This window comes from Phascolarctos cinereus, unplaced genomic scaffold (assembly GCF_003287225.1).
Source record: "Phascolarctos cinereus isolate Bilbo 61053 unplaced genomic scaffold, phaCin_HiC Scaffold_3;HRSCAF=262, whole genome shotgun sequence".
NCBI lineage: Eukaryota > Metazoa > Chordata > Mammalia > Diprotodontia > Phascolarctidae > Phascolarctos > Phascolarctos cinereus.
In genome coordinates, this window is record NW_027555736.1 from 206,497,736 (window position 1) to 206,630,575 (window position 132,840).

A 132,840-nucleotide genomic window follows, 5' to 3' on the forward strand; every position below is an offset into this window, starting at 1 on the left:
CCTGACCCATATAGCATCTTGGTGTCTCCCCAAAACTTCTCAACAAATTTTTGTCATCTTCAAACAGAGATGATGTTGTTCGTAGTCAGGTAGAGCCTGTTGCTGAGGTGCTTGAGGGCATGGATGAGATGCTGGAGGCTCTGATGGAGTCAGACCTTTGAAATCTAAGGGAGGTTGAATCCTAGACACTCTAGGAGTTGAATGTTAGTGTCCAACTGGTCCCTGAGGGCTGGTAGCCTACAGGAGGCAGAGATGCTAGCTCGGGAGAAAAGAGCATCCGTCATACTGGATTTGGAAACTGCTTGTAGAAAAATCAATGTGACTTGAAGAGTAGGAGGGAAGGCTTCATGGAAAGGGCTAGACCTAGGGTCATAACTGGGTTGGCAGAGAGGAAGGGGGAAGATAGTGCAAGAAGGGGGAGAGCACTAAGCAGGTTATTCAAGATCCTGTAGCAGAGTAGGATGGGGAAGATTTATCCCCTGAGTGACTGCACATGCTGTCATGTTCCCTCCTAGGATGATGTCATCTGCTCCAACACTGTGGCTGCCACTGGCCAGACTGTGGGCTCTGGCCCCAGGCCATATATCTCAGAACCTCCAGCATATCAGCCTCCATGATACAGTCACCACTCAACAAAGCCCCAGGAAGGAGAACTTTACAGGCAGCAAAACAGCCTCTGATTCAGCCGATTTTGCTTTCACTTTCTACAAGCAGTGAGTACTCACCTGCGTATCCTTAGATTTGAACCTGAGTCTTTTCACAAGGTAGGCTATTTTTGTTTTTTCATTGGATGAAATGGACTAGAGTTGAATCAGTACTATAATCAAGTATGAGATTGTGTGCTAGAGGCTTTAAATGCTAAATGATTTCAGAGGAGGGAAAAATCCTAGAGGACCTGACAGTCTAGCAGGGGAGACGATATCAAGTCACAAATCACTACTCTACCAAATATAGTAAAAATGAATAGGAGAGGGACAAAGTGCTTCCATGTCCCAGGATGGATTCTTTCCAGTTTGGGGGGAAGATGAAAAACTTGATGGAGGAAGCGGCACCTGAACTTGGTCTTTAAGAATAGATGAGATTTCAGAGTATGGTTAAGGGCCACGGAGAGGGGAGGAAAGGGTTAGAAAACAAGGTTTGGGATGAACCCTTGGCTCCTGAATCGTGGGAAAAGGGGGTCCCCCTGGCGCCAGGAAATAGAAGTAGTCTAGGGGACAGGAGACTTCAGTTCCCATTCTGGTTTTACCATTTATTAGCTGTGTGCCCTTGGGCCAGGAATGTCCTGGGTCCTATTCTACTAAAAAAAAAAAACCAGATCGTTAAATCTTCAGTGTGAGCATTTATACTTTAGAGTTCCACAAATGCTACAAATAAATTCTTGATTTATTGTTGTGTTGATTGTCTAGACTTAAGAAAATGATGGGGCAAATGTTAATAATGAAGATTAAACTTAAATCTGCGTTCTGCATACATTTTTAAGGAGGAAAGAAAAGGGCAAAAAGGAATACACTAAGGAAAAAGTGAGGAAGAAGGCCAAGGAGAGATCATTTAAAATCATTAGATTCCCTGAAAACCATGATTTTTAATTTTTAAAAAAGTCTGGACAGTATATTTCAAGAAACCACAAATGAAAACTAAATATATTAGAACTAGAGTGCAAAGCAAAGATAGAAAAAAATTTACTGATAATCTCCTAAAAGGAGCCCAAAAAAAGACAGGTCCCAGGAACGTCATAGCCAAAATCCAGAGTTCCTGTACCAAAAAAAAAAAAATGCTACAAGCAACCAAAAAGAAAAACCAGAGGAGATCTTGGAATACAATATTTCAACTGGCAAAAGAGATAACTTATAACCAAGAATATAACTTGCCCTGCGAATCTGAGTATAATACTACAGGGGAGAAATGGATTTTTAATGGAACAGGGAGCTTTCAAGCATTTCCTGTTGAAAAGATGAACTTTGAAATGTAAACATAAGAATCCAGAGAAACCCAGAAAAGTAAATTTATCTGAGCAATTAAAAGGAGCTGTGTGATGATGTAGTGTCCACATTCTAAAGGGGGAGAAGAAACTAGTGTCCTTTAAGAACTACAATGTCTTCAAAGGATATTGAGGGAGTTAAATAAGAAAAACAGATGGAGGCAGAACAAGGTGATTGGTTCTGATCTGCAGGTTTGAAGAGGAGAAATAGAAGGGAGGGTAAAAGAAGAAATGCACTGATATAAAAAAAAAAAGAAAGAAGGGGGTTAAACTTACTCCTTCAGGTGATTGAGATGTTTGAGTATGATTATACAACATTGTGGAAAGGATGGGGGCTGTGGGCATCAGATGAACCTTCCATATGAAATGGAAAAAGGAAGGTTGAACCCACACAAACAATTTAGTGTAGAAACACACCAAAAGTAGCAGGGAGACAAGTGTGGGTGGAAAGGGGGGATGTTAAGAGGGAGGATGATATTAGGAAGTGAATAGTCACAAGCCAATCTATTTCTTTATCATGAAGCAGGGACTAAAAGAGGGGAAGTGAGGTGGGGAAGAAAAGAACTAGAACATAAGATGGTAGGTGCCTTAGATTACTTCTTAGACAATAAGGGAATAGTTAAACCAGTTTTGGAATATGAAAGTAATGGAATATTATTGTGCCATGAAAAATGACAAGACACTATTTATGAGAATCCTGGGTAATATAAACTAGCAGAGAAGTGAGCAGAACAAGGATAACATGGACAAAAAAAATTGTAAAGAAAAACTACTTTGAAAGTCTTTAAAACTCTGATCAAAGCATTAGCTGTATCTCCAGAGGAGCTAAGATAAAGCATGTTACCACCTGCTAACAGAGAAGGTGATGGACACAAGGTGCAAAGATATACATTTTTGGACAACACTACTATGTGGCTTCATTTTGCTTGAACATCCTTATTTGTTATAAGGGGTTCCCCCCCCACTCTTATTCTTAGTTAATATGGGATATAGGTGAGAGGGATAGAAATTGTAACATCCACCAAAAAAAGAGGGGCATTGTAATGTTTTTAAATGTATAGAGGGAAGTTCAGAATACATAAATAAGCTACACATTTCTCTCAGAAGATAGAAGATGGCAGCTTTTGGGAAGAAAGATAATGAATTTGGCTTTAGACATGTTGAATTTGTGATGTCTACTGGATATCCAATTCAAGATGTCTGAAAGGCAATTGGAGATGCAAGACTGGAAGTCAGCAGAAAGATTGGGGCCGAACAGGTAGATTTGAGAATTATCAGAATAAATTTGATAATTAAATCCATGAGAGCTGTTGAGATCACCAAGCAAAGTGCTATAAAAGGAGAAGAGAGAACAGAACCCTGAGGAATACCTATAGTTAAAGGACATGATCGGGATGAGGATCCAGAAAAGGAAACAGAGAAGGAGTGGTCAGACAGGTAGGAGGAGAACCAGATGAAAATTCACACTATATATTTCTATTGGGCTAGAACTAATCACCATATTTTCAATATAATATAATTCATATAATATATATAATGTAATTCAATATAATTTGAAATAATGCAAATTCGAATACAGAAACTGGGACCTAGCTGTACTAGCTGCATACATCAAAAGGCTGTCTGGAAGCTAGAAATCTCATAGGGCAGAGAGGAAAAGAGAGGCAGGTGTTTGCTGCACTCCTGATACCTATGTGAGTTTGGACAGTTCATTTAATCTCCGTAGGGTTCATTTTTCCTATCTATAAAGTGAAGGGGTTGATTTGGACAGTCCCTGGCATCCCTTCCAGCTCTAGATAATAGAACCTTATGATTTCTTCTAGAAGATTTCCACCTCATCTCCTGCCACTAAGGCATGGCTGCAAGGAGGAGAGCCAAAGCACTAGTATATATTGTTGGGTAGTCCGGAGGCCGGTCACGCTGTTGTGGGTGTTCACCACTGGGATGAGCGCCTTCCGAATGAGTGTTTTTGAGCTCGGGGTATATCCTGAGATTGTATATTTTAGAATTTCCCTGAAGGGTGAAAATAAGAGTGAGTGAGTTAGTGAGGAAGTTAGGAGTTTAGACCCATGTGTGGAGGCCAAGTGCCCTGAAGTTATGGTATGGCCTGAGAAGCGTGAGTGAATTCAGAAGCTCTGAAGGGAGAGGATTTGTGGCTTCAAGAACGGCGTCCCTTCTGTAGTATACATCAAAGTGAAGCTAGAAATGTTGGAAGGGGAAAAAGTTAGATTTTGTCTAGTACTACTTCTTAGTCATGGGCAGGTGAACTCACTCACTTTCAGGTGGAGGAGGGAGAGTAACATAACAAGAGAAGGTAGGCAGATAAAAATCTTTGTGGTCACTTGCAAATTTTTTGCACATCCCGTGCTGATGTCTACGGCTGTGTCAACTAGAAGCACAAGCATTTCCTCTTCTGGCTCCCCTCAATGTCTTCTTTTCTGCCTCTTTTGCTGTTCAGTTGTGTCTCTACTGAAGTGAGCTTATCTTAGCTATCAATGCATGGATAGAGCACTGGCCCTGAAGTCAAGAGGACCTGAGTTCAGATCCGGCCTCAGATCAAACACTTGACACTTACTAGTTGTGTGACCTTGGGCAAGTCACTTAACCCCAATTGCCCATTAAAAAAAAAGTTAAAAAAAAACTGTCAATGCAGAACACAGGGATTAAAACCGGTGAATCTGAATCTGAAACCCATGGCAGGGGACTCCAGAGGGTAGTTTCCTGGATTTTCATAGATAGGATTTAGAGCTGGAAGGAACCTTGGAGTCCAGCCCTCTCCTTTTAAAGATGAAGCCCAAAGGGAGAAGTGACTTACTCAAGGCCACTGAATAATAAGTGGGAGAGCTAGGATTTCAATCTAGGTTCCCTGATTTCAAATACAGCACTATTTTTACTACACCATACTACCTGCTTCATACCATACCATATTAGCAGGTTCAGACATCTTAGAATTCAGTGAAGCCACTTAAAGAAAGTTGAAAGAAAGGGTGAGACCAGAAAAGGTAGCTGGCTGCCTGCCAGCCTTGAAATGCTCCTGAAAAGGACTCCTGGTGAGAAAGGAAGCATGAGGGGTTACACAAAAGACCAACTACTCCACTTTTACTCTAGCAATGATCAAGGCAAAGCACCAAATGAACATTAATCAAGAAATCCAAACAGAAGCATCAGAGTTCTTTCATCCAGCCCAGGAATGCACAAAAAGATAGCAAGAAGCTGTGGACACCATAGAGAGTAACACAGAAGTACTCCCATAGAAGCCAGGACCAGCACAGTTAAAAAGAGCAGAAACCAGCGGCACGACCCTGAACAAGGAAGTCCACAGCAGCATCCTGACCAGAAAAGCCTTAAAGCAGAAAGAACCCCACCCCACCCCCAGCACTGTAATCAAGGAAGCCCCAGAGAGGACAGAAGGCTGCCTAGTGCCATGGCAATAGGGGAAACCCTAGATGGGATAGAAATGGTAGCATCTAACTGGGGAAGTTCTCTGGGGAAACAGAAGATAAGCCAGCACACTGACCAAGGAATCTGAAGGGGAGGAAAGAACACTCTCCAGGGCCCTGATAAAGGAAGTGCCAGGGATGTCACAGACCACCCAGTGTCCTCATCACATCATGACTTCTCATCTCTGGCCATCATCCTCATCTCCCTCCCACCAAACCCTTGGATTCCATCTTTGATTCTACTGGCTCTGATAAGTGGGCTTTCACTTACTTTATCTTGCCAGGGCCCAGGCCTCTATGCTACTTCCAAGTCATCTCTTCACCATGCTGCAAAGGGTGCTCTCTCTCACTTCCCAGCACTCCTATGTGTGTATGTAGTCTTCATCCCTTAGAATGTAAGCTGCCTGAAGGCAAGGACTCTCCTGCTTGCTTGTATCTGTATCCTCAGTGCTTAGCATGATGTCTGATACAAAATAAATGCTTAATAAACTCACTTTCTCTCTCTCTTTCCTAACTATTCTTCCATCAACCTGATCAAGAAAGCTCTGGAGAGGAAAAAAAATCATGCACAGGAGGCCCTGGGGGAGGACAAAAATGACCCATGATCATTACAAGATCAAAGAAGCCCCAGGGGAGACAAATGGAAACTCAGTGCCTTGATCAGGGATAGATAATTATAGAGCTTGTCCACAGCCAGTGAAGCCTGACAGTGCTCTGAGAGGAAACAAAAAAAATGTCAGCCAGAGAAACAGGATCCTAGGAAAAGAAGGGCAGGAACAAACAGGGACTAGATATCCCATCTAAGAGTTCAGGAAGGGAACAGAGAATGGCCCTAGCACAAAGTCTCGTATCAAAAACTAAAGCTAGAAATATGAATAAACAAAATACACTAAACACCAGGAAGAAATATTATGGGTCATGAATTACCAAGAGGGACCCTGGGCAAGTCACTTAACCCCGATTGCCTTGCAAAAAAACCCCAAAACAACAAAAAAGGAATTACCAAGAGGAAAACCCAGAATGTCAAAGATGAAAATTGTTTAGCCAAAAGGACTACAAAAGTACCTGGAAGATGTAAACCAAAGGATAAAAAATGAAATTATAAATTAAGTGAGAGCTAAATAGGAAGGAATTAGGAGAATGAATAATTAGAACAGAAGGTGGTAAGCTTTTATCCAAATAACAGACTCCCTGAAAATTAGAGTGGAACAAACTGAAATCAACAAGTATAAGACAAGAAATATTGGAACAAAATCCAAAGATTGAAAAAAATAGAAGGTAATATAAATATCTATTATCAAAAACAATTGACCTGAAAAACATGTCAAGGAAAAATTATATAAGAATCATCTAACAGCCTGAAAACCTTGACCAAAAAAAAAAAAGCCTGGATACTACATTTCAAGAAATCATAAATGAAAACTACTTAGATTTATTAGAACCAGAGTGCAAAGTGAAAAAAATTTTAAATCCAATGGCTACTTTCTGAAAGAAATACCAAAAATGAAAGTTCCCAGGAATGTCATGGATAAAATCCAGAGTTTCCAAGTCAAAAAGAAAATACAACAAGCAGCCAGAAAAGAATTCCATTACCAAAGAACTATAGGCAGGATCACACATAATTTGGCAGCTACTACTATTAAAGAAGAGAATATCTGAAATACAATATTCCAAAAGGCAAATACAGTCTTGGTAACTAAACCAGGGAGAGACAAAGCACAGAAAGAAAATATAGACATATATTCTTAATGTATATAAATGGAAAAAAATGATTAGTTAAAAAAAAGAGGATACAACAATAAATTTAAAAGACTTTACATTATGATCAGGTTGGATTTACACCAGGAATTCAGGGTTAGTTCAATATTAGGAAAACAACATAGAATATTAATAGCAAAAGCAATAATGATTATATCAATAGATTATGAGACTTACATTTTCAGACACAGCCAACATGTGGATTTGTTTGCCTGACTGTTTATTTGTTACATGACAAGGGCATTTTGGGATAGAGGAGGAAGTGGCAGAAGAGGAGCTAGTTATAAGCTTGCCAAAGAGATGGAGAGAGAGAGAGATTAAATGATGTGACATTTTTTAAAAATGTGAGTGACAATTTCTGGGTAATTAATCATTTTATTAATAATGCTGACATTTTATTAATAAAAGGAATGGTTGTTTGGCCATCTCTCTCAGACCAAAGACAACTCATGCTGGTGGGCTCAGAGTTTATATGCTCTTGGAAGAGTGACAATCAACTCTGATTGGCTAACAATTAATGAGAGAATGAATATTACAATGAGAGATGGACCCACTCCATGATGGGCTGGAGGAATGTAACCTTGATTATGTCATTTATTTCTAAATTGCTCAGCCTTGGGCGATCTCATAAAAGAATGTATCTCCATCTAAACCTGAGTAGACACAATGGGTAGAAATTCACCTAGATAAGATGGTCTAGATGAGATACATTTTTGGTAGAAGTCAGTAATGTCCTTCAATGGCTGGGCTTCAAACAAGGAACTAGGACAGGGAAAAAGCCTGGATCTCCCTCATAATTGGTTATTAATCATTGTCTTCAAAAAGCATCAATAAAGTATTAAAGAAAGTACAGAAAAAAAAAAGAGGTTCAGAGGGAGACCCAGACAAGCACAAAGTGTTAGGAAACCAGTAGGTATAGTGGATAGTCACAGTTTCTTACACAGTACTCTTTTTCTGTTCTTACTGTTATATGGAAATGTTCATGATCGTGCATACTGAGTTCAGAACAACAAAAAATAAAAATAAAGTAAAATAATGTAAAATTACACTGGTGTCTTAAATAATTTTGAAGTACTGATGACCAAACTTAGACTGGAATTTCAAAAGTGTGGTTTGTTTGTTTTAGTTTTTATGGCATGAACCCAACAAGCAGACAAACTATACCAAAACAGAGCAATTCAAAAAAGGCATTTGCCATAGCCATCAAGAAACAACACATTCTCCCACATATTTGATAGAATATGTAAAAAACATTTAAGGCCTGAAAAAAACAATATATACTCCAGCTGTTGCCATGGCAAGAACCATAGGAAATAAAATAGAACTATCAAGGAATACTCCTAACAACTGGAATAAAAAATGACCAAGGCAGAAATTATTTGAGAAAACTACTGAAGAACCATAGAGAGGCACTGAATGATTATAAAATAATATTTAGTTGGTACTCATAGTCGATTGGGTGGTGCACTAGATAGAGCATGGAGCCTAAAGTCAGTAAGACATTTCCTGAGTGAGTTCAAATCTGGCCTCAGACACTTAGAAGCTATGTGACCCTCGGCAACTCACTCAACCCTGTTTGCCTTAGTTTTCTCACATGTAAAATGAGCAGGAGAAGGAAATGGCAAACCATTTTAAGAAAACCCCAAATGGGGTCATAAAGAGTCAGACACGACTGAAACAACTGAACAACACCAATCACAGTAGAAAATTGAAACTCTATGTAGACCTTAAAGACGACAAGGCGGCAGCTAGGTGGTGCAGTGGATAGAGCACCCGCCCTGAAGTCAGCAGGACCTGAGTTCAAATCCGGCCTCAGACCAAACACTTGACACTTACTAGCTGTGTGACCCTGGGCAAGCCACTTAACCCTAACTGCCTGAAAAAAAAAAAGACAGCAAGAAAGGAAATATATAGAAAGGAATATAGAAAACAAAAGTATATTGGGAATTCTAGATTCCCCTAATTAGCAACTGAAAACAAAAATCAAAAGGTTAAAGTGATACAAGGAGATAAAGCAGCACAAAGAACAAAATAAACAATTCAACATCATTCTGACCCTTTTCTACAGGAAGAGAAAGAAGAAAACCCCAAGGAAACAGGAATTGGAAAATTGCTGGCTGCCTGTATGGTCACACTAAGTCCAACCCAACAAAAAAGCAAGGTGGATCAAATAAGATACAGAAAACTTGTGCACCAGTAATATATGGACGACAGAAAGAAAAGCCCATGGGGCCTGATAAGCTCCACAATTATTGACTCAAATGCTTCTAAGTGGAGCATAAATTACTGGTGAAGCACTTTACCAGTTTCCTCTCACGTGCAAGTCTAACTGTATATTTCTTTTTTTTAACGTGTAATAAATTTATTTTACATTCTAGGTTTTGTTACCTAATTGCAAGGAAACTGAAGAATCCAGTTTAATCCAATCCAATTCAATAAACATTTATTAAGTACCTACCTTGTGTTAGGCACTCTTCTACTGTGTGGGGATAATAAAAAGAAAGACAGTCTGTGCCCTCAAGGAGCTTACAGTCTCATAGAGTTCTCACCCCTGTCTCACATAAGGAGGAGGTAGGAAAGCAGGGTAGGCAGTAGAAAACAGAGTAGACTGTATCTTTCTTTTTACTTTTTATTTATTTTTAGTTTTCAACATTCACTTTTATAAGATTTTGAACTCTAAAATTTTCCCTCTCCTTTCCCTCTCCCAAGATGGCATATAATCTAATATAGGCTATACATATATAATCATATTAAACATATTTCCACATTAGTCATGTTGTGAAAAAAGAATCAGAACAAAATGGAAAAACCATGGAACAAAAGTGAAAATAGTATGTTTCCATCTACATTCAGACTCCATAGTTCTTTCTCTGGATGTGGATAGCATTTTCCATCATGAGTCTTTTGGAGCTGTCTTAGATCATTGATTTGCTAAGAAGAGCTAAACCTATCAGAGTTGATCATCTCACAATGTTGCTGTTACTTGTATAATGTTCTCCTGGTTCTGCTCACTTCACTCAGCATCAGTTCATGTAAGTTTTTCCAGGTTTTTCTGAAATCCATTTCTTATAGCACAAGAGTATTCCACAACTTGTCCCCCTATTCCCCAATTGATGGGCATCCCCTCAATTTCCAATTCTTTGCCACCACAATAAAAGCTACTATAAATATTTTTGTACATGTGGGCCCTTTTCCCTCTTTTATGATCTCTTTGGAGATTACTATAGTAATTGACTACTGTGTCTTGTGTACCTAACCTATTCCATTGATCCACCACTCTATTTCTTATCCAGTACCAAGTAACTGTATCTTTCTTTTTTTTTTTAAGGTTATGCATGTTCTACAAACATTTATGAAACACCTACTACATGCAGAGTGCTAGATAAGGTACTGGGAGAGATGCAAGGTTAGATACACAAATACAGATAACAATCATCTAAAATATTATGGGACAAGAAGTAGATTTCAGCATTGCAAAACTAAATGCTATACGAAATCCATGTCCCTCTCTGGGGAGATCAGGAAAGTCTCCATGAAAAAGTAAGTAATTGAACTGGGTTTCAAAGAATGGGTAGGAACTTGTGCATCTTTCTTAAAAGAAGATATCACATATCTACTACTAAAAGATGGTAACACCAAGAACCCCTATAAACATAGACCAACTGTGTGTTTATGTACTTTCCACAAAGCAATAGATTGATTGAGGAGCAAAAAAAGACTGCCAAGAAGTCCTAAAGGGTGCCAAGAGCAACTTATTATTGATTCAATAATTATTGAATAGTACTTGAAGGTACACGTTTATACTGCCATTGTTGACAACTTCAAGGGCCTGACTCAGCCCCGTATCTATGACTTATCATGCACTACAAACATATAAAATAAATACTTGTATAGTGAAAATGCTAGCGTATTTGATGTCCACATGGAAAACTGTTCTCTATTTAAAATACACCAACATGATAATGTCAAGAACAATTGACATAAAACACGTCATTTTTTAGGGAGAGAGCATAAGCTCATTATATCTTTGTCTAGCCTTAAATGTATTATCAACGTTCCTAAACAGATGTAAATATGGCTTCCAAATTAAAGAGACTAAATAACTAAAGCATCTTCTTAATCATTTGATGTACGTAGGTGAATCAAACTACAAGAAAAAAAGCAAATAAACATTAAACAGCTCCTTCATCTCATCTTTCTCCAGTGACAGAAAAATGTCATTTGAACTTAATAAGTATAAAATTCTTAGGGTACACTAAGGAAAGATAGAGTCTGAAGATGTCAAGTTTGAATCTGGATGTCACACCAAACCAATTGGTAACTCTTCCAGAAAAAATACTATGAGCATTAAGAAACCAAGGAGAAGGCCATGACTGAATGTGTTGAGAGGTTTACTGGTATGGTACACATACTCTGGGCCCTACTACCTGAGGCTTGAAAAGACCACATCTCCCCTCAGGGTTCTAGAATGCCTCGGGGATGGGGGTAATTTCATTTGTACAGATCTACTTGTTGCACTGAACCACTGGCTCAAGCCACCGCAAGCTGTATTCCTCCTATTGTTCGGGGCCTATCACTAGCATTCTAACTTCATTTAGCTACATGGCTAGGTTTTTTTATAAAAGAATATTTACTTCAAAAAGATAGTGAAAGCATATATAAGATTAATAGCCATTCTCCAGTAAATAAGTGGCCAAAGGATATGAACAGTTTTCAAAAGAAGAATGGCAAAGTATTCACGACCACATGAAAAAATGCTCCAAATCACTAATAAGAACAGAAATCCAAATCAAAACTAACCTCAGGTTTTTCTTCAGTTCCTGCAAATTGTCAAAGATGGTAAAAAGTGCTGGAGTGTTGGTGGGAAGATAGTCACACTAATACATTGCTGGTGGAGCTATGAAATGGTATGACTATTTTGGAAAGCATTTTGAAATTGTGCAAATAAAGTGACTAGGATGTCCATACCCTTTGAATCAGAGACTCCATTACTGGGCTTATAGCCCAAAGAAGTGATTGATAAGAAGTCCCAACATACATCAAAATGTTTATAGCAGCACTTTTTGTAATAGCAAAGAATCGAAAACAAAGTAGTTGCCCATCAATTGGGGCATGACTAAACATTGTGGTATATGAACGTAATGGAATATTATTGTGCTCTAAGGAATGATGTATGTGATGAATATAGAGAATCCTGGAAAGATCTATACGAACTGATGCAGAGTGAAGTGAGCAGAGCCAAGAAAACAATAACTACAATGTAAAGACATAGACTAACCACACCCCCAAAAAATCAAAGGGAAATGTAATAACAATTGTAAAGATCAAACATAACTTGAATGAACATATATGAGAAGGCATCCCCAATCCATTCCTTCATGGGGGTGGGAGGTCCACAGATGTCACACGTTGCACATTTTCAGACTTTTTCAATGTATCAATCATACTGATTTTTTTTCTCTTAAAAAAACATGCTATTAATTATATAGAGTGACTTTTTGGGAGAGAGCAGAGGAAATATATTTGAGATAACTGTGTGAATCAGAAAATATCAATAAAAACAACATAACAAGAGTAAACATGGTCCCTACTCTGCCTAGCACTTCAAGGACATACTTTTCCTTACACCACCTTACTCTCTGAGAGAGTTCCTAGCTTAGTTCCTACATAACACTGGCCCTTCTAGATGCAGCACCAACTTCCAAATGAGTCCACATCTCAGCTACCACTGTGCAAGAGACCCAGAGGTCACTCTCAAAGGTCGCTCTTTGGGGCATTGATGCTGTGCTGGCTGAGAAACCTGGCCTGGAGTCTGGCTCCTAGATTCCTCTGGCTTACTCTCCTGATTTTTTCAAAACTCCCAAAGTCAGCTTGACCTTTTACTAGATGCCATGAGCTGTGAAGTCACAAAATGAAGCCAAAAGAGAATGAAACAACAGAGGAAGTAGCCGAAGTTGACAGGACTTTTGGAATGCCTTCACAGCCATTAAAAGAGCTCTTTTCCAACACGTGGTAAACCAATCAAAACCAGTTACAGAACATTCACATTCTTTCCAAAGCACTTCCTTTATGCATCATCACAGTCTTCCCAGGTCCTCTATATGGAGAGATACAACAACAGATCCTTTGAACACGCGTCAGATCCTCATTACACTGGCATTCTGAAATTAAAACTAACTGAGAAGACTACATTGAAAGCAACGAACACTTATGCAATACCACTAGCTGTCCAATAAGAATATATGAAAAAACAGAATAAGCTTCCTCAAAAGGTGGCTCCCCAGAGGTATGTAGTGACTTACTACACCAGTTTATGGCTAGGGGTTTGGAAGATAAAGCCTTGGCAGTGACCACGCGGAGAAAGCAGTGTGGTTTGAGGGATGTGGGGAAACAATCAAAGGCAACAGACACAAAGCATTGGAATGGGAACTTGTAGACTGGAGTTTGAGGCCTGACATTGTTATCTACTAGCTGTATAAATTTAGTCAAATCACTTCACCAATGTGGGTTTCAATTTCCTCATCTATAGAAACTGGTCATCTTCAAAGGTTATTTCTACCTCTAACACTCTGACTCTAGTCAGAATTATAGGATCACAGATTCAGAGCTTGAAGGGACCTCAGAGACCATGTAACCCAACTTCTGCATTTTACAGATCAGGAAACTCAGACTCAGGAAAATTAAGTGATTTGCCCAAAGTCACACAGGTAGTAAGCATCAGAGGCAAAATCTGAACCCAGTTCCTCTGACTCCAGACCCAGACTGTTTGAGCCTGAGGGTGTCTCTGATTCTCAGAGCAGTGAATTGCATATTTAGGCTAAATAAATTGTGAGTACTTTGATGCTTCCCATCAAAAGTCTGTAGTTGGTATATCTATATCTATATATAAAATAATTATACAATAATAATATAATATATACAAATAAGCATGTAATGGAGGGGTGGGACAGGGAGAAGGGCATTGTCCAAAAGGACCCAGTCCTTCGAGTATGAGCAATATTTGCCTGCTGCCAGTCCACATGGATGTTTAGACAGTCTGCCTGTAGTAATACTTAATGAAAGGACTTCTTTCTTTCCTGATTTAGAGCATGCACAAGCATAGTATGACTATTTCCTGTTGACATGTTGCAGGGCAATAAAATGCCATTTAGTAGGCTGTTGAGCTGGAACTAAGTATGCATAGAAAAGGCTCCAGCAGACCAAGTCTCTCCCCTTTCTTGATAGTGAGCAAGGCAAGAACTGTTTTAAGAGGCTTGGAGGGGAAGAGGCGGTAGAGGCAGAAGCAGCAGCATCTACCTTATCTCCCCCTTGTTGCCTTGGGTCTCTGAACTCATGCTGCTGCTATTTTTTCTGTCCCTTTTGTGTTTATTCTTTGCTGATCTCAGGTAAATGGGTGTCAGAGATGGAATGAACCAAGTGACAGCTTTTTGAGCTCAGAGCCAGCAGAGGTGCAGCAAATGTGGTCCACGTCAGAGTCTGCCAGTAGCCACAACAACCAAGTCTGATGAGAAGCCAGCCCTCAAGAGCTGTCCACAGGAATCTCCTAAGCACCTGCCGTGTGACAGGCATTAATGTTAAGTGCTAAGAATACAAAGAAAAGCAAAAATAGATCTGTCCCTTAAAGAGTTCATAGTTTAATGACGAAGAAGACATGTAAAGGATTATGAACAAATGAGATACATTGAGGATAAATTGGAGGTACTCACAGAGGTAAGGTATAAGCATTAAGGGGGACTGGGAAAGGCTTCTTACTGAGGGTGAGAGTTTAGCCAAGATTTGAAGGAAGCCAGGGAAGCCAGGATGGGGAGATGAGGATGGAGAGAATTCAAGGTATAGGAGATAGCCAGTGAAAATGCCCAGTGTTGGGAGACGGAGCATCTCGTGCGCAGAACAGCACGATGGCCAGTGTCACTGGATTTTAGAGCACAGGCAGAGGAGCAAAATATAAGAAGGCTGGAAAAGTAGGAAAGGGCCAGGTTATGAAGGTTAAAAAGTGAAACAGAAGATTTCATATTTGATCCTGAGGGTGACAGGAAGCCACTGGAGTTTACTGAATAAGATGTGACATAGTCACACAGAGGCTTTAGATAGATCAGTCTGAAAGCTGGGTGGAGAATGGACTGGAGTGGGGAGAAATTCAAGGAACAGAGACCAACCAGAAAATGATGAGGGCCTTCACCAGGGTGGTGGCAGTGTCAGAGGAGAGGTGGGGGACACAACAAGAGATGTTGGGAAGGGGGAATCTACAAGATTAGGCAACAGATAGTATGTGGGACATGATAAGAGAGTAATGAATCAAAATATGACAACTAAGTAGTAAACCTGGCTGACTGGGAGAATATAATAGTAATAGGAAGAGGGGAAGTTTTAGGGGGAAAGATATGGTACATCCAGTCCAAGATGTCTGATAGGCAGTTGGAGACATCTCTGAGGACAGCACAGTACTAAAGGGTTAAGTAGCAGGGGCACAAACTACAAATGCAGATCAAGGATGGAAAGTAAATTAGGGAACCCATAATCTAGGTCAAGATTCAAGTCTGGGGCGGGGCGAAGCCAAGATGGTGGAGTGAAAGCAGTGACTTGCTTCAGCTCTCCCCAAACCCCTCCAAATACCTATAAAAAATGGCTCTAAACAAATTCTAAAGCAGCAGAACCCACAAAAATAAAGAGTGAAACAAATTTCCAGCCCAAGACAACCTGGATGGTTGATCGGAAAGGCATATCACACCGGGCTGGGAGAGGAGCACGTGGGTGCGCAGGCCACAGCGAACCTGGAGCAGGCCTCAGAGGACTGAATCGCGGGCAGCTGTGGCAGTTTCCAGACCTCTCAACCCACAAAAGCCAAAGACAACTTAGAAGGTCAGTGGGAAAAGTTTGTTTCTGCGGTGAGAGAAAAGCTCGGTCTTAGCCCTAGTTCCCAGGGCGGCCGGGGTGGTGGCTGCCTCCTAAGCTTCTGGCCCACAGACTGAGGGGGAATTGAGTGGCTGATCAGAGGGGGATTGCAGAGATCTCTTTCCTAGTGTTGAGGCAGGAATCTCTTGCTTTGCCCATGGTTGGATCTGGGACGTTCTGGGTGGTGTTCCTGGGGCAAGGATGAGCACCAGCGTGATGGAGCTTGTAGTGGTGGTGAAGAAAAAATCCTCCTCACAGCTCCAAGACAGAAAAGAGGGCTTGTGGTCACTCATAGACCAGAGCACAGGCCAGGAAAGGAGTAAACACCTAGCCTCTTATCATACCACCATGGAAGAATTGAAAATTTACAGGTCCCTAGAAGTATCTCTGAAAACAGCTGTACAAAACCCCGAAGTTTGGGACAGTATATTCTCCACATTGGAAGCAGACTCTACCTTAAAGAGTTTAAACTCAAGTAATTGGCTGGGATCATGAGCAAGCCCAAAGAGTCAGACCATAGAATCTTTTTGGTGAACAAAGAAGATCAAAACACAACCAGAAGACAACAAAATCAAAGCTCCTACATCCAAAGCCTCCAAGAAAAATATGAATCAGTCCCAGGCCTTGGAAGAGCTCAAAAAGGATTTTGAGAAGCAAGTAAGAGAAATAGAGGAAAAACTGGGAAGAGAAATGAGAGTGATGCAAGAAAATCATGAAAAACAAGTCAACAGCTTGCTAAAGGAGACCCAAAAAAATAATGAAGAAAATAATACCTTAAAAAATAGCCTAACCCAAATGGCAAAAGAGGTCCAAAAAGCCAATGAGGAGAAGAATGCCCTAAAAAGAAAATTGGCCAAATGGAAAAGGAAGTCCAAAAGATTACTGAAGAAAATACTTCCTTAAAAATTAGAATAGAGCAATTGGAAGTAGTGACTTTATGAGAAATCAAGACACTGTAAAACAAATCCAAAAGAATGAAAAATTAGAAAACAATGTGAAATATCTCATTGGAAAAACAACTGACCTGGAAAATAGATCCAGGAGAGAGAATTTAAAAATTATTGGACTATCTGAAAGCCATGATCAAAAAAAGAGCCTAGACATCATCTTTCAAGAAATTATCAAGGAAAACTGCCCTGATATTTAGAACCAGAGGGCAAAATAGAAATTGAAAGAATCCACATCTCCTCCTGAAAGAGATCCCCAAAGGAAAACTCCTAGGAATATTGTAGCCAAATTCCAGAGTTCCCAGGTCAAGGAGAAAATATTACAAGCTGCCAGAAAGAAACAATTCAAGTATTGTGGAAACACAATCAGGATAACACAAGATTTAGCAGCTTCTACATTAAAGGACCAGGGCATGGAATATAATATTCTGGAGGGCAAAGGAGATAGGATTACAACCAAGAATCACCTACCCAGCAAAACTGAGTATAATCCTTCAGGGGAAAAAATGGTCATTCAGTGAAATAGAGGACTTTCAAGCATTCTTGATGAAAAGACCAGAGCTGAATAGAAAATTTGACTTTCAAATACAAGACTCAAGTGGAACATGAAGAGGTAAACAGGAAAGAGAAATCATAAGAGACTTATTAAGGTTGAACTGTTTACATTCCTGCATGGAAAGATGATATTTATAACTCATGAGACCTTTGTCAGTATTAGGGTAGTTGGAGGAAAAAATATATATTATGTATATAGATATAGATAGATAGATAGAGGGACAGGGTGAGTTGAAGATTAAGGGGTCATATCTGGAGAATAAAATTAAGGGGAAGAGGATTATCTGGAGAAGAGAAGGGAGAGGTAGAATGGGGTAAATTATCTCACAAAAAACAGAAAAGAAAAGTCTTACAGTGAGGGGAAACAGGGAGGAATGAGGGAATGAATGAATCTTATTCTCATAGGATTTGGCTTAAGGAGGGAATAACATACACACTTCAATTGGGTATGGAAATCTGTCTTACCCTACAGGAAAATAGGGAGAAGGGGACAAGAGAGCAGGGGATGATAGAAGGAGGGCAGATTGGGAAAGGGGTAATCAGAAGCAAACTTCTGAGGAGGGACAGGGTCAAAAGAAAGAATAGAATAAATGGGGGGGTAGGACAGGATTAAGGGAAATAGAGTTAGTTTTTCACAACATGTCTACTATGGAAGTGTTTTGCATAACTGCACATGTATAACCTATATTGAGTTGCTTGCCTTTTCAGTGAGGGTAGGTGGGGAGGGAAGAAGGGAGAAAATTTGGAACCCAAAGTTTTAAAAACACCTGTTTAAAAAATAAAATGTTTTCACATGCAACTGGGAAATAAGAAATATAGGAAATGGGTACAGAAGTCTATCCTGCCTACAGGAAAATAGAAGGGAAGGGGATTAGAGAAGGGGGGGAGAGATAGAAGGGAGGACAGACTAGGGGAAGGGATATTCAGAATGCATGCCATCTTAGGGTGGGGGGAGGGGTGAGATGGGGTGAAAATTTGTAACTCAAAATCTTGTGGAAGTAAATGTTGAAAACTAAAAATAAATAAATTTAAAATTTTTTTAAAAAGACTCAAGTCTAGGGCTTAGAATTCCAATGATTTTAACATATTCCTGACTGAATAGTTCATAAAACTACCCCAGATTTAAAAAAAAATAAACTTCACAGGGGAGAACAGATAGAACATTGTGACAATATGAGAGACAGAAAGACAGAGGGAGAGAGAGAAAGGAGAAGGAGAAGAGGTATGTGAGGGAAGAATGACTTAAAAGTAGGATTCAGATTCTTCACACTAACAAACTCATATATTGGTGTACAAATTCACAATACCTGTTAAATTCTTCAGTTAATCACATGCTGAAATTTGTTCTCACCTACATAAATATACATATTGTCAGATTTCAGTAGACAAGCCAGCTAATTTTTTTATAATCAAAAGTTTGATAAGCTGTGACACATTCAAGAAATCAGTGATGCTACAATTATAGTTCGCTGAACTATCACCTTCTTTCTCCCCTCCCCCTAAACACATACAGTCAGAAGGAGATAACTTGTTTTTCCCTCTTAGGTCTTTTGCACTTGGCAGCTTGCTAGTGAAAGGAACAGTAAATCATTAACCAAATTAACTCTTAAAACATAGGGAAAACACATTTAGCAAACACACACATCATGACACAGTATACTACACACACACCAGACTTAATACTAAATCATATGCAGGCAAACCTCCACAAGGAGCCTTTCCTGATCCCTTCTTAGGGCTATTATCTTTCCTTTATTAGTTATCTCCAATTTATCCTGTATATTTTGTCTGTACATAGTTGTTTTCATGTCTCCTTCATTAGACTGTGGGCTCCTTGATAGCAAAGGACTAGCAGATACCAGGGCGGATTAAAAAACTGAATCCTACAATATGCTGTTTACAAGACATACACTTGAAGCAGAGACACACACAGAATAAAGGTAAGGGGCTAGGGAAGAATCTATTATGTACCAGCTGAAATTAAAAAAAAAAAGCAGGGGTAGCAATCATGATCTCAGACAAAGAAAAACAAAAAAAGATCTAATTAAAAGAGATAAGGAAGGAAACTACATCTTGCTAAAAGGTACCATAGACAATGAAGTAATATCAATACTGAACATGCACCAACTTGTACAGCATTGATATTCGTTTTTTTTTAAAGGCAATTGGGGTTAAGTGACTTGCCCAGGGTCACACAGCTAGTAAATGTCAAGTGTTTGGTCTGAGGCTAGATTTGAACTCAGGTTCTCCTGACTTCAGGGCCAGTGCTCTATCTACTGTACCACCCAGCTGCCGCTAGCATCGTTATTCTTAAAGGAGAAGTTAAATGAGTTACAGGAGGAAATAGACAGCAAAACTATACTAGTGGGGGACCACAACGTTCCTCTCCCAGAACTAGATAAATCTAACTGCAAAGTAAACAAGAAAGAAGTTAAGGAGGTGAATAGAATTTTAGAAGATTAGGGCAGCTAGGTGGTGCAGTAGATAGAGCACCAGCCCTGAAGTCAGGAGGACCTGAGTTCAAATCTAGCCTCAGACCAAACATTTGACACTTACTAGCTGTATGACCCTAGGCAAGTCACTTAAGCCCAATTGCCAAAAAAATTAGAAAATTTAGATATGATAGACCTCTGCAGAAAACTGAATAGAGACAGAAAAGAATATACCTTTTTTCTCAGTGGTACATGGCACCTACACAAAAATTGACCATGTATTAGGGCACAAAAACTTCATAATCCAATGTAGAAAGGCAGAAATATTAAATGCATCCTTTTCAGATCATAATGCAATAAAAATTACATTCAATAAAGGGCAGTGGAAAGATAGATTTAAAATTAATTGGAAATGAAATAATCTAATACTAAAGAATGAGTGAGTCAAAAACAAATCATAGAAACAATCAATAATTTCATTACAGAGAAGACAACAATAAGACAACATGGCAAAATGTATGGGAATGCAGCCAAAGCAGTACTTAAGGGAAAATTTATATTTCTAAACTCTCACATCAATAAAATAGAGAAAGAGCAGATCAATTAATTGGGAATGCAACTAAAAAAAACTAGAAAAAGAATAAATTAAAAATCTCTAATTAAACACCAAATTGGAAATTCTGAAAACCAAAGGCGAGACTAATAAAAATTGACAGTAAGAAAAATATTGAGCTAATAAATAAATAGGAGCTGGTTTTATGGGGGAAAAAAATGAGATAGATAAACCACTGGTTAATTTGATTTAAAAAAAAAAAGAAAGAAAACCAAATTATCAGTATCAAAAATGAAAAGGATTAATTCACCATCAGAGAAGAGGAAAGTAAAAAAATTATTAGGAACTATTTTGCCCATTTATATGCCAATAAATCTGATAATCTAAGTGAAATCAATGAATATTTACAAAAATATAAATTGCTCAGATTAACAGAAAAGGAAATAGAATACTTAAATAACTCCATCTTAGAAAAAGAAATTGAACAAGCCATCAATGAACTCCCTAAGAAGCAATCCCCAGGACCAGATGGGTTCACAAGTGAATTCTTCTAAACATTTAAAGAACAATTAATTCTAATAATATATAAACTATTTGGGAAAAAAGAGAATAAATAGGGGCAGCTAGGCGGCACGGTGGATAGAGCACTGGCCCTGAAATCAGGAGGACCTGAGTTCAAATCCAGCCTCAGACCAAACACTTGACACTTACTAGCTATGTGACCCTGAGCAAGTCACTTAACCCCAATTGCCTAAAAAAAAAAAGAGAGAGAGTAAAGGACTGTCTTTTGCCCCTTTTTGTATCCTCAGCACTTAGCATAGTGCCTAGAATATAGTGGGCACTTAAAAAATATTTATATAATGACCCATTGACTTACTTTTCCAACCCACATGTAATATATACGTGGATGAGCCATCTAATATAGATTGCTGACCTGCATGTGATATAGACAGACATCTGATCTATCTATCTATCTGATCTATGGGATCTGGCCCACCCTACATAACACTGTGATTTCTACTTCTACAGAGAACGGCAGCAGGGATCATGCAGGTTCCAGGATAATCTCTCCTTTGCTCTCTACCTTCATGAGGGATAATCAGGTTAGAATTATATCTTTCTACCACATATCCAATATCTATAGTCTAGAGGTACAATTCTTTTCGGGTTTAAGATAAAAACTGCTTTCTCTGGTCACTCTTATGGAAAAGGCAACAGTTTACTCTCACTAGCTTAGCTCCCTTCCACCAAAAACTGGTTACACAAAAGACAATCACAGATAGTTGGTAAACTTCTCTATCAAAGAAAATAACAATAAATAGAAATTGGGAGTGTTATATGTATTAGGCTAGACAATAGAATACACCAAGTCAAGTCAACAAGTGTTCTGTTAAGCACCTAATACTCACACCAAAGTTGTTCGTCCTTTGTTTCAAAGAGGACCAATGACATCATGGAATGATGGCTTGTGTGTGAACTGGATTTAAATGAGGCAGAATTGCACAAAGTCGCCAGCCTCACTCTCTCTTCCAGAGTCATCAAAGTTCAGTGGCAAGACAAAAGTCAAGATGACCGGTGATGGCCCAGGATGCAGGGGATAACCTTGGTGTCTTGGATGTCTGACCAACTCTAAGCACTCCATAGCACATGCTTCAGCAGCCTTCGTGGCCGTCTAAACAAATTGTTCTCATCTACCCATTCTGCTGGGGGAAGTCTTCACATGGGGTAGACATCTCCCAATTAACCAATGGGTTTAAGGCCCATTGGTTACCCTCAACCTGATTTAGCCCATCTGCCAAGACGGTTTTATCCTGGTGTGGCTGCTGTGCTGCGTGTTGGGTGAAAGGTAGACACCAAAGGTGGATGAGCAGCCCTGAAAAGCGCTCAGCAAGCCCTCATACCAGATGTTCTAAGATACCAGACTAAATGGTAATCAAGGGACATGTTAGAGGTAGCCCTTCTCCAGATGGCTCTAGCTCCAGAGAGATTTCCTGTCCTCCATTCAAAAGTTTGAGCTTGTCTTCTCTTTTGATCCTGTCTCTTGCCAGCACCCTATCCACTTCTCCCAGTCACTTCTCTGAATCAGAAGAAATCTTTTCTCTATTTATACATAGCACGACTGGCTCCAAGATCTCACAGCAAATTGAGCCACCTCTCCCTCTGTGTACTCCATACACAGCATCTTAGGGCTGTCTGTATGGAGTCATATGTACACAGCACAAAGCATCACAGTGATGTCCCTCAGGAAGCTGTGTCAAGCTTGGGGCAAAAGTCAGGTTACATATAAATCCAGCTTTCAAAGTCATTGTTTGTTTGAGGGAGGTTAAACTTTATCCAATTTTTCTAAACCAATATCACTCTTCTAGTTTTATCTTCCTGAGCTTACTTTTGCTCAATTCAGTGTTTTCTCCTACCTCTAATCTGGATTTGAATCACAGGGTAGAAGAAATGATTACACAAGAGAAACATGGTTATGGAGTTCATTGGAAGGATACACAAGCCTTTATGTAATGTCAAACTCATGGTTAAGACATCCATATTCTCACTCCTCATCTCCTTTATGTGACCAATGTCCTGTCCAAAGCAAATGTCTATTATCTTTCCTTAAAAGATCTACAGATCCCTTATAACTCACGTTATTCTATATTCTATTCTTTCTAGAAGCTCTAACATTCCATAAAAATACCAAGTCTGCAGAGGGCTCCTGTATCAACTATTGCTGCTTCCCAATTAGTAGTTTCAGTCAAACAGCAGGTCACCAGACAAATAGCTGATTGATTTGTCGAATCATCCCAGCAAAAACTGACTGAATTCCTACCATGTGCTCAATACTGTGCTATACCCCGTGGAGATCAAAAGAGATGTACGTCACTGTCATCAAGGAATTTATGATTGTTAAAGAGACAAAACACCTAGAACACCAGTAAAAACAACAACAACAACAGAGAATGATGACATGAGAAAAAGTAATAAAATGCAAGTTTATATGGCTCAGAATACAAATGCTAGAGGAGTTTAGAAAATGCAGAGATCCATGTGTGTTGGGTTATAGTAGTCAGGGAAGGTTTCCTTGAAGAGCAAAGAATTGTGCTTGGCTTTAAAGACTAAAAAAAGAACTGAAGGAAGGGAGACAGACATTCAGAGAACTGACAACTTCCAGCCCCTAATTCTTCCCTGTCTTATTACTCTAAAGGTTGTGGACAGGGTGGATTTAACCAATTTAAATAGCTCTGGATCCCCCATCTCAAAGGGAAAAAAACCTCCTCTGTCTTCCCTGTACCTATTACTGAGATCTAGTCACATGAGTAGGACATATTGGAGTCAGATGTATAGAGAAGTATGTTTATTTTACACTTACCTACTCTATTCACCATTCCACTAATCACAGCAGCTTTGCCGAATCTTTCAGCCTTCCTTAAGCCTTCCATGGCTCTCCTTCCCCTCACCCTCTCAGCTAAGAACAATGCTTCGTATTTCACTGAAAAAAAGAAATGAAGATATTTTCCAAGAGCTTCCTCTTCTCCTTATCTCACATCACTCGGATGTCTTCTCCCGCAACCTCCTCCTTCACCCTTGTCTCACAGAAAGTGGTGACCCTTCTTGTCCAGGCAAACATCTCTCCATCCATAAGTGATCCCATTCCTGCCTAACTTTTCCACTAGATTGCCTCATCTACTATCCTCACTCTCTCACTTATCTTCAATATCTGTCTACTTGCTGCCTACAAACTTTCCCAAGTCTCTCCTCCAGCCTTAAAACAAAACAAAACAAAACAAAAAACTATCATTTGATTTGTCTATCCCCCAGCTAGCTACCACCCTTTATCTCTTCTCCCTTTTGTGGCTAATTTCCTTGAGAAAACAGTCTACAATTGGTGCCTCTACTTCCTTTCTTTTAACTCACTTCCTAACTCTTCCCAATCTAGTTTCTGAATCTCATCATTCAATTGAAACTGCTCTTTCAAAATTTATCAATGATTTTTTAATTGCCAAATCTTTTTTTAGACAAGATGTAACAAACTTTATTTTTTGAAATTTTTATTCATTTTGAACTTAAAGATGAAGACAAAAAAAATTTCCATGCACACAATATAAAGCCGTGAATTTCAATTTCAGTTTACTTTAAAAAAAAAAAGGAAAACTTACATAATTTTCAAAGCTATCCTGCTTTTCTGTGCTTCCTTCTAAGTTTTCTTTTGTTCTCTGCTGTGTACTTTTTATTTTTTTCCTCCCTCCCTCCCTACCCTACCCCAAAGAAGGCTACCATTAGACACAGATATATGTAAAACCATGCCATACATATATACCTATTTACCAGTTCTTTCTCTGGATACGGATAGTATCTTCCTTCATAGGTCCCTTGTAGTTAATTTGAGTATTTATAATACCCAAAATAACTTAGTCACTCAAAGTTGTTCTTAAAACAATATTGCTGGGGGGCAGCTAGGTGGTGTAGTGGATAGAGCACCGGCCCTGGATTCAGGAGGACCTGAGTTCAAATGCGACCTCAGACACATAACACTTACTAGCTGTATGACCCTGGGCAAGTCACTTAACCCCACTGCCTAACCCCCCCCAAAAAAAAAATATTGCTGTTACTGTGTACAACGTTCTTTGGGTTCTACTCATTTCATTCTTCATTTTTTCATATTAATTGTCAAATTTAATGGTCTTTTCTCAATCCTCAACATCTCTCTATAGGCTTTGAAACTGTCAATCATCCTTTTTTTCTTGATACTCCTTCTCTCTAGGTTTTCATGACACTGCTCTCTCCTGATTGTCCTCCTATCTGTTTCACCATTCCTTTTCTGTCTCCTTTGCTGGATCTTCATTCAAGCCCTGCTAGCTTAAGGTGTCCCCCAAGCATTTATCCTTTGGATCGCAAACTCCTTGAGGACAGAGGCTGTCTTTTGCATTTTTTGTATCCCTAGTACTTAGCACAGTGCCTGGCTCTATCCATACTTTCTCCAAAACCCTTGATGTTTACAACCCAGGAATTTCAGGAAAGGCTCCGTTCAGTTGTATAATTCTGCAGGCTACTCCTACCTATGGTGAATGAATAAAGTTCTTACACTAAAACACAATTTCTAAATGCTATTCCATTTGCTACTTCCAGGAGGATCCATGTCACGTTAAGTGAGGGACTTGAGAACTTGTAGAGACTCAGCACCTTTTCTTAGCCTGTGGTGACAGACTCAGCAAACCCTGTAACAGAGAAAAGATGCTTGGGTTTGCTTTCTTCTTGTTAATTTCTCTGCTCCAGTTCCCTCCAAGTTTCCTCACCTTCTGGTTCTCTTTATAAATTAACTCCTCTCCAAGGCACCACAATCTCAAAATGGAAAAAAGAGTCACTAGGCCAGAGCAGTCTGGGGATCATAGCCAGGTCCATCTGTAAGGCTTCATGAGCAAGGGGCCACCCGAAGCATAGAACCCATCTGATCAAATGGGGCATCATAAATAGACCAATTAACATATCTACTATAGTTTATCTGTTTTATATCCCCCTAATAGACTATGAGCTCCTTGAGGGCAAGTTCAGTGTCTTACTTTGCATCACCCTTAATGGTGTGATACAAATCTTTGCACATAGTATGTATGAAACAAAACATTCATTGGTTACATTAAGGGAATTCCAACAAGCAGAAACAAAATCATAATCTCTATCAATGCAGCCACGTGTGGCCTTTCCCCAGGTTAATACTCTCAAATTCTTTCCTTATATCCAGGGCTGTGCTGATATCCCATGATTCTGACTTTCCTTTTTCTTTCTTTGCCCCAAAACTGTTATGTGTGTTTCATTTCCCTCTAGGTACTACATATGGTTATGCTGGACATCAATGAAAATGAAACTAAGGCTTCAGAGACCACCTTCAAGAGAGAGTCTTCCAATACTATCTTCACCAAATTCCACCATCCCAGCCCAATAATCATCTGGGATGACAGCCCACAGAATTGGTACTAATGCAGAAAGCTGTCAATCTCAGGAAAAAGTAAATTCTGGAATATCAGAGCCTCTGGGCCCCAATATTTACTCTTCCCCTACCACAGAATAAATAAGAAACATTCCAATAGGTATGTGTTGTCCTCAATGAGATTTTTAATATTCTCTATGTCACATCATTGTTTGTCTTATTCTTATCCTTAGTAATATCTCTTTTTAATTCCTTTTTTATTATGAACTTTTCAAACAAAAACAAACAGCATAATAGAACAGAAGAATATTGTATATAAAACTGTGAATTATATAAAACTGTGAATCTCTATTACTTACAGATTCTTTTTAAAAGTCTACGTTGTGACAAATAAAAAGGCTCAAGAGACATAGTTTCTGGGTAATTTAATCATTTTATTAATAAGGCCAGCACATCATTAATAAAAAGATGGTCATTTGCCTGTCTCTCTTAGACCAAAAACAATCGTGATCATAGGCTCACAGTTTATATGCCCTTCAAAGAGGGGCAGCTAGGTGGCGCAGTAGATAGAGCAACGGCCTTTGAGTCAGGAGGACCTGAGTTCAAATGTAGCCTCAGACACTTGACACTTACTAGCTGTGTGACCCTGGACAAGTCATTTAACCCTATTTCCTTCTCCACCCCACCCCCCAAATAAAGGTAGGTGTTCCTGAAAGGTGGCAATCAATTCTGATTGGTTATCACAACAGGAGGTGGGCTATATTAAAATGAGGGGCTGAGAGTGACATCATGTCACCTGTGGACAGATTATCTCCATACCCAGACCACCCCCAGTGCTGGGGGCAATCTATTCAAAAAATTTATACCCCACCCAAGCCTGAGCAGAGCACAACCGCTACCCTACCAGGGTGGGGTTTTAGTCTAATCTCTTTATCAGCACTGTCCTTCAAGAGACTGAACTTTTAAAATTGGGACTTTAGAAGAAGGGGAGGACTCTGGATCTCCCTAAATTATTGGTAATTAATAATCATTTCTCTCAACATTAAATTTAACACAGTAGTACCAACACTGCCTTGCTTTTCATATATCTTCAATGTGAACTTTTTTCTCCTCTCTTATTCTCTTATTTTTAAATGTCATTGATAATATTTTCTTTCTTTTCTTCTAGTTCCTAACAGTCACTATGACTGTCCCTCTACTCCCTTCATAAATTGTCCCCTCTCCCCTCCCCAAAAAACTCTCCCTTGTAACAAATAAGTATTTGTTGCTATTTAGTTGTTCAGTTTTATCTAATTCTTCACGACTCCATGGACCCCACTGTCTATGGGGTTTTCTTGGTGATGGGGTTGATATCTGGACCCCAGAAAGGAAAAACCCTGGACTTTCCCACAAGGCCAAATCTCTGGAGTTTGCCTGAGGCTATAATCCCATCAACTGGCTTTTTGTTAATGCCCACACCCAATCTCCCATCAACTGGCCTATACCCAATCTCCCAATTCTGTTACCCTTAGTCTAGCCTAGCCCCACATTGTCTTACCTCTCTATGACCCCCCACCCACTTCCCACCCTTAATCCTAGCTAGGCTCCATTCTTCCTTGGCCACATGGTCCAGGTCCCTGGCATTCTATTACCTCATAGTCCTTACAGACTACTTGGCTACTCCTAGATCTCTCTCACAGTCTTTCTGTATATAAGGTCCATCTTATCTCCATTAAACTGCTCAAATTCTTAAAATCTAGGCAATAGCTCACTAAGGGTCAGGCCAATATGACGGATGTTCTAATAAACCTTGTCTTTGGCTGAAAGAAGGCTTGGGTCAAATTCTTTCAGGCAAGACCTGCATGTTCTGATTTTGGGGTCCCAGCACCCCTAAACCCCTACACCTCAACATTGACAAAGATACTGGAGAGGTTTGTCACTTCCTTCTCCAGTGAACAATAAACAAATAAATAAATACAGTCAAGCACAATGAATCCACACATTGGCCATGTAAGAAAAGGTATGTCTCATTCTGCACTTCACTTCTCTGTCAGGAGATAAAAAGCATGTTTCATCATCAGTCTCCTGGAGTCATAACTGGCTATCATACTGTTCAGAGTTCTTAAGTCATTAAAAGTTGTTTCCCATCACAATATTGTCATCATTGAATGTATTTTTCTCCTGGTTCTGTTTACTTTACTCTGCACCAGTTCACACAAGTTCCCAGTCTTCTCTGAATCCATCCCTTTCATCATTTCTTAGAGTACAATAACATTCCATCCATATTCTGCAAGTTTGTTTAGCCATCTTACAATGGATGGGCACTTATTTTCTTTCCAGTTCTTTGCCACAAGAAAAAGGGCTGCTATAAATGTTTTTGTTCATATGAGTCTTCTTCCTCCATGATCTCTTTTTACCCTATGTAAATAGGAGTGGCATCATTGGGTCAAAGGGCATGCACAGCTTAGTGACTTTGTGGGCATAGTTCCAAATTGTTTTACAGCATGGTTGAGACAATTCATAGTTTCACCAACAGTAACTGAATATACCAAAATAATCACTGCAATACTTTTTGTGATAGCAAAAAAAAGATACACATAGACAGGGGAACAGCTAAACAAACTGTGGTACCTGAATGTAATGGAATATCACTGTGTTTTAAGAAATGATGAGTATAGTGAACATAGAGAAGAATGGAAAGACATGAGCTGATGAAAAGTGAAATAAGCAGAGCCAAGAAAACAATAAACAAAATGTGAATGGCAAAAGCAGCCTTCAAGAGAGTAATCCAAGGTGAATGTTGTGAAATTATAAAGAACAAATCTGGCCCCAAAGATGAGATACGAGAAGACACCTCCTCTCACTCTCTTGCAGACGTGGGGAGTGGGGCTGGGGAGGGTCCACAGGTGTGGAATATAACATATAATGTCCAGGTTTTTTATATATTGACCAGTTTTGCTTATTTTTTTCTTCTTCCTCTTTTTCTCTTAAAAAAATTTCATATAAGGGATGTCTCTCTAGGACATGGTAGCTGAAGGTCTACAAAGGGAAATCTAGATGATATAAAAAAATATCAATATCAATCTACTTTTTAAATCCTTAAGAGGAAAACTACTCATATATCAAGTATGTTCTTGATGAACATGTGAAAAGGGAGCAAATAGCCTTTCACAAACTATGTTCTACAACAGATTACCATCTTTATAATCATACAACTGACTGAAAAGTTAAAAAAAAATAGATCCCATTCTGTCTATGGCTTGTGAATTATATTGCAAAACAAACATGATTTAGTTGACCAAAATGCATCCTTAAAATTTCTCTTATAACAAGGGATCTGCCATTCATATGTTAATACTACTCAAGATAGACATGAAGCTCAGGCAAACTTAGGTCCCCATATGGACCCCTCATTACTTTCCAGGTTTATTACATTTTTAGGAGTTTGTATCTATTTAAATCCACAGCTCCGAGCCCCCACCAATGAATGACTTTATGCCAGTTATACCAGATTATTAATAAAATTAAAGCAAAAGACATTAAAACAGAATGTAAGTTATAAAGGATTATAGAACTAGAAGGGATATCAGAGGTCATCTAGTCCAGTGGTGTCAAACTCAAATAGAAACAAATCCTGCAGGTCACATATTGACTTAGAAAACCACCAAGTAACATTATCTATGTTGTATTGTATTTTTATTTATTTTGTTAGGCATTTCACAATTACACTTATTCTGGCTCAGCTGCACTCTAGAGCAGGTGCAAGGTTGGACATCTCTGATCTGGTCCAACTTCATCATTTTATAGATGAAGAAACTGGGGTCCAAGAATATTAAGCAAACTGCCGAAAGTCACTACACAAATAGTTTACCATCAGATGTGTTATCTGAATCCAGAGCTTCTGACGCTTGGGTTAACGTTTCTTGAATCCGTTTTTCTCCCCAACAAAATGTGGAGAGGAGCACAGATCACTCGAGTCAGGGTGTTGGAGCTTAGCATCTCCAGCAAAGCTCTGCTTACTCATTTCATTTTCAGTCTCCACACAGCAGCTAGTGAATAGAGACTTCTTGAGAACTAGAGGTCTGGCATGTTGGCAATCGGTCCACAGAGCCTACGCCTCCGTCTCCGTCTCTGCCAGTTACACTGTCTTCACTCCATTGTTGTTGAGCCATTTCAGTCATATCTGACTCTCTGTGATCCTATTTGGGTTTCTTTGCAAAGTTACTACTGGAGTGGTTTGCCATTTCCTTCTCCAACTCATTTTACGGATGAGGAACTGAGGTAAACTGGGTTAAGTGATTTGGCCAGGGTCACATGGCTAGTAAAGTCTGAGACCAGATTTGAACTGAGGTCCTCCTGACTCCAGGGTCAGCACTCTATCCACTGTGTCACCTAGCTGCCCCCTTTCAACTTCATAAGTCTGCCTCTAGAAATTATATATATATATATATCCCTTTGCTCAGCATGATTTAGATGCATCTGCCATTTTATCTTATCCGTATCATCTCCCTTCCTGTCTCTGGCTCATTCCACCCATGTCTAGCCAACTGAAGACTTTCATATCCTTTTAAAAAATCCTGTTTGACTCCAAGTCCACACGTTTATGGTGGTCAGAGGTCCATAAGTATTACACATTGCACATGCTTTTGAACTTTTTCAATGTATTGATCAATTATACTTATATTTTCCTCTTCTTTTGTCTTTTTTTTTAATTTAAAATTGCCATTTATTAAACAGAATGGCTCTCTAAGAAGGGGAGGGGGAGGGGAGAGATTCTGGGGATAACTATGATGATGATGTTTAAAAAAGAATACATCAAGGGGCAGGTAGGTGGTGCAGTAGATAGAGCACCAGCCCTGAAGTCAGGAGGACCTGAGTTCAAACCTGACCCCAGGCAAAACACTTGACAGGTACTAGCTGTGTGACCTTGGGCAAGTCACTTAACCCTGATTGCCTCATTTTAAAAAATACATCAGAAAAACTTATTTTTAAAAATCATGTCTTGCTTTTTTTCTTTCATTTTTAGAAATTTATATATTTTTAGTTTTCAACATTCACTTCCACAAGATTTTGAGTTCCAAATTTTCTCCCCATCTCATCCCTTCCCCCCACCCCAAGATGGCATGCATTCTGTATATCCCTTCCCCTAATCTACCCTCCTTTCTATTTCTCTATGCCTTCTCTTATCCCCTTCCCCTTCTAAAATGAAACAATTATTGCCCTCAAATAGCTTACATTCTTCTCTCTCTCTCTCTCTCTCTCTCTGCTAGGTAATAGGTTAAGTGACTTGTCCAGGGTCACACAGCTAGTGTCAAATGTCTGAGGTCATATTTGAACTCAGGTCCTCCTGACTCCAGGGCCAGTGATCTATCCACTGCGCCATCTAGCTGCCTCCATGTCTTGCTTTTAAAAAACAGATATTCACAGTTTTATATATGATCTTTATTGTTCCACTTCATATATTCATATGCTTATATTTGTTAATGATTATTAAGTTCATAATAAAAAGAACACTTAATAAAAGAGTATGATAAATAAAATAACAATATATTCTTTAGCAAAAAAAAAAAATCATGTGTTAGAAGCACTTCTACAAAGGTAAAGTCAAGATAGTGGAGTGAGTCAGTATATTTCCCTAGCTCTCCCAATATATCTCTGTCTACAACAACCTAGAAAATGCACCAAACTGAATTCTGATCAGGAAAGCCAAGAAAAAGTAACGAGTCATTTTTCAAGCCCAAGGCAGCTTAAGAAAACAGACAGAGAGGTCTGTGGACTTTGGGGTTACGGCTAGTGTTACATTAAAAATAGCATTAATCCATTCTGCTCTTATCTACCATTTTGTAAAGTTTAGTTTCAACTTCTTGGAAGTCACTGATTTTTGAGCAAAACTCAAAGTCACAAAACTACTCCCTCTCCTTCCCCCCACCTCAATGTCTCCCCATTATCCTCTACCAGTAAGAAACCAGGGGTCTCAATCCCTATAATTCACTCCCTTCAACTACAGAATAACTATAGAAACAAATGGTCTGGGCCCTTATGCTACTGAGAGCCTAGAACCTGATTTGTTTCTGCAACTGCATGCATTGCTAAATAAATCATTGTCTGGATACAACTATTCAGTGTCTTTATTCTACCATAACAGTTATGGTGACCACAAAGAGATGGAGACTGAGAGTGACAACCAGTTCTTTGTCAAAGGAACTCTAGGGTGCTCTGGTAAGACTTCTACCAATGGACTTTCTAGTGAAGGAACACCCATCCACACAGACCTCCAAGTCTTCGCATACCACATCCAGATGAAGTAAGTGGTCCCTGACCAGGGTACCATGGGTACTGGCTCTAGTAAACTGAGGGATATCCCTTTAGGAAAGTTAAATTTCCCGTTCAGGAGAGGACGACTACAAATACTCATTTTGGGAGTTACTGGCTTGGGATGGGGAAGTTTCCCATTCAGAAGGGGATAACTAAGAATAGAGCTTTCAAATTATGCAAAGATTGATCTAAGTTATATAAGAATCTTAATGTATCCCAAATTTAGCCTGAAGGAACTTTCAACTGCTGCAAATTAAAGGCTTTGAGATTGCTTCTAGAAAATTGCCCACATTGACTTTTTGATTAAACTTTCAGTGAGAGATTAGAAGGAAAAATTTCTACACCAAGTGCTTCTATATGTCTGTCTTGTAGTACTGTTTTGTGTTTTGTATCTTGGTAAATCAAACTGACTTCTTTCTGTGGCTTGATCAGCCAAAGGAAAAAAAGTGCAAAGGGTGAAATGACAGAGATAAAGACAGAGGGAAAGTAATCTTTCCCTCAAGTCTACAGAAATTCATGGCATTGTAAATTAATTAGAAACTAAATGTAAGTCTCCACTGTAATTACATTAATATAATTACATCTACAATAATTACATCACTGCAATATAAGTTCTCTACATGTATATTTCCAAATTGTGGTTTCAATGTTTGTTTAAATGCTGAAAAATCTTAGTGAGTTTGGGGGTACACTCTGTATTAGTATACTAATACTACTACTTTGCTTTAAGGAAAAATAAGAACTAAGATAAGATGGTGGAAAGTAGCAAAGGTAAAGAGAATTAAGGAATCAAAGTGCAAAATGAAAGGTTATTTTCAAAGTTGACAGGCTTTAATAAAAGACTGCTGAAGGGAAATAAAAGAAAAATGAAGAGTGAAAGTTTAAGCAAGTAGGGATGAGGGGAGCAAAGCTAAAGAAAGCTGAAATCTCTTTGCACTAACAGTGTGAATGGGGTGGGTGGGTGGTAACATAAAAGCAAGGGTTTGGAGTTTTTACAAAAAGATGTGAGAAGGGTTTGATGCCATTGAGTTAAGAAGGATTTGAGAAACTTTTAGAAAAATGTCTATTCACAATTTCTGACAGACAATATCCTATCAAGTTATAATATTTACCGAATGGAAACTCTTAGAAATAAATTTGCAGCATGAAATTACTTGGGTGAGAATGCTAACACTCTGTCTTTAGAGGACCATTTGAAGGTTCCAACTCGTAGGGCCTCCTGAGCTCCAAAGGAGAGGGATGAGAATGAAAGGCTGAGGTTTCTGTGGTGTTAAAACTAAACAGAGTAGTAGTACATGCCTTGGGGAAAGGTGAGACATGCCCTTTATCCACCCTCTTAAAGTTCATAGCAAATTTCTATAACCAGGGCAGGTGAACTGTGGAAGCTTTGTTATTGTAATACTAAATCTATTATTTTTTTCTCCTTAATAGTATTTTTTTTTCCAATTACAGGTGAAGATAGTTTTCATTTTTGTAAGATTTTGAACTTCAAATTTTTCTCCTTCCCTCACTTCCCTCCCCTCTCCCCAAGGCAGCAAGCAATCTGATACAGGTTATACATGTGCAATCAAGTTAAACACATTTCTGCAGCAATACTAAATCTATTAATTAATAGATTAATAATGAAATATCTGAGTTACTAATAATAGGATGCAAGTAGAAAAAAAGAATCTTACTCTTTTAATGTAAAGTTGTGGTCAATTCCACATATTCATGTGGATTAGGTCCTTGAAGTAATTCATTCTTTCAGGGGGATATGGGAATAATACCATCAGAAGGGGGAATTAAGACAAAGATGTAAAATTCTCTAATTAGAGTACTAAATTTTGAGAAAGAAACAGGATCAGATTTTTTTCGCTAAGAACTAGGAGACATGTGTGTATGTATGATATATATGTGAATATACGTGTATATGTGTATAAATACACATACACACATATATAAATGATTGGTTTCCAAATGTTTCTAAAGGGATGTACAGGCCTTGCATATGTTTTAGAAACAAGTTACCAAACTTGAATTAAGGATTTCATACAAAAAATTACATTGATAATTGTAAAGAAAGTGAAATTATTTTCCTATTTTGAAGTATCTGATAATTTTAAGAGACAGAAGGGCTCATTGTCCAAGTCAGGCCCTCATGGATATTTTTTTGAAGATTCTTCCTTCAGTCTGTTGATGGCAGTGTCCATATCAAGTACAGGGTTTCAGCAAATGGTATGTAAAAACCGAAATTCTCTGAAGTTTCAGGTGAATTTTGGGTTCCTAATTGGATGTTCCTCTTATAGTTCTATTGTTAATTGTATCAGAACCACAAGGCTTCAGATGGTTTTCATATGAACTAGTTATTGGAAAACCAAATTTATGAGATGGTACTAAATTGTACTGAGTCTTTGGCAGGCAGATTTTTGTCAGAATTACTTAGGAATCTCTGCAAGGGACTTGGAACCAGAGAAGCAGGTGTACTAGGAGAAACACCTTTAAGGGTTGCCCTGAGAATTAGACTTATTCCAGAATTTCCAGGACCAGACAACTAAGTGGGATATTTGGGACTCAAGATGAAATGAGCTGATTAAAAATGAGCTCATCACACTGGTGATGAGGTCTAGAGGTTTAGGGGTGCTAGAACTCCAAAATCATGACACAAGGGTCCTGTCGAAAAGAATTCAACCCAAGCCTTCTTTCAGCCAAAGACAAGGTTTACTGAAGATCTGCCATACTGGCCAGACTCTCAAGCAATCTGTGAATTTGTAAGCTATTGACTGGATTATAAGAATCTGAGCAGTTTAATGGAGACAAGATGGACCTTATATACAGAAGGACTGTGGGAGAGATCTGGAGTGGCCAAGTAGTCTGCAGGGACTCTGAGGTAATAGAATGCCAGGGGCCTGGGCCACATGGCCAAGGAAGAATGGAGCCTAGCTAGGATTAAGGGTGGGAAGTGGGTGGGGGCCATAGTGAGGTAAGACAATGGAGGGCTAGGCTAGATTAAGGGTAATGGAATTGGGAGATTGGGTGTACGTCTTTAACAAAAAGCTAGTCGATGGGATTATAGCCCCAGGCAAACTCCAGAGATTTGCCCATGTGGGAAAATCCAGGGTTTTTCTTTTCTGGGTCCAGATCCCAACCCCATCATTGGGAGTGGATTACCAAATTACGAGGAGACTTGGTGTTATTTAATATTGATGATCATTATTGTATTGCTTTGGCTTTCTGTTTCATAGTGTTTATGCTTGCTAAATTTTCTTGGTTACCTTGGTAACATGTAAATCTTCCCCTTTCAAATTAGTCTATGGGAAGCCCTCTAAGTAGTTTGATGGGTAACCTGACTCAGTTTACCTATAGAGTCTATTTAACAAGGTTTGTGTCCTTAGGGGACTCTGATTATACTCTTTGATGCCCCTTAAGACAGACTATCATTCCACCCAGGAATCCCTAATAGATAAAGCATTTAAATAAGCCATCCTAGGGGCTAATTAAAGGGGTAAATGTTACATTAAAAGAGCATTAGTGATTCCATTTTATCCTTATCCACCTAGGTGGCACAGTGGATAGACTGCCAGGCCTGGAGTCGGGAGGAACAGAGTTTAGATCTGACCTCAGATACTCACTAGCTATGCAGCCTTAAGCAAGCCACTTACCCCTGTTTGCCCCCGTTCCTCATCTGTAAAATGAGCTGAAGAAGAAGATGGCAAACTACTCCAGTATCTTTGCCAAGAAAACCTCAAATGAGGTTACAAAGAGTTCGGCACAACTGAAGTAACTTAACAACAACAATAATTTGCCCTTCTCCGCCATTTTGTAAAGTTAAATTTAAACTTCTTGGAAGTCACATGATTTTGGGAAAGTCACCTGATTTGAAAATATCACAAAACTACTCCGTACCCCTCTCACTTCAATGTCTCTCAATACTGTCCACCAATAAGAGACCAGGTGTCTCAATCTCTACAATCCTGTTTTTCCATTCCTTTCAATTATATAATAACTGTAGAAACCAATGGTCTGGGTCCTTGTGCTACCAAGGGTCCTGGAATCCAGTTTGTTTCCGCAGTTGTATACATTGCTACATAAATCATTTCAGGAGGTAACCATCATTGTCTTTATTCTACCCTAACACTAGCCAGGAGCACAGCATGGTGGCAGTGGCGGCAGCTACAGGATCTGGTATCCAGAGATGTAAAGGCAACCAAAATAGAGCACTGGGGAAGGAAGTACCAGGGCAGAAAGAGATCCTGGGGGAACCTCTGAACTAGCGCTGAGAGCAGGAATAGGTGCCCCCTGACAGCTCTGTCACCCGTTACCCAGGTCTGAGTCACAGATCCAGAGCAGAGAAGAACGGCTGGGAGCAAGTGTGGAGCCCGGCCGGGTACTGAGCACAAAACAAATTCCAGAAACTCAGCTGTGTGGCTCTGAGAATAGGAGCAGGGCAGTGACTCAGTTCTAACCTTCAGTCCCACCCATAAGCCTGTAGTCAAAACGCTAGGCAGGAGACCAAGACCAAAATGGAGCCAGCAGTTCAATTGCTGTCAACCTGTAGAAACTCTGAGTGGGCTAGTAGGAACGGAGGCCAGCAACAGTCTCAGGCAGCCACACACAAGCAAACACACTCAAGCCCGGGTCACTAACGTGTAGAGCTCAAATCAGGAGGGCGGTGAACAGATCTCTCCCTGGATCATACCACTTTGGAAGCACTGAAAATTTACAGGCCACCGGACCTAGCTGGGAAAGCAGCAGCAGCTCAGGCCAGACATCTACCCCCCTTCCCTCAGAAGTGAGCAGAGCCTAATACAAACATAAAGTCCAAAGTCAAGACGTCGGCTGAAAGAATGAGCAAACAAACAAAAAGGAATCCAAGCATAAAGAGCTACTATGGTGAACAGAAGCTTAAGACTCAAACACTGAAGAAAACAATGATTCAAAAACATCTGCAAGAAACACCTCCGAAAAATTCAGATTGGACACTAGCCCACCAAGAAATCCAGTTAAAGAAAGAGATTTTTTAAAAAAGAACAAAAAATCATTTTAAAAACCAAATAGGAGCAGTAGAGGGAAAAATTGGGGGAAATGGGGAAAGAAAGAAATTACAGCTATCCAAGATAATTATAAAAAGAGATTTAACAGTTTGGTAAAAGATATATATACATTTATACACACACACACACACACACACACACACATACACGAACATATATATATATACATATATATATATAGTTTTATTGAAGAAAATGACTCCTTAAAAATTAGAATGGGCTAAATGGAAGTTAATGACTCCATGAGACATTAAGGAATAATAAAATAAAGTCAAAAGACTGAAAAAATAGAAGAAAATATGAAATATCTGACAGGAAAAACAACTGACTTAGAAAATAGATCAAGAAGGCCTATACTTAAAAATATCTTAGAAAAATAAACTGAACAAGCCATAAATGAACCCACGAAGAAAAAAAAACCCAAGACCAGATGGATTTACAAGTGAATTTTTTAAAAAATCAATCAATTTAATAAGCATTTACTAACTACCAACTGCATGCAGAATTTTGTACAAGTATGCTGTGCTTACAAATGTGGAAGGTCTAAAATTAAAGATACAGTGCCCAACATAGACATTATAGCATAGAAAAAGGTAACACAAACATAAGTGATTTAAAAATGATTACCAAACATTTAAAGAACAATTAATTCTAATATTATAATAACTGTTTACCAAATTCCTTCTATGACACAAATACCTAAACCAATGAAAGCAAAAACAGAAAGAAAAGTATACACCAATTTCCCTAATGAATATTGATGCAAAATTTTTAAATAATCAAATATCATACACTCTGACTAGACTAGATTTATACCAAGAATTCAAGGCTAGTTCAATATTAAGAAAACTATAAGCATAACTGATGACATTGATAACCAGAACAACAAAAATCATATGATTATATCAATAGAGGCAGACAAAGCTTCTGACAAAGTATGACACCATTCCTATTAAAAAAACCCTAAAGAGTATAGGAATAAATAGAGCTGTTTTCAAAATGATAAGTGGTATTTATCTTAAACCAAGAGCAAGCATTTGACTAGAAGCCTTTCCAATAAGATCAGGGGTGAAGCAAGGATGTCCATTATCACCATTATTATTCACTATTGTCCTGGAAATGCTAACTCTATTTTTTTTAATTTTAAAAAAAAATTTTAGGCAATTGGGGTTAAGTGACTTGCCCAGGGTCACACAGCTAGTAAGTGTTAAGTGTTTGGTCTGAGGCCAGATTTGAACTCAGGTCCTCCTGACTGCAATGCCAGTGCACTATCCTTTGTGCTACCTAACTGCCCCCCGGAAATGTTCACTCTAGTAATAGTACCAAAAATATACTGAAGGAATGAGCATGCACAACAAGGAAACAAAACTATCACTCTTTACAGATGATATGATGTTTTACTTAGAGAACACTAGAGAGTAAACTAAAAAAATAACTGAAACAAGCTAACAATTTCAGCAAAATTGTACAATATAAACCAAACCCACATAAATCATCTGCTGTTCTACAAATTACCAACAAAACCTAGCAGGAAGTGATAGAAAGAAAAATTCCACTTAAAATAACTACAGACAATATAAAATACATAGGAATGTATCTGCCAACACACAAAGGAATTTTATGAATAAAATTACAAAACACTCTTTATGTAAATAAACACATATCTAAATAACTAGAGAAATATTAATTGGTCATGGGTATATAATAATATATAATCATATATAATAATAAATATAATAAAACTATAATTTAACATAATAATATAACATAATAAAATACAATAAAAATTACAGTACTACCTAAATTAATGTACTCATTAAGTTCCATGCCAATCAAATTATCAAAGAATTTTTATAGAGCTAGAAAAAATAATAAAATTCATCTAGAGGATCAAAAGGTGAAGTATATCAAGAGAATCAATTTTTTAAAAAACAGGAAGGAAGGGGACTAGCAGTACCAAACTTCAAACTATATTACAAAGCTATAATCATCAAAATAACTTGGTACTGAGTAAGAAATAGAGAGGCTGTTCAGTGGAACAGATTAGTTACATAACATACAAAAGCAAATGAGCACAGTAACGGAATGCTTGATAAGCCCAAAGATCCCAATTTCGGAGGACTCACTAGGAAATTTGGCAGAAACTAAGCACAGATCAACATCTCACACTGTATACCAAGATAAGGTCAAAATGGGTACATGATTTAGATATAAAGGGGTTTCCATAAGCAAATCAGAACATAGTAGAAATTACCTGTCAGATCTATAAAAAGGGGAAGATTTCATGACCACGGAAGAGATAGAGAGGTATGCAGGAAGTTAAATGGATAATTTTGATTACATAAAACCAAAAGACTTTGTGCAAACACAACCAATATAGCTAAAATTAGAAGAAAAGTAGAAAACTTGGGGGGGGGTCTTTGTAACAAGTTTCTCTGATAAAAATTTCATTTCTCAAATACATAGAGAAAGGAGTCAAAGTTACAAGAATATGAGCCACTCCTCAGTTGATATGAGGCAGTTTTCAGAGGAAGAAATAAAAATTATCAATAGCCCTCTGAAAAAATGCTCACTACTAATTAGAGAAATGCAAATTAAAATAACTGAGTTACCACCTCACACCAATCCGATTGGCCAAAATGACAGAAAAGGAAAATGATACATGCTGGTGGGGATATGGGAAAATAGCTCTACCATTCTATGGCCCACATAAATGAAATGATTTACTCATGGTCACAAAAGAGATAAAGAAGGAAGCTTGGGTTCACGCTCAGGTCCTCTGGCTCCAAACTCACTGCTTGTACAAGTACACTATCATGCCTCCCATCCCTGTCTGTGCTCTGCTGTAATGCAGTAATGTCCCAGAGGTTTTGAAATATAGGTTTGTTCCTACACTCGATGATCTCAGACGGCTGTGTTACACACAGAATGGGCTCTCTACATAGAAACCTGTTCTGTGAGTTCCTGTAGCTATGAGTATCTGGAATAACAACAAAATGGAATCAGATGGAAAGAGAGAGTGACGACAGGAGAGTGTGAAGGGGGTCCTTGCTCCTTAGCCAATTCTTGATGGATCTGGAAAGAACAGCTTTGATGAATATCCTCTGATATGATTAAAAGGGGCCAGTTTATCATAATGTAATAGAAGTTCCTATTATTATACAACCAGAAAGCCCAACATTCTAGCAGAACGTGGAAGTGCCGTTTTCTGTGATTCTCACATTTCCCAGAAATCTCTGACACCCTGGAAGTCAATAAAAACCCCAAACTTCTAAGCAATAACATTAAAACACTATAATTTTAAATAATGGATATGGAGGGAACCAAGAAAGGTGGTGTGGCATTAACGAAAAGTACACTGGATTCAGGAGCTTAAGATGTAGGTTTGAAATGTGCCTTTGGTTCTTATGAATCTAACACCCAGGAAATCTGTCCCAGGAAAGGTGGATGGTTTTCCTGAGTCCTATGACATGGGTTGGTTCCATTAAGAGACATAATTCCTGATTGGCTTAGAGAACAATGAGCCGTGACACTATGAAAGGAGAAGGGATTTACTTCAGTTTGTTGGACACACTTCCATGAGAAGACCTCTAGACCCATTTAGGGAGGCAAGGTATGAACTTTTGAATTGCTAATGGGAGCCCCCAGAGCTGCGGACATGTGAGGAAGCTGGCCCCTATTATGTCCCTTGACTTCCATGTTTGCAATCCTAGACAGCGGACATCCCTTGGTAAGAATATTCCCACTCTCCTGGCTTGAGTTGAGATCTTCTCTCACTCCCAGCTGAAGGGATCATTTACTCTTTTGCATTCTTGTAGTATATTTTAATCTGCTTAACTTCTGTGATTTCTGTTTCCTACTTTCTTTGATAAAGAGGTTTACTATCTTTTCATGATGATCTTTTCAATTATCAACATTTGGTGGGAGGGAGTCAAGTTAGCAGGTGTAAGCTAAAGGCTATCCTCCTCTGAGAGTGATCAGGAAAGGAACTTTCATTCTGACTACACCCCTTTGAATTACATCCCTAGATGAGATATTTGAGGTATAGCAGATTGATATTCTTGCCCAATAACCCCCTTGCTAGAGGAGAGATCACCAGCCTCAGCCGTCTTGGACATTCCTACCTGGCTCTTCCCCCTCCCACCCCCCGGAAATTATCAGTGCATGACTCTCCACCTATCCTCTGTAAAGGTGGGCCAGACTTCAGATCATATCTATCCATACTACTAGTGAGCCTATATGTTTAATTAGCCTCATTTACATATATGTATATCTTACAGCAATACTCTAGTACAGTTCTTTTTAGGTACAGATGTAAGATGCAGAATGTTTGAGGTATATGGGCATATCCATACCAATTTCTAGCCCTCTCCACTACTGGATTAGTTTATTAAAGCAAGCTAGGTGTAGTAGTAGGCCTCAGACGCTTGGCAGTAGTGGGACACTAGACAAGTCATTTAAACTCTTTCTGCCTCAGTTTCCTCATCTGTAAAAGAGGAGTAATTAATAGTACCTACCTCCCAAAGTTCTTTTAAAGGCATAATGAGATCTTTGTAATGCCCTTTGCAAACATTAAAGCAATATATTAAGTCTCTTTTTTTCCAGATTCAAACGCAGGCTAGTGGGCATGCTCTGGAATATCCTCAGAAATGACCAAAAATTGGAGAAATTCTTTCTTTAATTGACTACGCCCCTACCCCAGAGTAAAACCAAGGAAATCTCTTCTCCCATAGTCTAGCTTCCCCCTCCCAATCCCAAACCACAAACTCATACAATCTTGGACAAAAATCATTGTTAATGTAATTTGTTAGCAGTATTAATTAACTTAGAAATGAAGATAAACATTTAAGCAAAATATAGAAAACAACAATGGAACTCAGGGGTTACTATTTTTCTCCCTCCTCCACCCTATTTCTAGGTAGTCTAAGGGAGACTAAGGAAAGAGTTAAGATTTATTTTTTTTTAAGGCAGTTGTGGTTAAGTGACTTGCCCAGGGTCACACAGCTAGTGTCAAGTGTTTGGTCTGAGACCAGATTTGAACTCAGGTACTCCTGACTTCAGGGCTGGTGCTCTATTCACTGCACCACCTAGCTGCCCCCAAGAGTTAAGATTTAAATGTTGGGTGAAGTTTTCCCAGCACTGACCCAGGTTCCAAAAGAAAAAGAGGGGGGGAGAGGGAAAAGAAGAAAGGATCTGTTGACTAGACTTCACTCAGCCACAACTGCCAGTTTGGACCGATCTTAGCTCCAGTTCACTCCTGCCTATCAGCCTACTGTATGCACTTATCACTCTTTCCTCTTTACCCTCCCTGTCTGCTGCCCCAACACTTGGGAAGAAGTCCCTTTTTCAAGGTTGACAGAACCTCAAAACAAACAGCTTTACCAAATGCCTATGAATAGTCCATTCCAAGAATTCTCCATCAGCCTAGGGAGGTTACCTTGTGATCCTGGGCCTCAGCAACTCAGAACTACACTAATGTGATCTGATTTCACCTGACACTCAGTTTCTTCATTCTTTAAAACCAATAAGCATTTATTAAATGCCTACAACGTTCAAGACCTGAACTAAATGGTAGAACTACAAAGCTAAAATAAAAAGAAGCTTACAGTCTATTGGGGGATGCAACATTTACATAGGAAGCAAGTACAAAACAATTTGAGGAGGGAGGGAGCACTGACCAAGACGGGGATCAGGACAGGATTCCTGTAGGGAGTGGCACCTGAGTTGAACCTTTAGGGCTAAAAGATTCTAAGAGTCAGAGGTAAAGATGAAGTACATTTCAAGTATATGGGGCAGCATATACAAATGCACTGAAATAGGAAGTAAAATGCAGAGCACAGGGAACAGTAAATGGGCCAGTTTGGAAGGAACATAGAGACTGTACATGGACTGTAATTTTATCTGAAAATGTATGATGGAGCCAAACAGGAATTGCTTTAAATGCCAAGTGTAGGAATTTCGTGATTTATCCTAGAGGGAATAGAAAGCCACTGAAGAGTTTTGAGCAGAGGAGTGACACGGTCATATTGGAGCTATAAGATTATTTTAGAAGTTGTATGGAGGATGAATTAAAGAGAAGGAAAGATTAGAAGCAAGGAGACCAGTTAGGAAGCTATTGTACAAATCTAGGAAATTAGGACCTGGACTAGGATGAAGGGGAAAGATGTGACATATTTTTAAATTTACATGATTTGGAAACTGACTGGATTGGGGGGGGCCAGTGATTTACAATGAAGTGTTTGGATGACCCCCATATTATAAACCTGAGTAACTAACTGGAAGGATGATGTCTATAGAAACAGGAAAATCTGGAAGAAGAATAGGTTTAGGAGGGAAGATAATGAGTTCTGTTTTAAATGTCTTGAATTTGAGAAGCCTACAGAACATACATCTAGGTGGAAGTGTCCCATTGGCAGTCTGATGCCAAACTTGAGCTCAGGAGGGAACTTAGGGTTGAGTTTATAGTTTTGGAGATCATTTGCATGGAAATAATCATTGAACCCCTGGGAGCTAATTCAATCACCAAGAGGGAGGGTATACATACAGAGAAGAGGATCTAGGACATAACCTTGGAAGACACAAGTTGGGACCATAATATGAATAAAGATTCAATCAGGAAAATTGAGAAGAAAAATCAGCCAAGTAGTAGGATAACCAGGAGAAAGTACTGTGATGAAAACTGAAGGAGGACAGAGTTACATGGAAGAAGGGGGTGATCAACAGTGTCAAAAGCTGAAGAAAGGTCAAGAAGGATGAGAATTGAGAAACTGGCAGTTGGTATCTATGAAGTCAGTTTTAATCCAGAAGTAGTAATCAGAGATAATATTGAAAGGATTGAGAAATCAGTGAGGAGTAAGGTAGTGGAGGCAATGGGTACAGAAGGCTTTTTCTCTAGACGCTTGGCTGTGAAAAGGAGAACAGACATCAGGGAAAAGTGAAGGATTTTTAAGGATGAAGAAGTCTGACCATATTTATAAGCATCAGGGAATAAGCCAGGAGAAAGAAGAGGTTGATCAAAGTTCTTTGGGGATTTGATCAAGGACCAAAGAAAAGAGGTTGATTTTGGCAAAGTGAAGACACTTCTTAGAAACTGGAGAAAAGGGAGGGAAGTGGGAAATAAAATATAGAGGAGTTTCTAGGTAAAGCTAGGAGAGAATAAAGGCACTCACTATAGCTATCTTCTGTTTTCTCAGTGAAGTAGGAGGTGAGACATCCTACTGGGAGGGAGGAGGCAATCAGTGACTGAGGATGGAAGGTTTGGGACAGCATGTGAGAAGTTCAATGAAGAGCCAGTGAGAATAAAAAGGATTGAGATAATAACAATAACTGACATTTATATGGCTCTTTAAGGTTCACAAAATACTGTACACATATTATCTCATCTTATCCTCACAACAGCCCTGGGAGGTATGTGCTAGTATTAACTTCATTTTCTAGAGGAGGAAACTGAAACAGAAGGCCTCATTCAAAGTGTAACAATAGGAAAGGAAGTGGTAGAACAGACAAATAAATTGATTCTTATGTTGAAACTGAGTACCTAGTTTGGGGTTTACTCTGGTCTTTGTTCCCCTATGAAGCACACTTCAGTTTGGTTCAGCAAGCATTCATTATCACTCACTTTGGGGAAGGCATTGTGTGCTAGAGGCTGGGGATGGGTAAGAAGTAAGTCACTCTTATCTTGCCTTATTAACCTCTGAAAGCCCAGAAAATATAGCCCCAGGAAAAACCCTGGAACCTCTGAACGAGAAGAAAGACAGAATGAAGCAGTCCAGTAGTCCAGGTAGCTTGAGGGATTAAACAGGAGAGGTCCCTCTTACCCTGGGGCAAGGGGAGCAATACAGAACAGGAGACATCTCAGCAAGCTAGTGGAAAGCCCCACCTCAGCATACCAGGAGGAGATCATGAACCCCAGGGTGGTGGAGCAGGCAAACACCAACACCAGAACTCCCGAGTACCTCAGTACGGGCAGGGGAACCAGTGGAAACCAGCTACCTGGGCTACCAGACTGCTGCACCCTGTCTTTGTTCTGTTCAGGTATTCTAGGGCTTTTCCTAGGGTGACATTCAGGGGCCAGACTACCTAATCCTACCCCTAGAGTTCCAGTGTTGCTGATTCCAGCCCAACACCAGGTAACCTGCCAGAACACTATAGCTTCCAACTACCAGCATCAGAGGCCCCAGCACACAAAGCCAGGGACCAGGCCCTGGGCTCCCAGCACAAGAAGCTTGGATCAGTGCCCCCTGCTCCCCAGCAGGAGAGCTCAATCTCTTTAAAGGTCAGGAAATAAGCAAACACCATGAGCAAAAAGAAATATACTATAGATTCTTATTATGGGAACAGTGAAGATCAAGGCAGAAATTCTGAAGAGGACAATATTGTCAATAAACCCACATCTGGAATCTCAAAAGGGAATACAAACTGGTCTGAAGCCCAAAAAGCATTTTTGGAAGAGCTCAAGAAGGATTTTAAAAGTCAAATAAGAGAGGTAGAAGAAAAATTGGGAAAAGAAATGAGAGGTATGCAAGAGAGAGTCAATAGCTTGGAAAAGGAAGGACAAAAATTAACTGTAGAAAACAAGTCCTTAAAAAATACAATTGACTAAATGGAAAAAAAGTACACTGAAGAAAACAACTCCTTAAAAAGCAGAATTGGCCAAACAGAAAAGGAGACACAAAAACTCACCGAGGACAAGAATTCCTTAAAAAATAAAATGGGCCAAATGGAAAAGGAGGTACAAAATCTAATAGAAGAAAACAATTTGTTAAAAATTAGAATTGGGCAAATGGAAGCTAATGACTCTATGAGAGAGCAAGAATCAGTCAAACAGAAACAAAAGAATGAAAAAATAGATGAAAACGCAAAATATCTCATTGGTAAAACAACTGACCTGGAAAATAGATCCAGGAGAAACAATTTAAATATTACTGGTCTACCTGAAAATCACGATGAAAAAAAGAGCCTGGGCAGTATCTTTCAGGAAATAATCAAGGAAAACTGCCCTGAAGTCCTAGAACCAGAGGGTAAAACAGCCATAGAAAGAATCCACTGATCACCTCCTGAAAGAGATCCCAAATTGAAAATGGCAAGGAATATAGTAGCCAAATTCCAAAATTACCAGGTCAAAGAGAAAATACTGCAAGCAGCCAGAAAGAAACAATTTAAATATCATGGAACCATAGTCAGGATTACATGGGACCTTGCAGCTTCTACATTAAAAGATCATAGGGTGTAGAATATGATAATCTGTAAGGCAAAGGAGCTTGGATTACAACCAAGGATCAACTACTCAGCAAAAATGACCATGATCTCTCAGGGGAGGTGACGGACATTTAACAAAAGAGGGAACATCCAAACCTTCCTGATAAAAAGACCAGAGCTCAACAGAAAATCTGATCTTCAAATACAAGACTCAAGAGAGACATAACAAGGTAAATGGGACAGAAAAAAACAACCTTATTAATAAGGGCAAACTGTATAAGGGAGGATGACACTTGTAACTCTTGAGAACAGTATTGTTATTATACCGTTTTAAAGGGGTTTACATAGAGGGAGTAGGTGTAAGTTTTCTTTGATGTAATGATAAAAAAAAATCTAATCAAGTGGGTTAAATGGATTAAAGTAAATAGATTAATCTGATCTAACTAAAGGAAGGGACTGGGAGAAAAGGAAAGGAGCAGGCAGACAAGGGTAAATTACCTATAGGAAAAGGCACAAAAACCTGTTACAGCAGAGGGAAAGTAGGGAGGGAGATGAACATTGAACCTTACTCTCATCAGATTTGGCTCAAGGAGGGAATAACATAATCTAACCTACTTTATAGGCAATAGGAGGGAAAAGGGGGGAAAAAAGGGAAGGAGGATAGAAGGGAGAGAAGAAGTAATAAGGGGAAAGGGGAAAGAAAAGGGAGGAGGTGGTGGTGAAAACCAAAACACGAGTGAGGAGGAAAAGGGAGAAAGGAGAAAGAAAAGCATAAACAGGGGTGAAATAAGATGAAGAGAAAGACCCAGATAGTAATCATAACTCTGATCGTGAATGGGATGAACTGTCCCCTAAGGGAAGCAGATAGCAGAATGGATTAAAAACCATAATCCTACTATATATTGTTTACAGGAAATACACTGAAACAGAGGGAAACAGGGTAAAGGTAAAAGGCTGGAGTAGAATATAGCATGCTTCAGGTGAAGTAAAAAAAAAAAGCAGGGGTAGACGCTGGGGAGGGGAGGCACAAGGAAGGTTGAGACATAACCCCATAAATTCCCGGGAAGAATTTTAAAATCTGAGAAAGATAGGCTGGTGTGTGTATAGATAGAGCTGAAAGGGGTTTTAGACAGGAGTTCTTAATCTAAGGTCTATGAACTTAAAAAGCAAATACCTCAGTATTTTGATGTCTGCATTTCAAATGTAGTTTCCTTTGTAATACTATATATTTTATTTATTTAAAAACATTTTGAGAAGGGGTCCACAGGCTTTACCGGAGAGCCAAAAAGGATCCGTGTCAGGAAAAAAAAAGTTAACCTCTGCCTTAGAAATAATCTAGTCTAACACCATTTTCTAAATAAGGGCACTGAAGCCCCAGGAGGTGAAACGGCCAACCTAAATGATCACATGGCAAAGCTGGAACTAAATCCTAGCTAGGTGTCTGAGCTCCCAACCTAGACTTTATTTCACCACACCACTCTCCCTGTCCAGGCAGGCACACAGATATTATAAAAATTAAAATGTGGCAAGTATACTGGAAAAGCTACAAATCCAGTGAGATTCTGGAGTTTTGAGGAAAGAGATCACCATTCAGGGTTACTTAGTGATTCATTGCTCTGCTCTTTATCGAGCTCTGAAAGATAGAAATCAGAATTCTGCTTTTATTATTCGTTTGTTTATTGAGAAAGGGGGAAGAGACAGGCAGGCAGAGACAGAGAGGCAGAGATCAGATTTCATTTCCTGGGTCACCTGCTCCTCAAGCGGCCCATCATTGGGAGAAGGGTCTCACAAACTACCTGAGGCTTAGGAGAAAGGACCGGCCCAAGCACGCTAAGAGCTTTAGAGCTCAGGGAAAACAAAACAGCAGCGGGGCAAAAGCACCTCAGAGCAGAAAAAACGTGGCCGGGTGGGGGCAGGGAGTCAGGACGTTATTTGCAGAAAGTGGGGAGGGAGGTGGTCCTCGGCGGAGGCTCCAGAACCGCCCGGAGCTTCAGCCCGCGAACGCACGTGGGTGGAGTCTGCGCAGAGCCGCTGCCGGGCGAAGCTTGGGCGGGCTCTGAACAAGAGTTTGAAATTCATCTGCCAGGCTGATGACGAAGGCAGGGAGCGACGGGAGGCGGCTCGGCGCAGACGGTCCCTTGGCTTAGCGCACCCGCGTGCGCAAGGAATCTCTAGGAAGTCCTGGGCCGTCACTAGGGCGACGAGGCCCCTCTTGCATCCCCTGAGCTGCCGGGCTTGCTTCCGGTCTAGCCTTGGAAACTCCAGTCCCGCCCTCCTCCTTCCCCTACCCACCCCTCCTTCTGACTTCCCTATCCGACCAGCGCCACCAGCTGAGGCGCCTGTACCTTTAAATGGAGTGGCCTCGGCGCGGCCCCTGCAGCTGTGAGGTAGAAGACCCCGCGCGCCTCTATTGAGGGATGAACCAAGATGGCGGCTGCTTCAGCTCTGTGAGGGAGGAGGAAGAAGCGGCGGCGGCGGCGGCCGAGAGGGGACCTGGCGTTAGGAAGGGCGCCCCAGGTACGACCGGGGGGGCCCTCGCCGACTCTGGAGAAGCGGCGGGCGCAGGGGCTCAGGCCGGGGGCGGACACGCTCGAGACCCAGAGAGCGCAGGGGAGCAGCGGAGCCGCCGGGGGCGGCCGCGGCGACGGGGCCCGGGTATGAGGAAGGAGAACATGGCGGCGGCCTGAGGCGGCGGCGGCTGGAAGCGGCTTGGCGAAGGAAGGGCATGGCGGAGGCGGGGGAAGGGCAGTGACCTGCGCCTGGCGCCCCGTGGAGGCCATCCCTCCTCCTTTCCCCGTGGTGGGCAGCTGGGCCTGGACAATAGATCCGCGCAGGAGCACCGGGGCAACGCTTGCAGGGGGGCCGGCCAAACCAGACCCCCGGCCCCCGTGGTGCTCCCAGCTTCCCGGGCCGTGACATGAGGGAGAAGGCCACCGCGCGTAGGAGTGAAGGCCCCCTGCAGGGAGGCCGCGGTGCGCGGCGTTGAACGGAGAGGGCCCCGTCGGTCCGGGCCTCCCGCCTCCCCTCCCCCTCCTGGGGCCCGCGGGGCGTCTCCCCCACCCTCACCCCTCACCCCCTCCCCGGGCGGTGGCTGCGGGGGGGGGCGGCAGGATGACTGACACCCGGAGACGGGTGAAGGTCTACACGCTCAACGAGGACCGGCAGTGGGACGACCGGGGCACCGGGCATGTGACCTCGGGCTACGTGGAGAGGCTGAAGGGCATGTCCCTGCTTGTCAGGGCGGAGAGCGACGGTGAGTGCGAGCGGGGCGGGCGGCGGCGCGGGGCTGGGCGGCGGCGCTGGGAGGACCCCCCCCGACTCCTCCAAACGGAGGCAAGTTCAAATAAACGGGGTGGGGGGGGCGGGAGGAGCACGTACCACCTTCCCCCTTCGCGGAGGGACGCCTGGAGCTCCTTGGGGAAACGGCCCCGTGGAGGGAAGGAAGTTAGGAGACAAGTGCCCGCTGCATACCAAGCGCTTTACCGATAGCGCCTTGGATCCCCGAGACAAGCCTAGGGAGAACTTGGCGGGTGGAGGAGAGGTCTCTGTTAGGAACACCACCAAGTTAAGAGGGAGTGGACGCAGCCAAATGCATTTCCAGCAACACTCTCCCCCCCACCCCCGACGAGACCCTCTGTTCGAGAAACGTTTTCTTTCCCTCCCTCCTAAGGACCAGTCTGTTCTTTTGCTTAACGCATGGTTCTGCTTTCTAACATGTAAGCGGAGGCCAGTACAGCCGCCTTGCTCCTGTGGCCCACAGGTGTGTGCGCGCGCCACATGTGGATGGGGCCGAAGTGTAGGGAACTGAGTGTTAGGAGTCTTTTTCTTCCTCCATAAATCAGTCGGTGGACAATTACTTGCCTCTACTGTGTGCCGGGCACTAGTGCTGAGTGCTAGAAATACGGACAGAGGCAGATAGCGTTTCCAGGCACTGTGTTAAGCATCAGGGAATAAATACTAGTGGAGGCAAAAGGCAGTCTCTGTCCTCAAGGAGCATTGATGGGGGGGGGGTTTCTTCATTTGAGAGTGACCTTGAGAAAGTCACTGAATAACTCCTTTGTGCTTATTAGTTTACCCATCAGCAAAACAGGTATGTAATTTTTACAAGGCATTAAGAGATTTATTAGCCAATTCTTATTCTTTGAAGAACTGCCATGAATGGATTTTGAAGTACTTTACTTGGAAATACTATATACTTGAGCTCCAGTTTCATATCAACAAGAATTGATAGGTTAATTTTGCATTTAATAAGAAATACTACTTTGTTTTCAGAGACAGATATGCTGTTTACTTTTCAAAGTGTTTTGTTAATATTGTTTGTTGTCCGGGGGACTTCTTATAAGATCTGATTTAATTTTTTTGTACTTGCCCTTTTTCTTGTTTAAATGTATGGAGAGAAAGCATGGCATGATGGCTGGCCTTCAAGTCTGGAGCACCTGGGTTCAAGACCCATCTCTGACACATACTTGCGTAATGACCCTGGGTAAAGTGCTTGCCTCTAAGTCCTGCTAGGAACCTCTCAAGTTTTTAAATCGAAAAATGTTTCCAGTTTACTTTGGTGTGGGAGACTCCTCACTCCGAATTCCTAATCATAGGCTGGGACAAAACAAGGATATGGTGGTACCTACTGGTAAAAGTTCTATTCCCCTTTTGCTTTTTGAAAGTTTCTGGAGTACATCAGTTAATTTAGGCTTCATTGCTGTTTTTCAATTTGAATAGTTTCACAACCGAACTGTAGGTTGTTTGAATATAAAATCTTGCTTAGACTTTTTTTCAAATCATCTTTTGGTGACTACTCTCTCTGCAAGTCATCAATTTCAGTGAGCTAAAGGGAGCTATCTCTTGTCATTGAAGATTAAATTTAAAAATACAACTTCACACCACTTTATAGTGAAGTGTTTTTAAAACTAGAGAGTACACTTTCCAACTCAAAATGGAATTTAAATGGAGTCAGTTTCCTCACATACCCTTTAAAAAATAAGAAGCACCAAAGAGAAGAAAAATGCAAGGAAGACCCACACATAAGAAAAATAAGCATATTTTTTGACGTTGAGAAGATTAACATATTAACATATTCTATTACAACAGAATTGTATGACCAATAAAAGGTTGAAGAAAGTAAAAGTCACATAGGGACTCAACTTAGAATTTAAATACCCTCCACCCCCCCCAAAAAAAAGATTGGGAAGAATCTGAAGAAAATAGATTAATGGAGCACACAATAAAAAACCTCAAAAAATCAATTGACTATCGATTTATGCACAGTACTCAACAATTGGATGTACTGGCTCCAAAAAAAGATTTGAAAAATTCTTAGAATCAAATGACGAACTTAAGGGATGCTTCACAAGTTGACAATTTGGGAATTAGTGAAATCACAGAAAATTTAGAAAAAGAATATGAACGCTTAAATCTTCATAGGAAATTTCTCAGAAAAAGCAAAATCATACAGCAAAATAAAATAGAATCTGTTGAACAATAATGAAGGTCCCAAGATTTTTAAACTCCAAGAATACAATAAGGAAACAATATTTTTGTAGTACAAGGAAAATATGGAAAACATCAGAATCATAGTGGAAATAATGGAGGATAAGGAATGGTCAGAGAAACTGGAATATAATTATATACAAAAATAAGCCAGAATTATTTCCCCAGCAAAACTTAGTATACTGCTTAAGTTATGAGTTATTAACATTTGCGAAGTATTGAGGCTTTGAAAAGTTTACAGTGAAACCTGTGGCTTTAAGGAAATCTTAAAACAGTCAAATCTCAGCCAAAAAAGGATAAATATTTAAAATAATTTACACTTCTCAAATCAAGACAAGTTAGTTGCTGATGTTATATTTGAACTCTCATTGTTGTTTTGGATAATCACTGTTTCAATAACATGCTTCTGACAAAGGTACCCCTGAGTTAGAGAAACTTTGTTAATAAGACTGAAGAAATTGGTTTAAAGTGCTTTTTAAAAGTTTAATGTTAAATAATAAGAAAATGTATGTTCCCTTTCTATAGAATGGTTGAAGAAAAGACAAACCTAACAATTTTATAATGCTAAATAAGAATGGATTAAGCTCTCCAATAAAATGAAGAAGTCACAGAATGGATTAAAAAGCAGAATTCACCAATGTGTTTGTTCACTGGAAACAGTTAATCCAGAAAATCCGGAATCTGTAAGGAACTGACACATATTTCTGTGAGACTAATTATACATTCCTCAGTGGAGCACTGAGGGATGTGACAAGACACTTTTCGAAGATGAAAATACAAACTGGTTAACTACATGAAAAAATTCTTAAATTCTAATGATCAGAGATGCAGTTCTAGATGGCCTTGGAACACTATAATAGCAAAGAATATTTGATTTGTTGGGTGGGCTGTGGGGAAATGGGTGCTCATTGTTGGGCCTGCAGACTGGCATGGACATTTTATACATTTAATATGCAAGTGTACAATAAGTCACAGTTGTTTATTTTGAGCCAGTGATCCCAGTGGATAGGGCTTTATTCTAAAAAACATTGTAGAAAAGGAAACAGTTTTCATGACTGCTTTGTTTGGGGTATCAAAAAATTGGAAAGCTCCTATATGTCTAGCAAATGGAAAATAGCTGGATGCTTTTTGGTATGTTAATGTAATGTAATTTCATGGTGTTAGAATTAAATGTGAAGTATACTGGGACAAGTAGAGAGGTACCTTATATAAAGCCATGCATAATGAGATCATTAGTGCCAGTACCTATATGTTGACTGCAGTTAGGTTTATAAAAATAAAATAAAAACTCATGATTATAGAATTTCAAAAGGGCTTAGAAGTAGAGACAATAATGGAAACAGTGTTTAATTTATTTGGCTGTACATTGTTTAATAATAAGTTACACGCGATGTTCTGATTTGTATTTTATTTCATTATTTGTTTTTGTTGACAGTTCATAAGTTCATGATAATTCTTTTTAATCTTGAAAGTTAAATGATTAAATTGTGTCCCACTATGTAAGAACATAATTTTAAATTTATTATTACTTTGGAATTTTGTACCTTTTTGTGGATATTCTCTCAACCAGTGCATATTGCATCCTATCCATGTCTCCTCAGTCTGAGTGAGTGACTCTTATCCATGGTTTCCTTTAAGTCTTCCATAGGGCATCCCACCCTGCATGCTGGAGGCCTTCTCCTAGATCTCTTTGACATTACATAGATACCAATACCACTGTCATGAAAGATGCATAGCACAGTCGTAGCATCAAAGATTTAGAACTGGAAGAGACCTCATAAGTTATCTAGTCTAAACCCCTCATTTTATGGAAGGATTACCTAGAGATGATTGCACCTGTTGGATGAAGTCAGTGTGCTGATTATATTAAAGCACAAAAGTCGCAAAGACTTGTGTGCTTCATAATCACTCAAAAGAGTTCAACCTTGTGGTCCACCTGGGAAAAACTGAGTAGGTAAAGAGTGCAAGTTGTCCTGTGATATACATTTGGATGGACAACCTAGGGAGCATAATGTAGATCTTGGATAAGCACTATAAATAAATGATGAACTAAGTCTGGAGTTGTACAGGACGTGCAGAGTAGATTAAGTTGCCTTTGGGAAATTGCTCCCCCCCCCCGAAACAAAGGCCATCTTTTGTACCTTATAGTTTGGAAATAGTTTTCTTCTATCTGCCTTGTTACATTGTGTTCTAGAGTTGACGCAGCTAAATTTTTAGTTATTTTTCTTTATATAACTCACATTGAAACTAAATGATTATACATTTCACATAAGAGATTAGTATATCCTTCAACTAGGGATTGTCCACAGGACCTTGCTTCTCACCCCCCAAAAAAACAATTATAAATGTGTCAGTCCTAGAAATACTGATGCTGTATGTTGTTTTAATTGAAAAGGGGTATTTTTCAAAGCCTTGCAGATGAAGAGCACAACCATTTCATGCCTTTGTTTTGTGAGCAATACTTCACGTATTTCCCAGAATTTTTATAAGATGGTAGAGACATTTTATTTGAGATTCATTATTTTATTTGGGGGAGGGGTATTGAAAAGCATCTGTTGATATTTCAAGCCTTTACTTTGTCACTCTATTAGTAGATAATTTACAGTGAATTCTACATTACGTGCTAGTTGTCTACCTTTATTTGCCACCATACACAGGTTCAGAAATGAGTTTGGGGTCTTTAAAAGCAATTTTTTAATAAGCTTAAACAAGTGTAAATGTGTAAGATAAAAATAAATGGTCATAATGCTAGTTCAGTATAAGACATTAGAATTTATCTAGTTCAAATACATTATGCTTCAGCTCAGGAAAATAAGTTCTTTTTCTCATATTTAGCCTCAGTGTGCAGTAATTTTTGCTAATCTACGGGAATATAATCTATAGGAGACAAGTACTGGGAGTCAGAATCAGTGGGAGGATCAAGGTGCAAGATGGAATTTTTAAAGGTTTTTAAGAAGGACCTTTAGCAGTAGAAGTCTTGCAAACAAGTAAAAAGTTGCTGCAAACAAGCAGTGTGAACACGTAATATTTTTACAGATGAGAAAACTGATGCCCACACAAGTGAAATTAACAGCTAAGTTCCAATGACTCATATCAGAGTCCTAACTAGAAACTGAGTCTTCTGGCTCCCAGGGCAATGCCGTGATATAATACAAAGCCAAACATGAATTAATTTGTTAACGGGAATAATTGATAATTTGATTGTTGATCAAGAAAGAAAACAAAGATTTTTAAAGCTACTGCCTGTAATATATATATTGAGAATTACCAGTATTAGTTATTGTGATTATAGAATTTAATCAGTAGTGGACCACACTGTTATTATGTTTAACTTTTTACCCAAAAAACTATTTTCTAGTTACCTTCTAGTTTTTAAAATTTTTATATAATCTCCATAAAATCAAATAAAAATTGAAATCTTAATATTTTGAAATATTTAGAGTCATGTGGCTATGGGGAATAAACTACATATTCATCTGAATATGGTGAGGCACTCAATGTGTGGAACAAATTTTTCCACCTGCTAAATGTTCCTATCACTGATAAAATTTCTCTTCATTAATAGAGGTTCATGTAAAAACAGGTGAAGTTATGTGTTTACTGTGACTTATTTAATTACTTTCTTCAATCTCATTCAAGACCTGTATTGATGTTACTAATACTCAACTGCATTACAAAAAGAGATAAGTTTGTGGTGCTTGCCTTGTTTAGTCAGATACACTTGTGAATTTGCTGGAATGTAAGAGATGGTCATCTATTTTTTGTCCCATTCCACAAATGAACTAATTTGTATGTGATTGTATGTAACTTATAAAAGGAGTAAGGAAAGGTGAATTTCAATATCACTAAAAATGCCTTCCAAAAGTACTTCATTGCACAGATTAGGAAAACATGTAAAGTTCTTATTCTATATCGTTTAAAAGGATCTAAGGACAGATATTTTGCTTTGCTTATCTTTTAATATATTGGTTTCAGACTAGGTGTCCCTGACTAACCTAGCCTGGAAACACAGGGGCTTCTCACAGGCATGATCCATTGCTTATAGACACAGGAGCTTTGCCCTGTTTCTAACATAGGCCAGTTTGTCCCTTCTTAGTTGTTTGGTGGCCTCCTGCTCCTGGGTACTCACTGCTGAACTTGGGACACCTTGCCCATCTGCCAGCCTCAGCCTTTCTGGTACTTGAAATTACAAAAATGTGCCAACACACCTGCCTGTCATAAGTTTTGTACGGTACTTTTAGCTCTTCAAAACATTTGTGCTCATCTTTGTCCTCAGTACAGTCCTGTAAGTATAGTATTTCTCTTATATCTATACAAAGAAATAGACACAAGATTAAGTGATTTGCCCAAGGCCACATAAGTTAACTAGTGGTAGAACTGAAATAGAACTAGTTTTTTTTATTGGACTCACTATCTTATAGGCTGATATATTTTCTGTGTATTACCATTAATGTGCTGTTAAGTTTGTCAAATTATTTTTGCAGGGTCGGGGGGAGGGAAGGAAGATAGGAAGGAAATAGGCAGTCATTAAGCACCTATTATGTTCCAGGCACTGTGCTAAGAGCTTTACAAATATTTTATAATTGTCATAACGACTCTTTGAAGTTATTACTATTATTATTTCAGTTTTACAGTAGTTGAGGAAGCTCAGGCAGATAGGTTAAGTGACTTGCCCAACAACACACAGGTACTTAGTATCTAAGGCTTGATTTGAACTCAGATCTTCCTGATTCCAGACTCAACAGTTTATCTACTGGGCTACCTGGCTAGCTCGGCAAAGAATTTGTTAACTTAGTAGATGATAGACACATTTACAACAGTAAACTTGCCCAATAACCTAATGACCTATGAATGATTTTAAGTCATATTGAGTATTGAGCATCTAGCACTGGGGCATAAGTAGGATAATTTTAAGGAGGATGGATGGATGCCTAGTATTGGGAAGGTTTTTATTATCAGAACTTTATTTTAAAACCATTTATGTTACTGTGTAAACATGCCTTGATAAGGAAATTGTGATGTGCTGGGGTGGCTAACTTAACTTTATTGGTCACCTGAGTTTTGTGGAGGTTTTTTTCTTTTAAGAGTTTTTGGACTATAAATGGATTGAGGTTTGGTAAATGGAGCTAATTGCAAGACTAGAGGTTTTGAAAGATAATCATAGGGATTTTTTCTGAGCTACCCATTATTCACTTTTAAAATATTGCTAATTCTTAGAATAGGGTACAACGTACTAGAAAAGAGGATTTCAAGATAGATATACCGTGAGTTCACAGTAAATCTTTAACTGTAATATCTTCTTTGTTGGTTTTTTTTTAATTTTGTATTCATTTATTCTTAGTACCATTTTCTCCATTCCATGCACTTTCCAGTTTGACAAACAATTGAGAGTCTGTCTGCCCTAACAGCCTAAATTTGAGTGGTATGAAAGAGTGGATTGAGAGACAGTATAGTGCAATGGAAAGAGTATTGGGTTTGGAATCAAAGGACCTGAGTTTAAATTTTGTTATCTCTTCTCTCTCTCTGTCAAGAGGTAAATAGCATATTTTATCATAATTCTCAGGACACATGCTTGGCCACTACATTGATTAGCATGTTGCTTGCTTATATAAATTCTTTTGGTACTGTTCGCTTTGTTCTATATCACTTCATAGTAACAGATTCTTTCATTTGTCTCTTGACATTTCTTAAAGTGCAGTGATATTCTGTTACATTCATACCACAATTTGTTCATCCATTCTCCAACAGATCAATGGCCTTTGATTCTAGTTTTTATCTTTCTCTCTTTTGAATCCCCTTTCCTCCTCCCCATCCCCACTTTTTGTGAATAGGAAATTTGTTTTGCTTATTACCACTCCCTGGCTGCTTTTGTCCTCCCTCTTAATCCCATCCTCCCATCCACACTTGTTTCTCTGTTGAATTTGATATATCTTGGATAATATTGAAGCTCATCTGATGCCTACTCCTTCCACCATTTCCTACTTGTTTGATTACTCTTATGAATTTCAGTTAGGAGGAATAGCAAGTTTCTCCCCCCTTCCTACTTTTTTACATTATTTGTATTCCAACACCACCTTTCTCTTTTGCTTTTTGGAATATCGTATTCCATAATCTCCTCTCCTTTTTAGCAGATGCTTCCAAGTTTTGTGGTGTTTGCATTTTTTTGATGCTTGAACTGATTCTTACTAGATACTTATAGTTTTTCTTTGATATGGAAACTCTAAATTTTGGCTTTGTTTATCCTGGGAACTTTTGTGTTTCTTTCAGAAATGATCAGTGGATTCTGTCTTTGCTTTGTTCTATAATTATAATAGATCCAGGCAGTTTTTATTTATATTTTCTTGAAATACAGCCTTTAGGCTCTTTTGGTTTTGAGGGGAGTTTAAGTCTTAAAGTATTTCTCCTTGACTTCTTTTCCAGGTTGATTGTTTTCAATAGCAGATACCTTTTTTTCTTCTATTTTCCAATCTTTTAATTTTGTTGTAATGTTTCTTGCTATCTTGTGGAGTCATTAGTTTGTTTTTTGTTATTTTTTCCTTTCTAGTTTTCAAGGAGTTATTTATTTGGATTATTTGCTACTTTCTCTTCTCATATAATCTTGGTTGATGTTTTCTTTGATTTACTCATCTCTCCAGATTTAGTTTCCTGATTTGAGATTTTAGGGTAGGTCCAAGTTCAGCATCCTCCTGCAGTTTTGAGTGGGATGGTCAGCACTGTTTGATCTTACCTTGGCTGGGTTCCTACACTGATCTCTACTTCCCAGTGCTGTTCCTCTTCTCCCTTTATGTTATGCTCAGAGGTCTGGATACTCAGGGCCTTGTAGCATCTCATAATAGAATTCCAAGAGATGCTGGAGCCCTGGGTACCTAGTTTCTCCTACTGTGCCGCTGATTGCTGCTGCTCCCCAAGGAAGCATGCAAGGTTATAATTACCCCGGGGCCTTTGGTGGGGAAGAGGTGTTTCACTCTTTCTGCCTATAGTCAAAGAGTGTTGCAGTCTACACATGTCTCAGGACCTTCTCTGCACTTCCTGGGAGATTATGGGATTGTTTGCCTGCAAGTGAAGGTGGCTTTGCCAGCACCCCTCTTCCATATTGCCTGTGGGTTTCTGACCAGCTTTTTGTACAGTTTTTGAATGAAATAAATCAATTATTGTATTCTTGTATTTCTTGATCATTATTTAATCAGTTAGGAGTTTTACGTTTTCACAGCAGATGTAGGAGAGCGCAATAAGCCTTCCTTTGTTCAGGCAGCCATCTTGGCTGGAAGTCTTTTTCATTTTAAAATAAACTAATTTCTGTTTATGAAGCATTGAGAATGAAGAACTTTTCCAATAGAGACAATACATCATTGAAGAAGTTTCTTAGCTTGATCTCAGTATTTTCTTTATTCTGAGGGTCATCTGCTCTTTTTTTCCTCAACACCAAGTTCAGTATTTGAGACAACCCTCCAGGATGACCTCAGAGCTCCTACAACAGTTTTGTTAAGCAGTTCACCTCCTTGCACGGTCACAGACTTCGTTCAGTCTGTTATGTCATGGCCTGCCCAGCCAATTTTGTGTAATACAGCAGGTCGCTTTTTTTTTTCATCACTGTTTCCAAAGTAAGTACTAATGGTTATGGTGGAACAGTCTCCAGGGCAGCATCATTGGACTACATTTTTTATTTTTTATTGGCATAGCAGTAGTCTATTAAATTCATGTATAACAACTGATTTAGCTTTTCCCCAGTCAGTGAGTACTCACCTTGTTTCCGTTTCTTTGATACCACAAAAAATTGCTGCTATGGACACTTTAGTGTATGTGGAATCTGTTCTTTTTCTGTCTTTGCCTCTTTGAGATATATGTTTGATCCCCAAGTCAGTGGAATCTCCAGGTGAGAAGATATGGATGTTTTAGTTAACTTTGCATGGTACCTAATTGGTCTTCAGAGTAGTTGGACCAATTTATAATTCCAACAGTGTGCATCTTTTCTCATAACTCTTCCAACATCGATAGTTTCTTTTTTTTGTCATTTTTGCCCATTTGCTGGGTATGAGGTGAATGAAACCTCAGTTATTTTGATTTGCACTTCTCTTATTTTTGTAATTAAATAAGAATTGATGTCTTTTGTTTTTTATATCATCCTAGTTTTCCCCAGGATTCTTCCTATTACCTCTACCCAAGAGAGCTATCCCAAGTAAAGTACAAAATATGTGCAATGTACAACATCTGTGGAGTGGTTTGGATGTCCTTTTATTTATTATATATATATATATATATATATATATATATATATATATCTATCTTCATTCTATTTCTCTCAGTCATCTGGGGCATTCATTCATAAGGTTATAGTTTACAATTCTCCTTTTCATATCTTTTGACCATTTATCTATTGGGAAACGCCTCTAAATCTTATGTGTTTAATTTCCGGTACATCTTGTGCATCAGATCTTTATCTGATATTTAGGATATTTGATGTAGTTTGCCTTCTTATCCTAGTGCTGCTTTATTTCTTGTTGCATCTTTTTTATGTACACAGTCTTATGCAAGGTTTTAAGTATAAGACAGAGAAGTTTCTTTTCTATTTTCTCACTGAAAATAATTCTTTATTCCCTTGCTAGTAATTACTAAGGAAGCACTTTTTATGAATTTGATTAGGACATGTTTTTACAATTATAAAATAATGCAGTGAGGTCTCATCTAAATAGAATTTCCAGGTAATTAAAGGTTGTTCTGGTTTTTGTTTGTTTGTTTTTAGGCAGTTAGGGTTAAGTGACTTGCCCAGGGTCACACAGCTAGTAAGTGTCAAGCGTTTGGTCTGAGGTCACATTTGAACTCAGGTCCTCCTGACTTCAGGGCTGGTGCTCTATCCACAGCGCCACCTAGCTGCCCCAAAAGTTATTCTGTATATGCAAAGAGCTTTAAAAATTTTTCAAGACTGATGGATGTTTTTCTAATATGAACAATACCTTTAAGTTTTGTGTGGCATCTTGAATGTTTGACTTGGTCACACAGATGGCTTGGGCCATCTGTTTTCTTTCTTTTGGTGCCTCTTTCACCATTCTTTCTTGTTGTCCTTGTCCAAGATACATACATTTTCAACATTGAAGTATTCTGCTTTTAGTTTGCAGAAAAGGGAATAAAGGTGGGAGGATGGGGAGGTGAAGGGAAACTATTAAGTGACTGATTCAAGTCCTGTACAGGGCTTCTGATGACTTCAACCCAGTAGAAATAAGGAGGGGGTGGACGGAAGAGAAATTAAATTTTTCCCCTCTCCTGTCAGTTTCCATAGAGCCCTCCAAATTGGTGAAATGGTGCCACCCTTAAATCTCTGAAACTGTGTTTGAAGAAGCATAGCTCTTGCACACAGAAGAACAGTTATAGTTGGGCCTGTCTTTTGGTAGCTTTGACAAAAGTCATAAAGCCATCCAGTGTGGTTATGTTGGACACTGATGTTGAGGATCCATGGAAAAGGAAAAGAAAAAAAATCTTCCTGTCACCTTGAGAAAATACCAATGTATTTACAGATATCGTAGGCAAGGGCTTTCACAGGGGAACCAGGTATATTTAGCTGCCAGGTTTTCTTCAAAATCTATAGGTCATCGTGGTTTTTCCTTTGCAATAATCCTGACATGTGACACCACTAGACAATTTCAGAACAACTGCAAAAAGGCTAGGCATTTCAAAATTAATTGTTAATAGTCCTTTGACATCTAGGGAGCTGAAAATGGAACACCATCAGTAACTTTTGGAAGCAGCTGCTAAGTGAGGTGTATATGTCTTTCTTGCAAACCTAACTCCAAATGACATGTAGCTTTAGGCGCTGTCTCTCAGGTTGCTGACTCTTGCTTTATAGCAGATGTGAGAATGCTAAGGAAAAAATCTGAATTAACTGCTCTGAGACAACTGTGCTCTTAACTTTAAGATAGTTTGACCTAAGTGTGTTATCTCCCTTCCCCCCTTTACTAAACTCTTTGAGGACAGAGATCATTTTTTAAATAGGCAATCCCCAGCGTAAAAGCTGTACTCCAAAAGTTTTCTAAGTTGGTACACAGTTCTCCATAGAAACAAACCTTAGATAGCTTTTGTAGATTAGTTTAATTACTATCTAATTTAACCTCTAATGAGGCTGGAATACCATGCATTTGCAGCTGAAAGCCAAGAAAAGCCAATGTTGTTACATGCAATACTATAAATTAAATGAAATCTACTGAATATTTTTTTCCCCATCTTTAATAAAATGAAGAGCTAGCTAGAGTTTTGTAGAGTCTGAATGGGTATCTGTAGACTTTCAGGGCTTTTAAAAATTAATACTGGTTTATCATGTCTTATTTAGAAATTTAAGACTTTCCTGTTCTTGTATTACTAGTACCATAAATAGCCACGATCATAGATTTAGAGCTGAAAGGGATCTTAGAGCTCATTAGGTCCAAAAACTCTTGTCTCATAAATGAGCAAACTGAAATTTAGAGAAATTGAATGACTTGCCGATGGTCACCTAACTAGTAATCATCAGAACCTGGATTTGAACCCATGTCTTCCTGACACCAAGACTAGTACACAGTTCTGTACTTCCTCATGATAATTAGTTGTTTGGAACGTAGGGGACAATCCCAAAGCACCTGAGCAGAAATTGTAGAGGAAGAAGAGAAAACAAGTGTATCTGGAAGAAGAAAAAAAAGAGTACTTGACTAAGACTTTCACTTATGTGAGCATCAAAAGATGCAGAATAGGGAGAACATGATATATGTTTGTCCTCTTGGTAATTAGAAAAAGACTTTGGATCATCTTTTCCCCATGTTTAATACAAGTTGAGGGCAGACAAGAGAGAAATAGCTTTGAAATGGGGAGGCAATATTATTAAGAATTTGTAAATTAGGGAATGTTTATATGTCTGTATCCTCAATAGCATCAATTACATTACCAATCTTAGATACGTGACAAATCTTTGAGAAACTAATTATTCTTTTTTTTTTTTTAGCAAATTTAATTTGCACATGTTAGGATCAAGAGCATCTTTTTCTATATAGATTATTTAGAATGGGTTAAAGTTAAAGCAGTGAACTTTAAGATAGATGCTCTTTCAAGGAACAGCAAAAAATTGATGTCTAGAACATATATGGTAAGAGAATTTGTAAAGAATAGAATATTTTGGATTGGTAAAGTTTTTTTCTGAAAAAGACCTGTTCTAGATCATTTGACATGAGTTTCATTTAGATCAGCAAACATTACTTAAATGTACTGTGTGCAAGGGGTACGTAGTCATTCAGGCCTCCATCTAAAGGTGCTTGTAGTCTAATGGGATAAGATGTGAGCAAATAATCATAGTCCCTGTCCTCAAGGATCTTAAATTCTTTTTATTGGAGGAATATGGTGTATAAACAGGTAGGGGTGTGTGGGTGTGGGTGTAGGTGTGAACATATATGATTTTTTTTTTCATTTTAAGTGTTTTAACTGATAAATACCTGTATTATACCTGTTACATCCCAATGAGTTGTGCTGCCCCCTCAGAATTCACTTGCAACATAAGTAAAGAAAAACAAGTCCTCAAAAAGACTATCTAAAAATATATGCCCACTCCTTGTCTTCTGAGTATTGGGATGTATCCTTCACTATTAGCACTCTGAATTCACAATTATAAATGTAGTATTAGCAACTAGAGAAATAAGGAAAGGCTCCCCTATAATGTAGCACTTGAGATGACTCTTGAAGAGATCTGTGGATTCTAAGAGGCAAAGTTGAAGAAGTAGTGCATTCCAGAGATAGAGAACAACTTTGTGAAAGCGTGGAGATGGAAGGTGAAATGCCAGATTCTGGGGAAAATAAATGAACAGATTTGGCTGGAACACAGAATGCCTGAAGAGTGGTAATGAGGAAGTAAGCCTAGAAAGGTGGGTTGGAGTTTGTGAATGGCTTTAAGTGCCAAACTGGGAAATTTAATGTTTCATCCTACAAATGTACTGAAGTTTCTGGGTAGGGTAAGTGATTTGATCAGCTTTGTGCTTTAGGAAAATTATTGTACTTCTTAAGCACATAGAAGAGGTCAAATAGAATATAGATTGAAAAATTCAAGATGGAGAGGGGCTCACTTCCAGCTGGACGACCAGGGATGCAGTAGAGCTCAGGTTGTACCTGAGCTATCCGGAGGAAGAAAAGAATGTCAGTAGACAAAGATGGATGGGGAGGAGTTCATTCCAGGTTGTTCTTCATTCTTGGAGGACCATAACATCAGGAAGGTGATGCCATGACTTGCTTGAATTGGATTTAAGTGAAGGAGGGCTGTGCAAAGTCACTGTCCTCACTTTTTTCTCTGGAGCCATCTGGGTCCAGTGACAAGATACAGATCAGGACAACTGGAGATGGCCCCCCATTCCAGGTATTGAGAGGGCATTAGTGAAGTCACCATGACAGAAGAAGGCATAAACAAGATCAGAAAATAGCACTTAAAGTGTATGCACAAAAAGGAGGAAATATCTGATATGGCTGAAAAGGTAGGTAGAAGCCAGATTTTGGAGGGCCTTGAATGACAGGTTTAGGTGTTGGTATTATATTCAGTGGCACTGGAGAGCCACTAAAGTCTTTTGAGCAGGGGAATGAACCGGTCATACCTTTATATTAGGAAGATTACTTTGACTGCTATGTAATGATAGATGGGAAACTAGGGGACCTAACTAGGAAAGTCAAAAAAGTGGTGATGAGAGATTGACTTGATTGGGTAGCATTTGGAATGGAAAGTGACACAGGGACATTGAATTATAATAAAAAGGGCATTGGCTTTGGAGTAGGATGACCTGGATTCAAATCCTGCCTTTCATCATCTGTGTGACCTTGGACAAATTACCTACCCCTTTGGGCCTCAGTTTCCTTGTCTGTAAAATAAAAAGGTTAGATTAAATGGTCTTTTCTCAGGCTTAGTGCTTAATATGTGTTTGGTGGGGATTAGAATGCTGGCATAGAGAAATTGAAAAGGAAAATTTTGCAGTCTCTGTTCTAATAGTACTCTTTGTGGAAACTTATTATAATCCATCACCTAGAACTTCATTTGATTTTATAGATGTCATATAATTTCAGTTTTAAACTTAGGTTATAGTCAGTTATTAAGCCAGCCAAGTTTGTTTGTTTTAAAATCTGATGAGGTACTTTTTCTCCTATTCTGAATCAAGGGTGACAGAATTTTAATTTTAGTATAGTGAAACGACTTCAAGACTGATAAACTGTACATTTAATTTTATAAAACAGTTTGTGTTTGCTAATCTTGTGGTGTTGAGAATATTTTGATTTCAAGGGAAAATCGTTCTTCTGGCCTTTGATCATTTTTCAAATGCCTCTGCAATTTTCAGTGTGCTGTGCTAGTGACTTAACCTGTAGTCTTACAAACTTGTTGAGTCCTTCTGTTGAAATTGATCTCCTGCCCTATACAGTTGTACCTTATAACTAATTAAAAATTTTTCTGTATTCAGAGATTAATTTGCACTGAGCCCAGGGGAAATTCTAAGTGTTAATAGAAATTATCCCAGCTATAAACATTTAAACATTCAGTGCCAATTCCATTTGTTTTGACACTCCTCCCACCCCCTTTAAGAAACTAGGTTTAGGTAGTATATTTCAGCTAAAAGGGAAAGAAAATCCTGTTCTTCAGTTCATTAGGAAAAAAAATAAGAGAAATTAATATTCTCTAACTTTGTTTTTTAAATACCTAAGCTAGTTTTTATTAGTGTTTTAATAAATATGTCAAACTTTATTGTTAGTGTTTCTTTGATTGCATTCAGAAAATAAATTATCACTTTTAAACCAGGAGAATGTTGGTATAGAGAATATTTTTAAGTTTTGTGTAGTCTTTATTGATCTCCTTCGTGAAAATAAGATCACTGGCAGTTACCAGAACTCTGCGTGATGTCAATCTGTTCCCAAACACTTATTAAGCATTGTGCTAGGTACTGGGGATACAGATATGAAAATGAGACAGTCCCTGCTCTTAAGTAGCTTACATTCTATTTAGTGGATTCAGATTAGTAAATACAAGTTATTTACAAAATTATTATACTATGAAAGAGGAAGCAAAAACAGAGTAAGCAAAGGCCTCTTGAGAGAAGTGACTGTTGAGTTTAGATACAGATACGAAAATGAGACAGTCCCTTCTCTTAAGTAGCTTACATTCTATTTAGTGGATTCAGATTAGTAAATACAAGTTATTTACAAAATTATTATACTATGAAAGAGGAAGCAAAAACAGAGTAAGCAAAGGCCTCTTGAGAGAAGTGACTGTTGAGTTTAATCTTGAAAGGGAGCTAGGGGGACCGACAGTCAGAGATAAGGAGAGGGGATTTTATACATGAGGAGGGATAGCATGTGCAAAAGGCATTTAAATAGAAGCAAGCTAATTTGTTGGGGATGGACATGATGTATAATCAATCCTAAGAGATAAATTGGAGCCAGATTGCGAGGGGCTTTAAATGCCCAAAAAGTTTGATTCTATCCCTAACGTCTGTGAGAAACCTTGGTAGCTTTCTTGAAACAGGGGAATGATATGGTTAGACCTGTCTTTTAAGCATAGCAATATTATCTATGTGTAGAATGGAATTTAGAAGGGAAATACTGAATGCAGGAAAGCCAATTAGGAGACTATTGTAATAATCCAGGCAAAAGATAGTGAGGCCATGGGCCAGGTTGTTGACCATAAGAGTGAAAGGGAAGGGGAAGGGAAAGGATGAAGCATTCATATAATGCCTACTATGTGCCAGGCACAGCATTGAGTACTTTTTACAAATATCTCATTTGATCCTCACAACAACTTTGCAAAGTAGGTGTTATTATTACCCTCATTTTACGTTTTGGGAAACTCAGGCAAACGGAGGTTAAGTGACTTACCTAGGGGTCACACAACTATTAAGTGTCTGAGGACAGCTTTAGACTCGAGTCTTCCCTAATTCCAAGTTTATTGATCTATTTACTGTGCCACCACCTGCAGTGAGGGAGATGTCTCGTTCATAGGGTAGAATAGAAAATAATTTGCAAATGATAGGATTTGAGGGATAAAGATTGAAGGATGACTTTGGTCTCCTCCATTCTGGGTGCCTGGTAGAATAATGGTACCCTCAACAAAAATAGTGAAATCGGGAGTGGGGCAGGTTTAGGGGGAAAGTGTTCAGCAGGTGGTTGAAATATATAAAACTGGAGTCAGGGGAGAAGAGGGTCAGAGGTACAGATTTAGGAATCTTTTATAGACATAATTGTTAAATACATAGAAGCTAGTAGAATTACCAAGAGAAGAGTATAGATAGAGACTAGGAAAGGAACCCAGTAGAGTATTTTAGAAGACAAAGGATATTGAGAAGAATCAGTCAAGTAGGAAGCAAGTGGAAAGAGTGTACTTTTCATGAAAACCTAGAAAGAGGAGAGAATCCAGAGTACTTGTTAGCAGTGTCAGAATGCTGGGGATTGTGAGGGAAGAGTTATTTGACTTAGCAGTAAAGAGATCATTGGTGAGGCAAATTTAGGATTTGATTAACACCCCTGCCTCCCCCAAAAAACCCAATTATTGTTTTGAAGTTTTTTAAAAATATATTTTATTTTCAGTTCAGTTTCTCTCCCTTTTGCTTCTCCCTCCCCCCCGAGAAAGCAAGAAAAACAAAACCCCTTAAGAACATTAGTCAAGCAAAACAATTTTTTGCATTAGCCACATCCATAACACATATTCACATGTATATACATATATCTATACATACATATATGTGTGCCTCAATCTGCACTCTAAATCCATCATCTCTATCTGGAGGTGGTAGGTAGCATGTTTCATCTTGACTTCTTTGGAACTGTAGTTGATCAGAGTTCCTTTACTGATCTTTACTGATCAGAGTTCCTAAGTCTTTCAAAGTTGTTGATATTTACAATATTGTTAAATATAAATTGTTCTGTTTTTGTTCACTTTGCATCACTTCATACAGATTTTCCCAGGTTTCTCTGAAACCATCCCCTTCATCATGTCTTACAGCACAATAGTATTCCATCCTAGTCATATATACCATAATGTGTTCAGACATTCCCCTATTGATGAGCCTCCCTGTTTCAATTCTATACCACCATAAAAGAGCTGTTGTAAATATTTTTATAAATATGGGTCCTTTTCTTTGATCTCTTTGGGGCATAGAGCTAGTATCACTATCATTAAGTCAGAGTGTATATCCATGGTTTAATTATTTGAGGAGCATAGTTCCAAATTTCTTTCCGTAATGAGTGGATCAGTTCACAGCTTCTACCAGCAGTATATTAATGTACCAGTCTTACTTGTCCCTCCCACATCTTTTATTTTCCCTTTTTTGGTCAACTTTGCCAATCTAATCATTGTGAGGTGGTGTATTAGACTTGCTTGATTTATATTTCTCTTAATTTTTAGTGATTTCAGAGCATTATTTCATGTGGTGATTGATAGTTTGGATTTCTTCCTTTGAAAACTTATGTTTGATTAGTTATGGAGGGGGGGACTTTGCATAACATAATATTATGGCTGTCCAAAAATGGAATGGACTGCCTTGGGAAATAACAGGTTTCCTTTTCACCAGAGGTCTTCAAGCAAGAGCCTGAATGACCACTTGTTAAATATAGTGGGGTAAATGTTGAACTAGATGGTTACTGAGGTTTCTAATCCCAAATTCTGTCTTTCTTTAACCTTGGAAAGCAGTTTCAGACAGCTTCAGTTTAAAATCCACAGTTTAATGGGTTGAAAAGTTAGTTAAAAGTGATGAAATGGAAGCAACCAGTAAAGGCAAACCTTTTCTGATTTGGATGTTCAAGGGAGGAGAGAAATTGGTTGCTACCTTGAGCTGATGACAGTAGAGTGAAAGAATTTTTTTTTTAAAGGAGGTGAGATTGCTGAATGACTGTGGTAGAGGAGAGTTGCTGGGAGTGGCAGTGAGGAGTAAGAAGCATGTCTACTCCCCATTCTCTTTTAGCCTTTTGGGAGTGTGGGTGATGACATCCAGTACTAGAGAGGGTGGCCAGGGTTGCAATCTGATAGATGGAGCCAGATTTTCATGACTTCAGAGGTGTACGGAATGTGAGGGGAAGAGGCATAATATGACAGGTAGTTTATTAACAGAAACTTGGTTCCAGAGGACACGATGAAAGGAAAGAATAAATTGGGATAGAACTGAGAGGGCTGGTATGGTATGAGGGAGCTGGGCATAGAGTCCAGGAAAGAAAGCTCAGTTTTTGTAGCCTAAAGACCCAGAATCACAGTGATTCTGAGTGGAGCCTTAGAGCAGTTGAAGAGTTGCATCCTTGCAATGGTAATGTTGATTGATTATTTACTGAAAAAGATGCGAGAAAGGGATGGGAGTGGCGGAAGAGATTGTGGTATAGGGCATATGGCAAGATACTGGCTGGGACTTGGTGTCCTAGTTAAGGGCTAGAGAAATACAGCTGGTTAAGATGAAGTTTAAACTGGGGGTTGGCTAGTTACAGGGTTAGAAGTGGGTTGATGTACATACCCAGTCAACAGCCAGGTTACCCTCCATTTTGCAGTTTGCTCTCCTGTTCCTGGAATGAAAAAACTCATCTCTACCTGTCAAAAAAGCGTTCTTTCCTTCAAGATTCAAGTTCTACTCCAAAGCCTTTTCTGATTCCGTCTATTTGAAAATGTTTTCTTCCTCTTCCAGGTTTTTCTAGCACATTTTGGCTCTCTCTTTGCACCCACTCATAGTATCGTCTTATACTTACTATGGATTTCTCTGTCTTAGTAGGCTATAGGCTTTCAACTTCATATATTCATCTTGTAGCATGGTGCCTTCCAAATAGTAGACACTTAATACTTGTCCATTGAATAGTATTCTGTAGTATTCTTGGTACCTGAGATACTAAGAGCAAATCTAATCCCTTCTGAGGGTCTGAACATAAAAGGGAAGCAGTTAATAACAGGAGATCTGTTCCTTTCCTTTGCTGTTCCAAATCTGTGGTATCTTTCTTTAGACTAATCTGTACTTTTTTAGAGTAAGGTGAGAAAATTAGAGGCAGCTGCAGTGGAAACCTGTCTACCTAACTGTGACCAAGTCTTTTGTACTTTATTCATTGTCTTAAGTTCTAGGCTTTATGTATTTTGGTAGTCTTAGGATATGGTGTAAAATATACTTCACTCCTCTCCTACCAGGCAGTTGTTGCCTAAATGTGGTTCTCTCTCCTCTCCCCCTCCCCACTGTTATGGTAGTAGGGAAATTGAGAAGTAAAATTAACTTAATATCGATGATCTTTTTTTTTTTTTTAATAGCAGTTACTGCTTCAAGGCTTTAGAGAGCCAAAACCAATTCCTGTTATCATTGGCTAAATCATGTTCTAGAATAAGGTTTTCTGTTGCTTATACCGTGTTAAATTATGTGCTTGGAGCCTTTTAGATTTTAGTCCAGTTTATATTTTCTCTGCTTTTGTAAAGTATAATGCATTATCATAATTCATGAAAAATGCATTTACAAAATACCTTTCTTTCTCTTACCAGCCATATTAAGTAGGTAACAAGTATTATTTCTATTTTTCAGAAGAGGAAAGAGGCACAGAGAACATAGGTAGACTTGGCCATGTCTGCATAGTTTGTTTTAGAGCCTGAACATGAATCTTTTTTTTTTTAATTTTGTTTTTGGTGAGGTAATTGGGGTTAAGTGACTTGCCCCGGGTCACACAGCTAGTAAGTGTCAAGTGTCTAAGGTCAGATTTGAACTTGGGTCCTCCTGACTCTAAGGCTGGAGTTCAAACCACTGCACCACCTAGCTGCCCCCAATAGTCATTTTAAAAAGAACGTTCAAGAATATGCATTTTTAAGGTCACACATTGACATTTAATCGTGTAAAATCTCTTAAAGTAGGTATTTAGCTAATTTCTTCTGATTTTTGTGTTTTATGTAAATTTTAAAAATCGAATGTAAATTATGAAGTATGATCAGCTTATGGTGACTATTTAAAATTATAACAATTGAAGAAAATGTAAATGTATTAATTTTTACTTTTTCTTCTACTCTAGGTTCTCTACTTTTGGAGTCCAAAATTAATCCTAACACTGCATACCAGAAGCAGCAGGTAATATTTGAAATTCATTTTCTTTCTTATCTTAACATGAATTAGTTGCCATGAAATAAGTAGAAGGTAAATATCATTGCCTTACCTTTACTGAAAGTCTCATAATGGACAGCTACACAATTATGCTTTCTAAATCCTGATATGGAAAGAATTTGTCACCTCTATTAATCGGTAGATAGCATGATTCATCAAATCTGTGCCCTTTTAGGAATTAAAATGTAAAACAGATGATAGTATAGACACTATCTGACTGGGAGGAAGACTTTCTAAGGTTTATTATTTATTCACCTTAATTCATTTTCCAAAGATGTTAACAGTCCTTTTTTTCATTCTTCATAGAATGCCACCCTCCCTTTCTTATTTTATATTGCTTACTCTCATGCAGTCTACATTCTGGCTGATGTCCTTATTTCTCCTACCTCAATGCATTCTTGCAAGCTGTCTCTCATAACTGGAACCCACAATCTCTTCTTGTCTCAGACTATTGAAGTATATCTTTTCCTTTAAGGCTCACTGCCATATCCTTCATGATGCCTTCCTTGAATTTCTCCCAACTGAAAGTGATATTCTTACTATTTTCTTAAAAGACTTTGAATCTGTCTTTTGGATCTGACACATAGTAATTTTCTTAAACATATTCACGTATCTGTTGTATCTTCCCTCATCTCCCCCGCTCTCCCATTAGATTGTAAGCCCTTTGTGGGCAAGGACTCTTGTACTTTTTATCTTTATTCCTGACAACTAGCATGTAGCAGGAATTGATGAAATGTTTCAATTGAATCAAAACAACCTTGTGAAAACTTGTTGGTAGTATTAATGTTTTAAATGTGGAATTGAGGCTTACTGATCATGACTTGTTGACATTATGCAACAAGGCAATAGAAAAGGTGGTATTGCAACTCACAAGTTTTTAGTTGGATGGTGGTATCTTTGATCCTTCAGCATGAATGCTTGCCAAAGTAATTTTTTTCTTTGGGTAGTTAAATGAGCTTCTCTCAGTAGTCAGGACCTCAGTTGGAAGAGCCCCAAAGAAGACTATCTAGTCTTAATACACAGTTCACCCCCAAATCCCCTCTACAATATTCCCAACAGATAGTCTTAAAATCTTTGCCTGAAGACTTCCAGTGAGGACAAGGAATTAGATATGTTTTATTTGGCTCAACTAGTAGTAAGAGTTGTAGAGAGGCTATTTTCTGCTGTCTAAGGTAAAACTTAAAAATCATAGCTCACCTAAAGTAGGGTGGGATGCCTTAGTGAGTTCATTATCAGAAGTTTTCAAACAGATCTGTCCTGGGAGGGAGGTCTCTTTGAAGTGTGAGATTCTTTGATTACATTATATGACACTACCAGATATCTCATAAATAACTTACCTAAGTTTATAAGCAAGGAAATTGTATGTACTCATTGTAATTTAAAAATTTTTTCCCTCAAACGATTTTGTATACACTTTGTGTATACACTGAGGCATAGCTTCCTGAGGGCTGGACTCTGCATATCAGCCCTTGTCATATCCTTTGCTAGCTCATTTTCTAATCTTTAATGGCTTACGTTGAATTGAATAGAAATATATAAGTAGTGATTATGGTTTGATAAATTCCATCTAAAATTTAACTTTCTAAAATAAAGTGCATGTCTTCCTGTCCTCTAGAAATGCCATTTGTTTCCTACTTTAAAAGCCATTTATTTTTGCCACATTCCAAGATGTTGGCAATAGTTTAAACTGACAGAATTGTTCATTATAGAATTAATTTCTAGCAAAAAAGGTACAAGGGTTCGTGCTTTGTTTTGCTGGGGTTACAAAGTGAACAAAACATGGTGCATATCCTCTCAGTTTATGTTCTGTGATTCTCAGTAATTTTGTGATCATACCTGTGAAAACACAGTATTAGTATTTTGTCATTAATGTGGTTCAAAAAATATTATTGAGGTTAAAATTTTTCAACCAGCAGATTTTAATTCTAAAACCAACCCACATTAGCTGCTACCTATTTTGGTGAATTCATAAAAGTAGACCCTTAAATCCCAGAAATGTGATCATCTTTGAGGTTAGACCTTTTCTAATGCTACAAGTTGTGAATAACCACATAATTTTAAATAAATGTTTTTGATACTTCCCCAGTGCCTACTCTCCTACCCCTTTAACCTTCCCTTATAATGAAGAACTATGGTTAACCCAAAAAACAAACAAACAATAAACACTTTGGCTATGTCTGAGAACATAAACCTCACTTTCATGTCTATAGTCTACTGTGATAGTAGTAAGAGGACAGGGGAATATATTTCACCCTCAGCCCACTGGCCTCAAGATTATTTGTTTCATTGATCAGTCATATAGTCCAACCTTCTAATTTTATAGATGAGGAAATTAGATGGGGTCCAGGATCATTAAGTGTCCAAAGTCAATTGTCGTTTCTTATTTTACTTCTCTTTCCTTATACTTCTGATGCTACGGTTTGTTCAGCCGTTTCCCAAATGATGGACTCTTAGTTTCCAACCTCTACCATAAAATGTGCTGCTATAAACATACATATGCATATACATATACAGATATGGCATTACATTTTTTTTCTTTTTCCTTGGCGTATATGTATTCACTAGTGATATCTGGGTCAAAGTGCAGTTTAGTGACCAGCATAGGACTTGTTGCCCACTTCATCAACAATGTATTAGTAGGCTTGTCTTCCCACAGCCCCTTCAAAAATGAAATTTTCGTCTTTTGTCATCTTTGTCAATCTTATGAGTTTGACGTGAAACTTCATTTATTTTAATTTGTATTTCTCTTGTGAGCAGTTTGGAGCATTCTTTCATGGTTGTTGATAGTTATTACTTTTTTCAAAAATGTCTCTTTTAGATTCCTTAACCACCTAATTATTGAAATAACCATTGCTGTTTATTTGTATCAATTCCCCATATATCTTGTATATCAAACCTTTATTAAAGATATTTGATATAAAGATTTTGCCTAACCAGCAGCTTATTCTAGCTGTATTGATTTTTGTTTGTGTACAAGCTTTTAAATTTCTTATGTAATTGATATTGTTATCTTTTTTATGACCCCTTGCCATATGAACTTTTTTCCCCCTTGCCCATAATTCTGAAAGTTACCTTCTCATTATGAATATTCATCTAAGCAATAGAATCAGAGTTGGAAGTAACACCTTTTAATTTAATTTCCTATATAATGTACTAACTTCTGCAGGATCCCTGATAGCCTATGCTCGAACATGGGAGCTTGTAACAGGGAGCTCACTTTCTTTATAAGGCAGACCATTGTAATCCCTATTATGTGTTTTGTTTTTTCTTGTTTTGAAGTGAAATTAGTTTTTATAACTTATCTATCTGTACTAGTCCTTTGTTCAACTGAAGGATGGGACTATTCTGCTTCTTCTTCGGGCAATAACCCTTGAAGGATTTGAAACCATTTTATATTCAAATTAACCCCGTATTCCACTCCCAATACCTTCTTCTTTTTCCAGAGCCCTTATCAAACCAGAAGCTCCTCCTTTGAGTGCTGCAATTTGTTAGGGTCTTTCTTACAGGTTACCTTCAGAATTGAGCATAATAATACTCCAAGAGATGGTCTGATTGGCAGAATTCAGTAGAAATAATACTGCTGTCTCTCAAACAGTTTTTATTAATATAGTCTGATATTACAGTAACATTTTTAGTAGCCATGTCTGTTAGCTAATGTTAAGCTTGTGGTTAGCTAAAACCCTTAAACCTTTGTGGCACAAATCACTGCAAATCCAGTTCTTCTCCATTATATACATTTTGTTTACTCAAAGATAATTAGTTACTTTAAATTTAATCATTGTTGAATTTAAACTTGTTTTTGTTCCAATTCCAGACTTTAAAAACTTAAGCCTGACATTCCTCCTAGCTTTTTGTCATCTGCCTAGTGTCTTTATTGAAGGCATTATTTTTTTAAATGTTAAATAAGATGGGTCTTAAGGCAGAGACAGCCTTTTGGCACTCCACTAGTGACCTCCTTCCAATCTTATTATCATCGCTGTGTGTGTAGTTTGTCAATCAGCTACTTATCTACCTACTAGTAGCATTTAGCCCACATTTCAGTACTTTATCATGGGAGATTTCTCAAAAGAGAACTTCCATGTCATAAGGGGAAGCATGGTATACTGGAGGATTAGGAGTGAGATCTGGATTTTTATTCCATGTATGCTACTAATGGCACCCCAACCTTTGGCAAATTACTTCATTTCTTTGGACCTGTTCTTCATCTGTAAAATTAGTTGAAATAAGTGGTCTCAAAGTTCCCTCTTAGGTGGCACAGTGGATAGTGTCAGGCCTGAATTCAGGAAGACTCATCTTCCTGTGTTCAAATCTGACCTCAGACACTTCCTAGCTGTGTTACCCTAGGCAGATCACTTAACCCTGTTTGCCTCAATTCCTCATCTGTGAAATGATCTGGAGAAGGAAATGCCAAATCATTCCAGTATCTTTGTCAAGCAAACGTCAAATGAGGTTGTGAAGAGTTACATGATTAAAACAACTGACCGACACAAAGATCTGTCCTAGATCTCAAAGCCTATTCTATAAAGAGGTTGTTAATTCCATATTAATATGATTCTTAAGGCTTAAAGTATTTTATAATGGTCTTACAGTTTTCTTAGATGATAAAGGTATCTCTTGATAGTTGTGGGGGGAATCAGGAACCAAACATTATATGGATAGTTAAGATATCTTTTAAAAAACCTCATTTTTATCCCAGACATTTTGCTGACAGATCAAAATTGATTGTTTTTAAGTTTTATTTCCTTTTATTTCTGTTGTGTAACTAACCATTGCTAAAGGTGTTAATGGTAATAAACTGGCCCAAAGGATAAGAAATAACCAAGGTCTCAGCTGATATACAGAGCAAGTAATGAAAGAAACTGAAGAAAAAATTTGCCCTAGGTTTTAGGAATTAAACTTTTTAAAATTAAATTATATTTTTTTGAATTAAGCATCGTTTTTTCTCTCCCTCTGATGGCCCCCTAAGTTACCCCAGAGAAGGAAAAAGACAAAACCCCTCAATAAGTACATATAGTTAAGCAAAATGTGTTCCCACATCGACTTTGTCCGGAAATGCATGCCTCACTTTGCATATTTAGTTCATCACCTCTCTGTCAAGAGATGGCAGAATTCAGAATCATCAGTCCTCTGGTGATCAGTGTTTGATCTGAGTGAAGTCTTTCAAAATTGTTAGTTTTTATAATGTTTTATTAAAAATTGTTTTTCTGGTTCTGTTCACTCTACCTTCTATCATTTCAAAGTAAACTTCAAGTAACACCTATTACTCCTCATTTTTTGTATAGACTTGTTTCTCTCTGATTATATGCCTCCTCCCTCCATTCTTCCCCTTTCCTTGGGTATCATTTTTTCCCTTTCTCCTTTTAAAATCATCAGAATATAACAAAAAAATCTCTCCCAGGCCTATCATGGTTCTTAGAGATGGTTTTTATCATTTCTCCTAGGACCCTTCTACCACTTACATTAGAATGCACACATTTCATTCTTATAAAGTCTTTTTTGCTTTTTTGCATTTACTTTTTTAAATACTTCTCTTTATTCCCTTTTTTGTATTTCAAAATTTCTCCAGAGTTGTGGTTGTTTTGTCAGGAGTGCTTGGAAATCCTCCTTCATTAAAAGTCCATTTTTCTTTCTTTAACTTAGTTTTTGCTTGGTATTCTTAATTGTAAACTGCTAAAGCTTGTATGATCTAACTGTGGTTCCTTGGTACTTAAACTCTTTAGTATTGTCAACTTTCGGTGTTTTTTTTTCTTTTACCTGGAACCTCTGGATTTTAGTGATTAGTTTAGTGATTTAGTTTTCCTGGGAATTTTCATGTTAAGGTTTATTTCAGGAGAGGACCAGTAGATTCTGTTTTCATTTTGCACTTTGGTTCTAGGAGATCTAGGCAGTTTCCTTTAATGATTTCTTGAAATGTGATATCCAGGCTTTTTTATTTGGGGTGGGACAGGATTCATGGCTCTTCTTTTATTTGGGGTGGGATGGGATTCATGGCTTTTAGGTAATCCAGTGATGCTTAAATAACATCTCCTTGATGAGTTTTCCTCACTAGTTGCTTTTGATATGAGATGCCTTACATTTTCTTTTTTTCCATCTTTTGACTGTTTTAATATTTCTTATTGTCTAGTGGGATCAATTAACTTCTGCCAGGGGACCATTCTGATTTTCATAGAACCTGTTACTTGTATAGTGTTTGTACCTTTTGTGCTAAGTTGTTAGTTTTCTAAGTCTCTTCTGTGTAGCTCTCATTTTGTTTTCAATTCTTTTGTCTAGGATTCTCATTTCATTTATTTTAAGCTCAATTTTAAAATTCTTACATCATTCCTTATAGGAATTCTAATTGATCTTATGACAAAGCTGTGTTTTGAGTCTTTGCTTGAAGTTACTCTCTCCTGGGTTTGTGTCTTGGGCATTCCTCATTTGGGGTTTTTTTTTTGTTCACTCTTCTGGAGATCTGCCCTAAGCAATCTATTATTTCTGGTCTGGCTGAGAGCTCTAGGGGTTAAGAATGTGATCCTGTCTCTTCTGAGAGACATCATTTCCTCCCCTTTCCTGGGCAGGCAATTTGAATCCAAAATCTGTTCTGAGTGACTCCAGACTGGATTGGTATAAGATAAGCTCTGTGCACCTGGAAGAACATAAGGTCAAAAATCTCAAGGGAAATAATAAGGGAGGAAAAGTGGGTAAGGAAGTATCTAGAAGTACCAAATTTCCAACTCTACTACAAAGCAATAATCATCAGAAAATTTGGCACTGGTTAAAATGAGAGCAGTCAGTAGAACAGATTAAGTATATTATACTCAGAAGCAAAGAAACTCAGCTTGGTATTCAATGAACTCAGGACCTCAGCAACTGGGATAAAGCTAAAAAAAACTTCTAGGAAAACTGGAAAGCAATTTAACAGAAAATAGGTATAGATCAGCATCTCACACTGTATACAAAGATAAGATGGATACATGATTTGGACAGAAATGGTGACAAACACAGTAGAGGAGCAAGGAAGAAACTTACTTTTTCGATCTATGGGTTAAGAGAGCTCCTGACCTTGAAATGAGGTGTGGAGATCACAGAAAGATGAAACGGACAATTTTGATTATGTAAATTTAAAAGATTTTGCACAAAACCAATGCAATTAAATTTAAAAGGTAACTGGGAGAAATCTTTGCAGCAAGTTTCTCTGATAAAGGTTTCATATATCCAAGCTATATAAGCAACTGATTTAAATTTGTAAGATAAATGGCCATTCCCTCAGTAGATTAAAAGGATATGAACAGGCAGTTCCCAAGGGAAAAAATCCAAGGTGTTTACAGCCATATCAAATATTAATAATTAAGGAAATGAAGATTAAAGTAACACTTAAAGTTCTGCCTCATGCCCATCAGATGGACATAGATGACGAAAAAAAGGGAATGACAGTTATCTTGAAGAGCTTTGGGAAATAGGCACACTAATGCACTGTTGCTGGAGCTTTGAATTGATACAGAGATTCTAGAAATCAGTTGGGAACTATTCTAAAAAGGTCATTGAATTGTGTAACTTTAACCTACTGATGCTACCTCAGGCTACTGTAGGTTTCAAAGAATGAAGAAAAGGACCCATAGGTACCAAAATATTTAAATCAGTTCTTTTTATAGTAGTGAACAGGAAACTAATAGAATGTCCATCTATTAGGGAATGGCTAAACAAATTATGTTATTTGAATGTAGTGGAATATAAACTGAAACAAGTGAGCAACCAGGGGGAAAATTCCTATTTAACAGTGTTATAGAGAGAAACCATTTTGTAAGATTCAAGAACCCTGACTTATACAGTGACCAACCATGTTCCAGAGGTCTGGTGAAGCATGCTGTGCCCTTTTTCTACAGAGAGGTAACAGATTCAAGGTGCAGAATAAGAAGTATTTTGAACACGTCCAGTTTGGGAGTTTTTTATGTTTGATTGATGATGCATATTTGTTTGTAAGGACTTTGTTTTTCTTTTTCACTTTCTTTCACTCTTGCATGCACGTGTGCCCCTCCCCCCCAATATCCATTCAGTTTCCAAATTTTGTCAGTTTATCTCTACAGTGTTTCTGGCATCCATTCCCTTCTCTCCTTAAGAGAAGATGTGCTCTTACAAGAGTAGTATATTTAAGAGTAGGGTCTTGGCTACTACTTTCCTGGGCTATTACAGTGACCTCTTAACAGCTTTTCTCTTTAATCCATCCCTCATATAGCTCCCAAGATAATCTTCTCCAATCATAGTTTTCACCACAGAACTTCCTTTATATCATGTTTTGTTTGGTTTTTGTAATTCTGATTTGTGAATGTTAGTAACCACCTTGTTACACTGACTTAGACTGTGGTTTATCAAAGAAATGTACCAGATAAAGTAAGCTAAAACAAAACTAACCAAAAAATGTATCTCTAACCTTTTGCTTCATTGTAACAAATCGTGTTTTGCTTCTGATCCTAAGCTGCTCAATGTGGCCTGTGGTATAAGCCTATTGGCATGTAGATAGCATAATTGTATTCTCTTGTGCACCAATGTTCGCAAGTCTTTCTATTATCCATATTGTCATAATTATAGCTGCAGCTGGCCTGTGGTATAAGCCTGTTGGCATGCAGATATACCAAATATACCCCAGAGATCCTACACATGTTGATTGTGGAGTGTTTTTTTGGTTTTTTTTTTACAAATTTTGCATGCATGCACAAAGAACTCCTGGAGTTAGAATATTCCTTATTCCTCATTATTACTTTCAGAATCTCCTTTGGCCATCATCACTCAACTTCTCTTGAAACTGATTGTTTCTGATTAAATTTTCTGAAACTGATTAAATTTTCTACTCAATTAAAATTATGTTGACTCTTATGTGCCAACTCAAAGATCATCCCCTCTCCTTAAGAAGTTAAGCATCTGGCTCATTGTTTACTGTCCTTCTCAACTCTAGTACTTATTCTAGGTTAGCTCAATGTCAGTGTTGATGTTCCCTCAAACTCTCTAATTTCTTAATTTTTAAATAGTCTTAAATGTTGTGACCCATACACAGGAATGGTCACATCCTAAATCTCAGTTACCTTACATATGTTCTACTTCTTAAAAGCTCTGGAATACCTCTCTCTGATTATGACCTATCATTTAGTTTCTTCCTGTGCCTCGCTCCTAAATTCCCACCCACCACGGCAGCTTTCAGTCTCTTTGGTTCAGAGTACTTCTTCAGGGTATTATCCTTGTTCTGACTTTACTTTCTGTCCTTTCCAATCAATCTCAACCCTTTCTTTAATCAGTTGAAGTCCACGCTGTCCTCTACATTTCCAACTCTCACACTTTTGTTCTGTTGCTGCTTATCCCTTGCCATATCCAAGCTCTGGATTACTCCTACCATCCTCTTCCTTTACTCCTATTCATGTGCAGCTAAATGGAGCTGGAAGAATTAAACCCATCCCATGACCTTCTCCTTCACCTCACCCAAACACAGAGATGGTCATACACTGACTCTCACCATTACTGAAGTGTGTTGCAAGTGTAATGGCATACCTCTTGTGACACTCCCCACCACCATAATTCTCTGCCTATTTCTGGCCATCTGGCTAGAAGGACTTCTGTTTTTCTTTATTATTTGTCTTTATTTTCAGATAAGCCCTTTTCAGATATTTTCTGGGGTTTTGTGGGAGACCTGAGCTTCTCTGTGACCTCTCTTGTCACCATCATTACCAAAATATTGATATCTTGTTTCTGAGCCATTTGTTTCTTGTTATACTCACCCTCCCTGAGCTCTCCCTTGTAGCAGAAAAAAAACAATTATGCAAAATAGACCAACAAAATTATCCATAGAGCCACCTTTTATGACAACATATATAACATTCTGCCTCTCTAGTCTACTTACAAAGAGAAGAGAATGTGTTATGTCATTATAGTTACATCAGAGGCTTGTATGAACTGTTGTAGAGCAAAAAAAGTAAAACCAGAAGAACATATATAATAAATGCAATAATGGAAACGGAATATTGCTTTTATTGTATATGTTCTTCTGGTATTACTGTCTTTGCTATGTACAAGCCTTTCCATGTTTCTTCAAATCAGTTGTTCATCTTTTCTTATGCATAGTGATATTCTATTATGCCAACAATTTGTTTCAGCCATCCCCTAATCAGGAGGCACTCTGCTGTGAATATTTTGCTCTATGTGGAACTTGCCTTAATACCTGAATTCTTCTCAGATCATTGTTTAGTGACTTTTCTCACACAATTGCAAGTTGTTTTTTCAGAATACCTAAACTTAAACTCTTTTAAGCCATTTCTTAATAAAGCTGAATTATCCTCTTGAATTAGAGAAGTCAGTAAAAACCAGAAAGTTGCTGCTTTTTTTTAATAGTCCAGGGAGATACAGGAAGAAAAGAATATATTTGGTGTATTGATCTGATACAAAGATGCTTGAAAAAAAAAAACCTTAGTACAGGGTGTTAAATAGTTACTGCCATCTGTCTACACACTAAGCACTAGAATATGATCTTATTCTTGGTTGTTAGTCTGTAACTTTACCCATTTAACTTCATTCTTTTATTTTGTACATTTTGTAATTTGTTTAAAGTCATTTATGATAAACCTGATCACAGTTAATTATTTGTTCAAGAAGATGATTACTTAATATATATTCTTTCTTTTATCTTTCAAGGACACTTTGATCGTGTGGTCTGAAGCAGAAAATTATGACTTGGCCCTTAGCTTTCAAGAAAAAGCTGGATGTGATGAAATATGGGAAAAAATATGTCAGGTAAGTTTTAAAATGGACAATTTTTGTTAAACAGCCTTCCTGCTTTGTTTAGTAGTACAGCTCCAGTAACTGGAGTTGGCAGAAAGTAGAGTAGGAACATTCAGATAGCTAAGCGAACCCAGGGGAGAATTGTGTGCACTGAAAATATCCAGTTGTGAGAATCAACACTTAAGCTTAGGGAAAAACACTTTGGCAGCTGTGTGTTTGGGACAAGGGAGAGTGAGAAATCAAGGTTAATACCAAGGTTGTAGCCTGGGAGACTGGAAGAGAATAGGATTTGAGGGAGAGAGATGATTTCCATTTTGGACATTTGTAGTTTGAAATATGTCTGGGACATCTGATTTGTAATGTCTACTAAGAAACTGGTCATGTGGAAATTAAGCAAAGAGGAGAGAGATTGGGACCAACTATATATAGATATGTGTGTCATCTGTATAGAGATGGTAAGTAAATCCATAGAAGCTGATGAAATCACCTAGAGAGCAAGTATAGAGAAAGGAAGGCATAGGCAGAACCTTGGAACACCCACATTTGGGAGGAGGTGATAATGCCAGTGAAGGACAAAAAGATGGAGTAGTCTTATGGATGGAAGGAGAACCAGGAGAGATTAGCATCAGGAAGCTAGAGAGAAGAAAAAGGCCCTGGAAAAGAGAGGGTCCCCTCTTCATCAGAGAGTGGGGATTAGGAGGAAGGAGTGAGTGATGTTAAGGGATTGAAAGATGAAGAGATAGGAGAAGTGGGAACTTGTGTTGAATGGTATCATTTTACTCAGTAAAGTAAGAGGCAGAGTCTTCATGGGTGTATGGAGCTGTGTGGGAGCCTACAGAAGGGGAAAAAAGGAAGTTTAAAATAGCTTCTGTGGGGAACCAGATAGGAAATAATATAGATTTATGATGTACCCGGTCAACACAGCTTGTGAAACTTCTTCCATTGCTGTGAATAGCAGTTGAAGTAATCCAAGACCGTGGTTTGGTAGGAGACAAGTGGTCATAGGACAAGGGAGTGAGAGACTTAAAGGCAGAAGACAATATAAAGTTAAAATGGCTAACTCTAGGGGCAGGATTGGAGAGGGGACAAAAGGTAAGTCATAGCAGGGATTATGCCCTAAGAAAGAATGAAGAAACATGGAGGGATTGGAGGTCTTAGTGAAGATGAAGAGGAGGTTTAGGAGAGGTGAGGGATAGAGTGAAATGGAATGAGCCAGATTATATACTTTTAAGGTCTACAAAGCCTTTTATTTACTCATTTGTTCCTTACAACAGCTTTACAAAGTGAGAACCATAGGTACTTTAATCCCCATTTCACAGATTAGGAAACTGAGGCACAAAGAGGCCACATCACTTAGTAAGCATGGACCAAAGGCAAGAACCAGATCTTTATCTCTCCTGGAATTAATAGTGGGACAGGCAGAGGTACTTATGTTGGATTTTGTATTTTTCTCTGGCTGATTTCTGGATGCATCTGTCTTGGACTATTAAATAATGTGGTCGTGCAATGAAATTTTATTAAGGGAATTAAGGATTCCTGAGCTTTACTTTACCTAGTGGAATGAGAGATGCCATGGGGGAACTAGGTGTTCAGGATGCAATTCTTTGATCAGTATGCTGGTTGGCCCTGTTCAGGGGTGGTGAATAGGAACTATCTCTAGAACTAATTAGGCAGTGGAGAGGTAGTGTTGGACCTAAAGACAAGAGAAATATGGATTATGGGGTGTGAGCTCAATGAAGATACCCATAAAGGGAACATTAGTGCCAACAGTTCCAGTTATGTAACCTCTCTCTCTCTCTATTAGAATGTGAGCTCCTTGAGGGAAAACTGTTCATCCTTTTCTTTGAATCCCCAGGACTTAGCACAGTGCCTGGCACAAAATAAGCACTTAATAAATACTTGACTGATTATGGTTGATTTTCAAAGTGTCATTCATGTTTCCCCTGGGAAATCCTGGTACACTTACCAGGCATGATATGTGGAACTCCTGGCACTTGACTGAGCCTGCTATATCTCAGTTGGTCCACTTCAGAGATTTTCTTAGGAGTGTTAAGAATTAAAGCATATGTTTAAGCCAGGGATAGATATATTAACACCCATGACTAAGGAAGAAATGATGGTCAACCTTTGGAATATTAGGTGGCATATTTTCTCTATCTCCTGCATCCTAACTAGTAACAAAAGCTGTTTCCATATCCTCATATATTTTTATATCCTCTTCTGCAAAGTAGCCTATCTGATATGCCATTCATATAAATAAAAATTCCATGTGTAGCTCTAATTAGAATCATATTAAAGGTCAACAATATTTGACAACTAGTTGGATAGAGAAGATTAGGAAGAGTCTTGGATGTTTCTACCTGGGATAATGGAAGGGTAGTTGTGAAGAAAGGATAAGAATCTACAGTATTTTCGTACAGGGAGTATGGTGGACAATGAAAATTAACATTTAAAAATTCATAGAAAAAATAGTTTAGTAAATTAGATTTCTGTATCAAGAAAGTAGACTACAAGAAAAAAAATTTACTTATTTTTAGCATTCTTTTTTAAAATAAAATTTCCAATTCTCTCCCTTCTTCCAGTCTCTCCCCCCCCCCCCCCATTGAGGAAGTAGTCAGCATGCCAGCTATACATGTAGAGTCACACAAAACATTTCCATATTAGCCATGTTGCAAAAGGGGGGAGAAGTAAGAAAAATAAAGTGAAAAAAGTATGTTTCAATCTGTGCTCAAAAGTTCATCACTTCTCTGGAGGTGTATAGTGTTTTTCATCACTGGTCCTTTGGATCATTGCCTTGAACAGCATAGCTAAGTCTTTCACAATTGATCATTACAAAGTCTTCCCAGGTTTTTCTGAAACCATCCACCTCATCATTTTCTACAGTATAATAGTATTGTATCATAATCATATATTACAACTTGTTCAGCCATTCCCCAATGGATGGACATCCCCTCAATTTCCACTTCTTTGCCACCACAAAAATAGCTGCGGTAAATATTTTTGTGCATGTAGGTCCTTTCCCTTTTTCTTTCATCTCTTCAGGATATAGATTTTAGTAGTGGTAATGCTGAGTCAGGGTATGCACAGTTGTATAGTCCTTTGGACATAGTTCCAAATTCTTCTCCAGAATGATTTGACCACTTCCCAACTCTACCGGTAGTGCGTTATTGTGTCTGTTTTTCCACATCTTCTCCAGCATTTATTATTTTCCTTTTCTGTCATGTTATAGCAGTCAGAGTTTTCATTTTCATTTCTCTAACCAGTAGTGATCTAGAGCATTTTTTATGTGACTTAATAGCTTTGGTTTCTTTTTCTGGAAACTGCCTGTTCGTATATCCCTTGACCACTTATCAATTGGGGCATGATTCTTTTATAAATTTGGTGCAGTTCTCTGTATGTTTGAGAAATGAGGCCTTTATCAGAGAACCTCGCTATAAATTCCCCTCCCACCCCCCATCCCCCCAGTTTCCTACTTTCCTTCTTATTTTAGTTGCATTAGTTTTCATTTTTGCAAAAGCTTTTTAATTTCATGTAATCGAAATTGTCCATCTTACTTTCCAGGATCCCCCCTCTCTCTCTTGTTTGGTCACAGATTTTCACCTTATCCATAGATCTAACAGGAAAATTTTTCCTTACTCCCCTAATTCACTTGTGATATCACCCTTTATGTCTAAATCATTTACCCATTCTGACCTTATTTTGGCATACATTGTGAGATGTTGGTTTATTCCTGATGTCTGTCAAACCCCTTTCTAGTTTTTTCAGCAGTTTTTGCCAAATGGCAAGTTCTTGCCCCCAAAGCTGGGATCTTTGGTTTTGTATCAAATACTAGATTACTGCGCTCATTTAACACTATTGTGTAATCTGTTTCACTGATGCACCACTCTGTTTCTTAGCTAGTACCAGATTTTGATAATTACCACTATATATTATAGTTTGAAATCTAGTGCTAGGCCTCCTTCCTTTTACATTTTTTTCATTTATTTAATACTGTTGACCTTTTATTCTTCCATATGAATTGTTATTTTTTTCTAGCTATATAAAATAGTTCTTTGACTGAATAAGTAAATTAATTTAGGTAGAATTGTCATTTTTTATTATATTGGCTTGGCCTGCCCATGAGCAGTTAATATTTCTCCAGTTGTTTAGATCTCTCTATGTGAAAAGCGTTTTGTACTGTGTTCATGTCATCCTTGGGTTTGTCTTGACAAGTACTTGACTCCCAAGTATTTTATAATGTCTGCAGTTATTTTAAATGGGATTTCTCTTTCTACTGTGCAATGGGAAAAAAAATTAGGGATTGTTTCATGTTTGTTTAGTTTGGAGGCAAGTTGAAAAATTATAGTCATTAATTTCTACTTTATAAGAAATACCTCTTATAAAAATCTAAGAATGTGTTTTTATCATTCTTGAGGTCTGTTATAGAGCATAATCTAAAATCACTAGCTATAATTACATAATACTTGATAGAGTTCTTTCTTTTTAACAGGTTCAAGGAAAAGACCCTTCCGTGGATATTACTCAGGATCTTGTGGATGAATCTGAAGAGGAACGTTTTGATGATATGTCATCACCAGGTTTGGAATTGCCATCTTGTGAATTAAGTCGACTTGAGGAAATTGCTGAACTTGTGGCATCTTCTTTACCTTCCCCCCTTCGTCGTGAAAAACTCGCACTAGCACTGGAAAATGAGGGCTATATTAAAAAGCTCTTGGAACTTTTTCATGTGTGTGAGGACTTGGAAAATATTGAAGGACTACACCACTTATATGAAATTATCAAGGGAATCTTCCTCTTGAATCGAACTGCACTTTTTGAAGTTATGTTTTCTGAGGAATGTATAATGGACGTAATTGGCTGCCTAGAATATGATCCTTCTCTATCACAGCCACGGAAACACAGGGAATTTCTTACAAAAACAGCCAAATTTAAAGAGGTGATTCCAATATCAGATCCTGAGCTAAAGCAGAAAATTCATCAAACATACAGAGTTCAGTATATACAAGATATGGTTCTACCCACCCCTTCAGTTTTTGAGGAAAATATGTTATCAACACTTCACTCATTCATCTTTTTTAATAAAGTGGAAATTGTTGGTATGTTGCAGGTGAGTCAGATCAAGAATTTAATAGGTTAACTTTGTCTACTTTTTATTGGGTGCAAGACAGAATTTATTTGTTGTTTCAAAAGAACGTGAAAAGATGCCCTATTTCATTGGAGCTTTTTATTAATTAGCATTTAGCTCCATTATAACTCTTGTAATTAGTTCTTCATTTTTCAAATAACTGGCTTTTGCTTTTGATATTTTACATTTTGGACAGTGTTATAACCCTAATTTTGAAATATTTCTAAGGAATAGTTGAATTTCCTTAAGTTTGATTATACTTCTAAAATGGTGCCACATCATGGTAGAACAGAAGTTATTAATACTTTGTATTTTCTGTTAGTTGAACATTTTGAATTGGGTCCTATAAGCATATTAAACTCAATGTGACCAAAGTAAAAACTCATTCTCTTTGCCCTATATCCTTTCCCTCTTCTGAACTACTATTGAGAGTACCACCTCAGTGTCATCTTGACTCTACTTTCTTGCTCACTTCTCAGATTCAAGCAGTTGCTAAATCTTATAAATCTTTTCTCTGCAGCTTTGCTCACTTATGTCCCTTCTCTCCACTCAAACAGCCACCAGTTAGGCCCACATCACCTTGTCTTGGACTATTGCAGTAGCCTTCTGTTTGTGATCTCCATGTCTCACGTCTCTCCCTACTCTACTCTGTCCTCACTTAGCTACCAAAATGTAAGTCTGACTATGTCACCCTTCCAATACTCAGTAAAGTTCAATGACTTCCTGTTATCTCCAGGATCAAATATAAAAGCTTTTCACTGATATTTAAAGCTCTTCACAACCTGGCCACTTCATAAATTTTCAAACTTTTTCCTTTTCACATACTCCATGAACCATCCGTACTAGGCCTCTTGCTGTTTCTCTCAAAGGACATTCCCTCTCCTGTCTCTCTGCCTTTCTACTGCCTGTTCCCCATTCCCAGAACGCTTTATTTTCCCAACCTCCAACTCTGAGAATCCATGGCCCCCTTTAAGACTCAGCTCAAGTACCCTCTCCAAGAGGCCTTTCCCAACTGCCAGAGCTATCTCTTAAGATTAACTTCTCTATACTCTGTATTTACCTTGTATGTTCTAATTAATAATTTTGACTACATGAAATTGAAAAGATTTTGCACAAACAAAATCAAAGCACTGTCAAATAGAGCCTGGGGTGGGGCAGCTAGGTGGTGCAGTGAATAGAGCGATGGCCCTGGAGTCAGGAGGACCTGAGTTCAGATTCCCACCTCAGACACGTGATATTCACCAGCTGTGTGACCCTGGGCAAGTCATTTAACCCTGATTGCCTCTCTCTTACCCCCCCCCCCAAAAAAAAAGAGAGAGAGACTGGGAAGAAGGGCTGAAGAGGGTTTGTTTTTATTTTTGGTGGGGTGGGGGGAAGGGACAACAAATCTGATAAGTAATATATTGGAAATGAACACAAACGTGTGTGCATATCTTCATTAGAATGTGAGATTCTTGAAGACAAGGACCTTTCTTGCTTTTTCTTGACATCTCTATATCAATGATCTATTAGCAGTAACATCTCTACTGACCTCCATTTTTTGTATCTCCTACTGTCTGTTGGACATCTCAAATTAGATTTCCCATAGACATCTTAAACTCAGTTTGTCCAAAGCAGAACTCATCTTCTTACCACCTGCCCCTCTTCTACCTTATTACTATAAAAGCCATCACCAGTCACCTAGGCTTGCAACTTGGGTGTCATCCTCAATTCCTTGCTTACAGTTACCCTATACATCTAGTCTCTCCTCTTCTGACACAGTCACTGCCATATATAGGCCCTCAGTTCCTCACAATTGCTATTATTGTGATAGCCTTTTTTTTAATATTAGGCAGTAGGTTTAAGTGACTTGCCCAGAGTCACACAGCTATTTAGTGTTATGTGTCTGAGGCCAGATTTGAACTCAGGTCCTCCTGAATCCAGGGCCGGTGCCCTATCCACTGCACCACCTAGCTGCCCCTGTAAAAGCCTTCTAATTAGTCTCCTCTCTAGTCTGTCTTCTACTCAGCTGCAAAAGTGATTTTCCTAATACAAAATTCTGACCATTTCTCTCTCTCTCTCTCCCCCCCTCTCCTTTCCTCTCCAGAATCAAAGATAGAGTCCTTTTTTTTTACTTTTAATAATATCACTCCTTACTATCTTCCAATCTTTTTACACCCCTCTGCTTGCTCTTGTCATGCAACATTAAACTTTTTACTGTTCCTTGCTCAGAACGTTCCATTTTCTACCTCCATGCTTTCTGATTGGTTGTCCATGTCTACCTCCTGGCTCCCTTCAAGATTGTTCAAATCCCACTTATACAAGAGGCCTTTCCTAGTCCATCTTCACCACTCACTGCTAGTACCTGTGGTCTTAGATTACCTCCTATTTACCATAAGTATGTGCATTATTATTTGCACATTATCTCCCCCATTAGACTGAACTCCTTGAGAGCAGGGACAGTTTTTGTCTCTCTTTGTATCTCCAGCCATTTGTGCAGTACTTGAAGCTCTTCACAGCTGGCCCCTTAATTTAAGTAATCATTTAAATAATGCTTATTGTTTATTGATTGTTAGAAATGATGTTTAGCCATTTAGATAATTTTCTAGCAATGTGGAAACTAGTTCTGTCATGACTTTCTAGAAAGAGTATGTCTAAATTATTTGAAGTAGATGAAAAATGCATCTGAAATACAATTTTCCAGCAAGGCACTAATTGTTAAAAGTGATATGTACATCACAGAATCTCAAGAGCTGGAAGAGACCTCAGAGGTCATAGTTCAGCCCATTCTGAATAAGAAGTTCCCTGGAGCTTAAAAGAAAGTTATCAGTCCAGCCTTTGAAGACCTCCGTTGAAGAATAATGTGCAGTACCTTCAAGGCAATTGATTTTACCTTTAGGGAACTCAGATTTTTTTGAGGAACTTTATCCTTACTTCATTTTCTACTCATTGCTCTTAGTGCCATCTGAAGCCAAGTAGAATAAACCTAATCCCCTTTTCACTTTACTGCCCTTCGGGTACTTAGCTATCATGGCCTAGCTGTATCTTCTCTGGGCTAAATATCCTTAGTCCTTTCAGCTGATCCTGGAACTATGCCCCTCTTAATGTATCTGAAGATTGAATTAGCTTTGTTGGCTGCTACATTACACTGCTGGCTTGTATTAAGATTGAAATACAAAGACCTCTAAAACTTTTCTAGGTTTACTGCTGTTTTCTTCCACTTTTATTGATGGCATTGATTTTTTTTTTAAAGACTGGTGTTAAGGACTTTATCAGTATTTCATCTTATACTGATAATGAATCATGCTGCCTACCTTTCAGAAGAGAGCTGATGAACTAGATGTGCAGAATGAGTCGTATATTCTCAAATACAGCCAATGTGTAGATTTGTTTTCCTTGAGTACTTTTTTTTTTTTAAAGAAAACAGGGCTTTATTTGGTGAGGGAGGAGTATTTATGGAAGGAATTGAGGAGGCAGTGGTAGTGATGCCAAAAAACAAGTGTCAGTGAAATATTTAAAAAATACACAGAGGAGAGCAGAAAGACATCCAAAAGCTCAATAAATAGAGCTATGTTTGAACTACTGTGTTATATATACTTTAAAAAAAATAGTATGTAATAGTTTATGTTATACAGTACTCCCCTTTCTGTTTTTTATATAAAGGAGTACTCATGTTTGTCAATCATAATAGTAAAAAAGGAAAGAAAGTTTCGTTTTATTAATTTAGGTCAACTTTTTAGCTTGTTGAGATCTTTTTTTAATCCTGTCATCCAGTATTGTTGGCTAACGTCTTAGTTTTCTTTCACCTGCAAATTTGATGAGTTTGTCACCTATGTGCTTAACCTTGGAGTGTTTGATAAAAATATTTTATAGCTAGTAACAGAGTAGTTCTTGAATTTTGCTACTTGAATATTCTTTCTTGAATTTTGATTTAGTCGAATTGATATGAGAGGGGGGTTACTTTCCCAGAAAATGATTAAAAGAAAATGATTCTATTAAAATAAAATAAAAATCTCAGCTAGAGATTTAAAGAAGTCATGTTCTTTGGTGAAATTGGCATTTTGTTGTATTCTACTATCGTCCTTTTTTCCACAGTAGCAATTTACATTTTCCATGATAACCTTACATTGCAGCTACTATCTTAAGATTAATTTTGAGCATTCCTTTTTAATGGTCATCATTTGGTATTATAGGAAGATGAAAAGTTTTTGACAGATTTGTTCGCACAACTAACAGATGAAGCAACAGATGAAGAAAAGAGACAAGAATTGGTAAGAATTTATATGTTATGAAAATAATGCAAACCAATTAACATTCAACTTTTCTATTCACTAATATTTTTTCTTAATTTCAGGTTAATTTTCTTAAAGAGTTCTGTGCATTTTCCCAAACGTTACAACCCCAAAACAGAGATGCTTTTTTTAAGACATTGTCAAGTATGGGCATTCTACCAGCTCTAGAAGTCATCCTTGTAAGTTTAGTTTATTTTCTGTAAATCCTAATTGTTATAAACAGGAACTATGTTTTTTAATGTGCCAGTTCTGCTGAAACCTTTTAAACTAGATTTATGAAGAGCTTTTGACTTTTCTGTGGATTAGATATTTTGAATTGTTTTCTGTGGATAGTACATTGAATATATTTAATTTGAACTGTCAGCATTTATTGAGCACTATGTACCAGGCACTGTAGTGAGCCCTGGGGATACAAAAACAAGAAAACAAGATGATCATTACTCTCAAGAAACTTATATTCTAATAGGGAAGACAGAAGATAAAAAGTGACAGAGATACCCATATACGTACAACAAAGCTGGTAGAGAGGTGGAATAGACCAAACAGTCAGCTGCAAGTGAAGTGGGGATCCTTATTGGGGATCCCCAGGCAAGGACTCACCAATCATTGAGGAGGCATGAAGGCAGAGTCATCTTTAGGTAGGCAAGGCAACTTTTGGGGCGGTGGAGCAGGCTGAAAGAGAGCTGGAAGAGAAGAAGTCTCTGAAAGTAAAATTATCAACTGGATAAAATTCTACTACTGTTCATTATTGCATATTTCGGGCAAAAAATATTCTTGACTTACTAAATTAACACTCATTCAGAAATCTTACTAATAATGATTTTTCATTTCCAGTCCTGAAACTTAGTGTCAGCTAAGATTTTAAAATTGAAGAACAGACAGACATTAGAAGTTAAAAAAGAATGCCCGAAATATATGTCTCCCATGTCCCATGTTTTTTTAGAAAAAGAAAAGTACTTTTTAATCCACAGGGTATGGATGATGCACAGGTGCGAAGTGCTGCTACTGATATATTCTCATACTTGGTTGAATATAATCCATCCATGGTACGAGAGTTTGTCATGCAGGAGGCACAACAGAACGATGATGTAAGTAAGAAGTTAACAGAGCAAAAAATAACCAACAAGGTAAATATTATTTGCACTAATAGTAAATATTTCTTAAAGATTTAAGTACTGGATATTTTTAAATGGGAAAGAGGAAAGTGTATAGGCCTTACCTGACCAGTGGTAAAGGAATTAAATATTGTCTTCTATCCTTGTACAAATTTAATACTTATCTTTTGGGTTCATTAAGTTAATTCTTGTTAACGTTTTGAAAATCTTGAGAATCAGGTTTATTGTCCTGCCATTTACTTGCTTTTCTGCCTTGTCCACATCATTTAGTCAGTTTCTAATTGTGTTTATGAAGATTATTAATGACTTAACAAGGAAAATTTATATTTGTCAGGAATATGTTCCTAAAATTTATAAAATTTTTAAAGGAAGCACTTTAAAATTTTAATGGCATTTCTGATTCTGCTGGCCCTAACCCAAAGAGGAAATAATGGGGAATGCAGATCTCTTTTAAAGTGACTAAAATTATTTTATATAAGAATGTGAATTATATAATTTCTTTCCTTAGTAATACCATTATAATAACAGAATGTCCCTTTGGCAATTTTAATGAGTTTAAAAAATAAACTAGAGTTTATTTTGAATGCTCTTAATTTGTTAACTTTGGATTTTTCTGTTTGAATCATTTCTACTTGTTAATCCTAGAACCAACTTATTTGGGGGACCTTTTCTAATATCCTTAAATTACTATTAATGTTTTGTTTTTAGAATTTTATTTAAGCAAATAGCAGTAAGTCCATTTAAGCTGTTTATAAATATGTAGTTTGATTTTCTTTTTGTCAAGCAATCTTTAAAACTAAGTTATTAGTGTTAATTATTGCTGCAGGCCACATCACATCTAAATCAAGCAAATATTTATTAAGTACTTATAATATACTGGGCACTGTGGAAAATGGGTCATACCTTTTCCTGTTAATAACTAATTGTTCATCAATGTACCTGTGTAGTTAATGTACTCTTAGCATCTGCTCCATATGTAGCAGACACGCTTATTCCCATTCTCTACTTGCTTTTCTGCCTGGCTTTTATAAGAAAGGCTATGCTGCTTCCATACCAGTTCTCCCCATGGTATGCCAGAGTGAACAGTATTTTTCTACTGAACCTCCTACCCTCTTTAACAATATATATGATTTACTGGCCAAGGCCACACAAAAAGGCATTGAAAAGGTCAGCTATTAGTTTTCCATGGTGTTTTATCAATATCATGTGACTATATATTTAAATTATAGACCTATTAAAGATTTAAATCAATTTCCCCCTTTATTACATTGTGTTAACAAGAGGAGGAAACACTAGAGTTAGAAGGGTAATGATAATTAATGCTGTAGTTTATATTTTAATGTTTTTTTAAACTATCACTTTCATCCCATAACAATGGGCCTTTTTGTATATATTCTTCTCAACAGGATATTCTACTTATCAACCTTATTATAGAACATATGATTTGTGATACAGATCCTGAACTGGGAGGAGCAGTCCAACTTATGGGTCTGCTTCGAACTTTAGTTGACCCGGAGAACATGCTAGCCACTGCCAATGTAAGCACTAGTTATTTTTTGCACTTCCTGGGTTTTATAAGCTTCATAGTTACAATATTCGTGTTCTTAGTGGTTAAGACTCTTATTAACCTGTTCAATTAATTTTCATGAAAGTTTCTTTAATTCCTTAGAAAACTGAAAAGACTGAATTTCTGGGTTTCTTCTATAAGCACTGCATGCATGTTCTTACGGCCCCCTTGCTGGCAAACACAACAGAGGAGAAACCTAGTAAAGGTAAGATGACTCAGAGTCGTAGTTATTATTTAATTGTTTCCAAAAAGAAATATTGTTTCTAAATTCTGTGATTTAGGGTTGGTTATCTGTTAACGTTCCAAGTAGCTATTGAAATTTCTTGAATTCTAATTTCCCCCAGAATCATTTCAAATTAAGATTTCATTGGTCTTAATATTAACTTTGCCATGAAAATTGAGATTTACAAGATAGAATAGAATCAAAGGAGAATAACAAAATTTGTTTTAGTTATACTTTTTTATGATTTCCTTTTAGAATCTAGAACTAAACTTTTTTTGGTAAGTAGTATTTACACTTTGCCAGCATTTACAAAGGCAAATAAAGTGGAGGCAAAGGAGATGAATTTGAGCACTTATAGTTTAGATAGTTGTCTTATGCTTTCCTTGTAAGGACAGTTTAGTTTTCTTAATTTGTTTAGCTTTTCTGCATTGTACATTGGAGAACTTTGTTGTTTTCTTTAAATTACCAACAACTTCACCTGAAGTTCCTAGTTTAGAGTATCTTACTCAATACAATTAAATTATTTTATCAGATCAATTAATACAAGGAGCACTTGACCTACTTTTAAAATAAAAATTTAAATACAGCTATAAAAATTTTTGTTAAATTGTGACTCTTAACTTGAATTAGCTGTTCCCCTTTCTTGTATTCCTGTTACTTAAAAGTTAAGATGCTTTTTCTTTTCCTCTGTTTTTTTCCTTTATTGGTTTAGGAGATGTGAGAAATTTTCTCATAGTTTAGGAGCAAAGAAATATTGTCACAGTAAAGAAATTTTCATGATCACATTTATTTGTTTTAGATGACTTTCAGACTGCGCAATTATTGGCACTTGTGTTGGAATTGTTGACGTTCTGCGTGGAACACCATACCTACCACATAAAGAATTACATTATTAATAAGGATATCCTACGGAGAGTACTAGTTCTCATGGCCTCAAAGCATGCTTTCTTGGCATTATGTAAGTGTTACCTCTAGTAGGATCAACTATTACCATAGTATAAAGGTTACTGCTGTGTTATTGGTATCAGATAGTTTTATTTTTTCCTTATAATTTTAGAATAATCAATAATAATGTGTGCAGATTATTGATTACTTTTAATTTTCTTGAATGGACAGACTACAGTGACCACCAAATGTTGGTGAACTACTGGCATGTTTTGGTTAACCCTAACCCTACTACTTCCATACCTCCCACCCCCTACTTCCAACATTATAGAATGCTAAAAGATGGGGACCACAGTCACCTGGTACCTACTCAATCCTTTGCTAGCAGATTTATTACTCTTATTTGCCTGATACCTTTCATTCAGAGTTACTTCCTCAGCCTTCCTACTTCTGATTCTCATCTCCATCCAGTTCTTTCCCTCTTTGCCCTCCACCTCCTCTGTCCCTTCCTTCTTTTGTTTACCACCACCACCACCACCTTTCCATTCTACCCTGTAGAATCCTATCTCTATCAGTAACAAATTCCCCTTCATGCTAGATAACTTCTTTTCATATTCTTTTCATCTCGTTGGCCAACTTCCCCAGTGCTTTCATTTCCTTTAGTATGTTAGTATAGGATGAGTTTGAATTCTTCTTTCTCATTATCACCCTCATGCTCCCTGTGTCAGCGTCACTCAGCAACTTTTCATACTTTGAAGTTTATTTACTTCATGTATCTCTATTACCCTGCCTAAATCCTTGTGCTTCCAGCCTTTGTCACTCTTGCTCCTTATCAAGTTCAATATATAATTTGATGTTCCTTGGAATATTCTGGCCTCTGATTCATTAGTGTTCCCTGCTTCTGTGGCCTACCTCTTCATATGAACTTAGCCATCCACAGGAATTTCACCAATAAGCTGCCACCTCTGTGATTTTGAACTCTTGAGATTCTCCAATCTGATTACATTTTCCTCTTTCCATTGCTCTCCTGCCTATTATTTTTGTCAGTACAAATTCCAGCCCCTCTTTTCTTGGTTCTCTCATTCCTACTGTGTCCTCCCATACTTTCTTCTTGTCACAGTCTTGACCAAATTAAACTAAAATCCTTCTACCCTTGACTTCCATGACTCCTTACTTTTCATTGTTGTTTATACCCTACCAGTCCTAAACCTTGATTTACTCACACCATTTGCCTTCCTTTCTCATACAGTTCACTCTTGAAAAAAGTTAGGGAAATATGTTAACTGCATCTGGTAGAAATTTTTTTTTTTAAAGGTTAGGCATCGGGGTTAAGTATCTTGCCCAGGGTCACATAACAGCTAGTGTTATGTGTCTGAGGCCGGATTTAAACTCAGGTCCTCCTGAATCCAGGGCCAGTGCTCTATCCACTGCACCACCTAGCTGCCCCCTAGAAATTATTTTAGCAAATTTCAACTGGACCCCCACTTCTGTGTAGAAATCCTTTTATTTTTTCTTGACACTAACCTCCCTTAGAGGCTACCTTCTTTCAGCTCCTATCCTACCCTCTCCCCACCATTACTACCTTTACTGCAAAATTTGAAGCCGTTGGTCAGAGCTTCATTGTCTGCTCTCTCCATACCTTTGTTGTCGTTGTTCAGTCACATCCAATTCTCCATGACTCTCTATCTTGGCAAAGATACTGGCGTAGTTTGCCATTTCTTTCTCCAACTTATTTTACATATGAGGAACTGAGGCAAACAGGGTGAAGTGACTTGCCCAGGGTCACACAGCTACTGAGTGTCTGAAGCCACAGTTGAAGTCAAGTCTTTTAACTCCAGGCCTGGAGCTCTATCCACTTCACCACTTAGCTTCCAGCTCCATATCTTAAAACTCCTCTGTGTCTTCACCCAAAACTCCATTGTTTCAGCCTCAGAGGAGATAGACTGTCTCTTCTGACAAGGCCAGACCCCTCTACTTGAACCCTTGATCCTATCCTTTCCCCCATTTCTCTGATGTAATCTGGGAGCTTTCTCCTTTGTGCATTCCTCCCTCCTTCTCCAACCCTTGCAGATCTTCAGTCTATCTACTGGCTTGTTTTTAGTTACCTACAGCATGGTCAGGCATTCTCTACTCTTAGAGGGGAAAAAAACCTGCCTTTGAGCCTACTGAATCCTCTCATGTGCTACTGTCTTTTCCCTTTCAAACCTAAAAAAAGTCTTGTATACCTACTGGCTCCAGTGGTTTACCTTTCACTCCTAGGCAGGTGCAAATGAACCTTTAATGAGCATAGACCTGAGTGCAAACTCAGCCTTAGACACTTAGCTGATTGGGTGATCAAGAGTTGGTCTGCCTCAGTTTTCCTAACTGCAGGATGGGGGTAATAACACTACCTCCCAGGGTTGTTAGGATCAAATGAGATAATATTTATAAAATGCTTAGTATAGTGCCTGGCACATAGGAGCTTAATAAATACTTTTTCCCTTCCCACAGCCTCTTGCAACCTGGCTTCCTGCCATACTACCCCAATGAAACTTCTCTCTTCAGGGTTACTGACAGTTTAACTGCTAAATCCAGTGACCTCATTCTATGTTTTCTAATCTTTCAGCAGCTTTTTGATACTTCCTAAATACTGTCTCTTTTGACTTTACTGATATTGTTCTTTAATGGTTCTTCTCCCCATCTGACTATTGCTTAGTCTCTTTTGCTGAGTCATATGTCTTTCAGCCACTATGTTGAATGTTTCCAGAGCCCTATCCTTGTCTCTATTCTTTTTTATTCTCTTCCTTGGTGATCCTCTCAGCTTCTTTGGCTTAAGCTGACTATATATCTAATCCTAACCTATCTTCAGAGTTTTAGTCCTGTTTTGTCAGCTACTTGCTGGGCATCTGGATCTCATCTGTCATCACTTCAAATTCAGCATGGCCAAAACCATTCATCTCTTTTCCTTAAGCAACTGTTTCTCTAGGCTTCCCTGTTTCTTTTTCCTTTTTTTTTTTTTTTCTTAAGGCATTTGGGGTTAAGTGACTTGCCCAGGGTCACACAGCTAGTAAGTGTCAAGTGTTTGGTCTGAGGCTGGATTTGAACTCAGTTCTTCCTCACTCCAGGGCTGGTGCTTTATCCACTGTGCCACCTAGCTGCCCCAGTTTCCCTGTTTCTGATGAGAGTGTTATGTCTTTCCCGGCACCTAGGATTATAATGTCGGTTATTCTTGACTCATATCCAGTCAGTTGCCAAATCTTGTCAGTTCTACCATCTCTTGATTCATACAGGGGGAAGGAAAAAAACAAACATTTATTTAGCACCTACTGTGTGCCAGGCCCTGTTCTTAACACTTTATAGTTACTATCTTCATTGATCCTCACAACAACCCTGTGAGGTAGATCCTCTTATTCTCACATTACAGTTGAGGACACTGATCAGACAGAGGTGAAGTGACTTGACCACCAGGGCCACACAGCTAGTAATTTTAATTCAGGCCTGATTTCAGGTCTAATACTGTATCTATTCCATGACCAGCTGCCTTACCTAACTCTATTCCATTTCTGTCAAGGCAGCCACTCGAGTTAGTCCCCCATTACTTGTTACCTGGTCTTCTGGCTTCCATTCTTTCCTTCCCTAATCCATTTGCCATGTATCTGCTACAGTAATCTTTGTAAGACAGGTTTGATTGTAACTCCTAAGATGGATCTGACTGTTATAACGGTCTTGCTAAAACATATTCAGTAAGCGCCCACTTCCTCTAGGATAAAATTGCAATTCTTTTGCCTGGCATTTTAAGGCCTGTCGAATTCTTTACTTCTTCCTACCATACTTGTTTCCTAAAATTCTCCTTCAAGATCTCAGTGGGCTGCTAGTGGTCCCTGAATTTGGTGCCGCCTTCACCGCTGCCGCCACCCCCCCCACCCCGTCTTCAGTTGCCAGAATTTTCTTTCAAGGCTCAACTGTGGTGTCACTACTTTTCCAAAGCCTTAATGCTTAATAAGTGTTTGTCCAATTGAATTTTCAAAATTCATCATCTTTGAGTACTTGGCTTGACTATAACGCACAATTCTTAATTCTTTATATTGTTTACAATAAAGTAGTTCGTGAACATGTAGATATTCGTCTGTCAAGAAATTAGTTGACATATATAACACTCCTATTTTTTAAATTATTGAAATCCAGAACTATCCATTCCTAGAGGCTAAATAAAAATAACTTGATAATGACTGATTTGGTTTTTTGCCATTTTATTTTTTAAATGTGTTTTAAAGTCAGATTCAATTCAAGGGATTCAGATTTAAGTACTTGTCTGCTGTATTGTTGAACTTAGAACTTAAGTGGCTTTAATTGGTTACTTTTTTAAAAATGTACCTGAAGAAGTAAAAAAACATGATTTCTCAAGCCCTTTTAAAAAATTTTACTGTCAGCATTTTACTTTTGAGTAATTACACATTATTTCTCTCAAGATAATATTTGTTACCTGGTCTGTATGCATAAGTAAATGTAATATGTACATATGTATATATGTACACATTATTCTGAGGGCACATATGATCAGTTCTCAATCCCTTACTTTGTCTTACTATTGTATTTATAGTGGAATTATTTCCTGCTCTGCATATTTGGGTTCTTTATTGATGCTATCATGTATATATGCTCCTTTCAGCCATTATTTTAAGTATTTCACTAGTATTAGTAGCTGTGATTTTGCAGATAAGTTACCAAAAATGTACAATGCATCTCTTTACTATTATATTCATCCTCTAAGTTAGTGGAATATATAAAGGTATATTATTTGGTGATGTTTCCCTTCCAAAGGGAAAGGGCAAACCAAAAGGACAAAGAAAATCTCTATTTAGATTTGTAATTTGCATCATTCCATGCATCATTTAGAGCATGGAGATATTGACCAGTGTATCCAGATGGAAAACTTGAATAGATTTCCAGGTCTTACTTAGTCCAGTTTTGTAGTGTGGCTTTATTGTTTTGTTTGAAAGTTGCTATTAAAATTTTTTGTCACATTTTAAACTACTTTCCTATATAGATCAGGAGAAAATGTGGAAATTGATGTGTCAATTGAAAAAAAGCAATTAGGATATTGTTATACTTCAGTATCAGCAATAATAAATAAAGCATATTACAAATGCTGACTGAGTCAAGTGATCGTTATACATTTTCTTCATCTTAGGCAACCAACAAAACTGTTTAAAAGGATAAATTAATACAGGTCTTAGTGTTAACTAGATGGGAAGTATTAATAATCACTCACCTACTTTAACAGAGATCTCTCCCATCAGAATTCCTATTAGGGAAGCTTAGTATCTCAAAAGTAGAACAATCAATTGGGATGGCTGTCTGCTAAACATTGGGGATGGTAACTTAATATTCTTCAAAATAGTTGCAAATTTGGGGTATTGTACACTGGCAGATGATGCCCGCTTGATATATTGGCACCATGGGAAATATCATGAGTCTGAAGGATAAAGTACAAATTCAAGAAAAAATTAACTACTCTGAATTCTCAGGATTTATTAAAATTAAGTATATCCCACCCGTGTACAAGTATATAAGATTCCAGAATTAAATACAAGGTACTTGAATTATTTAGTTGGAATTTTTTTTACTATTACTATACTCTGTTTTTATCATTATTTTACCTATGTGGATACAGTCATAGTTTGTGAATGCGGCTGAAAAAAATGAGTAACACCTTATTTTGACACTAAGTACAGCTCATGTACGCATTGAATGTTTTATAAACAGTACTGTTGTTTTCTTATATATTCTGCTTAAAATCAAGAAGTTTTACCTTGTATTGTTTCCAGCTATAATCATTTATCCTGTCTTTTTTGTTTTGAAAAGTATAAACATCTGTTTTATAATGAAGTAAGGAAAAATATTCAATAACAGATTCTCATTTAGTTACTTAAAGACAGCCAGAAAACCATATGGCGATTATATAACTAATTCTCATGACCTTCTTATATGCTAAAAAGACAAATTATTCATTTTATAATGAAACAAAAATGGAAAGTATTCTAGTAATGAAAAGGAAGAGTTAAAAGTGATCTTAATTATAATCCAGTATGTATGGGATATGTAAAATTTTATTTTTTGGTCACTTAAATCCAGCTAAAAACACAACTTGACCTATTCCAGGAGCTACCTGAAAATCTTTCTTTCCTTTGTTTTTTTTTGGTAGATAGAACTCTGGAATTATTTTTAAAATTAGTTTGGCAGAAGATAGTGGTTGAATATTTGCGTAATTGATTTCTTAATTCGAACAAGTTGTAGGTCATCTGGGGAAGTTAAGAAATTTTATTATTAGGACTGCCTTCTATTGTATAAGTTCCTGCGGTATTCAAGTCCCCTTGCTTATAGTAAGACTAGTAACATCCATATTATTGCAGGTGGTCAGAACCTTATATATATGAGATGTGAGATTTTGGGGGAGTCATCTACTTAAGAATTGCATGCAACATCTGGGCAATTGGTTCACAGTGATTATTGAACTTTGGAGAATTTAGAACTATAAGTATTTCTTGATGGAATACAAGTTTCCAGACAGGTTCTGTCCACTGCTAACATAAAAATCCCAACAGTTCTACTTTTATTTAGCTTGACCAAATTTAAAACTTTAATCCAAACCCTAAATATATTTGAGGAACATAGCGCATCTTATCTCTTCATTGCATTTCATTTGGTTATCTGAAGTAAAAACACTTAATTTTTAGTGTTGCTACTTTGGAAAAAATTTTTTTAAAACTTGTTAGGTTTCAACTTAATAAATACAGAAAAATGTCTCCCTATCTATCTTAGTTTTAAACTGTCTACTTCACCATGCTTATGTATCTGAAAATATTCAATAGTTAAAAACAAATTAAATGCAGTTACGATTCTATAAACTATTTTTAAACTGCCTATCCAGAGTGTGTTTCTTTTGTAAGAGACACTCTTGGACAAGTTTGATTGTTAGAGCAGTTTATAATCACCTGTACCTAATTTGGCATTCACTTGTGGACCTCTTTTCTGCCAACTGAAGAAAAATTGAGCTGCTTTACTCCTCTGCCTTCCCACCCAGAAACCGTGTCAACATGGTTACCTGGCTACCTGCTCATGAAGGACTTGATTAATAACAAATTGGCAATTTAACGAGCCACTTCCATGATCTCCAAAGAATCCAAAAAAAACACAATATTTAATCTTGCCAACCGAAGACGATGTGACTGCATGAAGTGAGTATGCTTTTTTAAACTGTTTACAATAACTGGGGCATTAACTTACTGATGATTCGGTTTAGGAAAAGAGGGCTTTGTTGAAGTCTAGTTGTCAGAGTATATTTGGATCTTGATGAATGGTGACTTAATTGAGTAACTCCCCATACTTCAAGATGTGAATATATCTCTTGATCTGTAAGTTAAAGCCTAATTAATTGTAAAAAAAAAAAAAAAAGGAAAACTAGAAAAAAAATTTTTTAAAAGCATACTCGCTGAGATAAGAGTAGATTAACAAATTTTAAAGAATAACCTCCAAGTTTGTTCCTAAATTGCTGGAAGGCAAATTTTTCTGGTTTTATTGCACCTTACCACAAGTAAATTATGTAAATTTATCTCTCAGGTGAAGTACAAAATAATGAGTGTCCAAGTTGAAGCCATTTTGAAACAGCCTGTAAAGTCCATTCATCAAATTTGCTAGTCAAATACCCTTCTAAAAATAATAGGATAATATTAGAATATGCTGGTGTTAGGTAGGAAACACAAGTAAATATGTCAGATTTTAGTCACTGTTGATTAAAATATAAACCATATTTTGTCCACAAGTGTAACAATTTTGTCTGTTCATAGAATTTTAATTACTGACAAAATTCATGCTTTGAAAATAGCCCTGGGTTTGGATTGTCTGGTTAACTAAATATTTCAGTGTTTCCATTGAAGAAACATGTTCAATAAAAACTGTTCCATATAGTTAGGACTTACTTTTAGAGATTGTTTCTCTATAACATGTTTGGTATGTGTGTGTTAGGTTTTTTTTTAACTTTTAACTTTTACAGAAATGTGAACTCTCTGAACAAAGAATGCGTTATCTATAGTTAACATGCAGTAATTTCTTTCTCTTTTTAAAAGCATAAATCATGGACATGGTTTGTGGTTAAATAGTCTTGCTTCTTTGTTGTAGGTGCACTTCGTTTTAAGAGAAAGATCATTGGGTTAAAAGATGAATTCTACAACCGATACATAATGAAAAGCTTTTTGTTTGAACCAGTAGTCAAAGCATTTCTCAACAATGGATCCCGATACAATTTAATGAACTCTGCCATTATAGAGATGTTTGAATTTATTAGAGTGGTGGGTCCTCTAATTTTTTTTGATTGACAATTTTATTTTAATAACTTATATTTATTAATTTTTATGGTTAAAAATATCTTTGCATCCATGATTTTGCTGTATTATACTATTGGGAGAGTGTATTTGATAGACTATGTGTTGGGGTTGCTTAAATTCTAGATTTTTTTTTTTTATAAATTTGTACTCTACTCAATCCCAAATTTAGTACTAGAGACTAAACGATCTTACCAGAAAAGTCGTTTTTCGCTTTTATAGGATAGTTTTCAAAACATTAATTTTAATGATGGATGGCAAAGTAGGTGTTTTTTTTTTTTTAAAGAAAATAGGAAATCAATTGAAAGCAAGTATAGTGTTGCTTTTTAAATTTGTTTCCTGGGGTTTTTTTAATTTTTATTTTTTAAAATAATGAATTGACTTTGTTAAGTACCCTTCACAGAAATAATTCAAAAGTACATTTTCAAGTAATAGTCCCTAAAGTTGATATTGACACTACATTTCAACACTTAAATCTAATAATCTGATGTTTCTTTTTACACATATTTAGTGATAATTCGGTTAAAACATGACTAAAATTATTGCTCTTTAGTTAGAAGGAATTCACGTAGACATTTTATTTTAATAGATTGCTATATTTGCTACATTTCAGCCAGATAGAAACTTCAGAATCCTAAAATAACATTTCCCTCTTTTGGTTTATGATTATAATTCTTTTCTGTAGGAAGATATAAAATCATTAACAGCTCATGTAATTGAAAATTACTGGAAAGCACTGGAAGATGTAGATTATGTACAGACATTTAAAGGATTAAAACTGAGATTTGAACAACAAAGGGAAAGGCAAGATAATCCCAAACTTGACAGGTGAATACACGTTTGGCTCTTCATTGTTTATTCACTTTCATTAAAGGGAGAAGGAGGGATGCAAAGGGGCTTGATATTTGGGGAAAAATGAACAGAGAGAGATTCCATAATCTCTGTCTATATGAGAGGTATGAGATCTTAGGATCTTAAGATTTAGAACTGGCAGGGATGACCATAGATGCCACAGTCTATAGATTTCATTTTATAAATAAGGAAACTGAGACACAACGAAGTGGTAACTTGTCTTACTGTCACACAAATAGTGTCTAATGTGGGATTTGAACCCAGGTCTTCCTGACTCTAGGTCCAGTGCCTTATCCACTGCCATTCATATTTGTATGTTGGCATGATCTACTGACCTATAGTTTCCAAGCACATTTATCAGAATAGAGGTTGAAAAGTTTTTTCAGCTTCATTTGCCAACAATAAAATCAAATTGCATTCCAACACTTCTGTTTTGAATTTCAACTTTCAGATTTTCCAAATTTACCAAAGTAATGTCAAAATTTCTGTTGAACAAACATATGTGCCTACTTCATTAAAAAGACCTTTCATAGTCATTATCCATTGCAACAAATTACACTGTTGATGTAAAATAAGTCTAGAATCCTGTTAGAGAAAATGGGAAATAATAGGGTGTATTGAAGGTAGTGGGAGGGATTAATAGTTTTTTCTTTAATGTAATGAAAACAACAAGCTAGGACAGAGGCTGTTAGGTGTATGTATCTAAATGCTCTTTATCATGTAAATCTATATAATATTAAAGATGATTTTAGATCATTTTATATCTCTTCACCAACCTGACTGAACTACTTCCATAAGTTCATTGACTGTATTTTAAATTGATTTTGTTTACAGTATGCGTTCCATCTTAAGAAATCACAGATATCGGAGAGATGCACGAACACTAGAAGATGAAGAGGAAATGTGGTTTAACACTGATGATGAAGATATGGAAGATGGAGAGGCTGTGGTACCTCCATCTGACAAAACAAAAAATGATGAAGATATTATGGAACCAATCAGTAAATTCATGGAAAGGAAGAAATGTATGTTAAAGGGGTCAGATATTTAAAAAAAATAAAGCACCCAGAGGCATGGCTAAATATAGCAAGTTTGTTCATTATTTTTTGGCACATGAATGTGGCCTGCTTAAAATCTGTTGTAGTTGACCATTTCTTTAGATTTAGCTGCCAGTTACTAAGGTAGTTTGCCATAGTTTTGGGCCTTGGCATCAGAAGGACCTGGGTTCAGATTCTGCCACTGACACTTAACCTCTCTGTGCCTAGATCAGCTTCCTGGGACATATCTATTACCCATGGACCAGTTGCGGTTTATTTAGAAGAAAGGGCTTGCCACAGCCAGGATTCCCCAATGCTGAGGAAATTGCAGATCTTTTTCTGTATTCACATAATTCCTGAATAGGATATTGTTTGTTTTAAAGAACTGTTTACATCTGTTATGAAGTTACAGATTTGTACATTTAGACAAGGTTCTTAGTTTATGGGGAAAATAATAATTGAGGGAGAGAGAGAGAGAGAAGTGACATGAAATACTCTAGGTCTGTTTCTGTGATCCAGTATATAAAAATATATTATTGTGTGTATCTTCTGCAAACTCCACAAGTCATAGCCTACTGGCACAACTTAAATGACTCCCATTTTTTATGACTAAAATTGTTAGGTATCATTCTATTGAATTATTCATGCCTTTTTGCAAGGATATATGAAAATAAGCATAGTACATGTCCCAGATTATTAAGAATATTATTTCTTTCTCAGTAAAAGAAACCGAAGAAAAAGAAGTGCTTCTGAAAACTAATCTTTCTGGTCGCCAGAGCCCAAGTTTCAAGCTTTCGCTCTCCAGTGGGACAAAGACAAATCTTACCAGTCAGTCATCTGCAACTAATTTGCCTGGATCTCCAGGATCACCTGGGTCTCCAGGTTCACCAGGATCTCCTGGATCCGTTTCTAAAAGCACATCTCAGACGGCAGCTATTACTACAAAGGTATATTTTTAACTTTCAGACCCCCCACTTGAATTTTCTTATAGAGATTACTTATCAAGTTTAATATTTGTTACTCAGGTTTTGTTTTTAACTTTTCTTGTCCCAAATATAAGCTTATGATTAGGGAATAAGCCTCTACATTGAGGCAGTGATATTTAGTCAACCAGAAGAGGTTTAAGATTATAAACTTTTAATTTGGTCTAAGGCATTCTTTTAAGTGGCTCAAATAAATGTCTTCCAGAAATAAGTAGTTCACAAGAAAATCTTAGGGGCATTTTGTTCTATCATCTTATCCAGCTGATAACCAGCTATAGACTTTGGAAACAAAGATGTTAAAAAACAGATCATTCATGAGGTAAAGAAGCAGCCTCTTAAAAAGTGGAGACAGATAAAGGAATAAGTTTCCTGAAGGAGTTGAAATTTTGTTATGCCATTCCTATCTTTGTGAAATCTACTCTCTTATTTGCATGTATATAACCTTTGTGTCAACAACATCTGTGGAATTTAGGATTTGGGTAAATTTGTGCAGAATTGAGAGGGACAGTTGAATCTCAGTCCAGAAACCTGGAGAAAATCTCTTAATTGGATAGCTCAATATATTGACACAAATTTCATACTTACAATTGCTTGATTTGTACTCTGTTAAAAAATAAAGTTTAAAGAAGAGTCAGGGTATTGCTTACTCCACAGATGAATTATAATACTCCCAGAAGTTCCATACTGAAATTTCCCAATATTACAGCCCTTTTTTGACAATGCATCTGGGGTTCGTGGTACAGGAGATCTCTGCTGTCGCCTTTCCAGTGACTTCAGCTGTGGCTCTCTGCTGCCATCTGCTGGAGTGTACCTTCACAGACCTCTAGCAAACATCTGGAGGTATTCTCTTGGTTCTAGGCAGGGTGATATAGATTCCTCTTATTATCTGGTTACTGTTACAGCTTTCCACTAACAGGGCTAATAAGCACCAGACCAAAAATTCCACCTTCTGGTGTTTGAACCAAAAAGTAATGTCATCATTGGGTCATCCTTAGAGCTCTTAATTTAGCATTCCAGTGTCTGCTGATCCAACAATGTGATTTTTTTTTTCCACTTATTCCCAAATATAAGCTTTTTAAGATTGTGGAGCCACCTCTACTTTAAACTAGATATAGTTAACCATCTGGAATAGATAAATGATTAGTAAAACCATCTTGGCCTAAGACATCTTCCATTCCAGCTACCATTCTCCTGAGTCATCTTAGGCGAAGAGAAAGGCAAGCTACACATGTGTCTTGTTCTTTTTTCTGTATTAAACAGTTGGACTAAATGATTCACCTATAGCCAGTCCATTTGTAATTAAGTTTGAGATACTACATTTTTATTCAGGTAAAACCCATCCTGCTACCATGAGACCCCTACCATACAGCCTCTATTCTACCCAGCCCTGATGTAGCAAAAGGCTAAGGAGAGAGAAAACTTCCACTTCATTTCTCGCTCTAGTTTTTCCATCGCCAACCACCTTAGGGACTGTGCCTCAAATCATAGAAGCCACTGCCAGTATAATTGAGGGGGTCCTTGGTTTTTCCAGTTCTTAATATACAGAGAAATGTTTTTTCCTTTGCTAACCCAAATTAGAGCTCTGGGCACATTCTTCTTCCCGCCGCGCTCCCCCCCCCCAATGTATAGTTACAAGAGGTAGTGGCTAGGGTTCTATAATACAAATGGTATTGTAATTCCAGCACATCATGAGTTAATTAAGCTTTTGTGGGTTGACTTGGGGATTGCCATTTACATTATTTAGGTAAAACTGTGTTCTAAGTTCCTTACAACTAATTTAGAAATGAATTTCTGGAACATAATCTAGTTGGAAGTTAGAAACAGTACTGTGATTAATAATATGGTTGTCTTGGGTGATATATATGTGCTGTCAGAAGAAGTGCTGCTTTTTTGAAAAGCAGTTTTCAAACCCTTTCTCTTTCCAAACAGGGAGGCCTCGTGGGTCTTGTAGATTATCCTGATGATGATGAAGAGGATGATGAAGATGAAGATAAGGAAGAAACTCTACCATTGTCAAAGAAAGCAAAGCTTGAGTCATAATAATGGCAACTGCCTAAGATCAGTTCCTGTTGAAAAAACTGGTTCTCTACTAAAAGCCCCTCCCCCTCCCCCCCAAAAGATCCACAACAAAGCAGCAGTCTCTTGTGAATGACTGACATAGATCAGCCTTATACACTTGGCTTTCTGCTAATCAAGTGCCAATTCAATGGAGCAGAAGGAGGGGGAAATTATACATTTAGGGGAAAGACTTAAGCCTTTGAGCTTTCCAGCTTGGACCACACATTGCCCTTTTCTCAGGGAAGGAAATGGAAACAAACAAACAAAAAAAGCCAACAGGGCAGGAGTTTTGTTAGTGGAACTCTGGATTGGCTGGTCAGTTGCTACAATCAATATATGCTTTCTTGGACCATGTATGAGACTCAGAAGAATGGGCTTTTCTGGTCTAATTCTTCACTAGTAAGAATGCCAGCAGTTTCTTTGTATAAAGAGACCTGCCTTTGAAATCATACATTCTGAACATTTTAGTCAAGCTACAACAGGTTTGGAAAAACCTTTATGGGGGAGGGGCTGAGTATAAAGTTTCTTCTTTTTTATCTGTTCCCTTTGCCCTTCAAACTGCAGATTTTTTTTTAAGTGGGGATTTGTCCTTACTTGATTAAAGATTGAGTGGAATTCTAGATGTGGTCATTTGTGTCATAATTTTTTTGTTTCATTTTTTGTTTATGTTTTCCCTCCCCTGAGTGTATGCTTAGCTATTGAGTATATATTTGGGACCATTAAAACTTTTTTTTTTGATGTAATATTACCTAATGTTGTGCTGGCACCTGTTTCACCCTGTGTAATTTTGTTCTACATCACAGTTCTTAATTTGTTTAGGATTTATGGAAAATGGTATAATTTTTATTGACAGAAGCAAAGTAATCTTGCAAAAATGTGCATACAAAAGCAATACTATTTTGTGACTAAATATTTTATATTAAAATTTACATCAGCAACTGTCTTGAAACGATTCAGGGAACTAGGGTGGAATTTAAAATTTTAAAGTTTTGTTAAACCTAGAAACATGAAATTAGTATTCCAAAGAGATCCTGAAATTTCATATCTGGGGAAGATAATGGTACTTTAATCAAAATTGAGAATGAATGATTTAAGAATAACAACACATTTGACTTTTGAAAAATAAAAAAAGGTGAAGATTAAGAGAAATTGTATTAGTCGTATTTTTTTTAACCTCTCCCTTTGGAATACCAGCTAGAGATATGTGATGGTTTTAAGTTACCCAGTGTGCCATCAGACTTTATCTCTTATTCAAAATCATCATTAAAATTCAACGTAATGTACTCTTGCCCCTGTTTTCCTTGGTGTAATAAACTTCTTTTGGGGGAATAAAGTTAAATGCTTAACCTCCACATAGCACTCATACCCCCAATCCCCACGCCTGCCTTTTTAAAGCAAAGATTTTGTAGCTTTAAGAATGTATCTGCAAATGTGAATAGCAATTCATGTACAGGAAAGGAGGATCCATTTTAAGGATTTTGCATACTTTTCTTGATATTCCAGCACCATGTGCTTTTACAAAACTTGGCATTCATTTTTGCTTACTCTTCAGTAACTTCTTATTATTGTTCATTGCCAATTAAGAGGTTATATTAAAGCAGAATAATTTGTTAAAGATCTAGAAACTGGTGGAATGCTGTAGTCCTAAAAAAGAACTTCATTTTTGGTGAATTTTTCCATGGTAAGAGCTTTGGGTATGTTTTAACTGTAAGGGGTCAGTTAAGTATATTTTATGTAATGTTACTGCTCTGAGTCCCTAATTTTCATTGAGTTCAAATGAAGACAGTATGACCTACAAATAAAGAAGGATACTTTGGTACATAGGGGAGATTGGCAGGACAGGTATATTGGGGGAAATTAATTACCTTAAAATGGTTAATTTGTTACTCAAAGTCCCATATCCTTTTTTTTTTCTTTTTTTTGGCTAGGCAGTGGGGTTTAAGTGACTTGCCGAACGTCACACAGCTAGTTAAGTGTTATGTGTCTGAGGCTGGATTTGAACTCTGGTCCTCCTGAATCCAGGGTTGGTGCTTTATTCACTGCGCCACCTAGCTGCCCCCACGCATATGCTTTCAAGTAATAAATTTGCAGCTTTCAAGTTAATGCAGAAAAAAGCAAAGATGCTAGTTTTCTTTTTAATGGTTTAAAAATAATTTAAACTGACCCTTTTGTACCCTCTCCCATCTATAGCCTGATCATTATCCTGAGGTTACATGGAAATGTTGACCCTCTAGTGCTTAATTTTTCAAGGTGGGGAGTAAGTATAAATATTTGGCTCCATAAATTTGATGGTATAGCATACAAACAAAGGGAAATACAAATACTGGTCCTGTTCACCTTTAACAGCTTCCTTTTCATTGATGGGTTGTTTAGTAGCCTAAGTCATTGATGTTAATGATCACTGAAGCAAAGACTAGACATACAGATACTCCTGCAGGAGGAAAATAAAGTTGACAACTTCAGTTTGTCATTGTCTTGAAAGATTATTTAAGTTTAAATAAATTATTGGAAATGCAAAAGCTGAAACTGCCAAACAATTATTGACTGAGCTGTCAGATTATCAGTTAATAAATCATCATGCTCCAAATAATTCATTTTCAGTAGTTTAAGTTTAAAGCACAGAACTCTAACCTCTAAGCAACCCAGCACTGCAAATAGCCATTCACTCACTTGCCCAGGGCAATTAAGTAGCAAAGATGCATAGGAGTCATTTTTGTATTACCTCCTTTAATGAAATTATACATTGCCTGGTAATTTTTTTTTATTTATTGTTGTCTTTTGTTTTTACACTAAACATTTCCCCTTAACACCTCCATAATTGGATTTCTTCAGACAAACAAAAAATATTCACACAAAGCCATCCGGCCGCCATGTCTGAACATTCTCCATTCCACACCAGAATTCCCCTCTTCTGAAAGGATAAAGGGTTTCATAATCAGTCCTTCATAATAGAGATTGTTAATTACAATTCATCAGACTAAGACTGCTTCTTTATGTTATTTATGTTATTGTATCCTTCTGTATCCTTTAAATTCAAGTCTTCCCAAGTCATTTTGAATTCCACAGATTTAAGATGCCTTAAATCACAATGATATTCCATTAACATGACTCCATAACAGTTTTTTCAGCCATTTTCCAATTAGCTTATTTTGTGTCCAGTTTCTTAGTCTGGTAATTTTTAAAATAGCTTTTCAAATAAGTACTAAACCTAAGTAAAACCCAGGACTTGAATTCCTCTTTTTTCTTTTAATCCATTTTTTTTAGTGGAGGTTTTATCATCGTCTTATTTTTATCACAGTTCTCAAGAGCTAATATACAGGACTTTGAGATTCCATTTTACCAGGGGTCTCATATACCTGAAACTGGGCTGTTTTCTGGATTTAAAACTTATATACACACAACCCTGAAGGACTTCGAACCATGAGATCTGAAAATTCAGGCAAAACCTTTTTTATTAAAATACTTTTCCACCTAAAACATCTCTATACAGGTAGGTGACTAAATTCAGAACAGAAATTTAAAAGACTCAAATGGTTACCCATTTATTCTGAGAAATAATTGCTGGAGCAAAACTCTTATGTAGTCAAAGCAACAGTCTAAAATTCATAATTCACTTTAATGAGATTTGATCATTCCCCTCTAAAATGTTTATAAGTTGTTCTTTTCCTCTTTTATGGGACCTTTTAAAGTTCTTCAGCTTTCAATGATTCTTTTAAACTTGGAAAGTTTGAGGAAGTGGGAAAACATTTCCTTATTCCAGTATGGTTACCCAGATAACTTGTGGAGAGGGATTGGAGGAAATGTCTGACAACTTATCTTTTTTCACATTTTTTTCCTTTTTAGGCAATTGGGGTTAAGTGACTTGCTCAGGGTCACACAGCTAGTAAGTGTCAAGTGTCTGGTCTGAGGCTGTATTTGAAGTCAGGACCAGTGCTCTATCCACTGCGTCACCTACCTGCCCCCTGACAACTTATCTTGACCCCAAATGCCGTTGGATATCTTTCTAGTACTTAAGGAGTTGGGTGATTCTCCTGAGATGTTTAGAGCCATAGCATCATGTTGTGCAATATGCCCTAGAACTCTAGTTGGAAGGTGAATTTTTAATGGATCAGAATTTAAAACCGATAGCCTTATCAGTAGGACACAAGGTAGTTAAATTGTTGACATTTCTTCCAATGTACTTAATAAAATGTTATGTTCTTCCAATCCTATAAACCTCTAAAGGGACCACTACTTGAACCAATTGGGAGAAGAGAATCATAGATTAGCTATGGCAGGACCCTTTAGAAATCCTCCAGTGCAATTCATATTTTCCACATAGGAAGAGAGCAAACTTTTCAGCATGTCAGTTATTTTGAGTGAGAGAATCCAGCCAGGAAAGAAAATCAGTTAAAGTTTATGCTGAGCAAATTTTTGCTTTTTGGTGAGGCAGTCAGGGTTAAGTGACTTGTCCAGGGCCACACAGCTAGTAAAGCTAGTAAGTGTCATGTGTCTGAGACCGGATTTGAACTCAGGTCCTCCTGACTCCAAGGCCAGTACTCTCTCCACTGTGCCACCTATCTCCCCCTAATTTTTAAAATGCTGATTTCATTTGTTTTTATTACCTGTGTTGCTTGGAACAATGGGGTTACTGAACTGGTCAAATAAATTTGTGGCTTTATTTTGATTCAGTGTTGTAATTCACAACAGATGAATTGTCAGGCAGCAAGTTTATGACAATCTGAATGCACATTGTGTATTTAAGGTAATATGGAAGTAATGGTTCAGTAAACTACTTTATTTCCTCACTGCTTCATTCCAGTTACTTAAATTCAGAATACTTGATCTGGAATAGACTTCAGGAAATCCTTTCCTGGTCACCCATAAGTGAGTGCCTAAGACATTCAACATAAATTTAAAACCACTCAAAAAATATTAAAGCCAATAATGAGTATTGTTTCTAGAATAATCTTGTTTCTATTCTCTTAAAAGATCATGGCTCCTTGGTCTTCCTACCCTCAAAAAAGTTACCTTGGGGACAGTATTGATCCTGAGATTATAGTTGTATGATAACAAATGTGGGTACAGACACAATTCAATAACATTGTTTTATTAATTTATTTTGATTTATCAGCAATCACTTCCATAAGCTTTTGATTTTTCTCCCCCTCCCTGCCTACCTGCCTCCTCAAGACGGCGTGCAATCTGATATAGGCTATACATACACATTCGTATTAAACATTTTCACATTAGTGATGTTGCAAGGAAGAATTAGAACCAATAGGAGGAACTACCAGAAAGAAGAAACAAAACAAAACAGAAGGAAAAAAAATAGCAAATAGTATTCTTTGATCTACATTCAAACCCCATAGTTCTTTCTTTGGATGTGGATAGCATTTTCCATCATGAGACCTTCGGAGATGTCTTAGATCCTTGCATTGCTGAGAAGGGCTAAGTCTGTCAATATCAGTCATCGCATAATGTGGCTGTTACTGTGTACAATGTACTCCTGGTTCTCAATAATATTTTAAGTATCTGGCTTTTGGTGTCATGCTTGATTCTCAGATTTTTGCTTTTTATCTAGATGTTTAGGCACTATGTAGCCACAACCTAAGGAAATTTTTTTGATCGACTACAAGATGAAAAAACAACCAAAAAAGGCTTTTGGCAAATTCTCTAAAAAAATATATATGAATTGGGTTCATTCAACACAGGAATTATGTTGCTGAGATTTGTTCCTTAAACATTGTTCACAAATGAAATGGGTGGTGAAAAAAATAAGTGCATTACAATTTACTTTTTAAAGAAAGTGAGTTCTTTTATAATGCTAAGAATTATCCCCTAATTTATACTTTGGGTAAATTGGATTTTTATAATTATAGGACTGTAGGTTTAAAACTGGAAAGGACCATTGGAAGTCTACTTCAACCCCTTCATTTTACAGTTGAGGAAACAGGCCAAGTGACATGCAAGAGTTTATACAGGTAGCAAAGTAGCTTACTGAGAATCAAACCCAGGTTCTCCAGCTCCAAATAACAGCATTCTCTAGGGTTTGCTTAAATTTATAAACCTGTTATGAGGTGATGTTCTGAACCCATGTACTTTGAAGTGAAATTCTTAAGACATATGCAGTATATTGCATTTTCTTACCTTGATTATGTAGCTGGTGGTCTGATATTGAAATATAACCCTACTATGTCAGGTGGTGAATGGATTAGCTTTGGTGATGCTTCTAGCTGTTGGTAGAAGCAATTTAAAATGGATAATGCAGGTTTACTATCAATGTTAAAGAAAAGTTTGGAAATTCCACAGCTGAGGGTCTTATTTTAGTAATATTAATGGCAACCCAGTTATGACCAAGATGTACTTGACTCTTGTAGGTTTGGCCTATTTTTAAGGTTTTCCTGTTTTTTAAAAAAAATCATAGTTTAGAGTAATTGTTATTTGAAAATGTGGAGAAAACCAGTACATATATTTTGATGTGTTCTGATTCATCACAACGTCAACTATTGGGTTAGCCTAAAGTCTTATGAAGGAAAGAATGCTTTTTGCCAAGTTTGAAAATAAGGAAGGAGAAATTGAAAGAGGCCCCTGGTATAATGAGAAGAGCACTAGATGGGAAATGAAGATGCTAGTTTGTATATATAGTCCCAACTCCGTTCCTAATTTTGTGATTTTTGGCACATCACTTCTCTGGGGGCCTCATTCTCCTCATCTGTAAATAAGGACTAAGTCTGCAGATTGGACTAAATGACCACTATGATTCTAGTTGCACCAATGTTTGATTCAATTATTTGCTTGATTGACCAAGCTATCTGAAGTATCTAGCTAAAAATAGCAATACACTTAAGAACTTTCACATAAACATGGTAGAAATCCACAGAAAAATGTCACCTCTGAAAAAAGGATGTTTTAAAGTTTGCTCTATCATGATTATAACTGTTAACTTGGGCAAGCCTTTGGCTTTGTTTCCTCATTTATATAATTAGAGGGTTGGACTAGAAATCAATCATCTTCCCTCTCCCTGAGCCACTGCTTCATTAATAACTTTCTAGATCCTGGAGGGTCCAGGTATGATGAATCATGTACTTGAGAGAGGTGGGACCACAATAGGTCAGAAGGTTCAAGTAGTGTTCTCTGGCTGCCTATTCCAGTGGGAAGGACTAACCCTTTGTATATAAAAGTGCAGAAAACTTGCCTAGCTGGTGCTTTCCCATGGCCTGGCTCCTTGGAATGACCAGGCCTTCTGTGTGACTTTGAACTTGATAGAGAAGAAACCAAAGGCAACATTTTCCCTTTAAGCGTCATGGTCAGAGCAACCCCATAGAGCTACAGAAGCCCATTCAAAACACTACCAAGATAACCCCCATCATATAAACAGTTGCTAAAATTCCACTTCCTCCATAAAGGTATCCTGGACTGCCCAAGAAGTGCTCCCCCTTTACTGTGAAACATTAAGCTCCTATGCTAGAGTTCTTGATTTTTACTCCAACTTGGGATTGGCTTTTGTGTTCCCCCTCTAAAATACATATTCTTAGCCAAATGTAAATAGCTTAGGCTCCCTGCATGTATTGGTTTGCTGTGTCTGTGCTGCAGTCTGCATGTTCTGTACGCTTGCCTGCATATATACATGTCTTAAAGTGTAAGCTCCTAAAGAGCAGGGTCTGTGTAATTATTTGTATAATTCCCAATATACTTCTGTGCAATGGGGTATATTTAATAAATGCCTAATGATGATGATGATGATGATGATGATAATGACGATGAGCACGTGTTCTCTGCCATGCAAGGGAAAGCAAGACCACAGTATTTTTTGACCTCAAACCAACTAGAAACTTTAGGTCCTGAAAAGAAAAGCCGTTGTGCAGTTGTGCACACTATAAATACATTGTAAATGACTATGGGTTTTAACAGAGAGAATATTCTGGTCCATTCCAGGAGTGAGGCTCCTGGCTGCAGGACAACATTAGCCTTAGAACTTTCTCAGGCTATCTATTCAGGATGCCTGCTTTGGTCACCACTAGAAAAATAAGCAAATTATGCTTAAAAGTTAGCATTTGCTAATTCAGTACTTCCAGGTTATATTGTTACATCTATGACTATTTCCTCCTTCACATCTTTATTGAAGATCATGAGATGGTGTGGTTAAAAAAAATTCATCACCTGATGACTAACTTTCTGGCAATGAAATTCTGTCATTAGCTAGGCTAGTCTTTCCCTCCAAGCATTAGTCAGAACAACCCCACAGAGCTTCAAGCACCCCATTCAAAACATTTCCAAGATAACCCCCATCATGTAAACAGTTCCTAAAATTCTACTTTCAGCAGACATGGTCCACAGTGAGTATGATCCTCTCCTAGACTTAATGTCTTTCCAGCATGGCAGGACCTGTCTGAGCTGGAAAACAGGGTCATCTTTATGTTATAATGAAGCATCAAATCAACACTTTAATTGCATAGTATTTTATCTATTTGAATACCTCAACATAGTAGAAATGCTGGATTTGTAGCCAGAGGACCTGAGTTCACATTTTACTTCCTTGCTGATTCTAAGCAAGTGGATTCACTTCCCTGGGCCTTAATTTCCTCATCTATAAAATGAGCTTAGACCAGATTATCTCTAAGGTCCCTCCCAATTCTAAACCTATGATTTTTAAAAATCTACGATCTCATTGGTATAGATGCTCCTTTGACGTGTATATTGCTACCCATTCAGAACTTACACTGTACATTTTTTTTTTTTGGGTGAGGCAGTCGGGGTTAAGTGACTTGCCCAGGGTCACACAGCTAGTAAGTGTCAAATGTCTGAGGTCGCATTTGAGCTCAGATCTTCCTAACTCCAGGGCTGGTGCTGTATCCACTCGCCACCTAGCTTCCTCTACAATTTTTTTCTTCCCATAAATCCTCCATAGGTCAACTACAGGCTCTCTTATCGTTCCTTTAAACATTTTAAAGCCAAAACTGTGGCACTTAAACTGTCCATCCATCGTCCCCTAATTTTGCTAGGGGATAGATGTTCAGTCCACCACCTCTGCCAGTCCTGTGTGTCCTTGATGTCTTTTATACCACTATATGCCATATGCCAATCATCACTGGTAATATGTTTAGCCTATTTTCAATTACCCTTTGGGTCACCTACAATTCATATTCTTTCAAGATTATGGTATTGTAGCCATATAAAACATCACTCACCAGGAGTGTTGGTGTTGAAAAGAGGTTTTTGTGGCAAGAAACAATTTAGAATCATTAGAAGTATCACACAGTTTCCCAAACTTAATCCACCCCATTCTTCTGTTGAGTTCTGCAGTCAGTTCATTATCCATCTGAAGCATCTTCCCAAAGTATATATACCAATACATCAACTCTGGGGCTGGCTGCCTATCCAAATGCATGTAGTAATCTGTTCAATGTGTGTTCGTCTGTTTGGTGTTTCCTGTTTGGATGTCAAGACTAGTCTCTTTTGTGTGGCCGTGGAGCTCACTGAGGAAGTGATGGAACGCTCCTGCTACTGGTCGTACCGCATCATCCATAAATAGGAGCTTCTGGAGGATCTCAGCATTTACAAGGAAACCCCTCTGCTATTTGGACTTTGCTCAGGATACTGACAAGTTTCCATGACACTGGCAAGCCCCAATGGTGAGCACATATTTCTCTATTTTTTCCCCCATTGATATATGCTGTTCTCACTATGCTCCCTTTGGTATTTACTAGGGGAAAAAAATCTGTGTGAATGGAACTTAAAATCACTAAGAGCAATTGGTTAAAATACCCCTTTCGTGACCCTCCCCCTGCTACCAAAATCTCACTCCAGGTGAGTGCCTTTCCATTCCCTTTTTATCTTTTTTTTTTTCTTTGAGGAGTCAGAGAGTCCTTAGCATCTACTAATTTTTGAATATAATTTATTTGAGGGCAAAATTCTGACTTTGAAGACTTCTTTCAATCTAACCCCAATACAGGCCCATTATAAAGCCCCATGGTACAGCAGAAAGAACACTAGACTTGAAATGAGAGGATGTAAGTTTAAATCTTGTCTCTGTTTATTAGCTGTGTGACCTTGAACAGATCATTTACCCTCTCTGGGCTTGTCTCAGTTTCTTCCTTGGTAAAATAAAAGGGTCAGACTAAATGATTGCTAAGATCTTTTCCACCTCTAAACCTGTGATTCCTTTGCTCCAGGTAAGCTGGCCTCTTGTCTACCATGGTCCAGGATCCCCAGTTTCCTCTGTTCAGGCTAGTCTCCATACCTGGAATGTTCTGCTGTCTAGTTCTTCCTAACCAAACTTATCGGGCCCAGCTCAAGTCCCAGAGGTTTTCCCTCACCACTCAATCCATAAGCATTTTTTTTTTGGTGGTTGTTCAATCATTTCAGTCTTTGTGACCCCATTTGGGATTTTCTTGGCAGAGACACTGGAATGGTTTGCCATTTCCTTCTCCAGCTCATTTTATGGATAAAGAAACTGAGGCAAGCAGGATTAAGTAATTCACAGTTAGTGAGTGTCTGAGGCGAGATTTGAATCCAGGAAGTTGAATCTTCCTGACTCCAGGCTCTGCACTCTATCCACTGTGCCATCTAGCTGCCTGCACAACCATTTATTAAGCACCTTCTATATGCCAAACACTGTGCTAAGCACTAGGGATAAAAAAGAAAAATGAAACCATTCTTGCCTCCAAGGAGTTCTTCATCCTCCTCATCACACCTAGCCTTTATGTAGTGCTTCGAGGTTTGCAAAGTACAAATATTACTTCACTTGATCCTCATCAAATCATCAGTCTGGGAGGTGAATGTTGTTATTATTTATTATTATTAATAATTTACAGATGAGGAAGCGAAGGAAGACAGAGTTAAGTGACTTGCCCAGGGTCACATGGATTCTGAGGCAGATGTGGACATCCTGCCTCCAGGTCCAGTGATCTATACACTGCTTCACTTAACTGCTCAATCTAGGTAGGGGAGACAACACGTACACATATAGGAGAGACAGTATGATGGCTTGATGGGATGGTAGTGCATAGTGACGGGGTTTTAAGGTTTTAAGGATGTGATACAGGCATGTTTATAGGTAATAGGGATGAAACCTGTAGTTAGGGAAATACTGAGGATTAAATAGAGGGAAAGGATGATCATGAGGGCAATCTGCTGGAGAGAGAAGAAAGGGGATGCGATTCAGTTGAGGGTACATGTAATAGAGTTGATCTTGGCAAGGAGAAGGACCACCAAATCATCAGAGATTGGAGTAAAGGGAAGAGAATGAGGGAGGGGAGATGATGTCAAGGCAATCTGAGTCGTAGAGAAAGGAAACACAGAAAGTTTGCAGAAAAAGATTTTTTTTAAGACCTTATCTACCAGGTCTTCAACAGAGAGGGTGGAGGTAGCTTAAGGAGAGAAGAGGTTTGGAACAACTTTTAGGAAAAGAGGAATACAGAATCAGTTATAGAAGGAAAAAAGGACCATATTCCTACCGTTAAGCCAGTTAAGAAGTGATGAAAATTTGTAGTGTATCCAAATAGTATAGCTGTGCGACTTCCAGTTCTGATCGCTAGCTTGTGAGTAAGAGCAGAGGAGTCAGATGGTGGGGGGTAATCCAGAGATGGGACTACATTGTTTAAATATGAAAAACCAAAAGTGAATGGGAATGCATGATTTGAGAGTAGAGGTAATAACTAGCATTTATAGAGCACTTTTAAGTTTGCAAAGTGCTTTACAAATAGTATCTCATTTAATCTTCACAACAACCCTGGGAAGTAAGTGCTATTATTATCTCCGTTTTACAGATTAGGAAACTGCCCAGGGTCATAGATAGCATCTGAGACAGATCTGAACTTCAGTCTTCCTGACTCCAAGTCCAGTGCACTATTCACTATGCCACCTGGATGCCTAGTGTAGAGCTGAATTAGCTAACTAAAAGATAGAGATTAGAAAGGGAAGCCAGAACAGAGGGTGATTGATGGTAGCCTAGAAGGATGGAAGGATAGGAAGTTATAATGAGGACAAAGAATAGGTTTAGGAGGAGTTACCTACTCACCTCCCATGAGCTACCCCTCCACCCCACCTCAGCTGCACACAAAGAGGGTCCTACTCTTGATTTTGCCATCACCTACAAATGTACTACCTCCTTGTTCAAGATTTCCAAAATCCCCTTATCTGACCACAACTGGCTTTCCAACTCTGCCCTGCCCTCTTTTGAATCTCCAGTCTCCCTGTCATATTGTTGATTACAACAAGCCTCAGTCTTGGATTATTCCCATCATCCATCACTGTCAGTCCTACACAGGTGCTGCTGAAAGGGAGTAGAGAAAATAATGGACCCATTCTGACTGGGTCTACTACAAATTCATGTTACACCATCTCAACTGGGCCCTTACTGCTGCTAAGCAATCTCACTATACCTCCCTTGTGAATTTCTTACCCACTTTTCACAATGACTCTTCTAAATCTTTTCATCCCTCCTCAAATCTATCATAGCTCTCCCTGCCCCCACCCTCTCAGCTGAGAACCCTGCTTCATATTTTATAGAAAAAATTGAGGACACTTGGCATAAGCTCCATCTTCCTTCTGCCTCATCTGTCACTCAAAATGCCTTCTGCAACTCTCTCCTCCACCTCTGGTTGACACGATGAGATGGCCTTACTCCTGACTAGGTCTAACCCGTCTCCTTGTTCCATCCCATCTCCTCCAACAGATTGCCCCTTCTGTCATCCCCACTTTCATTTATTTTCAATTTCTCCCTCTCTGCTGGCTCATTTCCCAGTGCCTACAAACATGCCCATGTCTCCCCCTATCCTGAAAAAAATCTCCACTTGATCCTTCTGCTAATTATTGTCCTGTATCTCTTTTGCCCTTTGTAGCTAAATTCCTTGAAAAGGCCACCTACAATTAGGTCCTCCACTTTCTCTCCTCTCACCCTCTTCTTAACCCTTTAGAATCTGGCTTCCAACCTTATCATTGCACCAAAACTGCTTCCTCCAAATTTACTAATGATCTCTTAGTTGCCAAATCCAATGTTGTTGTTTTTCCCTCTCAGCCCTCATTCTCCTTGACTTCTCGGAAGCCTTTGATACTGTTAATCGCCCTCTCTTCCTTGATATTCTCTTCTCTCTCAGGTTTTGGGACACCACTCTGTCCTGGTTCTCCTCCTTCCTATCTGATTGCTCCTCATCTTCTTTGCTGGATCCTCCTCCCTGGAGATGTCCCTCAGAGATCCGTCCTACGCCCTCTCCTCTTCTCTCCCTATACTCCTTCACTTGGTGATCTCAGCAAATCTCATGGATTTAAGTTCCATCTCTATGTTGATGATTCTCAAATCTACCTTTCCTGCCTCTCTACTGACTTCCAGTCTGGCATATCTAATTACCTTTCAAACATCTTGAACTGGATGTCCAGTGGACATTTTAAACTCAATATGTCCAAAACAGAATTCATTATCTGTTCCCTTAATGCTTCCCCCTCCCAATCTTAGTACTGTGGATGGCAACACCATCCTCCAAGTCCCCTCGGACTCACAGACTAGGAGTCATCCTGGACTCCTCACTGTCTGTCACCCACTACATCTAAGGTGTTGCCAAGACTCACTGATTTCACCTTTGTAACGTCCCTCAAATATGTCCCCTTCTCTCCTCTTACACTGCCACCACTCTGGAGCAGGACCTTGTTACCTCACACCTTGATTACTGCAATCGCCTGCTGGTGGATCTGCTTGCCTGAAGTCTCTCCCCACTCCAATCCATTCTTCATTCACCTACTAAAATGATCTTCCTAAAACACAGGTCCAGTCATGTCAGTCCCCTAGTCAGTAAACTCCAGTGGCTTCCTCTTGCCCCCAGGAACAAATACAAGCCATTCAAAGCCCTTCATAACCTAGCCCCCTCCTACCTTTCCAGTCTTCTAACAACTTACTCCCCAGTGGATGCTCTGTGAGCCAGTGACACTGGCCTCCTGGCTGGTCCGTGAACAAGACATTCCATCTCTTGGCTCCAGGCATTTTCTCTAGCTGTCCCCACACTGGAATGCTCTCCCCCCTCCACTCCTACCTCTCTGGCTTCCGTTTAAGTCCCAACTAAAACCCTACCTTCTATCTGCCTTCTCCAGTACCTCTCCTCTTCATACCAATCTCTTTCAATTAGTTCCTATTTATCCTGTACATAGCTTGTTTCCTATATATTTGTTTGCATGTTATCTCCCCCATTAGATTGTAAGCTCCTTTGGGGCAGGGACCATCTTTTGTCTCTTTTTGTCCCAGCTCTTTGCATAGTGCCTGGTACTTAGTAGGTGCCTAATAAATGTTGATAAACTGGAATTAATTAAAAGGAAGTGGAAACTTCTGGTCCATGATGAGATCAATGATATGACCATCCCTGGAGGTCATAGGAATGAACAAACTAAGAGGTTAGAATTTTTGAGTGAACGTCAAGAAGGTGTTAAGTCCCCCTAACAGAAAGGCAAGAAGTAGGAAGGAGGAGACTATGAGTTAGTTACTAAACTTTTTGAGAAATGAGAGATAATAGCTTGAGGAGTGGTAGCTAACAGCCATTAGACTCGTATATCAGGGCAAGAGGAGGGCCCAGGCCCAGGGCACCTCCAGACACACACTAAGGGTATTTCAAAAGGAACAAATGTCAATGGCAACTTTATCAGCCACTACTCAGTTCTGGGTCACAGATTCAAGGTGTACTGAGGAAGGTACCTGGCAAGGAGTAGTCTATGGCTCTAGACAGTGTGCTGAAAGAAAAATGAGTTCAGAAGCAAGTAGCAGCAGTGTGGCTCTGAACCCCAGAATGGAGCAGGGTCTCAGTTCTGAAGCCCTCAAAGAACCTGCAGAGGGATAACCAGGGCTGGAGCCCAAGCACTCTGAACCAACAGAGCGTCCCAGCTGGCCAGTAATAGCTGCATCCTGTCTGCTGTTGCTCAGACTCAAACTCAGGTCAAAAACGTGCAGAGCTGAGATCAGAGGGGCAGCAATCGGTTACTGCCCTGAATAAGACCCCTTTGGGAGCACTCAAAGCTTATGGGTGTCCATGTCCCTGAGATCCTGGAACAGCACAACACTCAGTACCCCAAGAAAGCAGCAACAGGACTAGCTTAGACCTTCCCTCCAGAAGTATGGCAGAGCCCTGCCCTCGCATCCAGTCTGAAGTTAGGAGTAGGCTAGAAGAATAAACATGCAAAAAAAGAATCCCACCATAAAAAGTTACTATATTCACGGGGACCTCCAGACATCATCCCTGAAGGAAAAAGAGAATGTCTTCAAAGCATCTACAAGCAAAGCCTCAAAACAAAGCAAAAACAAACAAACAAAAAACCAGCTTGACCATAAATTCAACTAGAATTCCTGGAAGAGATGAAGCAAAATCCCCCCCAACAAATTTAAGGTTTCTTTTGATGATGACCAATCCCTCCATGAAACGACCTTCCCTCTTATTCCCCACTTTCCCCTATCTCTCCCTTCCTGTTTCCCCTGTTGAATTGAATGTATTTTTAATATCAAATTCTGTGTTATGTGTGTGTTCTATCATCTTTTGACCAGTTCAGATGAAAGTGTGGTTCAAGCGATACCTTTTCCCCCACCAAGGGGTATATTGGAGCAAGCTTGTACCAACTTGTAAGAGTTAATTATGAAGTTTTCAGTGCGAGTGTTTGTAAATAGGTACATGCTACAAACCGGGGCTTGATTTATTATTTTGTTGCTTGTCCAGACTTATGAAAGCGATGGAGAAAATACACAGATTAAACTTAAAAATGTGTCAGGTGTACATTTTTTCCGACAGAGAGATGACTGTCAAACATTTACCAGTACACTCCTACATTTGTACACACTTCTACTTGTATACCCTAATTATATGAGATGACTTCCCCTATTCTTTCTTCTCCTCCCAGTTATCCCTTTTTTCCTTTTATTTCCCTTTTAAAAATCCTTCTTTCCTTTTTTCTTTCTCCCCTTTTTTCAACATCATCAAAACATAACAAAACCATTTCTAGACCTTCTATCTCATTTGACTCCCTTAATGACCTCAAATGACATTAGCAAACAAAAGGACCCTTGTATCATCCATTAGACTGTAAACAATTCATCCTTATGAAATCCCTTCAGATTGTTCACTTCTATTTATCTTTTTATCTTTCTCTTGATTTTCATATATATTTATATTCCCAAATATATATATTTCAAAGTTTCTATTCACTCTGGTCTTTTCATCAGGAATACTTGGAAATCCCCTACTTCATTAAAGACCCATTTTTGTTCTTGAAAAATTATACTTAGTCTTACTAAGTAAGTTATTCTTGGTTCTAGGCCTGCATCTTCTACCTTTTGGATTATTACATTCCACACTTTCTGTTCTTTAATGTCTTGTGTGATCCTGACAATGGTTTTTTGAACTTAGGAAGAGGAGTCTTCCTGACTTCAGGGCTGGTACTCTATCCACTGCAACACCTAGCCACCCTGGTTACTCATTACTTGAACTCTTTCTTCATGTCTTCTTCCAATAGTTTTTCTTTGACTTGTACGCTCTGACATTTCTTGGAGTTTTCATTTGCGGGTTTCTTTCAGTAGGTGATTGGGGGAATCTTTGAATTTTCACATTGTCCTCTTGTTCTAATATGACTGAGCAGTTTTCTTGCATGATTTCTTTTTATCTATTTATTTATTTTGCACGATTTCTTAAAATTGGATATTTGGGGTCTTTTTTTGAGTCATAGCTTTTCAATTATTCTTAAATTATCTCTCTTTGAGGTCAGTTGTTTTTTATATATCTTACATATTCTTCTGTTTTCCCAATCTTTTAACTTTGTTTTTAGTATTTCTTGTTGTCTCATGGAGTCATTAACTTCCATTTGTTCCATTCTAATTTTTAAGGAGTCTCTTACATGGATAATGTTTTATGACTCTTGTATTAAGTTGTTAATTCTCTCCCCAAATCTCTCCCCCATAACTCTCATTTCTTTTGCAATTCATTCTTCCAGTGCTCTCATTTCATTTGTAATACCACTTTTATGACTATCATATTGCTTGCCTTCTCAATGGGCCAGGGACAGGCTAGAAGGAGAGAATTCCAAACTCAAAAATTTTTAAAAATGAATGTTAAGGGGCAGCTAGGTGGTACAGTGGCTAAAGCACCGGCCCTGAAGTCAGGAGGACCTGAGTTCAAATCTGGCCTCAGACCAAACACCTGACACTAGCTGTGTGACCCTGGGCAAGTCACTTAACCCCAATTGCCTTTAAAAAAAAAAGTTAGACAAAAAATCCAATCTCATCACTTTGAACAACCAAAAGATTAGATATAGGCAGTTTAGAAAGTATGATATTGCTACTCAGTACAGCAGCAGCAGCAGCAGCAGCAGCAGCTCTTTTTCCTCCACAGCGGTCAGCTACAACCCTCAGACTCCCCAGCAACTATGTCGAAGGGACCTGCAGTTGGCATTGATCTTGGTGGGAGTTCTTAGTCTTGAGTGGGAGTTCTCCAACATAGGAAAATGGAGATCATTGCTAATGACCAAGGAAACAGGACCGCCCCAAGCTATGTCGTCTTCACTGGCACAGAACATTTAATTAGTAAAGCTACAAAGAATCAAGTTGCAGTGAACCCCACCAACATGGTTTTTGATGCCAAACATCTGATTGGTTGCAGATTTGATGATGCAGTCATACAGTCAGACATGAAGCATTGGCCTTTCATGGTGGTAAATGATGCAGGCAGGGCTAAGGTCCAAGTGGAATACAAATAGGAGACCAAAAGTTTCTATTCAGAAGAAATATCTTCTATGGTCTTGATCAAGATGAAAGAAATTGCTGAAGCTTGCCTTGGGAAGACCGTCACAAATGCTGCGATCACAGTACCAGCCTATTTCAGTGATTCCCAATGTCAGGCCACCAAAGATGCTGGAACCATAGATGGTCTCAGTGTGCTCCGAATCATCAATGAGACAACCGCTGCTGCTATTGCTCATGGCTTGGACAAAAAGGTTGGTGCCGAGAGAAATGTGTTGATCTTTGACCTTGGAGGTGGTACTTTTGATGTCTCCATTCTTACCACTGAAGATGGCATCTTTGAGGTCAAGTCCACAGCTGGGGACACCCATGTGGGTGGGGAGGGCTTTGACAACCGAATGGTCAACCATTTCATTGCTGAGCTCAAGTGAAAGCACAAGAAGGACATCAGTGAGAACAAGAGGGCTGTTCACCATCTACGCACCGCTTGTTAAGGTGCAAAACGTATCCTCTCTTCTAGTACCCAGGCCAGTATTGAGATTGACTCCCTCTATGAAGGTACGTACTTCTCGACATCAATCACCCAAGCCCACTTCAAAGAGCCAAATGCTAATCTCTTCCATGGCACTCTGGACCCTGTTGAAAAGGCCTTACGAGATGCCAAGCTGGATAAGTCACAGATTCATGCCATCGTCCTGGTGGGTGGTTCCACTTGCATCCCCCAAATCCAGAAGCTTCTGCAAGATCTTCAATGGCGAGGAGCTCAACAAGAGAATCAGTCCTGATGAGGCTGCTGCCTGTGGTGCAGTTGTCCAGGCTGCCATTTTGTCTGGAAATAAATCTGAGAATGTGCAAGACTTGCTGCTTGCTGTAGGATGTTACTCCTCTTTCCCTGGGAATTGAAACTGCTGAAGGAGTTATGACAGTTCTGGTCAAACGTAATACCACCATCCCCACCAAGCAGACACAGATCTGTACCACTGTGAAGGTGACAAAGGATAACAACCCACTTGGCAAGTCTGAGCTCACAGGAATCCCCCCAGCACCCAAGGGTGTTCCTCAAATTGAAGTAACATTTGATACTGATGCCAATGGCATCATCAGTGTTTCTGCTATGGATAAGAGCACAGGCAAGGAGAAGATCACCATCACCAATGACAAAGGTCACCTGAGCAAAGAAGACATTGAGTGTTTGGTCCAGGAGGCTGAGAAATACAGGGCTGATGGTGAGAAGCAGGCACAAATAGCAAACCCGACAATAAGTTAGAATTTAAGAATTCTAGCTCCTAACCCCTGGGAATATTTATATGAGAATAAGTTAAAAATCTGAATTTTTCACGGCTAGAAAAAGGGGAATGTGATTAGGTTCAGCATGGTGATGGAGAAGGTTCCTTATAAGCACAGGTATGGAAATGTTCCGATGAGTTCCTGAGGCTCCCTCTTCTCACCAGCATGGTGTGTAGGGACAGGCCTGATGGAAAGAGTCTGACAACAAGAACATAATACAAAGCTCTTGCACTCTACTGCAGGATTTTCAGGCTGTTAAGGAAATGTTTGCCACCTCAGGGCGTAGAGAAGACACTGAAGAAAAAGACATCAGAAGTGAACTCGGGATGTTGTCCAGAAAAACTAGAACTTGAGGGATTCAGAATTGATTTATTAGAGTAGAGAAGGGGTCATAGCAAAAGTCAAAGTGAGATTGCATTATTATCAGGGACTAACTTTTATATAACCAAATTCGGTGTTTTAGTGCCTTTTTGATAATATATAGTTTTATTTTTGTGAATTTATATTTCTTTCTTTCTACATTTTTAGGACTGATCTCATTTTTAATAAGATTAAAAAGGAAAAAAAAATCTAGAAAACTCCTGTTGTTGCTATGTGATGTTCCACAAGTGCAACTGTAGAAAAAGTGCTTGTCAGTTGAATAAAAACCACATTTGATAGAGGAGAAAAAAAAATCTAATAGTATATGCAGGATTCTACACCCATAGCTCCCCAGTGCTACCAAAAGGGGAAGGAGTGTGTGTTCATATCTCTTTTTTAGGACCAACCTTGGCCACTGAAGCTCTTACTGGTGGTGGTGGTGTTTAGTGATTCCAACTCTTTGTGACACCATAGACCATACTGTCCATGGGGTTTTCTTGGCAAAAATACTGGAGTGGTTTGCCATTTCCTTTTCCAGTGGATTAAGGTAAATAGAGTTTAAGTGACTTGCCCAGGATCACACAGTTAGTAAGTATCTGAGGCTGGATTTGAACTCAGGTCCACCTGACTCAAGGCCCAATCCAGGGGTGGGGAACCTGTGGCCTCGAGGTCACATGTGGCCCTCTAGCTCCTCAAATGCGGCCCCTTGCCCAAATCCAAACCTCACAGAACAAATCCCCTTAATAAAAGAATTTGTTCTGTAAAACTTGGACTCAATGAAAAGGCCACACCCAAGGACCTAGGAGGCCACATGTGGCCTTGAGGCTGCAGGTTCTCCACTCCTGCTATCCACTTAACCACCAAGCTGCCTCCACTCAAGCTCTACCAACACCATATTAGCTTCTTCCCACAACTCCAATACTTTTGCTCCTTTTTTCGTATAGATCACAAACATTTTTTAATATGAAAGACAACATTGATGTATAATGAATTTTTCCTCAGCTTAACACATACAAAAGCACAGTCTCTTTTCTTTTTCATCCAGATTTTTCTTTCCCTATTTGTTGTTGTTCAGTCCTATCTATCTTTTTGTGACCCCATTTGGGGTTTCCTTGGCACAGATACTGGAGTGGTTTACCACTTCCTTCTCCAGCTCATTTTACAGATGAGGAAGTGAGGCTAAAAGGGTTAAGTGACTTGTGCAGGGTCACACAGCTAGTCAGTGTCTGAGGCCAGATTTGAAATCATGAAGATAATCTTCCTGACTCCAGGTGCAACACTCTATCCACTGTGCTACCTTCCTGCCCCTTCCCTATTTGTACATAATTTTAAAATGAGCCTGGCCTTGAAATAAATAAAGCATATTCTTCTGCTTGTTATTTCTTCCTCTCCCTCCCACCCCCAATCCTCCCTATTACATCTAGGGCACCACAACCTTCCCAGTTACTCACCCTCACAACCGAGGTATCATCCTTGAGTCCTCACTCTTTCATTTCCCCATACACAGTATGTTGCTAAGTTCTGCTGGTACTACCTTTGTAACATGCCCCCTTCTCTTCCTTGACACTGCCACCACTCTGATGCAGGCCCACAATCACTTTACTCTGGAAATACTGCAACAGTCTTCTGGTTGGTTTCCTTGCTTCAAGTCTTTTCCCCATTGCCATCCATGCTCCACTCAGATGTCAAATTGATCCTCCTGAAATGGGAGTCTTCACATGTTAGCCTACTTATGAATCCATTCCAGTGGACCCCTATTACCTCCAGGATCAAATATGAAACCCTGTTTGGCCTTTAAAGTCCTTCATAACCTGGCTTCTTCCTGTCTTCCCAGTCTTCTTATACCTTACACCTTTCCACATGCTCAGCATTTCAGTAAGATGGGCCAGTTCTTTGACTATAACACTCCACTTCCCAATTATGAAAGCATGTTCACTGGCTCGTTCTCCCTTTTTCTCTTAGCTTCCCTGGCTTCCTTCAAGTCTCAGTTAAAGTCACACCTTTTGCAAGAAGCCTTTCCCAGTCTTCCTTAATCTTAGTGCCCGCCCTTTGAGATTATTCCAAATTTATCCTATTTATATATTATCTGTCCTATTTTATATTGTTTTTACTTTTTTATTTAAATTTTTTTCTATTTTATTTTTTCTGAACTTAAGAAATAAAATAAGCATTTCCATAACAGAACAGAAAAAAAGATGATTGCACATGAAACTGCAAAGTATACATAATAATGTACAACTTGTTATTACTTTTAAATATCTAATAAAGTTACCATGTAACTTTTTTTGGCCTTTCCACCTCCCCCTCCACCCTACCATTAGACAAAAATGTGTATGTATGTGTGTGTATGTGAATATGTGTGAGTGTGTATGTGTGTGTGTGATCATTCTATACATACTTCTAGTATCAGTTCTTTCTCTAGATGCAGATAGCCTCTTCCTCCATAGGTCCTTTGTAATTAATTTGGGTATTCATCATAATCAAAATGACTTAATCACTCAAAGTTCTTCTTAAAAAAATATTGCTGTTACTGTATACAATGTTCTCTTGGTTCTGCTTATTTTGCTCTTTGATATTTCATGCAAATCTATCCATGTTTTTCTAAGATCATCGAGCTCATTCTTTCTTAGAGCACAGCAGTATTCCATCACAATCACATACCGCAACTTGTTCAGCCATTCCCCAGTTGACAGGTATCCCTGCAATGCCCAGTTCTTTGCCACTACAAAGAGAGCTGCTACAAATACTTTAGAACACAGAGATAATTTTCCTTTTTTTGCTAATCATCTTTGGAAATGGACTCAGTACTGGTATTGCTAGGTGAAAGGGTATGCACAGTTTAATGAGTCTTTGGGCATAATTTCCAGATTGCTCCCCAGAATGGTTGGATCAGTTCACAGTTCTGCCAATAGTGAATGAGTATCCCAATTTTTCCATATCCCCTCCAGCATGTCACTTTCCCCTTCAATCATTTTAACCAATCCAATAGATGTAAAATGATATCTCAAGGTTGTTTTAATTTGCATTTCTCTAATCAATAATGATTTAGAGTATTTTTATAATACACAAATTGTTTTGATTTCTTCATCAGAAAACTTCCTGTTCATATCCTTTGATCATTTACCAGTTGGGGAATGACTTCTTTTCTTACAGATTTGACAAAGTTCTTTATATATATGAGATATGAGACCTTTATCTGAGAAATTGTCTATAAAATTTTCCCTCCCCAATTTTTTGCTTTCCTTCTGATCTTGGGTACATTTGTTTTATTTGTACAAAAACTTTTAAAAGTTAATGTAATTGATGGTGCAGTGGATACAGCACTGGCCCTGGAGTCACAAGGACCTGAATTCAAATCTGGCCTTAGACATTTGACATTTACTAGCTGTGTGATTCTGGGTAAGTCACTTAACCCCACTGCCCAGGGAAAAAAAAGAAAAAAATTTAACGTAACTGAAATTATCCATTTTGTACCTCACATTGCTCTCTATCTCTTATTTATTCATAAATTATTCACTTATCCATAAGTCTGATAGGTAATATGTTCCATGTTCTTCAAATTTTCTTGTAATATCTTTCTTTATATCTAGGTCACGTAACCATTTTAACCTTATCTTGGTAAATGGTGTAAGATACTGGTCTGTGCCCAATTTCTTCCAGACTGCTTTCCAGATTTTAAAAAAATATTTAATCTGTTTTAATCTACCTGATCACCCTCATCCCCCAAGTCCTCTCTTTCATTAAAGGTCTATTTTGTCCCCTGTAGCATCATATTTAGTTTTGCTGGATAAGTTATTCTTGGCTGTCAGCCTTTGCTCTCTAGAATATCATATTCCAAGTTCTCCATTCCTTTATGGTGGTAGCTGCTAAATTGTATATGATCCTGACTGTAAGTTCTTGTTTGAATTCTTTCTGTCTGGCTGCTTGCAGTATTTTTTCTTGGACCTGGAAGCTCTGGATTTAGGCCATGGAAATGTTCATTTTGAAGTTTCTTTCTGGAGGTGATCATGTATGCTTTCTATTTCCATTTTGCCATCTGGTTTTAAAAGATCTGGGCAGTTTTAAGATTTCTTGAAATAGGATATCTTTTTGATCATGTATTCAGATAGTCTAATTATTCTTAATTTTTTTTCCTCCTCAATCTATTTTCCAGGTTAGTTTTTTTTTTTTGCTATGAGATACCTTACATTTTCTTCTATTTTTTTTCAGACTTTTGATTTTGATTTAATATTTGTCACCTATAGAGTTAGTGGCTTCTATTTAGTCCATTTTAATTTTCAGAGAGTTTGTTGTTTAGGTAAGGTTTTGTATCTCCATGCCAAGCTGTTAATTTCCTTTCCAATTTTTTCTTCCACAGCTCTACTTTCTTTCCCAATTTTTGCATCCTCAAGCACACTCATTCCATTATTTTTCTTTTCTTATTTTTTTGGAGGCAGTCAAGGTTAAGTGACTTGCCCAAAGTCACACATCTAGTAAGTGTCTGAGGCCTGATTTAAACTTAGATCTTCGTGACTTTAGGGCTCATTCTCTATCCACTGAGCCACCTGTCACTTCTCCTTTTATTTATAAAAAACATTTTTAATGCTTTTAAAAAACAACTCTTGCTTCATCTTCCCAGGAATTCTAGTTGAGTTTGTGGCCAACTTCTGTTTTTCTCTGAGGCTTTACTTTTAAATGTTTTGGAGTCATTCTCTTCCTTTGTGTTTTGAGCATCTCCAATAGCATAATAGCTCATTATAGTCGGGT

At 38.1% G+C, this 132,840-nt stretch overlaps 1 protein-coding gene, 1 long non-coding RNA gene and 1 pseudogene across 5 annotated transcripts; all 3 read left to right on the forward strand.

Moving 5' to 3' along the window:
* The first annotated feature begins 483 nt into the window (after window positions 1–483).
* LOC144456342 (uncharacterized) lies at window positions 484–33,395 on the forward strand. Of its 2 annotated transcripts, XR_013485426.1 has the most exons (6): window positions 505–764; window positions 14,562–14,886; window positions 19,393–19,510; window positions 21,585–21,658; window positions 26,364–26,626; window positions 32,591–33,395. It is a non-coding gene; the product is annotated as an uncharacterized LOC144456342 (long non-coding RNA). The 2 variants fall into 2 exon arrangements; XR_013485425.1 differs by lacking the exon at window positions 32,591–33,395 and having other exon boundaries at window positions 484–764; window positions 26,364–32,560.
* An 8,064-nt stretch (window positions 33,396–41,459) lies between these two features.
* Window positions 41,460–109,387, forward strand: PPP4R3A (protein phosphatase 4 regulatory subunit 3A). Of its 3 annotated transcripts, none has more exons than XM_021000357.2 (15): window positions 41,460–41,523; window positions 71,463–71,518; window positions 82,205–82,303; window positions 86,781–87,398; window positions 91,589–91,666; window positions 91,750–91,866; window positions 92,659–92,814; window positions 94,209–94,340; window positions 94,472–94,574; window positions 95,392–95,550; window positions 103,635–103,804; window positions 104,523–104,665; window positions 105,524–105,714; window positions 106,447–106,673; window positions 108,639–109,387. In XM_021000357.2, the coding sequence occupies exons 1-15, from the start codon at window positions 41,475–41,477 to the stop codon at window positions 108,747–108,749; spliced, it is 2,409 nt and encodes an 802-aa protein (XP_020856016.1). In that variant the 5' UTR covers window positions 41,460–41,474; the 3' UTR covers window positions 108,750–109,387. The 3 variants fall into 3 exon arrangements, with proteins under 3 accessions (XP_020856016.1, XP_020856013.1, XP_020856014.1); XM_021000354.2 differs by lacking the exon at window positions 41,460–41,523 and adding an exon at window positions 49,993–50,244; XM_021000355.2 differs by lacking the exon at window positions 41,460–41,523 and adding an exon at window positions 49,993–50,244 and having other exon boundaries at window positions 92,659–92,775.
* A 16,747-nt stretch (window positions 109,388–126,134) lies between these two features.
* Window positions 126,135–127,714, forward strand: LOC110217762 (heat shock cognate 71 kDa protein pseudogene; annotated as a pseudogene).
* The last annotated feature ends 5,126 nt before the right edge of the window (window positions 127,715–132,840 follow it).

Coding starts and splice junctions, on each gene's coding strand:
- PPP4R3A (XM_021000354.2), top strand. CDS start 50,103: ATGACTGACACCCGGAGACGGGTGAAGGTCTACACGCTCAACGAGGAC. Junction 94,575..95,391: donor AGAGGAGAAACCTAGTAAAG/GTAAGATGACTC, acceptor TATTTGTTTTAG/ATGACTTTCAGACTGCGCAA. Junction 105,715..106,446: donor ATTCATGGAAAGGAAGAAAT/GTATGTTAAAGG, acceptor TTTCTTTCTCAG/TAAAAGAAACCGAAGAAAAA.